The following is a 142,159-nucleotide window of genomic DNA, read 5'->3' on the forward strand; positions in this document are numbered from 1 at the left end:
GCTGTTGATTTGTGTTGCAGTTTAAAGCATCAGTGGATCAGCATTGTCACTACAGTGTGAGAGTGTGATCTGGAAATGTCCATACCCTGCTGTGGGAGCAATAAACAGAACAGTCAGCAAACATCACACTTGGGCTGCAGTACACAGAAAACAGAAATTATCAAGCCAGGTACACTGCAGAGATGTTTTGGTTAAGAGTTAAAGGGTGTGGGAAGTTTTCACTGTTTGCTGTAACAAATCCTGGGCTGCTCCTGCAGAAACCTTCACTTGTATTGAATTTGTTCACATATTCTGTGGCTTTTGTAACATGTCAGTCCCTGGCATCTTCTGATATCAACCCCTGAGTTCTGAGGAACATATAAAACTCACAAAACTCAGCAGAAAAGAATTTAGAATAAGCTCAGGATTTCCAAAATATCTAAAGTTTTTAACCTCAAATGGTACATAATCTCTCTGAGGGCCACTGTCAGTTCATAAATACCCCAGTATGTGAGCTGCCAGTCTGAGGCAGGTTTGGGTGCCTGTGACAGCTGATGTCACTCTGTCTCAGCCTCCCTGACAAGGAAGATATTTTGTATTGCCTTTGTGTCAGCTGCAGAACAAATAAGTAAAACAATGCTGTGGAGAAAACATATCACTTTAAAAGGCACAGAAAATAGCTTCTCTGAAGGGCTGATTGCAGTGTTGACAATGTCACAGCTTCTTATTTTCTCTTCAGCCGTTATTGATAACACTTGTGCTGACGTGCCTGTCACATGTGTCTGCAATGATAGTCCATAAATATTATCAGAATAGCATTCAAAGGCCAGTTTCCCATCTTAGTGTTTCTTGGCTTGTGAAGAATTGATAAGTCCTTGCCCTGCTAAATATCATTTGGAGAATAATCAGTTTGGGCCCCTAGTGACATTGTGTGTCCTGCAATGAGTCAGTAGCTGCTCAGTGGCTTGTCCTGTCCTGAACTAAAGACAAAATCCAGGTTTCCTTCTCAGGAGTTTGCAGAAAAGGTTGTTGCAAAGCAACAAGAGTTTTCTGGGCAGGAAGCTCTATAGGAACATGGCGTGCTTCCAGTGGCAGGAGAGCTGGAAGGAGACCAAGCCACTTCTTTTCAGTGGTTTTGGTGAAAATGAAATGTGCACAGCAGGCTATTATGTGTCAAAAGAGGACTGTCAGAATAAGGACGTCTAACATAAACTCAGGTTAGCCTCATCTTCAAGATATGAAATTCTTCACAGCCAAACAACAACATTTTTCTTTGGTGGCTTTATTGCCCCAGCTCTGTATGGAATGGCTCTCTGTGAGCTGGAAAGGACTCAGTGGAGCGCACTAGAATCCTGTGGGTGACAACTGCTGCATAAACATGTGGGGTTTTTTCATCTTCTTTCTTTCTTCTTTTTTTAACAGTTGCTAAGAAAAACTCTCCAGGGTATGTTTAAAATACTGTTTTTCAGTTTTGCATAGACAGAATGAGAACTTACAGAGAACTCCCACCACACTCGTGAATTCAAGCACATGAATGCATTGCAATTATGCTGTTCACAAATCTCCATCTGAAATCACCACTCCAAAGTGGCCTAAATTTTATCATTTCATCGCATATAAATGTCTGATTAGTTGATTAGGATAAAAAGATTACAAAAATAAAAAAAAAATTTACAGAACCATATTATGGTATTACAAACAAGACTGAAAAAAACTAAGTGTGTCTGTAAGAAGTATAAAACACATTCAGAACAAACATAACAATGGTAATTTGCAACTAATACTAAGGGTAGAAGGCAATAACAACAAATAAGAAATATGTGGTATAGTCTAAAATTAGTGTAATTACTGGTTATTGTGCTTGCTTCAAGTATGGATACAGTAAAACGAAAGAACTGGGAGGCTACAGATCTGGCAAATGAAATCAGGCATAAAAAATTTTGGCACACATTTGATCCTTATAGTCTAAAGATTCTTGGGAAAATTTGTTTTTTTGTGGATTCTGGGCCATATTGTTGATACAGAATCTTGAAAATGAGAGCATGGTACCAGTGTTTAGTACTGAAATACGTGCGAGGGACTTTGGACAATCCTGAATCTTAGACTGTGGGTCTCTGGATCAGGAGTGTCATTATGGGGGCACACAAATGGCATAATGTCAGGATCTGAATTGAACCCCTGGGTGTAACCCCAGCACAGATTACTGCAATAATGATACAACCAGATTTGTTGCTTATTTCCTGACCTGTTTTTTCCTGTGCCATGACTCCTTTTCTTTCCTCTCTCTTCTTGCTTCACCCGCCATAAAAAAGCCAACCCTGAGCAGAACTGTGTTGCTCTGAGGTTCAGTGGAGGAGATGCTGGGAAGCATAAGGGAAGAAGGAATTCTTCCCTCTCCACCTACCAAAGGAGAAGAAGAGCTACTTGAGAGTTCTTCTGTCTCACATGATGAAATGAAAAATTGCCAACAGAGTGAATTTCTTTCTGTACTGAACAAAAAGTTTGTCCTATAACAAGGAACACTACTATTTTTGTTTCTTTGTGTGATGATGACACAAAATCTCCCAGACCATCCCTCTGGGTGGGTGTGTACAGCCACAAGAACTCCCTTCACACACACACTGCAGAGAGTTGTTACCAATGGCTGAACAAAAGGTCAGCAAGCTGCAAAACTGCTTTTATTACAATGTAGCACATAAACAGAACCACTAGAACGATTCCCTTTTTCTACAAAATCATGTGGCTTCTTTACCCAACATCATCTTTTGTCCAGGATTAATCCAAATTATACTTAATGACACATGATGTGGTGCCAGTATTTAATCTCAGTTCAAAACCAGCCCTCCACTGGTGATCTTTTCACAGCTGCAGGAAGCATCCTGCAGAGAATGCTTTCATCATTTACAGCCATGTATTCATATGTCTATTTAATTAATTAGGGTTGGCTCCTTCTGAAGTATATTGCTGCTTTATTAATGGTTGTATGCTTACATCAATGCAAACAAATGAAAGGGAAAGCAGACAGTGGTTTAGGAGCTGTGAAGCTGAGATAAACTCCTTTATTTCTTAGAAAACCCACTGATCCTGGAGAGATCAACAGGTTCTTCCATATTTCCAACTATTCTGCTATGATCACATATCTATGACTCTTTCTTTATGACCTCAGAGGCTTTGAAGTAAGTTTTCCTCCAGGAGAACATAAAATTTGGCCTCATTTAACATCAGGTGAAAAAAAGAGCAGGAAGATATTGGTCTTTTGGTCTTACCTCCATAATATCAGAGCAAGATGGTTATAAGCCACGATTTGCAGGAAAATTTTCAGCTCTAAAGAGTTTGATTATGTCTCCTGAACAGAATCTTGAGGTTGAGAATAGACTGCTATTCATAGAGTGGATACTCTGCTACAGACTGCATTTACCACACATAATTTTTAATACACTGAAATGAGACTGGCTGCCCTTTTTTTTTGGATGCTTTGTCACTTTGGAGGGAAAGGAGTCATATAGGTGAGGGTATTAGCTATCTAAATGCACCTGTCATCAATATTTGTGCAAAGAACATATAGGTGTGCCCAGAGCAGGCAGCAAACTGCTCAGAGACAGCCTGAAAACACAAGAGTCTTCCTTAATTTGGGTTTGCCTTTTCAACCAGTGATGCAAAATTGGACGACACTACCTAAACTTATCTTACTTCACAGCTTTAATGAAAATGGTTTGCTTTATAGTATTTAAGCTCCGCAAGTCTGTGAGTTCTCAAGTGCTACGAAAAACCTTCCCCACAACATGCACTTTATGTATGGCTTTAATTATCCACAGTGTTACTCTACTGAGGATGTTCTGTGGTGCCTGTTTGCTGTGTTGATTGGAAGTTCCTGGCAGGATCACTGACAGTCATTAGTCCTGCTGGAAGAAAACTGCTCCAGTGTTTGGGCTGAGGATCTGAACAAGGCACTCTGTGGCAGTGAGCATTACAGGGCTTAAAATACCCCCCAATTCTCCAGTGCCTTGACCCACCTGTAATTGCCTACTCCAGAACACACAGATTCCAAACTGTTTTATTACTAGTGCTAACACTCCACAGCAGTAGCATTTACTTACCTTTCCCAAGTGAAACAAATGTCCAGAACAGTACCTAGCAAAAAATCAAAGAGTGCTCCTCTAAGAGCTTCACCTTTTTGAACTGCCAAAAAATAAAAACTGTTGACAGAAAAATTACTCTGATTTTGCCACCGCTATTTGTTTTTTTCCAGGCTGCACCAGTGTGCAGTTTTCACACACTGCCATCTGTTGTTACAGGGTGCCTGTGTCACTTCTATGCTGTGCAGTTTGGGTTTCTGTTCCAGCAGCAAACATCCTTCCCAAGAACTCTGCTAAATTGGAAGAACTGCTTTAATTCATGCATGCAGCGAGATTCCAACAACTCTGCTTTCACTCGTGGCCACAGCCAAAGTAATGTTGCTTTTAATCCCACTTCACTTATTTCAATAGTGAAGTTTGTATCTTTATTTAGTCCAGAGCCAGAGGATTCAGGTTCTGAGTAGTAAACTTACAGCAAAACACACATACCACAAACATCACATATATTTACACACACCAAAATTACAAAGGATCCTGTCAGTGCACAAATATATTTACAAACACTGCCCTGCTTATTTAAACAGCTGTTTCAGAATCTGTATGTTTAGCTGCAGTTTGCATATATATAGGTTATGGATTTGAGTCCAGCATCTGATGAGTTAGCACCTTGTTCCCTAAATCTGAACTAGAGAAAATAGAACATAATGTTCCAGAAGCTAGCAGGAAGGTAAAATGATTTGTGTGGGATCAAATAAGGGGCAATTTTGTGTTGGGAGAGCAGCCTGAAGCACCCAGGCACATATGACAGGCAGATACACACTCACAAACCAGTTGGCAGCTGGAGGAATTAAGGGAGACAGGAATTGGCCTAGACCTACGGAATTACAGATGAATATCCATGACTCAGAGCAGCTCACACTTTGCAGCTATCAAAGTTCTGAAAATGCTTGTGAGAGATGCAACCGTTCCGACTGCCCAAGCTGGATTACCTGCAGTTGTGATTTTTGTGTGTTAGAACTGGTCAGAGCACAAACCTGGATATTGAAGAGTTGGACACAAAAGAAATCCTTTGTGCTTGAAACCATGTGGGAAAAACTCCCAAAAGACCACAAGTTTTTGGCTTGGGAAGAGAAGGATCTAAGCAAAACACACTCAAGAACTCGTGTGTTCAAAAACACAGAAATGCACAGCAGAGATAGTAATTTGTCGTATCCATATAAATATAATTTTATTTGCATATCCAAATACAGGATATTTATTTAAACAAAAACTGTACTCTCACAATTTAAAAAACAAGTTCACTTGCCATTTAAAAACCAGTCTTAATATCTGCATCTGCCAGTTTTACTCCCCAAATGTTAGAGAACTTTCAGCTTCTTTCTGTTCTTTATGCAATTGTTTTGCCCTGTTCTTCAGATCCTCTGCCTTGGCATCATTCTTCTGAACGCCATCTCCCAGTTTGTACATGCGGCTGGCGTTGGCACAAGCCCACACGTGCCCCAGCTCACAGCCCTTCAGCGAGTACTTCAAGGCACTGCTCATGTCCTTGGGGACCCCAGCAGCTCCCTGCAGGTATATCACACTCAGGTTGAAGCAGCTGGGAGCAAAACTGCCATCACAGGCTTTTGTGTAATAGTCTCTAGCAGCAACAGGGTCAGGCTGATCACCGTTGGCTCTCCCGTCCTGGGCCAGCAGCCCAGCGCTGTGACATGCATTTGCTGACTTCTTCCCACCTTTCTCACACGACTTGATGAAGGATTTGTAGGCAGCTTTCAAATCTGGGCTGAGTCCACCTGTTGGTCAAGACATTACTGTGAGGACATGTTAAAACAGCTGGGAGCTTTCTGCTTTGCAGGATGCTTCCCACTGGAAACACAGCATCCATCACTTTAGATACTACACTCAACATTTAGGACTTCAGAGACACTACTGTTGTCTCAGTGACGAACATTCTGCTAATGTCTTTGACTTAGAAAACTGTCCTCCACTCACCAGTAAGCACAACAGCACTGGTATCCAAAAAATAATCCAGATCCACAAAACACTCTTTCCATTACTACATCCTTTACATTACTACAACACTCTTTACATTACTACATACATGGTTTTATTACCGTACACTAGGCAAATATTATTTTGCCAGTATACACCAAGGTTGTTACTGGTTTTGAACTACAGTAATAATATTGTTCCTTACTAGTACCTTCATTTGGAAGATCTCTGTCTAATTTAAGCTTTCCATTACTGTGCCAGCAAATACATTTTGAACAGCCTTGGGGACTACTGAGGTATGCATATTACTAGTCTTTGAGTTTCCTTCTTTCTTACTTTCTTCTGTCTGACAAGAAGAAATGTTGTGAACTGAATATGCAACAACACTGAGCACTGGCTGTACGTACCTGTCAAACAGTTGTAATTATAAAAAAAAATACATAGTTAACGTAAAGCTGATTTTTCAGAAGGAAGCAATTTTAGGTTTTCCATCCTCCCCCAACTTTTATGAGGTGACCATGAAAGGGGCGGGACAGGTAGTTGCTCCTTCAAGGTCAGGAGGACAGGCAGGTGTGCGGGTGGCCAGCAATCGGAGCAGGTTGCCCGGGGAGGCGGTGGAGTCACCTGCGGCCCGAGCCCCAGAACCCCCCTGCCCACCTTTGCCGAGGGCCTGGTAGGCCCCCAGTTTGTAGCAGCTCTCGCTGTGCCCGTGCACCTCGCAGTTGTCGCGCAGCACCCGCGCCGCCGCCACGAAGTCCTTCCTGACAGAGTCCAGGTAATCGGCGAAGCGCTGGCAGCCTGCAAGGCACGGCACACGGGCTGAGCCTCCTGCCGGCCCCGCGGCGGGCGGCGAGCGGGGGGCGGCGGCAGGGCCTTACCGTCCGGGTCCTTCTCCTTGAAGCACTGGTAGCTGTACTCCACGTGCAGGTTCTCCAGGTACGCCCGCACCTCCTCCTCGTCCGCGAAGTTGATGAAGCCGGCCATGGCCGCGCTGGGTCACGCCGCGATCGCGGCGGCGCCTCCGGTGAGCGCCGAGCGCTCGATTCGGCACCGCCCCCCGGGGCCGCCCCTTCCCCGACCGCCCGTGCCGTACCCGGCCCCGCCTCCGCCCGCCCCTTCCCCGCCCGCTGCGACCGCCCGTACCGGCCCCGTACCCGGCCCCGCCTCCGCCCGCTTCTCCTGCCCCTTTGCCGGCCGCTCCTCCAGTCACTCCCCAGCCTCTCTTCGCGTCCGTTCCCTTACAGCTCCTCTCGTTACTTCCGTGCGCTCCCGGGGTCGTCGGGAACTCTGAGGGTTCAGCAGTTTTAAGCGATAACACACTGCTAGAACTTTACTTTCAGAGTTTGCGCCATGCGTATTCCCGATGTCTGATTCAGCACAACCCAGAGACTGAGACATGACAGTCGCGCTCTGCATGGCCTAGGAGCAGGGCTGCTTTCCCTGTTCCTCAGTCCGCCTCCTGCACACTTTTGTCTGGATTAACAGCTCGATAATTTCCAAATCCGTTTTAGAACAGAAGTGCTGCTGTGAGAGACTGCTCCCAGCCCCCACTCCTTTCTGCGGTACCACAAAAGCTCTCCCAGGTGCTTTTTGAAGTAGTGGAACCTGCACTGAGCAGGCAGTGCTGGGGCACTGGGAACACCCAGAAACGGGTAAGGACTGAACACACAACCAACCCTGCTTCTCCTGGATCTGAGAATCCCCCTGCCATGGGCAGGGACACCTTCCACTCTCCCAGGTTGCTCAAAGCCCCATCCAACCTGGCCTTGAACACTTCCAGGGATGGGCACCCATAACATTATGGATTAATTTAACCCAAATGTGATAACAGAATACTTACAGAAAACATGGCACACCCCAAATGTGATAACAGAATACTTACAGAAAACATGGCACACTATCTAATTCCAGCAGTTCTGAGCACAAATTGAATTTTTTGTGAGTAAAGTAGCACATTAGAAATCTGTGTGAAGAATTGCTTAAAATCAATCCAAGCTTGAGTTAAAATAAATTTCAAAGAATATTTGCAATATTTGCAAATGCCTTGTCCCAAATTATTTAGTAGAGTAACACCAGCTTGTCGAGTTTTTTGGGATAAATAAAACTCAGTTAAATCCTGTGCAGTCTCCCATAGAAAGAAGCCTTATCCTTTATTAAGGACTAGAGCTACCAGGACTAGCTGGACTGGCAGCAAATCCTGTCAGGTGTATAGCTGAAACACCAGTTACATCTTCTATAGTATTTCCTTAAAACTTTTTAGACTGTTAAAAATTTGGTTTGAAGTTAAAACACATTTTCCATGTGCAGCTAAAGTCTTGTTTCCAATATGTATTGACCAAAACTCACTGCCACATGTGTGAGACTGCAGGAAGAAGTTACACATTGCTTGGCCAGTGCTGGCTGCAATCTGAGAAGGTTCGTGTGAACCTCCATCCTGGATGGGGCCTTTAGAAGGTGAACTGCTTTTGTACCAGCAATACTGTTTCTCTGAAAATCCAGCATTTCAGTTTGCACAGGCTCAGTAGAAATTCCTTGAGTTTATTAAAGTCCTTGAAGAGTCTGCTCTTGCTGGTATTTTCTTTGCAGCTCCTGATGCCAATGCTGAGCCTGTGCCAACTCAACCATATGGCTGCTCCAGACCAGGAGTGGATTCCTGAGTACAGGCTAAGAACAGGCACTGGGAGCAGGGGGTCAGGCTGTCACTGAAAGTTTTCACTGCCTGAGCCCAGTTCCTATCATAAATTCGGAAAACAAGACATCTGGTGATAGGTCAGAGTGAATCAGTGAATTTAAAAGCCATTGAAAGAACAGTCTGGAAGCTTGCAAAGACATTATGAAGTGGAAGAAACATGTAATGGACTAAGAATAATAGTATGAGCTGCTTCCTTATCTAAGCTAATATCTGTGCCCATAATTATATAAGTTGTTTCTTCTAAGCAGATTAGGTTTTTAAGTGGTTAAATTCAGAACATGAAGATTCTTAATTCTGTGCTTGTCAGATCCTGAGCATGTAATATATTTTCTCTACATCAGCAGTCTAATCTAAAGAATTAGAACTATAACTGACCATTGTTATGCAGTCCTTAAACTGGTAAAACTGTGTTTCATAGTATTAATAAAATCTTTTGCCATCTGGTAAAGAAAGAAACATAAATAATTTTGGTAATTGTTCCTTAATTTTTATTTATGTGTCTTGCTGGTTGGCTGGTTTGCAAACAACAGTTATCCAAAGCTTCTGCATGTAGAATCAGCAATTCTTTTACATAAATTCTATAGTCTAATTAATTTTATTTGGATAGGGTATTTGTATCACTCTTTACTTTGTATCCTGAAACAAGAAATAACTATATTCTTTTGACCAACAGTACATTGTATGTATTGGTTGGGAGACAGGTTTTCTTCACCACTACTGTCATCTGAAACCTGAAATTACTTTGTACGGAATGCTTACAGCAAAGCTCCCCCCCCAAAGCAGGCGGGCAGAACCTATTGTACTGGTGCACGTTATTATTCATATTACCAGAATAAACCAGTTTGTGCAGGAAACACGAACTGCAGAGGCTTGAGAGCACCAAGCGTGAAGCCGACGCCAGTTCATGGCTGTGGGAGGTCCCAGGGCCACAGAGCTGCTGCTCACCTGCTCCAGCCGGGCGCTCACGGGCGCCTCAGAGCTCTCGGGTCCCGGCTCCGCTACGGGAGCAACCATGCCCAAGAAAAGGTCCCACACAGTCGTAGCAAGAGAGGCCGATGCTTTTTGCTGCGCAATGGCCCCTTTTCCCCACACTTCGAGCCTAAAACGCGAGTGTTGAGGCTCCGCTCCCCGAGCACGGCACCAACCTGTGCTGGCGCAGCCCCTTTAAGGGAGGCGGGATCCCGGCCGGCTGAGGCAACATTCACTTCCAGGTCGGGGGGGTAAACACGGGGGAAGGGAGGGAGGGAAAGAAAAAAAGCGTAAAGAGAAGGAGCCCAGCGACGGGACCGGCTGGCTGGGCGCTCGCCGGCGGCACCCAGCGCCGCGATGGTGAGCGGGTGACGGTGGCGGGCAGGGACGGGGGAAGGAGGGAGGCAGGAAGGGAAGGGAGGCAGGGAGCTGTTCTCCTGCAGCCCCGGGTGCCGGACTCGGCGCAGGTAGCGGAGGTGACCCCGGGGAAGGGGCCGCCATGGCGGCGGCGCAAACCCGGCTGATGGGCTCAGGCAGAGCCCCCTCCCTCCCGCCGGTACCGCGGCCGGGCCGGGGCAGCCCCGCCGTTCGTTGTGTAACCGCGGCGCTGCCGCCGTTATGTAAAAGGGCACCCGAGACCCGGCGGACGGCAGGGAGGGAGGCTCGATCCCGGCTTGGTGTGCCCCGGTGTCCCCAGGGCGCCGGGGGGGCGATGACGGCCGGCCCAGACCCGCCGCCCTGAGCGGCCCCTCACGGCTCCGTGCGGCGCCGACCACCCGCAGCCGCCAGGGCGGAGCGGGCAGAGCCCCTCGGCCGGCCGGAGTGAGGGCTCAGCCCGGCTCTGCACAGCCCGGCCGCCTGTGCCTCCTCCGGCTCCTGCCTCCACCAGCCCCGCACAGCACCTTCCCACTGGGAATTGCTTTGTCCGGGCTCTGTCTGCAGGAAGCCGTGCCAAGGCTCGGTGCGTGGGCCTCGCTGAGCTCTCCCAGCACGGAGCTGCCAAAGGAGCAGCCTTTCCCTGCTCCAGACAGGCCGGAGCTGAACATATGGCAGCTGTTTGGATTGCTCCTCTGCTCCAGGCATGAGTGTGCAGATTTCCTTTTCAAGGACTAGCAGCAGCTTCCTGGGCAATCTAGTCTCATCCCTTGTCATGAAAAGCCTGATTTCAGTCAATCCCCTAATAAAGTTATGTGTCATTGTTATTGAAGTAGGTACATTTTGTGCCTGCTCATTAATCAGTGAACTAGGGTAGAATTTCATTGCTTAACTATGTACTGATGTCTAAATTTATGGCAAAACTTCCAGTTCATGGCATTTATACATGCCTTTGTTGCTGTGCTTGCAGTGTGTTTTTCTTTAATGGCTTTTTTTTTTTCCGTCTATAGTTTATATATATTGTGCTGTATTTATTTATTGGTAGCATTTGTATCTCTCACCTTTTGATCTTCTAGGCTAAGAGAAGCTGGGTTTATGTCCTATTTCCAATGTACTTTTCATCCCTGGGGTGTTCTAGTAGCTGTTACCTTTAAACTGGAATGGTGCAGGTATCTCTTAACATAAATAGCCCTGTGAGATCTCCTGAGTGTCTTAAAAGTGACTTAATCCTTCCTTTTTTTTTTTTTGTGCTTCTCCTGGCACCTTCTTTGGCTGCTTCACCCTGATTTTTTTGTGGTTCAGCACACCACTCTGGTTCCACTCTCTATCATTTTTAATTTATGAACGTGTCTCTGAAGTTCTTGATAATAATCTTAAAATATGTAGCCTTACTATGTAGTTCTTATGTGACACTATTTAATTTTAGGCCTCTTGTGATGGCTGCTGACTTTGTATCAGTAGCAGCTTTAATCTCTATGTTCCCACCTCTTGTGCCAGAATAGTTAACGTTAAATTGGAGTTTTGAGCATAATCCTTCCTTGAGTCTGGCTAATAAATCACCTACTTCTGTTTAATTCCATTTAACTTAATTTAAATGGGATAATCATAAAGCTTTCTTAGTAGCATAAATCATGAAACTGTTTATTTTTCACTGCCTTTCCTCTCTTAGCACTCAGAGGAATTTTGGTGGCTGTTGCTTGAGTTGCTATTTCTTAATTGTTTTCAGAATGTTCATTTTAAGAAAGTAAGTAAAGATTTGGGGCTGTGGAGAGGTAGAAAACAGCTGGAAAACATGGTACAGCCAACACCAAAACTGAGGCTCTAAATTACCTCTTTTTTTCTGTTAATGTTTTGAGAGAAATGACCACCACAAACTGAAAAGTCCTTAATCCTGTACCCATCTCATCCTTTGAGACTTTAGAGAGGGAAAAGCAGGTGGTCCTGGCTCACAGAGACTTGGCATGTTTGGGGTTTGTCATGCTGAGTCTGCAATTGGGTGTAAAACTTGGGGAGCACATCACAGGCATGGCTCTGTCAGAGATGAAATTGGTATTTGTCTTCCAGTGTTACATACTGATTTATTGAGGGAGAACAAGAACCAGCCAAAACAAAACACTACTGATGGAAAAAAAAAAAAATTAGATTTTTAATGAGTCTGAGAGACAGAGCCTGTAGGAACTGAGTCTGCCAGGCTGGAGTTGGTAGGATCACAACCTCTGTGATTAGTAAGGCCCACACAGCAGTGGAATTTTTTTTTCCTTTGTAAAGCTAGATTGTAATGACTGACAGAAAACAGCAGTTATACCTGTTTCTTATTTTTCTTTAGATATTGTTATATAAGCAGGTACTTCCCTGGTGATGCTTCCCCAAATGAACAGGATTTTATTTTGATACTCACACTCAGCCATTATAAACTGGGTTTATAATGTTTGCCTTAAGGTTCTTTAACTTATTCCCAGTGCTTTAATGTGTCCCCTTAAGTTCTTTTTGCTTTTGAACTGCACTTCAGGATATGTGTTGAGTATATTCTAGTGGTGTTTAAAGCTGATTCATGGGATTCTCACAAGAAGAAGTGGAGGATAATGTTCTTTGGGAGAACCTTTCCTGGTGTGAGCTCGAAGCTGAGCTGGTAACATCAAGTTGGAGCTGGTTTTGCATTTCAGTTCACCTCTGTATTGGGTTTCTGTCAGAGGGCAGTAGCCAGGCAGTTTACCCCATCCCCCTGCATACTTCTGGTTGGCTTTGATTATATTGAGCACTTTAAAAGTTTTTTTAAAAAAATAATTAATTTAAATAAACATTTAAAAGCCCATCTAAATGCAATTATTCTACTTTTTATGCTATTCCATAAGCTAGCCAGGTTTTAGATGTGTCACATTGCTCTCATAATATATGTTTTAGTTAATGAAGGCACCCCAGCTTGCATCATGTAATTCATAATTTTGTGGTTTGGGGAATTAATTTTTATATTTGTTTCCTGGCTACTCAATTAATTTGATATAATGAAAGAAACTGTGAGGTTAATTGAAAAATCAGATAATTAAGATGACTATGAAAACGTAAAATAGCATAATGGAAGTTCTACTTAAAAACTGCTGGGTGATGTTTATTAAATAATAACAAAAAAATTCAAGTGCTCTGCTAAGGTTGACATACATTTATAGTGAGAGATAAATATAAATATATAAATAGATATATATAAATATATATATATATGAAGTGAAGTGATCAGAAAACAAATGACAGGTTTGTCTTCAGCCTGACATTCAAAAGCAGAGCCAGAGAAATGAACCACTTAAATTCTGACCTTGTAAGAGCTTAAATACAACTTTAACTGGGCAATATTGTCTTGAAGTATAGAAGAGTGAGAAAAGGAATGCCTCCAGCTCACATGAAAGGTTTCCAGACTGCATTTGAGTTGTTCTATTTCAGTATCAGGCGGCTTAGGGAATTGTTTTTAGGATGCTTGTCAGAGGACTTTATTAGATACAGATAAAAACATTTTGCCTGTCTGCCCAGGTTACCTCAGGAGCCTTTGTCAGGGGTGTTTGCTCAGCCTTTGGGTAGCAAGTTGAAGAAATATTACAGATGTTTTCTATAGTGGGAATGAGTGGAGTTCATAAAAACAGAACTGTTTTGTTTGCAAGTGTAATTGATCCCTGCTTGTGCTTTTTGTTCCTTGATTGTATGGAGATGCCCTGCATGAACTTCCAGAGGGATTATGTAAAAATTCAACTTGCATTTCCAAAGGACAGATTGGCCACTCAGAGGTACTGCTTGAAAAAATAGTTTTCTGAGTCATATGCCAGTGGCCTATCTACAGGGCTAAAAATTCTCATTGGAGTTTGTTCACTGATACTTCAAAGTGTTTCAGTTTTTCTGGCAGACAGGAAGGAACAGTTCCAGGAGGAATGAAGAGAGACTGTATTCTGGTTTTGTCATCTTTGAGCATCAAATTAGAAACAAGATCTAATGGAGATGTGGATGTCTTTGCTTCAGTGGGAATGATTTTCATACACCTTTGAGTAGAGATTCTGATTTTTGTTTGATTCATCAGCTGTCATAGAAGTCCTGGGTATATATATTGATTTCAAGTTTAAAAGGAAATTTTCCCATCTCACATAAAAAATGTACTATTTGAAAATAGTCAGGCATCATTGCACACTACAAAGAAACAAAAAGAAACATCAGACATTCACAATTCCAAATTCCGTCCTTCATTTTCTTATCCTCTTAAGATTGGAGGCAGCCAAAATTGCTGTTTCCTGGTATGGGAGCAAGTTGCATCACAAAGTAACTCCTGTTTTTATAACAATACAATGTAATAATAAAGTAAAAAATAATGAAACTTAAGCACTTAGCAAAACTGAGTCAAAGGATTAAAAGTTGCATGTCAAAAGCTGCAAAAGGAGCTTGCATTTGAATAATTTGGAGATTTTACTTCCCAAGCCTGTACTTAAGTCTTCAGGAGCCATTAAACTGCAGTCTCTAATTGTTGTTAATACATGATTCATTAAAGATAGACTCCATTCCATCTTTGCCCTAATGTGGTACCTCCCAGTCCTCAAATATGTGCACCTTATTTTAGAATACTTATCTCTGTAACCTTATTTATATTTCTCCTCTATAACCTTTTACATATTTCAGTACTCCTGTGATCAGCATATTAGGCAAGCGAAGCAACAGAAGTTAAATGGGCTGAGAAAGAAAGGTGAAATTATCCAGAATTTTCTGTATAAAAGGGAAGCTACTATTTTTCCTACAGATGAGATCTGACAACAGTTGATGCTGTTATTTTCAATATTGTCTGGGGGAGTATGTACCAGTCACTCGGCCTTCTTTTGTGTGGTGCTGGGGATGATTCACAGTGCTGAGAGTCATTCTTTATGTTGATTAATCTGTGTGCCTGAAAACAGTAGGTTATTATTAGACATGGAATAAAAAAACCCTTTGAGATTTTCATGTATCAGTGTACATCCTCAAACTCGGAGGCAAAAGATCAAGTTTATATTCTGCCTTGTCCTTTGTACCCAGACTTGTGCTATAGATGATTTCCAGGTGCAGAGTGCCTGGAAAGAGGAAAAGGATCACTGTAATAGATGTTAGTTTATTGCTGCACAAGATTTGGAATTAAACTGGTTCTTTTTGGGTTTCATTTTTTGATGTGAAGCTATAGCTGCTCTTTTCAGTATCAATAATTGCTCCTATATATGCAATTTATCTGCAATATCTGCATTTCTTATGTAGGTTGGTAGCAGACTTCTAATATACATTGACTTAAATGAAAGATTAAAAGAAATATTTTAAGTCTAGATGTATAATTTGATTTTTAAGTCTTCTTTCAGTCTGTCTTGATTGATTAATTCCCAGTAGACTTCATAAGTTAAAGTTGTTTTTCAGCAGTTGCATTACTTCCTCTGGGAACACAAGTAGTGTTCAAAGCACAGCAGACGTGGCTGGATGTGGTTCTGGGGATGCCAGGGGACGGAGGCTCCCATCAGTTTGGCCAGTTGTTCATTGTGTGACCTGACTTTGTGTGGCCCTGAGGGAGACATCTCCTCTTGTAATATTTGCCAGACTAACAAAAAGACATTATAGAGTAATGGAAGGTTCACAGAAAGAATGACTTGACTAAATCCCCTTTGTTTCTTTGTGTCTTGCATGTGACAGGAGGAAGCTTCTCCATATTCTTTACTTGATATCTGTTTGAATTTCCTGACTGCCAACCTAGAGAAGTTCTGCACAGAAAGGCAAGATGGGACATTGTGCTTGCAGGAGCCTGGAATGTTCCCTCAAGAGGTGGCTGATCGACTGCTGCAGACGATGGCATTTCATGGTAAAAACAATCATTTATGGCTCAGTGGTGAACTTATTTCACTGGAATGTGACATTGCAGTTCTGCTATATTTTCTAGTAGAATCTGCTGCTGCAGCTGTTAAAACTGAGTTCTGTAATCCCTTAATAGAGAATTTTTGTTATTTTTGCTTTACACAGCTTCAGCTGAGCTTTGCATTGCCACATAGATCTAAATAGGAAGTTCTTAGTCTTGGTTTATGATTTTACTGTTCCTTTATTTGAACATTTTTCAATCTTCTTTCAATAATTTCACAAAAAAAACCAAAAAAAGATTCTACTACTTCTAGCAACAATATCTCTTGAAGAGCATTTAATTGGATTTTTTTACTGTGTGCCCCTGTGATTAAGTTAGAACAAAACCTTGGGATTCATTAAAGCAGTTTCTCATCTCTCTTAATACTTTTATTGACATGAAATTATTTGTTTCAAAGCACTCAGTTTTAGAGTGGTGTAAACAGCTTATGGTATCCTTACATTTTGTGTACTGGCTTACTGGCTCTCTTGTCAGCATTTCTCTGAGGATAGGGCTGCCATCTTGGTTGCTTGCTTTAAGCATGATAAAATTTGTATAATAAAATATCTATCATGAAAAAGCAAAGGTATAAGTTGTGCTAGAGTAGAGATAAGAGATCCATTCCTTGAGATGCTGGAGATTTTTGTTAAAAAAATTAGACATGACACTAGAAAAATTACTGTAAACAGACCAAACACCCTATCCTATAGATGCAGATTTTATTTGGGTCTTACTGGGCAGGTAATGGATTTCTCCAGTTGTTCTGGTCAGAAGAAACAGAAGGAATTGTCCTAAAATAGACAAGCTCATAAAAAAGGGTAATCTTTAATATACACTATTTTCTGATAAGGAGTTATTTAGAGTAGTCCCAAGAAATCAGATTCAAGGAAACTGAATTACCAGAAACTCACTAGCAATGCTGGAAGTGGTGAAGACATTTTCGGACACCAAAATACCACAAACATAAAGAATGCAGGATGGAAAAAAGGTGTGTGGCAGGTAAACTCAATGTGACTAAGGTAGGCCAGGGAGAGAGCTTTGGTCCTTAAATCATGAGATTAGCAAAAATTAAGTAATTTAGTGATACTTTAACCAGACTGTAATTATATCTATTGTTTTTAATTTTTCTGCTCCATACCAGTTGTTCCATCCCATATTTTTGCTTTCCCTGAAAAAGAGGGAAGTAGACCCCTCACTGCTTGGTCAGAAGTGCCTGAAGCATTTGCTCCTTAGAAAGGTCTGCAAATCTTTATATTTGACTTTGTCACACAGGTAGTTACTAGCCCATGACTTAAATCCAAACTGTTGTGGCAATGTTGTTATTATTCAAATAAATTGCATTTTTATTTCATTTTCTTTGTTAAATATGTGTGAAGATAGGAGATTAAAAACTAGGAGAGTTGTTGACATTTATAACCTTGTAGGAGCAAAACTAGGACATGTTCTTCCTACTGCTGTTGTGTGGATGCCTGTGCAGCTGCACCCTTCACATGGCTTTTTGTAATCCTTCTGTTCATAAGACACTAAGATTTCATATTTGTATATTCAATGCATTTTTGATAATTCAGGGAACTCAGTGTATTGTTTCAGTTAGGATGTTGCCAGTGTCTTGCAAGAAAAAGCTACTTTTGAATTCTTTCTACAGAGTAAAAAGATTGTTGCTTTTTCTTTTTTTCATTGCTGTCTTTTTCTCCTTCCCACCCTTTCCTTGCCCTCTTCTTTCTATTCTTTGAATCACTTCTTAGGTTTCTTTCTCACATTCAGCTTGTTTCTGAGCAACACTCCTACCTTCTTCATATAGAACTTAATAAGCTTAATTTAGTATTGATCCTACTTAAGAATTCAGTCAAATGCTAGATTATGTAGTTAAAGCAAGATGAGAACAAGTCATTGATAGGTGGTGCAATCTTGAGGTTAATAGAACTGTGGCCAGAGGAGAATTGCACTCAGAAATTTTGAAATTCTGCTTTTAGCACACTTCTAACCAGTTCAGTGAGAAAAATACAGCAAATGAGTGCAGCACTCTAATTGTTTATGAATCATACCCATATTTTATTTATTTTGTGTTCCATTTTCTGAACCAAACAGGTAACGTGCATTTGCTGCTTCTTATTTATCTGTCCTATTCTTAAGCCTGGAATTTTCCAGACACGACCTCATAATCTTCAAAGTGGAGTCGCAAACATAGGATTTTGGGATCGGTGGTGTAAGGATCTGAGGGAAACTACTTTGTAATTAATTTTCTCTGCCAACACTTTGTACCCTTTACTGTCCAAGTGGTGGTGTGTAACACTGGAGCCAAGCACTGATGCTGTTTTCCCACAGGGCTGCTCAACGATGGCACCGTGGGCATCTTCCGAGGCACCCAGATGCGCCTGAAGCGCGCCTGCATCCGCAAGGCCAAAATCTCCGCCGTGGCTTTCCGCAAAGCCTTCTGCCATCACAAGCTGGTGGAGCTGGATGCCACGGGGGTCAATGCAGATATAACAATCACAGACATTATCAGTGGACTGGGCAGCAATAAGTGGATCCAGCAGAATCTGCAGTGCCTGGTGCTGAACTCACTGACTCTTTCTCTGGAAGACCCCTACGAGAGGTGTTTCAGTCAGCTGTCCGGGCTCCGCGCGTTGAGCATCACCAACGTGCTCTTCTACAACGAGGACTTGGCAGATGTTGCTTCACTTCCCAGGTTGGAAAGTCTGGATATATCCAACACCTCCGTCACTGACATAACAGCACTCCTCACCTGCAAAGACAGGCTCAAGTCTTTGACCATGCACCACCTGAAATGCTTGAAAATGACCACAACCCAGATTCTGGATGTAATAAGAGAACTAAAATACCTGAATCACCTTGATATTTCGGATGACAAACAGTTCACGTCGGACATAGCTCTTCGTTTACTGGAGCAGAAAGATATCTTGCCTAACCTTGTGTCTTTGGACATTTCTGGAAGAAAACATGTGACAGATAAAGCTGTACAAGCATTCGTTCTGCAGCGGCCCACGATGCAGTTTGTAGGACTGCTAGCTACTGATGCCGGCTACTCAGAGTTCTTAACAGGAGAAGGAAACCTGAAGGTTAAGTGGGGGAATTAATTTCACTGAAAAAATAGAATGTGCAGGGGAAATAGAGCTAATAGTTTGTAAATGTATGTGTGTGTGGGTTCATTTTTTTAAACTGTCGATTATAATTATAATTTAAACTGTTAATTATAATTTCACCTGGCTTTAGGTGAAATTCCTACTTAATTTTGACACAAACTGCTAAATTTACATAATACTGTATATATGCATATACTTGTAAGAGGCATCTGTTTTCTGTGCCTTTTCAGTGAACCATAGATCTTGATTTTCCATATCTAAGAAAGCTGAGCTTTGCCTTGTCTGAAGTCACTTAGTGGGATAATATTTCCTGGATTCCAGACAGTATCTGGCATAAGTCAGCAATGTGTGAGGGGTGGAGGTAGAATTTGCATAAGCTTTGAGCAGTTCATGATTAACGCGGCAGATACAATAAAGCTGAATCACTCAGCTGCTGTTATGCTCCATCACCACTGTTATTTCCTCTTACAATATTTCTACTTGTCTTGAAAGGTCTTCTGGTGATGAGAAGCATCACCTAAGAAGCAATAATTTAGGATGAAAGGCTTCCTCTTCTTGGACAAATCCTCAATTACTTAGCCCCTTAGGATGAGACTATGTTTTCTGAAGTGCATCTATTTATCTTTTAGAGCCAGGCAACAAGACATCATTCCCTGTTCTGTAAAATCTGAAGGCAATTATTGGAGAATAAGCAGGTCAGAATTAATTAAAAAAAAGTTGTTTTAGACATGTCAGTGGTATGTTATCTTTGACACTGAGTTTTCCTTTCTGCTGGGTCTTGAGAGTGATGGAAGCTGCAGAGGGAATGAGGAAGAGAGCCTAATGTGTCCATAGTTTAGTCTGTCTCCTGTGCAAGTCTAGTTTTTCACTTCAGTTTTAAAATTCAGAATGCTCTTGTTATAGGCAAGTGGAGTAACACAGCTACACAATTTTTGTATTTTTGCCCCTGAAATTTGACAGTTGTTGAGGGCCAGGTCTCTTGAGTACTTAGTTGTCACAGCTGACAGCAAAGTGTCTCAGTGTTGAAATGCACAGAAAAGGCAAGTTCCCCTTTGGTGTGATTATATCCAGCACCAGGAGGTTATACCTCATGTTTGGTATAAAATAATGCAATGTAATCCTTGCTGTTCAGAATAATTGCTTCATAGAACTGTCTGCACCATGAAAAGGCAGGAAGGAGGAAGGTTCTAGTAATGTGAAAGTCACAATGGACTTGTGGCACTGTGGTTAGCAAAATACAGTTTGCATTCTTTTTTTTTAAAGGCATAATTGTCAAGAAGAGACTGTAGGCTATGATTGGTTTTATTTTGTTTTTTTGGTGACCTAAATTCATTAGTAACTCTACTGAAATATTAAACTGCTTAGTCTAGATACTGCTAAAGAGTAAACAAGACACAGAATTCATGGAAACAGCAGAGGTAAAATATTACTGTCTTTACAGCAGCCCTGTGAAATTTGATTATGAACACTAGGCAGATATTATAGTTGAGAACATGAAACCAAGTGGAAATTTTTCATGTAGGGTATAATTGGCTGTACAACATGTCAGTAAACAGGGCTACCCTGTTCTAATCAGTGGAGAATAAAAAATCCAAGATGCTGTCAGTTCTCTCAAGTCTGTAATATATTCCTGATATCAAAAATTTCAAAAAAACATGCCTGTATACAATGCAGGATGCACAGAATGTGACACTTTATATATAACCTTTTACTTTTTTTGTATGTGCCATGTTAAGTAGAACAATTTTTGCATGCTGCCCTAAGAGTTATAAAAAACAGTGATTGCAGCAATGATTCATTAAATAGTAGGACTGAGGAACAAACCAGTTACACAATTTACAGTTATAACAGAAAATATCATTAAATGGAAACTAGAGCAGGCTGGCAATCATTTGCTTACAGAAAGACTTGGCCAAATCACTGCCTTTGAAACTGCAGCTTTGCATTTTTTGGGAACAAAACTTTGCAACTAAAATGTTGACATCTTGAACTAAAGATTATTTCTGTGTTCACAGGTGTCAGGAGAAGCAAATGAAACTCAGATTTCAGAAGCACTGAAGCGGTACAGTGAACGAGCCTTCTTTGTGAGGGAAGCACTCTTTCATTTATTCAGCCTGACACATGTAATGGAAAAAACTAAGCCTGAAATTTTAAAGGTAAAATAATAGTTTTGATGGTTCTTGTGTGTTCTTCCTGAGCTCATCCCCAAAAGCCTGGTATAAATTAGTTTATAAGCTTTTACCTTTTCGGTTGTGTTTTTGAAGATTAAAATTGTAATGTTAAATAAAAAAAAAAGAACTATTTAAACATGAGGGATGTAGAAGATGCCCTGTAGTGTTTTATGTTAGGCAAAATTGTTCTCTATTAATGGAAATTATCTAAATTTAGTAGCATGTAAATTGATTTTTTCACATACCTTTGAATATGATATGAAATATTCTTCAGATGCTGAATTCTGTCATTAGATCATATCTGCTTGGGTTCTAATCAAAGCTGTGTCTACTCTTATTCACCAGACAGAGCAGTGCCTTCTACTGATGCTCACAAAACATTAATAATAAGGAAAGAATTGAGTGACAGCTTCTCTACTGTCACCCTCCAGCAGGGTAATGGGTGAATGGATATTGTCAGTGTTCTGTATGGGGCTGTAACCTGGAGCCCAAAACTTTCCTTAAAAATCCATTTTAGGCATTGGCTTTCCATGTCTAGAATGTTAGAGATGGTTTAAGTTTTGTAAGGATCCTAAAAAGAGGCACCAGTAGGACACATGGTTTTTATTTTTCTTATCCTCTTCGATGTTGAACAAGTGGCCTTAAATTTGGCATCAATGTCCAAAAGACTTTACCTGTCAGTTATCGACAAGCAAAATATTATTATTAAATGTTTATTTGGTGAGATCACAATCAACATACATAGCCAAAAGCATCATGCAGGAAGAAGCTGCAAAAAATCTGTCCTGACCTACAGCTCAGGATGTGATTCCAAATGGCTCATCACCAAACAACAAGGCACTACATCATTACTGTTGCACTGCAGAAACTCTGTCCTGCATCATTCACCTCTGAAAGGGTTTGGTGATTTTATCCCAGCCTGGTTCTTTCTAGGAATTTCTTGCAGTCTGTGCAGCCTCTTCTTTGAGAGGTTGCTACAAGCTGTGCAAAAGGACTTGGAGCAGTAGAAGTTGCCAGCTTTGAATCGCTGAGCAGAATGAAATGTTATTCCTTGAGAATTCCAATCCCACCAGATGGATTTCTCGCTCAAGTACAAGGCAGGCAGGAATTGGATGCTGTGAGTCACTGCTGTGGCCTGGAGCAGGAGGCAGATTGTTCTTGGGCTCTGTGTGCAAATGTGTGAGCAGCTAACGTGGGCCACCCTTGTGCTGCAGCTGGTGGTGATGGGCATGAGGAACCACCCCCTGAACCTGCCCGTGCAGCTGGCGGCGAGCGCCTGCGTCTTCAACCTCACCAAGCAGGACCTGGCGGCCGGCATGCCCGTGCGCCTCCTGGCAGACGTCACCCACCTGCTCCTCAAGGCCATGGAGCACTTCCCCAATCATCAGCAGGTACAGGGCAAAGCTCCTCTGCTTTCTGTGCCGTCCTCTGTCTTGTGGGTCTCAACAAAAGGTTTCTCCACGTCCCAGGACCTCGGGGAAATGTGTTTATGGCAAGAAAGTTGTCGGTGATGGAGAGAGACGGGGAGATTGACTCGGTGTGATGGTGTTCACAGGGGGCTTAGGGTCAGATGCTTGTCTCTTCCCTCATCCTATGTTTCAGAAGGCTTGATTTATTATTTTATGATATATATTATATAAAAACTATACTAAAAGAATAGAAGAAAGGATTTCATCAGAAGACTGGCTAAGAATAGAAAAAGAAGAATAATAACAAAGGCTTGTGTCTCGGACAGAGAGTCCAAGTTAGCTGACTGTGATTGGCCATTAATTAGAAACAACCACATGAAACCAATCCCAGATGCCCCTGTTGCATTCCACAGCAGCAGATAATAAATGTTTACATTTTGTTCCTGAGGTCTCTCGGCTTCTCAGGAGGAAAAATCCTAAGGAAAGGATTTTTCATAAAATGTGTCCGGAACAACTAGGTGATCAGAATCTGATTTTATTGTGGGATACAAGCACTTATATAGTATTTTAGGGAGACTAGTAAAGTGTACTACAATGATTAGGTTGAAATCACATACACAAACTTATGCATATAACAACATCTCTTGCTTGCATTGTTTAATAGGATTTTTTTTTCTTGTAAACCTGTCTAATTAAATCTTCTTGCTATCTAGATCTAATTTTCAAAGTTCCATTTGTTTTTGCCAAGGCATTTTGTCTATCAGTTCTCTTATGCTCATAAGGTCCAAAGTACTCTCTGTCTCGTGCACCCCAATAGAAAGTGTTCCAAAATTTTTGTGTTTCTAATAAAGCAATTGTTTTTTATTTCTTACAGCTGCAAAAGAATTGCCTTCTTTCACTATGCAGTGACAGAATCCTTCAGGATGTCCCATTTAACAGGCAAGTTTTAGATGTCAGTTGAAATGAGTTGAAGCATTGCAGAATATTTTTCTTCAGAAGCTTTGTTTCTGGCCCCGGTTTTGCTCAGTTTAAGTCAATCCAGTGTGCTGAATTTATCTGGCCTATATTGTTTTAGGCCTGTTGACACAAATATATACAATTGAGTATAGGTCTGAAAAAATCCTTTGCTGTACAGAGGTTTTTGAACTTCATCTGGATGGGTCTATCTTTAATTCCATGTAACAGAAGTCAGCATTTCTCTGGGGTTGCTTTTTGCAGACATTTTTTACTCAAATATTTTGTCCAAATACTTTGAAATGTGATGGTCTGCTGTTTCAGAAGACTATGCCAAATTTTTCTTCCTTCTTTGGAAGCACTTCCTGTGCACTCTGATACATAATTAGAAGTAAGAGACTCTAAGTCAACAGCTTAAAGCTGACAGAGGCTCATACAATACATCCAATTTCTCTGTGTCTTTCTACTTTTTATGGTATGAAGCATACTTCTGTTGTCTGTGTACATCTTTCTTTTACTAACACTTATGAGCCTTATAAAAATTAATTTTTGTTTTTAACTTCCAGGTTTGAAGCAGCCAAACTTGTTATGCAGTGGCTGTGCAATCATGAAGATCAAAACATGCAAAGGATGGCTGTAGCCATAATTTCCATTCTTGCTGCAAAGGTATGGAATTAAGCTTTGAGATGATAGGAAAATATTTCTAAACTCTAAAATAATGTTGATTTGCTTTTGTTTGTTTACAGCTTTCAACAGAGCAAACAGCTCAACTTGGTGCAGAACTCTTCATTGTTAGGGTAAGTCAGATGCTTTCCTGCCATTCCATCCTCTCCAGCTGTTCATACTAGCAGTGTTCCTGGACATACAAAGTAAACATAAGGACATAAAATTCTAAGAACATATTAACATGTATTCATGTGAAAATTATTTAGAAGGTAAGCCAAAGTGGAAAAACTTGACACAATTAATGCAAAGTAAGTAAGATAGCAAGACATACCTTGATTTGAAATTCATTGTTGAGGGTGAAAGATGCTCAAAATGAGAATGAAGTAAATACTGTTGTAAAGGTTCTGATTCTGTGGGTGGCTTTGTGCCATCTGTAATAGCCCTACACATGTAATTACTGTGGAAACAAAGGAATGAGTTCCTTTAGCAGGCAGAGGTAAAAAGTTTAATAGCTGGTCTATTTTGTAGTTTGACTCTAAGCATGTTTATCTTTACTCTGTATAAATGACAGCAGCTATGCATTGCTCACTTAGTGTAGAAAAAAGCAGAGGAGTTAATACATATGTTGATATTTTGATTTTTTTTTCCCTAGCAACTTCTACAAATAGTCAAACAGAAAACAAATCAGAATCTTGTAGATACCACCCTCAAGTTCACATTGAGTGCACTTTGGAACCTCACAGATGAATCTCCAACAACGTGTCGGCACTTTATTGAAAACCAAGGGCTAGAACTTTTCATGAGAGTCTTAGAGGTGAGGAAGGGGGGCTTGGTGGTAGATTAGCAGCACAGGTTTATAATTAAAGCTGTTTCAATAATAAGCATAAATGTTTACTTTTTTTTTTTAATTTGCTTTATCCACAGTCTTTTCCATCTGAATCATCCATCCAACAGAAAGTTCTTGGACTTCTGGTAAGATGAAAAAAATAACAGTCTGAAACATATACTTGTAAAATTTTATTTTGAAAGGATATTTTACTCTGTGTTAACCTGAAAAATTAGTTTTTCATATCCTAATATTTTTTACATTCTTCTTTAATCCTTATAGTGTGTATTATTTGCAATGTGCATGTTTTTGAACTTTTTTATGTTTCTTCAAAAATTATATTGAAATTGATGGTTAGAAGAAATAAAAAGAGCTTTTCAGAAAGGAGAGTGAGGCTTCACATGAGTCCAAATACAAAAAGTAGGTTGAAAGTCAGCGGAATGCAGAATTTTGCCTTGCTGGAATTTTTTTAAATTGGGCTTGAGAATGTTAAAAATAGCCTTTGATTAATCTAAACTTTAATGGCATAAAATAATTTAGGAGAAAACCTCTTTGTTTTGATGCAAATTCCTGCATAGACTGGAAAAATTTCTAAAAGCAAAAGTAGAATTTTGGCATGTGGTGGTCACCTGGATGTACAGAGATCTCATCTGAGTGTTTATCTGTGTCTACTCACACAATATAATTCAAATTTGCATTTATCTCCCTCACACCATCTTCTTTCTGTTGACATTTTCTCTTTTTTTTATTATTTATTTCCCCATTCCAGAATAACATAGCTGAAGTGAAAGAGCTCCATTCTGAGTTAATGTGGAAGGACTTCATAGACCACATCAGTAAATTGTTGCACAGTGTGGAGGTGGAAGTCAGCTACTTTGCAGCAGGGATTATTGCTCATCTGATTTCTCGGGGAGAGCAGGCCTGGACATTGAGTCGCAGCCAGAGGACATCTCTCCTTGAACAGCTGGTACAGAAATCATGGTGAATTTTATCACAGTCTTTTCTATTTTTGTTTCAATGTTTGTATTTAACAATCAATGTTCTTGGTTCTGTATTTTACAGCATACTGCCATTTTGAACTGGCCAACCCCAGAATGTGAGATGGTGGCTTACAGGTAAATATTGTCTTATCTTGTGATCAAGAGCTTGGGGGAAAAAAGCAAACCACATATCTACTATATATGATATTTGCAGGTAGTTGTCTTAAATGAGTTTTAGATGCAGCAGACCAATGTGTCCTGTACTTAACATGTGGCTAACATGTGTAGTTAACAAGTAGTTAATATATGGAACAAACATCATATGACCTCTGAAGTAAAAGTATCTAGTAATAAAGCAAGTAACTGTTTGTTTGTTTTTTTTTTTTAATAGGTCTTTCAATCCATTTTTCCCACTACTTGGCTGTTTCATGACACCTGGTGTCCAGTTATGGGCAGTGTGGGCAATGCAGCACGTCTGCAGCAAAAATCGTATGTATTGAGAGAATATTACCCTTAAAATTCTTCTTTTTTTGGTATGGTATTCACTAGCATGAAGTGGGAAAAATAAGAATTTCTGGGGTATTCACTCCTGGGGCTTGACTAAATGGAGGAGAAAAAGAGAGTAGTGGAAGTTCCTTACATCTCTTCTATTAACTGAAATTTTTCTGTTAGATGCATAGTGTTAATTCCATAATGTGGATTTGTTAAGATTTAACTACATTTTTTGCTTGCATACGTGTTTTTATTCAAATAGAATATGCAAATATTAATGCTGGGCAACAAATTCCTTTTAAATTAAGAGCAATTACTTTGGCAGGTAGCAGTGTCTTACTATGAGAACAAAAACTATAGTTATTCCTCATCTCTAATTGCCTTTTTGCAGTAACTTGCTGTGGCATAAATGTCATTTTCTTAATCTCTCTTTCCCATCTGCAAAATGAGAAATAGACTGATTTGAGAGCATTTGATGTTGTGCAGAATTGTTGGGAAAAGGAAATAAATCCCCCAACCATACCTAAGTGTAGGAGGGGCAAACTTTCCTGGCTTTTAATGTTGGGGGTTTTTTGACAGGAATTTTTGTCATGAATATGTCTATATAAAGCAGATTTCTTCTGAAGTATTTGAAGTGTTTTCTGTGCCAGTTTTTAATCTCCTTGATGGCAGCATATCTGGGCTTGTTTATCCCTGTCCCCATCAATCTTTATTTCTGCAGTGATAAGGCATCTGTTTAGGACCAGCCAATAACATCACATAATATAAAACTGCACACAGAATACTGTTTTGCTGCCCTTTGTAGAGCTCATAAATATGCCTCTGTTCCCAGGGTACTGTCCAGAAATCTGTGAGATTTTTCATGATGAAGTCAGACTGTTCTGACAGAATTGTTTTACTGGTCAGATCTGGATAACAGATTTTAAATAAGGCCCTATAATTTTTCTTTGTGCCTCAGTCCTGTTAATTTTGTGTTGTCCTATCTGTTCTATTTAATTTTGGTATTTTGTTTGCCCTCACATCTGAGCTTTTAACATGCTACTGAGGTTTGCAGTGGCTTACTCGTGATTTGAGACCAAGACAGAATTCTTTTAGTTCTCATGGTAGTTGATGCCAGAAGCTTCTGGACAAAGTTGCAGAGAAACCAAATGTTTGGTAGCAAATGTAGTAATCTACTGTGGGGAAAAAAGTGTTTAATTCTGAAATATGAAGATGTATTTGGGAGGAAAATCTTCAGCTTTTAGTGCTTGTTACCAAGAAAGCTTTTAGTAGTCCTGGAGAGGAGATGCTTTTTATTTAGACCCCCTCTTACAGATGACAGCATAAAGTGGTCTGGAAGCAATTGGTTTAAATTTTTTTGTATATTTTTTTTTATTCTGCTGCTGTTTGTCTATGTCATAGTCACCTCTGTGAGGTAACCCAACTAAAATATTTGTAGTGCCACAGTAAATGTGATCCCCAGTGAAATGCTGAACATCAGCATTAAAACAAGTCTGGTGTTGCACCACTGAGATGCATGTGCAATTGGGCCCATCTGAGGTAATGGCCTGTGGATTGCATTACAGTCATCCTGACCTTTCCATAACAACTTCTGCAGCTTGCACATTACATCCACCCTACAGCTCTTTTTATAGCTGTTCCCTGCTCTTAATAATGCTGCAGCTGATGGGGGTGTGATTTCAACTTAGTGAATTCCAGAATGTAAGTGGAAAAAACCCTGGAAAGGCATTTCCCTGGAAAGGCATTTGTAGCAACTTATAATTAATGAGAGGCCACCATCAATATATTTAGCAAACTATTGGAAGGAGCTAGTTTGTATTTGCTCTCCAAGCCTGGAGGCCTCCACAAATTATGTGGTATATCTGATACCATTTTTTGGTAATTGTTCTGTACCAAGGTTTTTGAGAAAGGGGCTATTACCTGTATACTCATAGACACTATAGTGCTTTTGATTCCCATTTCTTCTGGTTTGTTTATGTGCACTTTAAATGCCTGTAGAGGAGGTGGGGGGAAGAGAGAATACTGTGCACATTACAGGGCACTTTCCAGTCAGCTGAGACAGACTGGTAAGAGACCTGATTACAGCTGGACTCCTGTCCAAATAACTCTGTTGTGTTGTCACTTGTTAAAGTACTCATGCATGTCTGTGGACACTTTAGGGGGTGTCTTAAATACTGCCTGGAGACAAAAGTGGATTTCAATCAGTGTTTACGTTATCTCCTACCTTTACCCTAGATAATTCTGGTTTTAATTCCCTTTTTATAATCCTATTACAGCCGCCAGATACTGCAGCATGTTAATTGAAGAAGGTGGTTTGCAGCATTTGTACAACATCAAGGAAAATGTCCACACTGATCCCCATGTCCAAAGGATTGCTGTTGCCATCCTGGATAGTTTAGAAAAACACATTATGCGCCACGGGAGACCACCACCATGTAGAAAACAGCAACAAACCAAACCAAACTGAAAGCTGCAGGTAGAGGAGTGTAAAGTATTGTCTCTGTAATAATCCTCTCTGATTTGTGTGTAGTTGGAGTAACTTATAATCTATTGGTCACCATTAAAGTGATTTGCTGGTAACTGTGGTACCCAAACCATGTGTGGTAACCTTGCTGAATGTCACCTTTAATGGCAACCTCGTGCACAACTTGTCAAGGGTCACAGCTTGAGCTGGTCATGCCTGCAGGGATAGTGCTGCCTGCCAGGAGATGGGACTTGTTCAGATCCATATGCACAGCTGGAAAGAAGACTTCAAGGAGTATCTTGTTTTGTTACTTCTGAGAGAAAAGGCTGTTCCATCCTTGTGATTGCTGTTCATAACACTGCTCACCAGTTTGGTGTTTGAATAAAACCGGGTGTGGTTGGGAAATCAACACTTCCAGACTAAAACAAAAGTCCGTGCATGCAGGTGACCGAGAGACTTGTAACTAAGGCGACCAAAATGTCCGTTTTCTCTTCACCCTTCTAGACACAAATGAGTCTTCAGCTTCCTTTTCCTTTTGCCTGCAAGCCATGTTCTTTTGTTTTCCTTACTGCTGGGATGATGCCTTTTTACAGTTCATTTCTCCAGAGTCCTCCCTGCTCCTGTCGAGGTGGGGACCAGCATCACGTTCAGGGAAAGGGGAAACCCATGGAAGTAAAGCAGTAGAAACTGAACTAAAATGAGACAGTACTAAAAGGATGTTAAAGAATTTAAATTTTATAACAAGAATGGGGTTTTGTTGTGTGACTACTTTTGGTTGTGTGTGATATCTTTCTTTTGTTTTTAGAATACTCATGGGGATAGGAGCAGGCTCATTAGAGCAAAATAACTGCCATGACTTCATCATGGAGGGGGTTACATGTATTCATAGAAGGCTGGGATATTTGGTCACCTTATTTATAAGAGACTAATGATTGCTCTCATTTTCTGTAAATATTCTGTGAGTATTGTGCAGTGAATTATATTTCCAAGCCATCACAGTGAGTGCAACGCATCACCCAATGTTCTGTGTAAGCCCTGTGTCAATTGCATTGTTTTGTGGAGTATGAAATTCTACATAAAGATAATTGTAACAATTTATTTCTTTCTTGGTTACCTTTGGGTTTCAAACCATGTGTTGAATGAAACATATTGCACAGTGTACAGATGCCTGATACAATGCAAGTGGTGGAAGCAAACTGCATGTCCATTCAAATGCAATTTAATTTCAGGTGTTGTTTTTGTTTATCTGCTTAGTTTCCATATTTCCATGGCAACTGATTTGATATTCAGAGACTCTTGTGTAAATATTGGGTAATTGAATTTAAAAAGAAAACTTATGTTTGGTAGCTTACCAGCAGAAATGGCTTCTTCATGATGACTGTATTTTACTATTTTTAAATCCTTTCCCTCCCAACTCCCATCCTTCATATAAGAACACCACCTCTAATCTTCAATAACCTAATTAATGTGTATTTCAGCAACCTCAAAAGGTACTGATCCAGTAATTTAATCAGTGTTGTGTAATTGTTTTTTGTACTAGAGTATAATTTTGGCTGGCATCATTTTAATCTGTGGATCTGGTTATATAAAGTTTTCTCAATTCCAACAGAAATTCAGCTGGCTCTAGCTTTGAATTCTGAAAGTGGTTTAAAAATTAAAAACAGCCTCCAGGCTTTTACCCACCACCCTTCTAAGATGTCTGCTATGGAATTTCCTTTATACATGAAATGGAACACAAAACTTGTCAAAATTGGTGTCAATAGAATGAATATAAATCAATTGCTAAGATTTTCAAATAAAGGTGACAACTCTCCTTACAGATCTGTCTTTTCCTAATAACAGGAGAATTTGCTGAAACAACTTAACTGAAAAAAAAAAAAATTACTCCTTCATGCAGCACAAAATGCAAGGATGATGCTGGCATCAGGCCAGATGTTTGAGAGACGTGTCACTTCATGAAGTTCTGCAGCCAGAAAGCACAGAGATGCTAAATACCCATTTTCTTTTGCTCCCCCACACTTCAGGCAATCAGTGAGCACAATTCTTTCAAGCTGCAAACTCTGCATGCCTACAAGGTATAAGTGCACTATGTCTGTTTGTATATGCCTCTTATAGAAAGGTCTCTTCACATTCCTGTGCAACTTCAGGAGTTTCTGCCAGGGTGGAATAATTCTGGAAGCAACTTTCAAACTTTGTGTTCCATCCGTAGCATCTGCCATCTTTTGTGAAGGCTGAAAATCCTGACTCTGCTTTACCTTTGCAGGTCTTTACACAGAAAATTTGTCTGTGTATAATTTGGTAAGATTCCCACACATTTTTGGCACAAGTGAAACTGTGGTTTCCTTTGATACTATCGTGGCATGAAGTTCCAATGTGGTAAGCCACATCTTATTTTGATAACCTATCAAAATAACCTATAACCATGTTTGCTGATTAATTAATTTTTCTTTGAAGGCCCCAGTCTAGGAGAGTAAGAAGCTGTAGAGTTAAATTGTGTGCCATTTTTTAGTGCTGGAGAACCTCAAAGCAGAAGGAGAAAACAACTTCCAGTCAGCTAACAGAGGAAAACAGGTGATGGAGAGAAATTATGTGCCCAAGCCAAAACTTTACCACGTTCCTTACTTGACATCTGTGTGAGAGCCATAACTACTGACTTCAGATGAACATGCTTAAAGATCAGGAGTACAAAGTTAAATCTTTATTTGGAGATTTGTACAGCAAAACGATCCAGTGGAATAGTTAGAAAGGCAGTCCAAGGCAAGGAGTTAAGTGCACAGAGTGGTGTCATAAAAATAATCCTCAGAAATCAGTGGATCTCCAGAAAGTCAAGGGCAGCAGAAAGCGTTATTTGCCGGTGAACCGAGGTGGGCGCTTCTCCCTGAAGGCAGCCATCCCTTCCTGACGGTCTTTGGTGGGAATATTCTACATGAGAAAAGAAAACAGAGGTATGTTTTCCATTCACAAGTCTGATGTGTTTTTAAGTCCTGACTCATTTGGCAGTAGTGGTGTGAGACTAAGTTTGCTTTTCTTTCAATGATAAAATTCCATGGTTTGCAATTAGGAAAAAACAGAGTTGCAGTGTAAGTTTGTAGAGTAACTCACAAACAAAGCACCTAAGAAAAATACCATAGATCTATATGGGAAAACAGTTTCCCATAATCTTCATTCTTCATCTTAAAATATGAGAGACACATTATATTGTATTACCCTGTATTGTTCCATTAGCTGGTTCATGCTCTCAAAACCTGCCACAGTGAACTTCAAGAGGAATAATTTTGAATTTATTAAACTAAAACCATTTGCAAAACTCATTCTATAACTAAAATACAGTTGTTCCTTTCAGGAATGAATTCTGAAGGCAGATTACCTGGGCATAACACATCCCCTCAATAGCCATCCCTGATGCAATGTCAACCTGGGAAGGAGAGGAAAGGTGTGAGGTTTGTCTGAAGTACAACCCTCAGAGCTGCTTCAGAGCTCTCAAATCAATCAGAGCAGTCAGTCACTCTCAAACAGTCATAGTAAGTGATCTTCATTCCAAATTAGAAGTACAGTAATACTATCTGTAGAAAAAAAATCCTGCCGTATTCCTTTTATCTTAAATCTTTTAAAACCTCTGAAATGTTTTTAAATGTCTGATATAAAGAAAAATTTTATAACACATCTGTTCTAAACATTTTTACTGTAGTAAGAGCTGCTAATCTTTTCATTCACTTCAGTATTTAAACAAAAATAATTACCTCCATTCCTTTGTTTATTGCCAGTTTTCCCATTTTCACAGCAAATGGTGCCTTTATTAAAAACAGAAAACAAACCACAACAAATACTTTAAAATAATTAAATTGTTATAAATAATTATTTAATAACAGATTAATTGCTATATTATTATTTTGCTCCAAATGACATCTTAGTCTACAGAAATCTGCAGTAAGTTAATCAGTACTTTACAAAAATCAAAAGTTTGGTGTTGTGTGCAGTTCACAGATGAACACAGTGTGAGTTTCAATGTCCTGCAGGTCTGTGTGGCTGCAGCTGGGGGCTAAACCTGCCCTGTGGGTTAAGCAGCTGGATGTTAACACTTGCTCCAACAGAAACTGCATTCACAAAAAGGAACAGACTTAAAAAGACTTAAAGATCAGGAACCAAGACTTCAGTATTTCAGAGGAAGGAATTTCAGGTGTTTGTTTGCTCTCTTAAGGGGAGCACAAACGCTGCCTTTACATTGGTGCCATGAGCAATGCACTTACCTGGGGCAGGATTTCTTTAGCCAAAGTCAAGGCTCTCTGGTAGGCTGCATCCCCCTCGCTGTTCTGTGGCACTGAGTGATTTACCAGCCCCATGGAGGCTGCCTGTTCTCCATCAACCTGTCTGCCAGTGAAAATGAGTTCCTTGGCAAGACCTATTCCAACACATCTGGGCAGGCGCTGGGTTCCACCTTAGGACAACAGGGAAAACACCAGTTTCCATTTCTGACAAATGCCTCACTAGTATTTTGTCTCCTTACAAAAGCAGGAACCTTAAAAAATAAATGGATCGTATGTTTTTTTAATAACTACAAGCTGAAGATGTTAACATTTGGAGAGGCATCTGAAAGACTTCAGTATTTTGATAAAAAAGAAGAGGTACAATGGGACCTTCCTACATTCAGAGTAGGTCTGAGACAGAACTCGATTCATAAATCTCTTTCATGACTGTAAGATGCTACTTCTAATTTACATTCAAAACACTTCAAGTGTTCACGAACACATTCTAATGGCAAAATATTTACAATACAGCTGAGAAAGTGAGATTTAATGAATATTAATGAAGGTTTAATGAAGGTTAAGATTTAATGAAGGTTACCTGCTCCAGGCAGAAGTCCTCGTGTGGTCTCAATAAGGCCCATTTTAGCTGATGAAGCTATAAAAAAAATAAATGTAGAGTTAGCTACATTTTCATTTGTATAACTAGAAGTTTTCCAGATTGAACTGATCGATAAAATTAGAAACTGTCAATACTGAGCTGGAACTCCATTTCTCCAGGTAGCCAGAAAGTCTGAATACTACAGTACTTACTCAATATCTGTCTCAAGTCTGCTTACCCCAGTGTAGCAATTTTAGCTAGAAAAATGAACCTCACGTCCCTGCTAGATAAAATATAATGGATGGAGGCACAGAAACAGAAGAAATAAGTCTTCCAACCCAAACTGATTTAAGCTGGGAAGGTTAGATGTAGCCAGAGTATATGTGATCCAGTATTAAGTTACTATAACTATTCAATCTTACTAATAAATAGTTTTCTAAAGGAATCCTAATCTTACCTAAAAATAGGTTTTACTTTTTAACCACGGGAACTACTTTCCAAATAACTAAACGTCACCATTTCTGCACAAACTTCTCTTAGATTTCTCTCAAGCTTCTGGACTCCATTAACAATCCCCTGTCATGTGTGTAAGTTCTCTCTAAAATGCAGCCATCAGCTCCCAGGAGGTTGCCACACTGAGCAGCACAAACCTGCCACTCGGAGGTCACAGGCCAGGGCCAGCTCTAATCCTCCACCCAAGGCGTAGCCGTCGATTGCAGCGATCGTGGGCACGGGCAGGGCAGCTGCAGAACAGAGCACAGATTGCACAGTTGTGTTCCACAGGTTCTGTTTCACACGGCTCTGGATTTTAAATCCTTACATTCTAAAGCTTTCAGTTCAGAATTTCTCAAGGACTCATTTTCTCCTGCCACAAGTTTTCGGTCTGGAAACAGTAAAAATTGTCTTCTTGCACTTCTCCCTTCTTTGTAAGAATGCAAAACATGCTTCTTCCATGCAAAGAAGCTTGCAAACAAGGCACTACAATGCCAAACAGTCCTCTCCTTGCAAATTTATGACATGAATATTCATCTGTTGCAGTTCACAGCCAAAGAGAAGACACCATCCCTAGGCCCTGTCACAGCGCTCGGTTTTTGTGGTGCTTTTGTTAGCCAAGCTCCTGAAAACAGGAACAGTAAACACTGTTTAACTAGGTTACCTCATAGCTGAGGAGCTTGATGTACCTGGAGATTAGCTTCTTGATACTTTTTTAAATACTCAGCTGGATGCAAACTTCTGAGGTGAGCTGGTTCTCTGTTGTAACCACCCCTCTGACTGCTCCTGTCATTTTTTAAAAATTATTGCAATTCTGATTGGTATTTTAAACAGATTTGACTTTGGTACTTCTTTCTAGTGAGAGCAGAATAATTCATAAATAGGGGAAGAAAACTACTTGCAGAAGCTCATATTCATTTTGCAAAGAAAAAGAAAAGGGAGGTGAGGGAGTTGTAGATACAACCCTCCCTGACATTGCACAAATCCATTTAGCAAATCCAATCAGAGATTCAAATCCATGTTCTTAGGTCTCTGCCACATTTTGAGTGTCTCTGAACATGTACTGGAAGTGGGACAACCAACACAGCACTTGCCTCCCCAGGATTCCACAGAAGTGTGGAATAAATAAATGCTTTATGGGAGCAGGTATTTATCACATAGGTGTGTATGTGCTTTGTTGTGCATAAGAAACACATCTTGTCCTTGGAGGGGCAGCAGGATGGTTGGGATTTAATTCTAATTGGATCTTTCTTTCAAGCATAAGCTGAAGCCATTTGGAAAGCTACTCCTCGGTAGATCACCTGCTGGTTATTCCCTCCTTCAGCACTTCTAAATGTTTCACTACAAATGGTCTAGGATACATTTTCCAACTGATGTAATCCTTTACCTATTTCATCCATAAGATTTCTGAGTCTTCTAACAAACTCTCCAACTTCTGCATCATCCATCTTTGCACGTTCCTTTAAGTCTGCTCCTAAATAAAGGAAAAAAAGGTTGGAATCCAGGAAAAGACATCTGAAATGTCCCTCTCAGAGGACAGACCATTTAAAAAGTCTGAGATAGAGCATTCCAGTTAAGTAAGGTCCATGGAAGTTGGAGTGTGGACATTTGGGCTGCAGCAGTAATGAGGGTGCCCCTCTGTGCCCTTTTGACAGATTTATTTGAATCTCTTTTAGTACTCTTTTAGCACCAAGTGCATGATCTGATTGGCACACAGCCTAAGAGCAAGCACATTTTTTGAGAATGGTTTGCAGAGCCTTTGCTACTCACCTGCACAGAACACTCCTTTCACCTGGCTCTTGAACACCACCACCCGCACCTGCTCATCGAAGCGGAGCTGTTCCAGGGCACTGAACAGCTACGGGGGAGGGAGTGCACACAAGAGAAGAAAAAATATAAGCATGTGGATATACACTGAAATGATAGCAAGTTCCTAATCTATGATAGAAGTGTTTTGGGTTTTTTCCCTGCAGGTGCCAGAAAATTAATGGAAATCATGTCAGTGGAACCTGCAGTTTTTTCCATTACAAATTCAGAATGACACGTTTCCCCATCTCTTTTTTCCTTCCATTTAGAGATGAATCTTTGCTGTATCTAAAAACTTCCCTTCCTGTCCAGGCATGAGCCAGACCTTCTATAGGATGTGTCATCCTTGAACATTTCACCTGCTAAGGTGTGACAATGAGTATGCTTTTGTTGTAATAACACAAGTAAGGACATTAACTTGCATCTGAGTTAACTTCAATAAATTAACTTAAATTAGCTAACTTAAATAACCCAGATATCCCTGTCCACATCTGAGGCAGTAACTGTTACATTCTGTTTTTCTCAAGGTTCACCTGTCTTGTCCCAATGCCATTTCCCACTGCCCTTCATCTTAAATTATTTTTTAGATTTCCCACAACTATTCTCACAACAGTTAGTTATTGATCATGGTTCCAAACACACAGGCCAGGTCCATACTCACTTCATTTACAAATACTTTTCCCAGTGAATTTCTTGCGTGGGGTCGGTTCATTAGGATTTCAGCAATACCTTAGTAATAGGAGACAATTTCAGTTATACTTCATTTAGTTCTCTGGCACAGTAATTCAACTGGGAATATTATCTGCTTATGCTGCATCTTATCCTTCCTGAAAATGCATATAAAGTATATTCTAAAACAATCAGTTATTTTAAAACTGGACGTGGCGCACCATGCGCACAAAACCCAGTTATGCAGAACAATTGTAAAATTCAGCAGGCCTGTAAAAGTCTATGACGAAGCAGACTTTTAGAAAATGATCAGGACATCGAAGAACATATCTTAGAATCACTGCAGAAATGGGGAAAAAAACCTCAACCAAACAAACAAAAGCCCAAATGGTCCATCTTAGGTTTCTCCTTTGAATGTTATTTAATTTAATTTTTATTGTCTTCCTGTGTTCCAGTACATTCCCTAATGAAGGAAACCATCCTCTTGGGATTGCTGTTTGCATGAGAACAGCACAGACAGGTCACACTCAGTTCATGTTCCAGAATCATTTTGAAAATGAACTCCATTTAATTTCAACATTATAAGCTCATCAGCAGAAAGGACTCTACTCAAAGTTCCTAAGTCCAAGCAGAAAAATAAAACCACAACATCTACCTACTTCTCCTTAGCACATGTGATTGGTAAATTATTATCCAATGGCTTCTGTATGCTTGGGAGAGAAAAAAAAAAAATCTTCTGGTTTTTTGTCTGGACTTCTGCTCACTTCCCAGGCCTTGACATTGGAAGATGCTGTTGCTGTGCTGTAGGTGCACAGCTGTACCTTGCACCTGCCTTGCTTGGTCTTTCTGCCCTGCTGGAAGGTCTCTGTTTATTCCTCTGCCTATGGCCGTGGTCAGCTAGTGAACCAGAGATGTGTGGCACAGGAACAGAGACCCGAGTGAACAGCGGCAACCAGCAAAGGAAATGTACAGCTGGTAACTACCTAATGTCTTTGTAACCAGCAAAATACCGAGAACTGTTTATAAACTCCTGCAACAGTTACACAGAAAGTAAATCCCTGGCAATCTGAACCAAACCTCAGACTGCGTCGTGGCTGTCACGGATAAATGTGCACAGACATGTCAACGTCCTGTCCTACCTTTATCACTGCACGTTAATGCTGTTAGAAAAATCTAAAGTATGCAAACCAGAACTTCTTGCGTTGAGGTCACACGCACACATAACTTTAGGGGGGAAAAAGTATCTAACTATTCATTCTGCAGCAACGTTTTGAAAAAAATGTATCAAGGCATTGCCGAAAGCAGAACAACAAGGAGCGCCCCGGGCTCGGCAGGGCTGTCACCCCCGTGTGGGGGAACACACGGCCGCGCTCACGCCAGGCCGAGCTGGTTCCAGCGGGAACGGCAGAAGCGGAGCCGCGCCCCGAGCCCGGCACTCACCGCCGCCGGCCGCGCTCAGCTGCACCTCCGCGCCCCGCGGCGCCCCGGCCGCGCCCGCCCGGCCCCGCGCCCCGCGCAGCGCCGCGGGCACCGCCCGCCACAGCCGCAGCAGGGCCATGGCCGCCGCCGGAACCGGCACGGGCCGGCCGGGCCCCGCCTCCGGGGGGAACGGCCCCTCACAGGGGAGCCGGCAGAGCTGACAGCCCGCTGCAGGGGAGCGGGGGAGGAGCGTGAGGTGCGAAACAAGGGCGCCGCCACAAACAGCACCGCCAGGAGCTTGGCAGGAGTTGGCACCTCCTGTGCGGGGTGCAGCCGGGTCTGTGGGAGGCAGGAGGCGATTTGAGTTCTGCCCGAGCCGTGGAGGTCCCCAAGGATGACGGAGTGAGGGAAGGGGGAAGTTGAGTGGATGAAGGGTCAGATATTCAGGTCTCACTGTAAATAAATCTGTAGGTAACAAGCAGCATTTCAGAAAAATAGAAGGATCTCGTCAAGTATCCGTTCCAAAGACATCTCTCGAGGAAAAGAGTTACAGAGCCGCAAGATCAATTGGATTGGAAAAGACCTTTTAGACCATCAAGTACTGCCTATGACTGATCACCACCTTGTCCCCTAGACCATGGCACTGAGTGCCACGTCCAGTCTTTCCTTAAACACCTCCGCAGGCGGTGACTCCAGCACCTCCCTGAGCAGCCCATTCTCCCTTACTGTGAAGAAATTTTTCCTAATGTCCAACCTAAACCTCCTCTGGTGCGACCTTAGGCCATTTCTCTCATGCTGTCCCTCGTTCCCTGGAAGCAGAGCCTGACGCCCAGGTTGAGGAGCTGTGGAGAGCGGGGAGGGCCCCTTGAGCCTCCTTTTCTCCAGCCTGAGCGCCCCCAGCTCCCCCTCACAGGACTTGTACTCCAGACCCTTCGCCATCTTTGCTGCCCCTCTCTGGAGAAGCAGTGAACTTCATTGCACCTCCGCTTTGGGAAAACGTCTGCTAATTGCCGGGATGGGGGAATCCAGGGGGATAAGCAGGATGTTTGTAGGACTGGCCATGGCTGTGCTTTGGGCAGGGACACCCGGCCGGTGCCGCAATGGGGGCTCTGCGCCTTTAAGGGGCGGGTCCATGGGGCCCGGCCCCCGGGCGCTCGCTCCGCCCCCGCCCCGGTGTCGCTGAGGGCCCGCGGGACACGGCGACAGCAGCGGGAGAAGCAGGAATCGTCCCGTCGCCACCGCCATCATGCAGCGCCGGGTGTTCGTGGTGGGCGTCGGCATGACCAAGGTACCGGCACCCGTCTGTGCGCGGGGGGGACACGGCCCGGCCCGCGCCGGGGCGGCCTCGGCGGCGCCCCCCGGCTGTCCGCTGAGGGGGAAGTGCTGAGGGGGAAGTGCTGCGGGAGCCGCCCGCGCCCTCCCCCACGCGGCTGGAGCCCCTCACGGGATGCGGCGGCTCCTCGGTGCGCGCTGGCGGAGCCCGGTCCCGGCCCGGCGGCAGCGGCTCCGCGCAAAGTTCACCCTCGCTCGGTCTGCGGGGGAGGCCGGACCCCGGCCAAGGTGAACGTGCTGCTCCACAGAGCGGGTCGATACAGCAGCCCTGCAGTGGGCACGTTGTCCCTGTGTCCCCGTGTCCCTGTGTCCCCACAGCCGCTGGCCCAGGGCCATCCCGGGACAGGGCTCAGGGCCTGCAGGGTCTGTCTGGGACCTTTCTGTTCCTGTCCCTGGGGTTGTGAGCGCAAGGTTCGCCCGCTCAGCTCCTCCGCAGCTCCCCGGGAGCAGGTGGAGCCAGCTGGGCGTGGGGCTCCTCTCCCAAGTAACAAGTGATGGGACAAGGGGAATTGGCCTCAATTTTCCACAAAGCATGATTAAAGTTAGAATTAGGATTAAGTAAAATTCCTTCACCGAAAGGGTTGTCAAACCCAGGAACTGGCAGCCTGGGTTTGGCAATGCTGGGGTAACAGTTGGACTTGATCTTTAAGGTCTTTTCCTACCTAAACGTTTTTATGATTTTCAAAGAGCAACAGTAAAAGAACCATTTTTGTCTTGATGGATGAATCTTAAGGCAACTTTGACATTTGCCAGAGTAATCAGAAACTCCTCCTCCTGGCCACCTTTTAAATAATAACTTTTTGTCTTGTTGCTGCACGGGTACCTTTCCAGCATGTGATGTGATAGGGGAGGAATTGAAAGGTTAAAGGCAATTCTGTTAATTGTGTTTACTGGACTAGATCACAGAATGTACTAATAGAAATTATTGAAGTCACTTGTGATGTCCTTATGGAAGAGACAAGTAAAACCTGTCAGGCACCATATTGCATCTTAAGTATTTTACAATGAAATCCTTTAGCACTGTATTCCTTCTATTTGATTAACATTAATGATTTAATGACTGCTAAAATTTGTTATATCTTCTCACAACAACAGTCCATGTTTGACGTGTGCATAACTGTCAGTTCCTCAGTGCTCTGCATTTTCAGGAGTGGATCATGTCAGTTACCACTTGAGTATGACTTGAGGAATTGTCAGGACTCTCTTCTCCTCTCTGTCAGCCCAAGCAGTATCAATACAGACTTTTACAATGACTAACTCACCAACTGTTTTTTCTTATGACCTTTGCTATGTAAATTCTCTGTCTAAATTAATGAAAGGAGGCACTGCAGAAAGTACAGCCAAGTGATACAAATGACTGGAGTCAGGAACATATGCAGAAGGAGGCAGCAAATTAACTTTCATATGCTCACAGGGGACATCAAATAATTTGTAGGATTATAAGTAGTTAGCATTAGGATAAAGAAAATGGAAATGTCACCTCTACTCCAATGTTGAGGAGTAAGGTATGATAAATTCTCTACAAAGAACAATAATTTTCTTGTTACAAATAGGATTATAAGGAAAAAAAAAGAAAAAAAGTGTAAGGGAAGTAATTATCAATGTTTCAATGAATATTACAATGAATTGGTGAAGATTACAGTTATTCTCTGTCTCACCCACAGGCTTTGGACAGGATTATTGTCCATCTCCATAGTCATGGATCTTCTTTAACAGTGACCAGAAATGGCTCTCAGCTCCCATAAAGTTGCATTATTTTCTCCCTTTAGCCATTGCAGGGTCTGGCAGCAGCACTTGGGAATTGTAAAGATTTTGTACATGCACTTTTGGGTCAATGAAATTACATGTTTTTGCATTATTTAAAACTTATTTCTAAATTAAATATAGAGCTTTTAAATGTACCATTTTGAGCAAAATATGAGTTAAATCTCACTGCGATTTATTCTCAGCTTGTTTTCCTTCCTTTTCTCTTGCCAGTTTTCAAAGCCTAGTGAGAGGAGTGCTGATTATCCTGACATGGCTAAGGAAGCAGGTAATTTAGTAATAAAGCATTTTGTTTGACTGCTGATGCTTATTTTTTTAGGTCTTACAGCCAATAGTTTTATAATACATGTGAAGGAAAAGCTACTGTTTAATAAATAGATACATCTAAAAAAACAGATTTAAAAAATTCAGACCACTTTCAGCAAATCCATAACTGACCTGTCCAGGTCAGCTCTTCCAGGCTGAAGTCAGCAGGATAGCTTAAAATTGGATTGTGCACTTAAATAATGGAATACTTACCTATATTATTGAAAACCTATTCTTATTGGGATGAACAACATTGGTGCATGAGCACAGAACTGATTGAGTGAAATTTTCTGATAAAGAAGCTTGTTCAGAACTCAAAAATTCAAAACTGTGAAATTGTCCTTATGAGAATGAAGTTGTCCTTATGAGGTCCAAGACTATATTTGCACCATATAATAAGGAATTTCTACAACTCTTACTTGTGAATGCAGGACTCATGCATTCTACTCTGGATTTGCTTGTTGTGGTTGTGAGAGATGATTTGTTTTTTAATTTTTCTCTCAATTTTAAACTTTTTTTCCAACTTTTAAACTGGGTTTTTTTTCAGGCCAGGCAGCTTTAGCTGATGCTGGGATTCCTTATTCAGCAGTGAAGCAGGCCTGTGTGGGTTATGTTTATGGTGAGTATTGTTTGATTGGGATGAGACTTCTATGTGGATAAAGTAAGAGGAATGGCATCAATAAGCTTTCTATTAGGAGGAAATCTATTTCTATTCCAAAAACATTTTTCTATTTACTTTCCTTCTGGTTCCCTATTAACAATTGTGTTGTGGCAACTGAAGTAGGGTCAGTCTGCTGTGATACCTAGAGCAGCTCCCAAGCCACACCTCTAAGACCCTTCTGTCCAGTCCAGTTATGTCCCTTTGATTCACAGCCCGTGAAGCACAAACAGAACAAACTTCTGTTTATAAAATCTGAGGAGTTTCATCTTGTTTCTGAGGTTCTTTACTGTGGGTACCTAGAGCCATACTCAAGGTGACAGCTCAGAAGTTCAGGATTACAGTTTAATTGGTAGCACTTCACATACATGGCAGCAAAAGCAAAACTTGGGTGAGTTTGTACCTTATTTTAATGTTGTGTTTTCATTTGAAGGTGACTCAACCTCTGGGCAGAGGGCAATCTACCATGGTCTGGGTCTAACTGGCATTCCCATCATCAATGTTAACAACAACTGTGCTACTGGAGCCACTGCTTTGTTCATGGCCAGACAGCTTGTAGAAGGAGGTGGGTTGTTTTGCTCTGTGACCTAAGAGATGCAGTAGGATGGTGTATGAGGATGCACATGTCTTTTCCTGTGCCATGAGCTCTGTGAACCCAGTCAGTTCTGCCAGTTAAGTGTTTCTGCGATAATTGTTTGGAGGAGTGCAGAACAAGTGGCATTAGAGTACTGCAGGCACTAAAAGAAGGATCTGCTAAAAAGCTTAGCTTTTTTCTTTTAGCTTGAAGTGTATACAAGTGTTTAACTATCATGTTTTTGGAAGGGAGGGGAGAGCACAGTCTGACAGACCATGCTTTGAACCATCAGATGAGTATTTCCTCCTGTTTTTGCAGTTCGTTTGTGGACTTTGATACTTTCTTGCACTGATGCTGATGTTTCTGTAATGACAACCATAGTAACACTGTGTATGATTGTTTAGTATTTGTAACTGAGACATAAATGCTTGGTTGTCTATGAGAGTTGCTGTCAGACACTTAAAAGTAAACCCCAACGCTGCAGTGATCTTTCATTCTTAGGTATCAATATCTTTGTATCAATATCTTGTCCATCTTAATGTAAGTCTTTCAAAAATGAAGGAGGAAGGAAGGGCAGCTGGCAGGTGTTTGTGTACATATCTTGTAATTGAATAGTTGTTAGTATCTAGTGTCATTTATAATCACATTGTGCTTGAAATAGTCACACATTTTATTTTATTTTAAGGTTTGGCAGACTGTGTTCTGGCACTCGGCTTTGAGAGGATGGCAAAAGGATCTCTTGCTTCACATGTAAGTGTCTGAAACACTTGATATGTTCATGTTTGTGCATGAGATGAACTTCTTCCTCATTCTCTGAGCTGTATTGTCAATAACACCACTTGCTTTACTGTGTTCCTGTAGATGATGACAAAAGAAACCATTAGTTTGATCTAAATAATCTTTTAGTGAGGTCTGTGATTCTGATGGCAGCTATGACATACTATAAAAAGTAAATTCTAAAACATTCCATGCAAAATTCATGTGTCACTTTTGTTGTATTTTGCCAAGATTATGTTAAAGGCTGGGTTAGTGGGGAAAAAGGAAAATACCAGATAAAATGCTGAAGCTTTGAGTAACTGAAGTATCTTTCTCAAACAGCACAGCAAATCAAAGAAAGATTCTGGCTCTTCTGGTCTGATGCTTACTCAGTTGACCTGTTAACATACTCTCCCAAAAACTAAGGGCTTCTTGAATCTTATTTGTTTTTACAGGAGAAGTGTGTGTGGGTTTGTTTGTATTTTGCCTTAAGGCAAGCAATATTAGAGCCCATATGTCATTTAACTGCAGAACTGCCAAATTTGATAATATATTCAAGAGGTTTGGGTGAAAAACGTTAAATTTAGCAAGTGGTAAAACTGAGAAAGAGTTATCTTTTAACATGCTTTACAATATTTCTTATAAGCTTCATTGAAAATACTATAGAGTATTAATTTTATAACTTAAAACTGTGTAAACAGTAGGATTTTAAGTGAGGTGAAAAATACCTAAAGTCCCCTGCTGAAAATAGTGACTGTGATACAAATCATGTAGCAGTGATTGTTGCCATGAATCAGTGCTGTGGTTATAATGTCAAGAATTTTCTGCTTATTTACTTTTTTTTTATAGCTAGGAAATTATCAATACTTCTGATCATGTCTCTGAAGTGCAGCATACTGCAGGGACTTGTTAAAATATTAGAAAAACTTATCATTTGCTTGAAATCTGTGACAGTTTTGTGGTGATGTTGAAAAGAAAAGGAAATTATGGTCTGATTTGTATTTCTGTTTTCAGTTTGCAGACAGAACTAATCCTATGGACAAGCACTTGGACATTATGATAAATAAATATGGCCTAGAAAGTGCTCCAGTGGCACCTCAGATGTTTGCAAGCGCTGGCAAAGAACATATGGAGAAATATGGTCTGTTAAAATACATTTTTTTCATTGTCTTCTCTTTATGAAGTGATTTAAAAATAATAAGATTTTGTTTTATGAAATGGTAGCATTAGGGTTGCATAACTCCCTGCATTTATCCCTGTGCCTTAGGATAGGTAGATGGGCATGGGGCTGAACTGTTGGGCAAAAGCTGTTGGGTGTTTGATTTGATTTAATCCTTAGTACAAGGCTGCTGCCACTGCTGTTTGCTACCCCTGACCAGACAATTGGCTCCAAGGTAACAGCCTGGCCTGTTGGGCATCTTTTATTTGCACTTTTAGGCTATTATATGAAAAAAAAAATAGACTTAGAGTCTACAGTTTCACTGCAGCTGTTTTGCACTGATAGGAAAATGATCATTTAAGTTTCAGCAGTAGAATAATACTACTACAAATAAAATGCACATGTTTTCTGTGTTTTTATGTGAGTGTTAAATATGCAATTGGGTTGTTCTGTCACGTTTAGTAGTTTTTATCTAATTTTGAAACCTCAGCTGAGTTTTAAGGAAAGTCTTCATAACAATGTGTTTCTTGTAAAGATGCTTGTAAAGGTCAGATTCTTATGACACAATATTTAAACTGTTACGTCAGCACTGTTTGAGCAAACAAAGTATTTAAACACAGATTTTTTTTTTTTCTCCTTTTCAGGGACAAATCCAGAATACTTTGCAAAGATTGCATGGAAGAACCACAGCCATTCAACCAACAACCCGTGAGTCCTGTACTCTGCCTCTGTAGTCAACAGCCTTGGTTGTTAAAAAAATTCCTGCACAACAAAGTAGTATTTTTAGAATACATTCAGAACATTTTCAGCATATTTTCTTTATTATGGAATGAGAAAATCAATAAATTATTCTAGAAATATATTAAAAAATAACTATCTATCCAGTGCCTTATAGTTTGTAAAGAGAGCTCTCTAGCTGCCTAATAGTGTGATATTAGTGTGTCTGCTGCTCAGCCTGAGATGGCATCTGTGTGTTTCCCTTAGGTATTCCCAGTTCCAAAAGGAGTACACATTGGATGAAGTTCTGCACTCTCGCAAAGTTTTTGATTACTTGACTGTCTTACAGTGTTGGTAAGGAGAGGACTTTGCATTGTGAAATAGATCTTGATGTTAAGACAAATATAGTAGGCCATCTATTTAAATAAAGTCTGTTTGTGTGTTAATTATAATTTACAGATTGCTTTCAGTAAAACTTTTTATAAATAAAACAAATGTGGAAAATCTCTCATGACCAAACACTAGATACTTGCTCTCAGTGTAATACAGTGAGCTGAAAGAAGTTTTGTACTTTGGGGTTCTAATGTAATTCTGTTCTATTACTAATGTGCATCCATCACTGTTAAGTGTTAATTCTTCACTTCAGCCTTTCCTAAGCACTCTATATATGTGTTTATATATGTTTATAGCCAAGTAGAAGCTTTGATTTGTCCTAAATTGAAAAACCTTAATGACACATTTCTATTTTGATGTAATGATTTTCAAATGTCTGGTATAAATATTACTGAAAGTGTCCAGTAAGCGTTGATGGAATTTATAGTTTCAGTGGTATCAGCCAAAGAAAGTGGGGTTTTGTTTGTTGGGTTTTTTTGTATGTATTAAAAGATAAATCTGTGGAAGATCAACAATCTAATGAAGACTGACATTACTGATTTAGAACAATAACATCATTATTTTTCTTTCAATCAGTCCAACATCAAATGGTGCTGCAGCTGCAATTTTGGCTAATGAGGAGTTTGTGAAAAGGCATAAATTGCAACCAAAAGCTGTGGAAATTCTAGCACAGGTGATGGCTACTGATTATCCAAGCACATTTGAAGGGAACAGTTGTATGAAGATGGTAGGTTTGCAATTCTGTATTCCCTGGTACTCATTGGGGTGATTTTTTCTGAGTTTTTTTTGTTTATAGTTTTGGGTTGGTATTTTGTGGGGTTTTTTTTGTTCGGTTTTGGGTTTAGGTTTTTTTAAGTGCCTGCAAGTCCTACTGATGCTATAAACATTTTCATGTCAATGAGCAAACATATTATGCTTTGTGGTGAATGCAAAATTGATTTCATTTGGACAGGTATATAATAAGCAAGTAGTATGATTGTGGAATGACAATAAGTAACTTATAAACAGGCTATCAGAAACCTAGTTTTTAACCAATTATTTACAGGCTATTTTTTTAACAACTTCAGCAGCAAATGAAAATTCCTTGCATTTTTCTCTTTATAGTAGTAATGAAATTTAAAACAATCAGGTGGATCATATAAAGAGGTAACAGTGCAATTTGAGGATTTCTGTCAAGGCTATTGATCTGAGTCATGCAAAGGAACAATTTGGGTTGTGATCAAGGTTAAGGAAATAGAGGATATTCCCCAGAAAGGTTTTGCATGCCTACAATAAGCCTTAGAATATGTTATTTCTTTCTAGACAATTTTTATTGTATGACTATCAAGCTCTGACATGTGATGCAATCAAATAAATCAGAATACCATCTCCTTCTTTCACTGACAGGATCTATAGAAGCACAGTTAAGTGTAAAAATTAAGCTGTGAGCTATACTTCTGTAATGATATTTTAACATAGAATTTCTCTTTTTTTCAGGTTGGCTATGACATGACTAAAAATGCTGCACAAAAATGTTTTGAAAAAGCAGGGCTGAAACCTACAGATGTTGATGTGATTGAACTTCATGACTGCTTCTCAGTTAATGAGTTCATCACCTATGAAGCTCTGGGACTGTGTCCAGAAGGTAAGAGCAGCAGTGGAGATAATTGTTTTGTTAAAATGAAAAGCACCAAGGATGTCCAAATTAAGAACTCCTGTGATCTCAGTCTTAGGCCCCTTTTTTGGAGCTGCATTCTAGCATAATCTTACCCCAAGATTTCCCTCCATCTATGTATTTCCTTTTAATAAGATAAATATAGAACAAGAATTGCCTGTGGGGGGCTTTAGCCAGTCACTGATCTTTGAAACATCTTTGCCTCAGAGTTATTGGCATGTTGTCAACGTGCATCTAAAGTCAACTATGTAACAATGCTCAGATTAGTTTAATGTCAGTGAGTTTGCTGGATTTACAACAGATTGAATGGCAGTGGAATTCAGGTCTGTGCATGTAAGTAAAAGCATTAAAAATTTCTGTTAAAGAGGGTATTTTATGATTTCAAATAAATAATGGATTGCACTGCTATTTCAGTTCATGATGTATTTAAATTGTAAACATAGTCTTGTTTTGCAAAGGTTATCATGTGATATAATCTTTCTCTAATTTGTTTTTAACCACCTGTGAGGAAATACCATATTCTGGCACTAGGTGGTATATTAGGTCTGAGCTTTCTTACTGAAACAGACATTTATGGAACTCCAGGAAGACTTAATGTGTTTGCCTTTTAATATCTGCTTTCTACTCTCATTTTTGCTGTATTTTTATGGATCTACAGCAAAAATGGTAAATGTTTGACATATTTAAACAAGTACATTAAGCTCTTTAGGTTCATTCCTCTAATTAATGCAGAATAATCCTGGTGGTACTTGTCTGTTTGACTAATTAGCCTTGTGCATGGTTATTTAATAGTGCTGTTCTCACAACCCTTTGTCAGTCTGGCCTTAATAGTATATGAAATTTATCTTGGAATGATAGACTAATTAGGCATAAAAATTAATGAAATGACATAAACCACTGTGGATTTAGATGGGCAAATCTAACTTGGTATTCTCATTTAATGGCACCATGGAACCATGACAGATCTTTTTTACACTTCAGTGTTATTAATGTAGGCTGGAGAAGCTGGTACAAGAATAAATGAGTAAGAGCCTGGTTAAAAGGGAGAATTGTCTGTAGTCTGGAAAGCTAAACAATTCTGAACATTAGTCTTCTGAGTGGTTTTATTCACTATTTTAATGTCTGAATACAGCCCAAGGTACCATTAGTTGGCCTTTGTGACAGGGGTTTGTGTTCAACTTGGTGATCACCTTCCAAGTCCTGGGGGTCACAAATTACAACTTAGAAAAAATGTAATTATCACTGCAGTTTTATGAACAAAATCTAAATAGCTTCATTATACTGATTGCATCATAATGCTGTATACACCAACAGAACAATTCAACTGCAAATTAAAAACAGCTCTTGTACAAATGCTTCTCTTCCATGTTATGCTTTCTCCAATGGTATGAGCAAGTCTCATTAATGTAGTTTGGTCAATATTTGCTCTTTGTGAAAGATGAGCTGTAACATTTCCTAGGGTTTGACTGACATGTAGCATCTCTGGTAAGTTACAGCAGAACTGAAAAATCACTTACAAATAAAAAAAGAACATTTTTCTTACATGAATTCTGTTTTATAGGAAAAGCATGTGACCTGATCGACAGAGGAGACAATACTTATGGAGGAAAATGGGTTATTAATCCCAGTGGTGGCTTGATTTCCAAGGGACACCCTCTTGGTGCCACAGGTATGCAAAGCCTTTATTTAATCACACCCATTAGATAAGAGATACAGCTCTTGAGCAGGCAAGTGCTTCCCATCTGTGCTTGAAATGTGAGGGACTCAAAGCTTCTTCCCTCAAGTCTTCTTTCCAAATAATGCAAGTGTTGGAGCAGGGTAACACAGCTTAACCTTCCTAAATAATTGCTCAATAGTACAACTTCTGAATAGTACTTGAATAACTGTTCCAATATGATGTCATCCTGTAAAATTCTGATTTTGGAGATTTTTCCTGCCTGTACTATTGTTAGCTGCACTAGAGCCTATTTTGTTAAGTCTTGGATGTCAAAATATTTATCTGATGTTTACAACAGAAGCTCACTTGGTCACCATTTCCCAGCAATGTAGGTTTCCCCTTTTTTGTTTGTTTTTTTTTTCTTTCTTTAAACTACTGTTCTTGTTTCTAAATGAGTTGGCTCTTGGAAAAAATGTATTGGATTTGTAAAGATAATTCACCCTCCTTGGGTGAATTTGGAAATGAGAAATTATCAGAAAATTGGAGAAGATGAAACCTTGTGAAACACCAAATCTTAATCTAAACAGTTGTAACAGTGAGATACAATATGCAGTTAAGTGTGGGGGGCGGGGGAAGCGTTAGGAAACTTTGGAGGAAAAGGGTTCCAGAAAAATGAGACTGTGGATATCTGTAACAGAGTGAGAGTTTTGCATTGCCAGGTTTATGTTAATTTTTGTCTGTTACACAGTGATAGAAGCAGAGATAGCTTCTTGCTTCTCCAGTGCCATGGGATGGAGGAAGAGTCAGCAAAATGCAGAAAATGACAAGTCTTAGCCTGTCAGCTTCATTTCCCTTGGAAACAGCCTTGAGGCCAGTTACATGCTAAGCAAGGGTCATGTAAATCCTCTGAAATATCCAAACATTGCAGGGCAGGCTGCACCACAGTACACACCCTCTCCTTGAGGCTGAGAGAATGTGAATGAAACCTGCTCATTCTCATCTATGACTGGAATTTTAAAACTCCTTAACTCCTTCATAATATGTCAGTTGGCAATATGTACAATTGTGTGCATGAAATGCAGATTGCTTGTGTCCCTTGTCCAAAGACCTGTGCAGTTGTCCAGGGGAAGGGACAGGAAGGGATGGGGGAAAGGAGAAAAGTTTGAGGAATGTGCAGAGAAAGGCAAAAGAGCTGGGGGAGGTCTGGAGCACAAATCCTGTGAGGAATTCCTGAGGCAATTGGGGGAGCTCAACCCAGAGAAATGTAGGCTCAGGGGGGACCTTCTCACTCCCTCCAGCTCCCTGGAAGAAGGGTTGTAACCAGAGGATGAAAGGATACAGCCTCAAGCTGTGCTAGGGAGGTTTAGGCTGGACATCCAGGGCAATTCTGACACAGAAAGAATGGTTAAACACTGGAATGGGCTGCCTGGGGGGTGGTGGAGAGTTGAAGGAAGGACATGGCACTCAGTGCTTGGCCATGGGCTGGTCTCGATGGTCTCAGAGCTCTTTTCCAATGAACTCCGTGATTCTCCCAGGCTGGGCCCTGGCTGCAGACAGAGCTGCTGGCATGGAGACTGAGGGTGAACACAATCCCAGAGTGCCAGGGTCGCTGTGCAAAGGGGTTTCCCTTCCTTTGGGCTTCCCAGGGACATCCAGTTCTGTGAAAAATGCCAATCACTTGTTTTTAAAATTTTAAAAGTTTTATAGTAATAAAAATGGTTATAAAAATAGTTATACAATTAGAGTAATAATCATTTGGACAATTTGAATTAGGACAATATGAGACAATGGAGACAAAGAGTTACAGATGTCCGGGTACCTTTTCTGGGCAGCACGAGCCCGAAAAAGGACCCACGTTAACAGAGGATTAACCCTTAAAAGCAACCTCATCCATGATGCATAAATTCCATTCAAACACAGGATTCCGTCTGGTCAGTGTCAGCTTCCTCCTCTGAATCCTAACAGTGCCTTCAAGGTGGGAAGAAGTTCGTTTCTTCTGATATGAGGGCAAAAATTCTTTCTCTCTCAAAGATTCAGGCGTCCTGTGGCTGCTATCTCGCTGCGAGTCCTTTCTTTAAAAAAAGTATCCTACATAGCACAGTTTCTATTTTAACATTTTTTATAACCTAAAACTATATTTAACACGCTCTTCAAGAGAATTAATACAGCATTACTTTCTAACACAACACATATAATATCCATTTAGAAAAGCCAATGATAAAATCCACGCGTTTTTCACAAGTTCGCTGGCTGGCAGCTCCCCAGGCCCCGTTGGCGGGCAGGCCGCGGCTGAGCGGGCTCTGCGCTCGATGTTTCAGGGCTGGCGCAGTGCGCGGAGCTGTGCTGGCAGCTGCGCGGGCTGGCGGGGCGGCGCCAGGTGCCGGGGGCGAAGGTCGCGCTGCAGCACAACCTGGGGCTCGGCGGCGCCGTGGTGGTGACGCTCTTCAGGATGGGCTTCCCCCGGGACGGCAGGTGAGACACGCACCGGGGGCTCGCCCGGCACGGGGGGAACCGCGGCTGCACCGCCGGGCCTTCCGGAGCGCTGGGCTGGGGCGGCGCGGAGCGCGGGGACAGCGCTGCCGGCCCAGCCTGGCTGTGCCGCTGCCTGCGCCCTCACAACTTCGTGCTTTTGGAGTTATTGCCGCTGCTAAGGGGGGAGATTGCCCTGTAAACTAAACACTCCTGTGTTCCTGCGGCACTGCACGTCTGTGCTGAGGTGAAAATTCACACGCTCTCGTGTCACATCGAGCGCTGTTATTGGAAAGCTCACACCGGCTTGTAGAAATGGCTCATGTGGAGCCATTCCTCAGTGAGGAAGAGCGATGTTCCGAGGAAAAAAGCCACCAAATAAAAACCATTCCAAGAATAAAACAGGACACATTAAAAGTAACTAACTGAAACTAGCTATCTGCCAAAACCAGCAAGACATTCATGGGAACAGAGAAACCACTGCTTTCTCTGCTAAAATTGTTACTGGTTTAGCTCTGTGAAGGATTGCTTTCAGTCCGGTTTTATGTGATACTGTAATTCCTTACAGTTCTGGGGTGTTACTGGCTACAGAATTTGCACTGGCAATTGTAGCCTATTTCACAGTGGGAGAACACTGATAAGAAGCTGCTGCACTCTGCTCTAGCTCAATGCTCAAATAGACAGGAATTGGGAGAACACACTTAAAATTTGTATTCTGATATTTCAGGGGAGACTTGCAATACAGTTCCCTTTACATTTTCATTTTCAGCTTTCCTTAGAAAGGTTGATATGGTTATTGTGGGTATTATGGCTTTTAAATCTCTATCCCAGTGCTTTGTTTTCTCTGAAAACCTGTGAACAGCAGAATTTATCATACACTGGCCTTTCAGAAAGAAACACACCCCTCCCTCCCAGCTGATATTTCTAACATCTGTTTCAGCTAAACCTGTGCAGTTCCTGGGAGGTGACAATATAACCTGTGGAAGAGGTGATGAGAGAGAAGCCACTGAACTTTGAAAGGCTTCAGCAGTGATTTTTTTGTAGTGTCAGGAGTGATAATTCTGTCTCTTTTAATCCATAAGAGGTTGTACCATGTGAGGAAAAATATGTCTTCTGATGGATTCTCTTTAAACATGCTCACATAGCTTGTCAGTGGGTATTGGTACAGTTTTACATCTGAAGGGAAAAGACTGTTACAGGGAATACACCTTTTCCCATTGCTTTGTGCTTTGTCTTTAAAAATAGTCACTGTATTGAGAATGTTGCTATTTTTATATCATCAGCCTTGAGGTGCTGCTGGAAGTAATCCTTCCTGTCAGGGAGAGCTTTTCATGTACAGATAATATTTCTCCTGAAGAAACTTAAGTCTAATTTACTATAGCTCATTTCACCTTCTCTAGTGTTCAGGATTTTTAAAATATGTCTTAAGTACAACTCAAGCCAGAGAAATCTTAGCAACACTCATTTCATCTTATCCTAGAGGAGCTTAAAGCCCCTTAGTTCTCCCAGAGGCTCTGTGTGGGAGATCCCTGACACAGGGAGTTGCACCAATGTGTGTCAGACTTTGGAATGGAGCAGAGTGGCTGATGTGCTCAGACACCCCTTATGTAACTGAGTGATGATGGGCATTGTGAAATTAAGGGAAAGGTGGTGAAACTCCGTGTTTATGGAGGTCCTTCACACCACTTTCCTACACTACAGTCAGTCACTGGTTCCAGATCAGAACTCTGGCTTTAGTAATAGCTGGTAAGAATGTGAATCAAGGCAGCAGGACTTGATCAGTTTTGCATTAGTTTTTGAAACAGTTCTGCTTTTTGTTTGGTGGCTTTTTTTGAACCTTACAGTTTCCATCCTGTTAGTACAGCCTTGGTTTGTTGGCAAAATGGATGTGTCCTTCAGACAAGACAGTGCCCACTCTGGCTGCCCTGTCACACATCTGCAGGGCAGTGTCACTGCCACCCCAGTAAGTTCCAGCAGCATTTCCTGAGCAATTCTGTCACTTCAGCAGTGTCAGCCCTGACCACAGTTCTGGCCTCTGCTGCCAAGAGATGGCAATAGCAGTGAACTTGTTCCTCCTGCTGCTTGAATTGCCATTTCTTTGGACATTTCTCTGTACTTTGGCTCTGTGTGCCCCTGCAGGAATCAAGATCTGGGTTCCATGTTGCTATCAGGCCATGCAGGGTGATTTCTCCAGAGTATCAAGAATAAGATTAATGATTTACTTCCATTGTAAAATTAATCTTCAGTTCATATACACAGAACACCCAGATATCTGGAGTGATAGTAATTCAGGCTATCAAGAGAGCAAGCTTCACTTTGATAGCAGAGTTGCTTTATACCAATGAAATGTTTCTTGCTGGTGTTAGGCCTGTTGGTGGTCATTTGAAGATGTTGAAAATGTGATTTTAAGTGTTTTAATTAATGGGGTTTTTGTTTCAGCAACGGCCGTATTGCAGCTGTGCCTCTCAGTGCAGCTGTTGATGGATTTAAAGCACACCTGGTCTTCAAAGAGATTGAAAAGAAGCTCCAAGAGGTATCTGGCTACTTCTTTCACCTACAACAGGATTTTAATTTAGAACAGAATGTGTGTGAAACCTGTTGGAAATGTGTTAGCAAACACCACTTCTTCAGGACTGCTCATTGAAACAAGTGCTACAGATTTGGATTTTGTAATTTTTACAAAATTTGTAAAAGAAATCTTTGTAAAAGAATTTCTTTGTAAAAGAAATCTTTTACACTGTGCCATGATTTTAAATTACCTTTTCCCCAGATAGTTGCTACCTGCATAGGGATATCTCAGTGGAGGCAAGTTTAGATTGTGGGTGAGAAGCTTGCTAACTAACCAAAGAACTTTGTGTTTGGGGTTAGGTTCTTGCCTTTTAAGTGTGATTAGAAGGAGAAATTGCATTTTGTCAAACTCATGTCAGGACAAGGCTGTTAGGACTATTCTTCTTAGTTTAATAGATTTCAATATAGATAGCCATAGTTTGAGGTTTTTTGTTAAGATTTTTTTATGGTTGTTCAAATGAGGCATAGTGGGAGGAATAGATATTTTTATGTTAGTAGAAATGGTGAAGGTTTTTTAATTACTTTTATTAAATTAAGACTAACTAAAAATTGTGTTGAAGTAAATTACTTTCTCATTTTGTGTCATTACAGGAAGGAGAGCAATTTGTTAAGAAAATTGGTGGAGTCTTTGCCTTCAAAGTAAAAGATGGTCCTGGTGGGAAAGAAGCAACTTGGATAGTAGATGTGAAAAATGGTAAAGGCTCTGTGGCAGTTAATTCAGGTCAGTGCTCTTTTATTATGTCATTGCAGAACACACATAAAACTAATGAACACAGAACTCATATTCTGTTCAGGCTGTAGTGACCTTGAGCAAAAGTGATGTAGAGCTACCTTAATTTTAAACTTTCTTATTACTGACACTTTTAATCCATGGTGTTTCAGACCAAGAACTAAACAGCTTCTACTCTGAACCTGTCTGAAGATAATAGTGTGTTTTCTTAGAGGCTACAGACAGATCTGTGATATGATTTCACAAGAATCAGAATGGAAAAAAAAAGTGAAAATCAGACCTTGGGGATTTTGTTGCTCTCACCTCTTAAAATTTGGGCCAAAAATGTAATTTGTAGCTGTTTTTTCAGTTGCTTTGCTGGAGACACTGGTAAGCAGTAAACTGGTCTGCCTTGTCAAGTTACTTCTCCTCTGCAGATAGTTAAACAACAAAACTTAATTGGTTTCAGTGCTGTAGCAGCTGACATAAACTTCCAGTTCCATTTTGAAATAAGAAACAGACTGGATGGTGTTGGGGAACCCCATAAAAATATTGAGAACACAAGATTTGTACCCTTGCCATGAAAATGTCTTGTCACAAATCTGAAGTCACACACCCTAGTAATGATAATTAAAAAAAAAAAAACAACAAACAAACCAAAGGCAAGAGCCAGTCCTCAAAATCTGATATATCCATGAACCTGCAACACAACTTTTAATTCAAAATATGATGGGGATTTGATTCAGAAATTCATTGTTATGTTATTACAAAAAGAAGACCACAGTCTTCTGTTGAATGGGCAGCAAAGATTTCAGTCTAATAATAAGATGAGTGTAGGAAAAGATGTGTGCAGATTTTAGCCCTTTGGATTACACATCAGTATTTATATCAGAATTTATTAAAACAATTTTCCAGCTTGCTTTAGTCAGAAGATCCTAGAAACTTCTGTACTTGAATGAATTCAAATGAGTGCTTTCAGAATGCACATGTTGTTGCCACAGAAGGAGAGGGCAGGAAATGCCTGAAATGTCAGTAATGAATATCTTGAGAGTGTCACAGGGGAAAATTCATCTACTCCAAGCTGATCTTCATACTAGCAAAGATAAGCTTGATAAAGCTAAAAAATTATTATCAGTGCTTGCAATGAACATTCTGTCTGGATGCAGGTAATTATTATTTATTTTTAAATGAATGAATTTGCTTAGCTTTTCAGGAAGGCCCATCTTTCTTCACTGTTGGGGTGCTCTGTGCTACAAGGTGGCCCAGCTGCCTCTTGCTGATATTATTTTAATGGCTTTTGCTTGTACATGCTTCAGGTATCATTTGCTGGCCTGTGGTCTGAAGGGATGCTCTACACAGTTGTAGCTCCTATAAGTGTTTAATTTCTGAATTTGAATCTTCATTCTTCTCCTGTCTTGCAGATAAGAAGGCAGATTGTACAATCACCATGGCTGACACTGATCTGCTGGCACTCATGACTGGCAAAATGAACCCTCAGACAGTAAGTACAGCAAGGATGGCCTGATCAGGGAACTGGTTGGTTGCTTTGCCTGTTTTTAAGTTGAAATAATTTGAATGTTTTAATCCAAAACTGCCATGGCTGATCTGAAAAATGACAATTCTTGGTGTGCTCTGAACAAATGACCCAAAGTGAGATTGATCAAGAAGGACAGGGATGTGTGTCAGATATCCTGCAGGGATGTGTCCTGTGTTATATCCCAGAAGGAGATACAATAGTGCTTGCTTGGCAGAGAAGAGGGGCAATCCAGTTTTTTCAAAATGCCATGAGAAAGGAGGGATGTGGGCCTCTCTTTGGAGGGCTTTACCCCATAGCTGACATTAGTGTAAGGAGTCACCTTGGTGCTGAAAAGTAGAAATTGAGGTGAGCATCCACTGAATGCCTGTCATTTTTTCTTGTTGGGTGGCAAGTTTTTTTTTTTTTTTTTTTTTTTTTTTTTTTAATTTGGTTTTTTTTTATTCTTCTGTGCACCAAAAGCAGTCATAGTGTACAAGTAAACCAGATGTTTATGTTAATTTCAAGTTGCTGTTCTGTGCTTCCAAATTTGAAGTGCTCTGGGTAACTGTTTCAAGATTTTGGTCTGGTAATCATGGGGTAAATTTTGCAACTCAAACGTGTCTAGGAGAAGTTTAAAGATAAAACACATGGTGGAAATGTAATATCCATGTAGAAAATTCAGAAGCAACTCTGGCTTTATATCCAGAGTTTGGGAATTTTGGTGCATGCAGTTTATCTCCTTACAAGGTCTGGAGGAAAAAATCCAAATTTTCTGCATGTCTGCTTTACAAACAGACATTTGTAAGATTGAATTGATCAGGAACAAAGCCAGTTAAGGCTGAGGAGGATTGAGCTAAGAAATCAGTTGTGGCACCTACTGTCACTGTGGCTTTACTGCTTGCAGTTGAATCCATGAGCTTGTCTGCTCTGAGCAGTCACCACCCAGCCATGGGCTGCTCTGCCTGCTCCAGGTACAGACCCATGGCTGTGATAATCTGAGAAACAAACAAGTTGATTCTTTTTAGGTATCAAAAAATAATAAGAATACAACTTCCTCAGCTTGCTGTTCTGCAGTCAGACAATGCATTTGTTGCTGGATGTGAGGTGCCAGAATGTTGGAAATACCAAACTGCTCTTCCATAATAAGCCATAACTGTCTGGAGGGGTGCATTTGGGATAAAATGTTTTATTGCATTTCACAGGATTTCTCTTTCTTTTCAGGCATTCTTTCAAGGCAAATTGAAGATTTCTGGGAACATGGGCATGGCAATGAAACTTCAGAATCTACAGCTTCAGCCAGGCAAAGCTAAACTTTGAGCTCAGTAGAGTAAATAGTCAGTACTTGATATTCTTGACAAAAAAGTAGAATTAAACTAGACATTATCAATAATATGGCACAGGCTGGGTTTGATTGGACCTCTCTCACCTAAATTCTGTGGTTAGAGACCTTAAATCTCTTAACAATTTCCATCAGTTTCTCTATGGCTGAGCTTGAGGCACTAACACTTACAAATGGTACATGGTGGGGCTTTGTGACAGCTTTTGTTCTAATCAATATGGACAATTTGTAAAAATTAGAGCTGAATTAGCCTGCTTACTGTTGTTGAGATTAGTTGGGAAGGAAGAGAGGAAAGTTATAAATAGTTTGGCATATCAATGACATGAGTTGCATTTTATAAAGGTTGTAATAGCAGATCATACAAATGCTTTCAGACTTCCATTCTCTCCAATTTGCTGCTGCTTACATTAAAATGATCTTGTAAAGGGGATCTCTAACATTTTTTTAGAATAGAAATTTGCTATAAAATACTTTTCTTATTACTACTTTGGAATTAAAAAATAAACAAAATATCCAGAAGTAAGCAGGAACTAGAATGCTGCTTTGAGGTTCACAGGATTTGAAAATACTTCACTTTGAAGTATTAGATTTGATTTGCCAGGAGAGCAGAGAGGGAAGATAACCAATATGTTACCTGTTTTCTCCTGGTAAAAACTGGTGTTGATCATGATGAAATTCTTGTCAGTTATGTAAAAGCTTTAAGTTCTGTTTTGGGAAAATGTATTCTGGTTGGAAGTTTAATAGAAAATTAAATATACTTTTCTGTTCTTCTGTGTGTCTCTTGCTCAGATTTATAAATGTGGATTTCATGTTAATGTACTGAACTGAGTATTTTATTCAGGTTGTCACAAAGGACACCTGCAGGCATCCACTTTTTCCTCCTCAGGCACTAAAAACTTCATCCATAAACTTCATGTCAGTCCAGGAGACACATCTCACATCCTCACATACTTGGGCTATGGCTGAGGAACTTACACTGAAACTTTCACTTCCCTGGCTTAACTGAAGTAATAATAATAAAAAAGAGCAAATTCAAGGCAATCATTCTGCCTCCTGTTGGGAATGGTGACAGATTGCTGAGCAGTTAGAATGCTCTACAGCCTCAGACCAAAAATGCTTCTGGCCCCTGGATTTTCTCCCTGTTGGTACCTTGGAAGAAGAGGAGGATGGCCATTCATCTCTTTACTCAGAGTACTTTCCTAACTGCCACTGATTGTCTTTTTTTTTTCCCAGCTCACCAATTTGAGCCAGAAGTGAATATATCTGGATTGTCTTTCATGAGTTTTTCGAGTCCCTTTTGGAATCCTTGGACAGCTTTTTTAGCATGGATCATGAGTTTATGTACCTACACATCATACAGAATTAAACTCACTCCTTTTCTATCCTCTGCACTGGAGTTTTATACCTCTTAGGTTTTGGGGGCTTTTTTGAGGGGCTTTGTGTTTTACTGGAAGAACAGTGAGCAGCTTCAGAGCACTCCTGGTGTTTATATTCTTGTCCTGTCACCTTCAGGCTTCTCAGCTTACAGAGAGGTCATTCTGTAACTGTGTCACATGGAGAGACCCTTGTAACCTTCCTGTATGCAGCATTCCAATTGTCCTGTTAAAAGTTTTCAAGATACAAGAGCATTTTCTGCCTCTATTTTTCTTTCCCCAGTTGCTTTTCTGACCACTCCTTGTTTTGAGGTGGTGTTTTCTTAGATCTCTTAAAACTGGGGGCTCATTCCTTTCATACTAACTCAGTGCTTATTTCTGCACTGGGAAATGGAAATATTTTAAATTATTGTTCTATATGCATCAGTTCATTTGTACTGAATTTCAGCTGTCTTTTACTGCCCAGGAACTCAGTGTTCAGGCCTGATTTTTAATATCAGGATGAATCAATATTTGTGATCCCACTGTTCATCATCTTTCCAAGGCATTAGTTTTGTGTTAATTTGTACAAATATGGCATTGCTCCACTGTAAACTTTTAAAAGTACAATCTGGTCACATGAACAGTTTCCTCCTGTGCATTGTTTATTGACTTATCTAAGGATTGGAATAGATAGGAGTCATATCTCTCAAATGAAAGCAGTGTTTAACTCCCTGTAAAATAACACTTGCTATTGTACTCACTGCTTTTTCCTAAGTTCTTGCCATTTGGCTTGTGGGTTAAAACAAAGGGGACTTACAGGATTGCAGCAGTAATTCTGTCCAGAAAACAATTTGTTCCTCCTCTTGAGTTACTGATACTACCAGAAGAACTCTGTTATGCAAGCTAAGAACATATCTTTTTCAAGAATTTTGAGCGCACACACAACATACTTCTAGTCACTGTTGGCCAAATTCATTTTGAAATGTAAACAAGGTAACATAGAAAATAGTAGTCCATCCCAATGATAGTTCAAGTAAGATTGCTCAGCTGCAGAATGAGGTTAAGTTTTTTAAGGGGAGAAAGTTGCACAGAACTATGAAGGGGGAAAAGGTAACAAAATAACTTTGGAGTTTGTTTGCTACCAAGAGGAATAATGTCCAAGGCTAAAACCCTGATTTCTCTCTCAGAAAAATCTGGGTTTGCACAGGCCTGGGGCTTTCAGGCTTGAGCATCTGCAACTGTGATGTTGTTAAAACAGAAAAATCCCAGACTGATCCTTCCATTCCCGTCAGCAGTAGGTAGAGGGAGCAGTGCAAAGGTTAGCACAGCCTGCAGCTGAGAGGGCTGGTCAGGCTGGTGTTTCTCCTGCAAGGAGATGGAGTAAAGGACAAAGTCATGTATTCACACCATTTACCTGCTAATGGCTTCTTTTGACATCTGTCCTCTATTGCTTCTTCACTTTCAGCACCTTCTTTGTGTTATAAATTGCTGAGTAATGTTTTATATAATACTTCCTCTGAGTTTTCTGGGAGTGAGGGGGAAGGTGTCTTTTTCTAGAAATCCCAAATCCTCTATGAACATTCTGCAGTCTTAGAATATGACAACTTTGAATAAATAAATGTCAAAGTGGATAGAAATAATTTACTTTCATGAGGAAAAGCTCAGTGGTACAAAGCAGCTTTTGACATTATGAAGTTCTGTTCCTCATTTTTTGCATAACTCAAAGCATTACCTAAGTCTGTACCATTTTAGAAATCTTGCTACAAAGATTTTCATTCTCACTCCCTAATGCTCTGTTGACCAAGCAGTATTAAGTTCTTCTTCTCCAGCTAAAATCCCCTGTAGCTTTAGATCAGGCTTTTAAAAGAAGTTTATGTTACTGCAATTATGTTATGTTAACTGGATTCCTTGGGGGCAGAATTAGAAAGGAAGCTAGAGGTACCAAAAGGTGGCCAGTCACAACATAGCAGTGCTTTAATTTTGGTTTCAATGGTTTTGTGTAAAGGAAAAAAATAATTTGGAATCTTGTAGGCAGAGGGTTTGGTGTTCTCAGACTCCCAGGTCACATGAGGGGCAATCTCAGCTTTAGATATTAAAATGCTTGGGAAGGTTTTTCTTGCTTCAGGGACTCTGGTGAGCACCCCTTGCCAGCTCTTGGTTTGGGTTTTTTTCCCAGCTATAATAAGTGTGACAGCCAGAAGTGTTGTCTGATTGGCAAGTATATCTTACCCTTATTTTCTTTTGCAAAATACATGCAATTCTTGCTTATTAGAATTTTCACTGTAATGAAAAAAGCAAGAGAAGCATGACATGATTTGTCAGAGTTGGAGCCACTGAGCAGAGTTGGTACCTGACTCAGCAGATCTGGCTTGCAAAAATTTGAGTGAATGCTTTGGTTTTGGAGCACAGATTGTATTTTTAAACATTTACTTGAGTTTTGTCTTTTCAGCCCTGCTGCTTTGCCTAATAAGAAATAAGTTCAATGCAGAAGAATACCCTTACTTTTGAAAATGTCTGTGTGTGACACAGTCTGGCAGGTGGCTTTGTGGGGGCTCTGCCTGTATACAGCACATCCTGGTACAGTGTGGGATCCCTCTGGAAAGCAGCAGAGGCAGGAGGCTGTGAACAGCTGAGCACAGTTTGTGGCAGCCGGGTCAGAGAGCTGGATTTTTGGGCAATAGATCATTTCAGGATGCAGGAGGATGGGATAAAGGGCCTTGACTACATCTTCCTTCTTTGGATAGAAAAAACTGCAGATAGTCACAAGGTTTTGTCCATTTCCCATATGTCCAATTCATCTGAGGTCACATTCAACTCTTACCTCCTTGGAACAGGAAATCCATGGCTTCCTGCTCTGCAGAGCACTGAGAGTACTGCCTGTCAGCTCTCATTAGGCAGAAAGGGCTAAGAATGCAATTAGCCTGCTGGATAAAAGGCAGGGAAAAGTCTCTTAACTATGAAAAATCAACACTTGAGGAAGCAAACCACATGTGGAGAACAAATGCTAGAAAAAGCCCCAACTGTTTGGAACAAATGCCTTTATTACTTAAATAAACAGCAGTGTAATTTGTTGGAGTGACAGTGTGAGCTGTTCTGTACCCTGTATCTCTAAGAAGAATTTGTTGCTAACTTGAAAGCAGATGGCTTTGTATGGCCCAGGGTGGGTTTTCTGGGAAATGTTAGTTATATGCTGTGATACAGGAACAGAAACATCCTAATAATGCTGCAGCAGGCTAAAAAGAACATGGATAATATAAAACAAGTTCAAAATATGCTGTGTCTGTATCCCATATTTCAGGTAGATTAAAAGCAGTCATGGAGCTTTAATTTTTTTTTTTTTTTTAAACTGTATGTGTCCTCTGGGAGAACAGACATCTCAGAGTTCATTTGGATCAAGACACAGATGCCAATAGGCTCATGGTTAGGCAATGTAGTGAATTCTTAGGTTTGAAAAATACTTCCTGCTTTGGAGACAAAGCCCCCTTTTATTCCTTGTGTTTTGATTATTCATTTTTGGAAGCAAAATGACTGCAAGTTACTTAGAGGAATTTTAATGATTTTTTTTTCTCTCCTTTCATATAAAGGCACAATACCAGCACATAGCAGTGAGCACTTCAGGAATGTCAGCTGTATTTACTGTGTGTACAGTATTTCTGTAGAGTCTTAATCAAATAAATAAAGGTGAGAAAAATGAACATTTTGTTACCTTTTAAGATATAACTAAAACCTCCAGAATGCCTGGTGGCTCACTCCAGGCAGATCACAAGTGAGCTAATCCTGGAGAACCACTGAACCACTGTTCTTGGAGCTCATGCTTCAGCAGATCTGCTTATACCTTTTGTTCTGTGCCATGTTTTTTTATTTGACTTTATCATATCACAACTGTGATTGCTGTGTTTGTTATTTGAGTTTATCATATCACAACTAAGTTTAGGACAGTGACAGTAGCTGAGCAGGTCTCACATGGAATATACTGCATAGTGCAGCTTGGCCCTGGACAATGTTAAAGTCTGCAAGAGTTTCTGTGAAATCTGAGAGCTCAAGGTTGCCAAGCCTGTCCTTGACCAGCACAGGGGCTTTTTACTGCTGGGCAGTGCAGGAGGCTGTCTCCTGCACAGGGTGCTCTGTGCCAGGCCCATGGCAAAGCACTCTTGTGGCACACACTGCCTGTCACAGCAGCTGTTTGCTCAAGGACCTGGTTCTCTGCCATCTGTGTGGTCTGAAGAAATAATCATACCAAAGTTTAAACTGTGTCTTCAGCTTCAGTTTTTAAACCTGGAAATGTTTCTTCACACAGGCTGCAGCCACCACTCAGGAACATGCAAGAGCATGAAGACTCAAGTTTGACTGGAAATGTCTCCCTCAGCTCATTCTGTGCTGTGAGTGTTGCATGGAAATTCTTTGTTCTGAAAGCTCCAGAAAGCTGCAGTGAACAAAACCAGTGGCTGCTGAGTCCATGTGCCATGGCAGGGCATAGCCTTAGTGGTGTGTCAGAACAGTTTTAGACAGATTTGATTCCAGCTCTGGTTTTCCTGAGAATTTGTGTGGATGATGGAAATGCAGCACTGGGCCTGGAGAAGGGAGATTGTGAGTCTGGGGTATGGTGATGTAGGAGAGTAAGATGTGGAAGAAGTGAAAACTTGGAGGAAAAAAAAGCCTGTACAAATAATTTGTAGCAGTGTGAGGGTGCATTACCTTTGCACATGGATATCTGGTGTCTGACTCTTGTGTGCCTCTGTTTCTTCACTAAAGGAGGCACAATGCCCCTCTTTTTATAATGCCCTTTGCTTCCTCTAGATGCTACCTGACAACAAATTACTGTACTTCTACATCAAAAATACAGATAAAAATGCACTTTTGGGGAAGGTTGAATGCTGGTCACTTCCTCTCCCTTGTGGGCTGCTCTGGCCTCCATAGTGAGTGAGGTAATCCCCCTACTCCTCCTCCCTGAAAAAAATGTGCACATTTTGTTTTATGGACTCAGGGTATTGTAATACAGAAAGGGGAGCAGGCAAATGTGTCCTGGATCTCTGAGTCACCAGGAAAAAGCAGCCAGCTTTGTTTTGTTTTTATTTTGGTTTCAATAAAAACACACTTCCCACTCTAACTTTTCAAACTTCCACGTGGCACACAGGGGGATCAGTTCCAGTTGATATAAGCCTGGATGAAGAGAGGGAGGAAATAACTTAATTGCTTTAGACTTCAGTTCAGCTGGAGTGGAGAGGAAAGAATCAGCGTCCCTTCTTTGGAATTCAGCAAGAAGGTCGTGTTGTTGGTGAGGACAGCTCTTCTGCAGGTTTTGTGGAGGTACTGTATGGAGCACTGCAGGGCACTCACAAAACAGGTGGCTTTATATTTAATATAGTAACTGGTGTCAGGGGAAAAAAGCTGTGCTGCTTTCTTGGGAATATTGCTGCACTTGGAGCATACTGTTAGCAAATATATCTTCCTGTTCTTTCACCAAGAATGGGGAAATAAGAAATGTGAGGCTTCTGGGCTGAGTGTCTGTGTGTGTGTGTAAGTGGTGGAAAGTTCTGATATAAGTACTGTAATGCAGGGCATAGAAGATAAAGAAGATATTGAGTAGATGGGGTGTCACAGCACATTTAGGGACTTTGCCTGTTAGACATTTGTAGTTTCAGCCTATTGATCTCTGGTCCCCAAAGATCAGTTAATGTGTTGAAAAGAAGGGAGAGTTAAAGGGAAAGGAGATAAAATGCAGGAAAAACTGCTGATCTATCTGTTCCTAGCTGATTTGAACCAGACCCCCAGAGAATGGGAGGACATTCCCACCTGGAATTCAGATTTGGGTTGAATGCAGCTAAACTCAAAGATGTAGTAACAGTGCAGCTCCAGCGTCCTGCAGTGAAATGCAGAAGCACACACACTGTCTCTGCCTCTCTTCTGCCAATTCCTGCATGCTGGCTCTTGGCTTTGCTCACAGATTTTACAAACTGTGTTGACAAAAGTAATGGGAGATTGTTTATTTCCCAAGTCTTTATATTCAGGCCATAGCTGCTTCCTCTTTCCTACTCACATTTTCCTATATGGTGGCTTTGGAAAATTCCTCTCTGATTTCGCTGGGAAGTGCAGGAAGCTCTCACTGGTAGAGGGTTGCCTGTTACTCTCTCCAGTTCTGCTGCTCACATCTGGAAAGTATCTGGCTTGGAAAGGGGAGACTCACTCTGAGCTCAGTGCATGTTACTGACATGGCATGAGCTGAGAGAGCCTGTGGGGGCAAGAGAAATGTTCTTCTCCATTCATCTCATTTCTGACAGCAAAGGTAAGTTTTTCTATTTTTTTTTTAAAGCTGGCTTGTCAGACAACCTGCAGCAGCAGCCTCTCTTTCAGCTGCAGCTTTTAGCAAGGATACTCAGTGTAACAAATTCAGTTAACCTGTTGATTTTGAAGGATAATCTCCTTCAGTGAATGTTTTTCTATCTGTGTGTGTGTGTGTGTCCTGTGAGAATGTGAGTGGGGAATGACAGGTAACAGAGATGAGATATTTTGAAAGTGATTCTGTTGTTTATTGGGAGCACTGTAATCACTGAGAAGCATTCAGTAACTCCTGCAACTTCAGTTTACCTCTTGAGTCTGTGCCTTTTGTAGCACTCCAGTGCTGTGAGGCACTGAAGTGCAGGTATCACTTGTGTCTGGACTCAGAAAGATGCAGCCACAGAAACCCCTGAGCTGGTTTCAGTGTCACTTCAGTCTTTGGGTGGCAGAACCTGCTCCAAAGCTCACCTACAGCAAGGGAAGGGGACTGACTCTGGTGGGTTTTGAGCTACTCTTTGAGAAGCTTTCTTAACAAGGCTTTGAATCAGGCCCATGGGAATGAGCTGAAGTAGAGTTACTTCAGCCTTTCTTTGAACTAAAAGAAAATCACCATCATGCCTGGTGTGACTGCCTGCACTCCAGATGTACACAGATGTTCCTCTATCCAAAGTGTCTCCCTGTGCTACAGCAGCAGTCCCTCCAAAGGCATTGTAGCAGACAATTGCATATTGATAAGGGGGTGAGATCACCCCAAAATCTTAGTGTGCAATAGATAGAATATTTCATGTTAATTTTCTGACATCTTTTCAGCAACAGATGTGGAAAAAACAGCATGTTGCAAACGTAGAGAGTCCAAGAAAAACCACAATGTAACTGTTCTATGGGAACAGTGGTGATACTGTTACAGCAGAGCTGATTGAGACCTGTACATGCAAGGTTTTCTGTCTATAGTTTCTTTGGCAAGTGTCTGTAAGGGTGAGCTGTTATATAGGAAAAATACTTTCTTAGAGATCTGAAATACTTTCTGAGATTATTTTCTCTAAGATTTCTGAAATATTTTCTGAGATTAGGTCACTAAATACTAAGGATTTTACTAATCTACTGTTGGCATACTCATATGGCCAGTTTTGGTCTCAGTGTTAATAACTGCCATACAAGGAAAGTTCTATAAAAGAGATGAATTTCATTATATTCAGCTATTACAGATATGGAAGCTGTAAAATAGTGGAATGGGGGAAAGAGAGATCGAGCACAATGATGTGTGTGCATGTTTGTAGCAAAGACAGGACTAAAGCAAAACCAGCATCCATGTTTTGGAATGCTCTACCCTGTAGTCCCACTTGCTCCCATTTCTTCAAGTCAGTGTTTTAAAAACTTACTTAAGACTTTCATGGCTGTGACTGAGAGCAGGATGTCTCCAATGCCTCCCAAGCACCCAAGCTCTCTCAGAGAGCTCCTGGTGCAAAGCTGCAAAGACTTGTGAATGGATGTAAATGGAGACACAGTTTTGACAGCTGCCAGTCTGGTTCTGTGGGGTTCTTGTTTCTGATGCAAAGAAGGAATCTGGGTTAGTAGAGGTGAAGAGAGTATTTATTTGATAAGGTCATTAATCCATTGTGCCTTTTCACCTTAAAAGATCAGCCTAAGTCTTTCTCATTGCTGTCAAATCCTTCTGTGAAAAAATAGCTGAGAGGATAAATGACAAGCCATAACCAGCTCTGACTGCAAACCTTTATGTATGAAATCTAAGAAGGGCAGCAAGTGGGACCGAGGGGGCTGGGTTAGGGCCAGCTGGCTGCTCCAGTAGATACTCAACTTCTGTTTGGATTATTTTAACCTGCTGCCAGAAAGATAAAAGCTGAACATTAGCCAAGTGTCTTAGGTTCAGATCAACACTCTCCAAAATCCATAGGAAGCCCGTTCTGTTTTCAGTAGCTGCAAGGTTTTGTTATTGTTCGATGCACGTGTAGCAGCCCCTCTGAGAATCACTCCTGACCAGCCTTTGTGTTTAAATAACGAGAAGGGTTTCTTCCTATGGAAAACTGTGAGGAACGGTACGACAGACAACCACATTGAACTAACTTTGCACAACCTCTTCCCTACATCTGGGGGATCATCTGGCGTTTCTCAATATGAAAAAAGCAATAAATATCTCGGGGAGTCGGGGCCGGTGCGGGGGATGCTGTCGGGCCGCCGGCTGTACCGGGACCCACTGGCTGGGCAGCGCAGTCCCCAGAGAGCCTTGAGGGGCCGCGAAAGCGCCCCGGGAGAGCGGGAAGGCGGCGGGGCTGGCCCGGCCGGGCCGGGGTTGCGGGGCTCGGCCGGGCCGGGGTTGCGGGGCTCGGCCGGGCGCTGCCCCGCGGGGCTGACCCGCTGTCCGGCCCGCAGGGGCGATGCCCGCCGGGGGCCGGGCGCTGCTGGCGCTGCTGGGGCTGCCGGCGCTGCTGGCCCTGGGCTGCGCCGCCGACAGCGACTTCGCCGAGGGCGGCCCGGAGCGGCGGCGGCCCGGGCCCGGCCCCGCCTGCCCCCGCGACTGCGGCTGCACCCAGGAGGGCGTCGTGGACTGCGGCGGCATCGACCTCAAGGAGTTCCCGCTGCTGCTGCCCGAGCTGACCAACCACCTCTCCCTGCAGGTAAGGGCGCGATCCATCGCCCGTCCCGTGCCCTCATTCCGGCCCTGAACCCCGGCTCCTTCCCTCAGCCCCGCCTCGGCTCCCGGCAGGAGCAGCAGGTGCAGCGGGCCGGGCTCCTGGTTATCGACATGCTCTCCCCTCACATCCAGGGAGGCGAAAAAGAGCTCCACATTCTCTCATTTTGTCCAAACCAACAATTTCTTGTTTCTCCTTTGGCCAACCCAAGTTTCTGGTGGAGCCCTTCCATTTTGAAGTGTCTTTGAAGAATATGGGCTAAATGACAAAGAATTCTTTGGACAGAATGGTGTCTTAGTTCAGACACGGTGAGCCAGTCCAGAGGCAAGGCCAGCCCATGTCCCCCGCTGTCCCACCTCTCCCTGCAGCACATGAACTCAGCAAGGAGCAGGTGTGACATGGCCAGTGCCACCATCATGCCAAGTGTCATGCCTACAGAAAGTGGTCCTGCTCCAGACACCTCATGTCTTGTCATGAAAAGGTCATATAAGATGTGAGATTCCAGCTTCAGGAAAAAGAATCAGGATGTCCTAGACTGTCAGCCGGTTTCTAGGCTCTGCTCTTAGTTATTTGATTCCTGTGACCAGCCTTTGGGCAGGTGTCCTTTCCCTGCCAGTGCTCTGACACCTGAAGGGCCAGAGCACGGCAGCCCTGTGGCTGTGCCTCCTCAGAGCAATGGCAGTGCTTGAGGTTTTCAATGCCTTGCCCTTCACCAACTACTTTTGGTTTATTGCTCCCTTCTGTCAATTCTGCCCAATGGATGAAATGCAGATTTTGTTTAGAGATTTTCAGTTAGAAAAACTGTAATGTAAGCTGGCACCTTCCTCAGCAGATCTGTCCCAGGCGTGTGTTAGCCATGGCTCCTGCCTCTGCTACCAAAAGAAAAGAAGGTTTTTGGAGCTGCAGTTGTCACTTTCTGTGCACTGGCCTGGCTTCAGGACAGTGGATCCTTGACTGGATGCTGAAGCTAGAACCACTCATTAATGGCTGGAATGTTAATCAGCATGTTAATGAAAATCTGATGGCAGTCACCCCTGACAGCACAACCAGTGCAAGTGAGCCTGGTTAGATGCTCCCTGCCCGTGACCCGTGGTTTTTAAAACATTCCATGAATAACAGAAGCTTGGAAATCCACCCTACCAACCTTGTAACAAATGCTTTGCTGCAGCTACAAGGTTTGACTGTGGCAGATGGACTGTGGGCCTTGCCAGGCATAATCACACTCTTTGTGTGCTGCTGGTGCATAAGCTGGATATTCCTGGAGATGAGCAGAAATCAGGCTTTCAAATGCTCCTGGGTTTGGATGTTTTTGGTTTGAGATCTGAGTTTGGCTCATTATGAGAGAAGTCTTGACAGGGATTTGACATGGTGGGTTCATTTCCAGATTTTATTGAAGTTCACAGTCTGGGTTTACTGGGATCCTTTTTGGATTACTTTGTTGATGATTAATACTCTCCATTTTCTTAGAATAACCAAATAGAAGAAATCTTTCCAGAAGAGCTTGCTCGTCTTTATAGACTGGAAACTCTCAATTTGCAAAACAACAGGCTGACTTCAAAAGGTGAGCCACGGGGTGGACAGAGCCTGTGCCTCCAGAGCAGCAGCTTATGCAATGAGGCAGTGACAGCTGATAAGGAAAGCCAGGGTGATGGATTGCTTGGTTGGAGTGGTTTGCTGCGAGCCTCACTCCTCTGGCCATCTCACAGAGCATGGAGACACTTTATCATCTGAACACAGACTCAGTGTGGAGGAATGCAGCCCTGCTGAAGCAGTGGAGGAGAGCTGGCAGCAGCTCGTGTGCTGTGGCGTGAGATCTCCTCGTCCAGGAAACTCCCTCTGCTCCCACAGGCACTTCCATGCAATGCACTTGAGAACCAGAAACGTCCACATGCGGAATGATTTCCTCCTGAATGACCTTGTTTAGTTCAGTCTAGTCAGGCTGGGCAGTTTGGGCCAGTTTTGTCCTTGTCAGATTTGGTATGAATTTATATGTATAATGCAAATAAGGACATTTCTACCCTTCTCAAACCACTTTGATTTTTACAGGCAGGTTTTGCTTGTCCAGTCTCATGATTATTAGAGAAACTTAACAAGTGGTTTAGTGAGGAAAGTAAAAGAAACAGAGGAATTGGAGTAAACAGTAAGAGAGGAGGATATGGGATACAAAAGATGTAATTATTATTAATTTATGTGTCACCCACTTGATCTGAATGCTCTTTTTATCTTTACTGAAATGACAGAGAACAAAATTTATTGAGCATGTGGGCATATTATACATGGGCCCCAAGGCACAGCAATCTTACAGAGCACAGGGAAAGCTGTGCTTATTATATCCACCCTTTGACACTATTACCTTTGGGCCTGCATGTTTTCTTTCACAAGCTCCAGTGCAGCCCTGAGTTTCCAACGTGTTTGGACATGGAAAATAGCTTTGCCTGTGACAAGTGCCAGGTGAAAGCGTTTCTTTCCATTGTGACAGCAGTTGGGATTTTGTCATCAGCTGGATGTGGAGTGACTCAGCTGAAAATTAATAATTATTGGGGGAGGATAAGCCCTGAGTTGGACCAGCTCTCTGAGCTGGTACTGTTTGGATACCTGAATTGTGGAGGAGCAGAGCAAGAGGGGAGTTGTGACACACAGGTTATTTTAGCAATATGGTCATTCACGAGGTTGATCTGATCACTAAGCAACCTCAGATTATATCCTTGCAAGAGAAAAGACTTGCAGAATCTTATGCAAATTACAGGAGAAGGTTCTCTGACAGTGTGGTTGCTGCAAACACTGACAATCAGCCATAGAGCAGATGTGCACAGCTCTGTACCTGGCACCTGCCAGTGGCCTTGGCCACAAGCCTTGTGTGATCAGGATTTTAAATAGTCCTCCATTGCTCTTAACAAGTGTGTATAGTTTGATTTGGTTTGTGGGTTTGTTTTTTCTTTTCCCAATTAAAAGAGATACCAATAGATGTGAATCACATTGTTTCGGTGGCTATAAAAAGTGTTTCAATCTCACATGGAAGATATTGAGAGGGAAAGCTGCCCTGTGGTATTTTCACTCAGAAAGGCAGAAAGGTGCTGATGTCACTGATTAGTTATTCCTGTTTTTAAGGGTTGCCAGAGGAAGCATTTGAGCATCTGGAGAACCTGAATTACCTGTACCTGGCAAACAATAAGGTAAGAGGCTCTAAAGCCTTTCAGAGCTCTTTTCTAATTGGGTTCTGAAAATTAAATGAGCAAGTTGTCAATTCTTGTAAAATGTATATAATACATAAGTAAAACTGTGCTAAAATGATATTCTAATGCAGGTTCATCTAAGGTCAAAACAGTATGTGAAGTTTAGAGGCTACACATGCAGGTATATTTTGAACACTTGTTTACTTGTGCACCTGGTGAAAAGATTCCCTTGTGTAGGGAGCTACAGAAAGCCTCTGCACGCAAAACTTACCACTGACTTCAGTAGGCTTTGGGGCAGCTGCATGCAGATTTGGTTCCTGCCTGTATGTGGGTAATTATATGAAATGCTGCCTTACCAGATGAGGCTGGTTGAAAATATTGTGAACAAACACATCCTACTGCCTGTGTTTGAACCATGAAGATCTGTGAAAATGCATTTTCTTCTGCATTTTCCCTATGCATTTTTCCCTGACTCCCATTCTTTTTAGGTTGGATATGGGGAGAATAACCTCCCACACAGTGAAACTGTGCCAGTCATTAATTTCTTCTTTTAGCTGCAGTGATAGGAGCTGAATTTCTTCTTTTGATGGAGAAGATCCCAGGTGCTTTCCTATTGTGACCCAGGTTGGATGTATTGACAGAAGTACATCTTTCCTGCCAAAGTTAGGAAATTAAATAGTTCTTATATACCCTTGCATCTGGGTGGTTCCTGTTATGGCTTCTTTTATCCCCAGTGGTTGTCCACAAATATTTGCTACAGAAGAAATTAGGATCCACAGAAAAATATAAGTTAAAACATCAGGCAGAGCTTCTTTGTCTACAGAAATCCTGCCCTTCCATCCCACCCTCTCTCTCTCTGCATGTCTGTATATATATATTTTATTATCCTCTTAAAATCTGGGACCATTTGATGTTCTGATTAAATACATGTGGCCACATTCAGGTTTCAGTCAGGCCAAGACACATCCAGAATCACTCCATACATTTCTGTATGGAGTGATTGAGAATAGAACCCATTCCTTAGTACAGTAACATTGTGTTCTTTTCTCTCTTTCAAGCACCATTTCCATGTAACAATCTTGGCAGTTAATAACTCCATAAAAAGGAATAAGCCAGACTGTGACTAATATTCCAGAACCTAGCACTCTGATTTTCCCTGTGTAACAAAACAAAGCGTTTGGTTTTTCTGGCTTTGCTGCAGAGAGAAAAGAATCCCAAAAGAAATTGTAAACATCAGCGAATGTCACAAATAGTTACAGTGACAAGTTGTGAACCCACAAAAATAACACATTTCTTTATAAATCACAAGCCAGGACAAACCAGATTGGCTTCAGACTGCATCTCCTCTGCAGCAGGAAACACTGGGGATCAAGTTACTGTGGTGTCTGGAGGAGAGCAGGGATTTGCTGGTAGTTTGCTTCTTGTTTTATGGATTATTTTAATGCTGCTTTATCTTCCATTGTGATCCCATCAGATGTGGCTAAGTCATCTTTCATTAAACTGGCACAGTTGGTCAGAGAAAAGAAATGTAAGAGACTAAAAGCTTTCTGTGGCCTCTGAGTAACAAGTACTTCAAGTAAAGAGTGGATGCTGTAGTTTCCTTTTTAAGTTTTCACCCCACTCTCATGTTTTGTCTCTCTCAAATAGAGCGCACAGTAAACCTTGTTAATGAAATTGTTCCACCAAATGATAGACCAGATCCTGAGCTGTCATTATTGACTATAAGCAGGTGATTTTGGTGACAGAAGGTTTACATTTCCCCATATCCTCAAAGTGATATGGGATTCACCTCAATCCAGCACTTTCTGTTTTTATCAAAGCTTTGTCCAAGCAAGAAAAATCCGAGCAATTCAAATCTGGTAATGACTTTTGTATTTACCTTCTCAATTCATTAGTTAACAGTGGAGAAACACTCTGTCATATGGAAAGGAAGGTGCAGCAGAAAGTTGAAAGAAAATTGCAGTAGGAGAAATGGCAGATTGCTTCTTGTTAGGCAATAAAGCAGACAAAGCTGTTCAAGTCAACTTTATTTTTGCTAACACTTAAAGCAATCTGGCATGAATCCTTCAAGAAGGTAATCAGTGAAAATCGGTCTCATGACCAAGTGCTGAAATGCCAAAGCAAAATCCTGAGCAAGTGAAAACTCTTTTTGGATTAAACATCTTTTTCTCTTTCCTCTTTCTTGTGGTTCTTATGTCTCTCATTTCACATGTCTGAGCCATGCCCTTTGATTTGTACAAAAGTTATGACCTAATTGACTGGAGAAAAGCTTTAATGTACCACTGTGTATGAAAATGATTAAGTCTTGTTTCCTGTGTCTGAATTGTCAGTGTTACATCATGGCAGACACTTATTTCTTTCTGAGGTACTGTCAGACCTTCTCAGTCAGAGATGAGTGCTTTTATCCAGCACCCTGCAATCATATCTCCCAGATCAGGAGGTGAGAGATTACCACCAAAGCCAAGAGCAACTGCAGGAATGTGCAGAATGGCTCATCGCAGTGCTCACAAACCATCTGGAAATGCTGATAGGAGTGTGATTTGTGGGAAAGACCTTTTTGTGTGTTCGTGACACAGAAATGTAAGACAGGCTAAGGATGGAAGTTTTGGAACAGCTGAAAATGAAACCCAGTAAATAATGTATTCTTTTTTTAAAAGACTGTTTTATGAGTCCAGTAAATTGGGAGTTCATGGATGGAGTTCATCAATGCACTCTTGACATACCAGTAGAGAGGGGTGTGGGCAGCCTTTAGATAAATACATAGTTCAAGGCTTGGGTTAGGCAGTTCTCCAATAAAGTGTCTCTTCTTTCACACAGTGTTCATATCTTAGATATTTTTGGTTTTACACTATTATTCATAACCCACTGCAGTTTTATGGTAATACAAGTTTGAAAAATATGGTTTCTCATTATGTGAGTCTTGCTGTGCTTTGTAGCCTGAAAGGACCAGGTTCTGTTTCACATAACAGAGCTGTGAGGAAGATCACAGATTCCATGAACTTCAGGCTAGAAGGCAGATCCCTTCCATTGCCTCAGTCTCCCATCCTGATCTCAAAGAATTCAGTATCTGCCTTTGGAGTGCACATAAAACAGAGTGGTCTCATTAGTACTGCAGTGAACACCTGTAACCAGGGTGGCTGCACCTGCTGACTGCAGTTCACTGTCTTCTCCACTCAAGGATCATCTGGTACAGCATTGTGTTAAAAATTTGTTTCCCAAGGGCTTTATCTTGATACATAAAGCTTCTGGGTGTATGCTTGCCAGAAAACTGCCCTCCATCCAGCCTGGATTGTGAGCTGTACTCTTGGTTTGTGGGTGAATGACTTTGCTATTAACAGCCACTCAGTGAATCTGGCTATTGTATTACCTGGATGCTCTCTAAAACTGAGATTTCTTTGATCATTGCTTTTTACCCCACCAATTTGTTCAGATGCAGGTGCTTCTAGGGTTAGCTTTTAAAATCACTGATAAAAGCAGCAACAAGAGCAACACATTCACTCCTGTACCTGTTGTCAGCTATAAAGTTTTGAGGACAGGGCCTTTCTGTACTTCCTGATGCATCACTGGTTTATTGAACAAGGTACCACTGTACCCTTTGCTTTGAAGTGCCATTCAGTATTCCATCATTTGGCTCAGAAGTGTCCTGGTTTTTTGGGAGCCTGAATCCCCCCTGCAGAGATCATCATAAATGGCTGCAGTGGGGCAGAGGTGTGAAGTGACACCTCCCCTCCACAACACACTTTCCTAAGAGAATGAGCACTAGGTCACTGTGAGGGGGGTTGGAGGTTTTTGGCACAGCAGACTGAGGAATTAGGAACAATAATAAGCAAAGTGTTTGCTCTCTGAATAACAATTTCTTGATTTCTTCCACCAAAAAGAGACAGGACCCTTCCAACCAAAACAAACATTTTCATATCTTAGAGCAAAAGTCTGTCTCCTTCCTGGAGAGATTAGTGAGTGAGGACAATTTGTTTTTGTTCATTAAATCTACATTCAGTTTAATTTATCTTTGCCTGCTTAGGGAAGATAAATTTGAAAGTGTTTTGCTGCTGCTCTAATACTTGGTTAAAACATTTGCTAAATTTCATTGGAACTCCCCTGTATATTTCTTTTACAGCTAACAGTGGCTCCAAAATTCCTACCAAATACCTTGATCAGTGCAGATTTTGCAGCCAATTATCTCACTAAGATATATGGGCTCACATTTGGACAGAAACCAAACTTGAGGTAAGGGACTGGGAAGTAAAACAATACTGGTGTTCTGCCACTGCTTGGATGCAGTTGGTGGGTGATAAGAAAATATCTGGCTAAACTATATTATTGCCTACTTGTGTTTTTGGAAAGAAGCTGTTTGTTATTCTCAGCATGAAAGATCAAACAAACACATTCCAAAGGCTTTTTCTAGCTGCCAGACACTTCTGCAAATATCAAATTAAGTTTTCCCCATTTTATTTGTGTATTTGATTTGAAAAGAACAATTAAGTTTCTCAAAATGGAGATTAGCTGTTTAGAACTCTCTAGTTTTATTATAGTCTGTTCATTTTTAAAAGTAAAATCAGGTGAAGAGGGCAGTACTCAGTGCAGTATAACTCAGTTCTATTCAAGGTAAGAACTTCAGCACCTTCAGAAGGGGTTCATACTCCAGATCTGCTGCCAAAGGTCTCTGCTGGCTTCAGGCTGTGATTTTCTCACCTGGGCTGACCGCAGCACATCCGTGTCAAACCCAGAGGCACCCCGACCACCTCCTGTGAGGTGTGGCCTTTGCTGAAGGGGTTTTGAGTCATCTGCAGCATCCACACACTGCACCATGCAGATCCTGCACAGACTCCCAAACTGTTGGGAGCGATTTGTGCAGCCAGCTTTGGAAGCAGTTAATTACAGCTGAGCCCCTACAGCCCAGTCTTGTGATGAACTGAAGAACTTTCCATTCCCACTGAATTCATTGAGAGCTGGAGCAGCTCTGCACTTCCTGGGCCTTTAGTCTCTCAGGCTCTTGGAAGCTGAAAGGGCTGAGTCACTCACAGATTTCTGGCAACATCTCATAATGAAAGAAGCTAGATTTATCCATGTTTTCTTCCTTAATCTCAGGTGGAGATGCTGCTGTCTTTTGATCCCATATTAAAATTATTGACTCTTCTGAAGTGATTTTCACACTTTCTATACAAACACAAATTTTAATCAGAACAAGAGCTAATTGATTTCCAAAGTTACTCATATAAAATCCCAACACAGTTGTTTCAGTTGTATTTTTGCCCCCAGCCGAGTTCATGATCTCAGACTGATTATTTGGAGAGTAAGTTTTTCAGAAAGGCAAATATTTGTGAGTTAAAAGTACAGCTGACCATGCAGGGTAAACAATACTTCCAGTGTAGCTCTGAACTCCCTGGAGTGTGTGATCACACAAATGTATTTCCATGCTGAGCCTTTCCTTCCTTCCAGAAGGATGTTGCCAAGTTCTCTGCTACTGGTAGAGAATCCAAGAACAAGTTAAAAAAGCTCACTTGACACTTTTGCAGTTTTAACCTCTCTCTACAAATTTAGCTGCCTGCTGCATCTGGGGGTAAACACAGGAAAGGAAGAAGTAATCAAAGTCACTAAAAGCCTATAATTTCTTCTGTTAAAAAGAAGTAAAATGAATTAATTTAGCAGTTATGCCAGTGAAAAGGAGGAATAACTTCATAGAGGTACATTGCTTTGTACAGAATTGAAACCTGTGTAAGGATGAATCAGTTTCTGAAAATCTGTTTGGAGAAACTATTTGGTGAGTATTAAAGGTTGGAAGTAAGACAGGCAAAGGAAAAGTAAGAAACTCTGTCTCTCAATCCCAATGGCTCATTAAAAACCAAAGCATAGAAAAGAGAAAAGTCTGCCAGACTGAGTCAATCTCTTGTCTTTCTATCAGTATCCTATTCTGAGTTCCAGGAGTAGGAGAGAAACTGTTTCCTGGGCTGTTTCCAGCCTTCATGGGAGCAGAAAGAATGGAGGGTTAAGAGATGGTCCTTTCTTACAAGACCTGCAGGCTGATTTTGTAAGCCCAAGCAGTCCAGACTCAATTCCAAATAGAAGTTAAAGGTGGGGCTGTATGTGTTAAAAAGAGATGAATTCTGACCCTCTGAGTGAGGCCCCCACACTGACATTCTGTGTTTTTAAGTACTGCAAAGTCCCAGGCTTGCACTGTTTCTTGTAAAGAAGTTAAGGCCACTTGTGAAATTTTGTATTCATGTGCAGATTTGGATTTTGAATAGACACAACTTTCAGAGAATCTTGTGGCTGACCATTTGGTTTTACATCTGTATCCCTTGCTAAATTAAAAGGCACATTTTAAAACCAAATCCAATTATCTCAAGGAAAGAAGAAATATTGAAATTAAGTTTTAAACTAAGCTTTCTCTCAGTAAACAAAAACTCCAGATCTCCCTATCTGTTGACTTCATCTTTTGCTTCCTTCAAACAGATCTGTGTATCTTCATAACAACAAACTTTCAGATGCTGGGTTACCTGATAATATGTTCAATGGCTCTAATAATGTGGAGATACTCATCATGTCCAGCAATTTCTTGAAGTATGTTCCAAAGAATCTCCCTCCAGCACTATATAAATTACACTTACAGGTAATGGCAAAAACGTTTTGTAATCCTTTAGGATTGTGACAAAGTACTGTGTTTGTGTGGGTTTCTGGAAACATCCCCAGGCCCACTTTAAGGCTTGCCTGCTGGATTCTCATCAGTAGCTGTCCCCATCTCCTTCCTTTTTTGTCCATAAGCAATAGTGTGTTTTTGTAAATCACCAGAATGCTCACAGGGGGCAGAAATGCCTTTCTGTGTTTGCAGGGGGAGGTACTCAAATCCCTGTGTGGTTGCATTGTTGGTCTCCTCCCTGCATAAAACAATATAAATACATATTAGAACAGGAAGTGCATCATTCCACGGCCTTGTCTCCATGACCTCCCAGGTAAGTTTGCCTCTAATGCCACTTGTCCTGACAGCTGCTTACCCACTCTGTACTGGCTTTGCTCACTGAATCATTTCACACAGACCACTGCTTCCCAGCACCAGTGGCTGCTGCTTGCTACTGAGCTGGCAATTCACTTTGGATCAGGAATTCCCTATTACTACAACTCCTCCAGCCATAGTGCAATAGCAGAGTTGTGCTGTTAACTACTCTCCAGCATTCTGGATTCCATGTCATCTGATTCTGATAAAAACACTTCATCATGTCTGAGCTGGAGATCTGAGCATCAGCAATGGGAGAGCCACAGCAGTGGGGAGTCCTGGTCTGCTTGCTCTGAGTGTTGACAGCTCCTTGGACATGCAGAGACTGGAGTCTGTTATCAGCCCTGGACTGAGGCAGCTCTGTGCTGCCTCCCAGCTCTTTTCCCTTGAAGGTTTCACCAGAACTCTTGTTAAAATCTAGAGAACAGGCTTCTCCAGCTTGAAGAAAAGTAAATGCAACCAGTCCAGTCCTTTAAATTGCTGGAATTTCTCTCCAAAAATTTTCCCTTATTTGTCCCCTGCATTTTTTCAACACAGATAATCATTATCTCCCAAAGGAGTCTCACACTGTGAGGATTACTCTTTGAACTTGTCTCCTTCCCTGCTGTCCCCAGTTGTGTTAAGGACAGAGGAGATGAGCAGAGAAATGAGTGTTTTATTTGCAAGTGCACTATCTGTCAGTAGTAACATTTACCTTGATATTTTGACTGGGAAAAAATGGGACAACAAGAAATGAGAGGCAGCCAAAAGTGGACCAGAAATATCTGAGAGGTGTACTTTAGATGTGGTTTTTTCTTTTACTTTTTATTAAGACACTCAGCCAAATTTGTCTAGGTTGGTTTCTACTTTATATACATTGACAAATGAATGTGGTCCATTATAAAGCTCCCTAAATATTTCATGTCTAGCCCTTCTGAAGTTTAATTGCCTGTGCTAGTTGAACAGAACCCAAATGTTGTGTTGGTTCATGCCAAATACTGTGCTTTGTGCTTCTGGTGATCTAGAGCAACAAGCTGGAGAAGATTCCCAAAGGAGCCTTCAGCGAGCTTGCCGGGCTGCGGGAGCTGTATCTGCAGAACAACTACTTGTCTAATGAGGGAATGGACAATGAAACTTTCTGGTGAGACTGAGATGTGCACTGTGTGCCTCTGTGTCTGTCTGCTCCCTCTGGGACAGTTGTGCATCCACTGAACAAAGGATGTGGAAAGTGAAGTTATTCAAAGCTGGGTGATGTTATACATTTCACTGCTTAGATGCAGATGCTGCCATTCAAGAGCAAAGGTCTGGGTGAGTGGTTGCAGAATTGTTTTATACAAAAGACAGAACACTGAAAATTAGACTGCACCACTCCCTGCCTGCCACAGACCCAGTCACACCAGGTACTAAATCCCTTCTGGGAACAGCCACCTAGAACAACTGAAAGCTACTCTGCTCTTCCAAAACATTCAAAAGTGAGGTTACCTGGGACTTTCCAGTTTCCAGGGCACTTCACTGGGCATCAAAGCCAGACCTTCATCTTCACTGCAGCCACTTGTGTGTTTCTGTGAAGGTGGTTTGAAAGCAGCCCCACACACAGAGCTGTGACTTCCCCATGCCCAGCTGTATCCCAGTGCAGGTGGTTGCTGGAGCAGGCAGGGATGCAGTGGTGCTGCTCGAGAGCCAGATGGCTGCAAAAGCTTTTCTACCAACTGGTGCAACAGAAATAGCCTTTGGCCGTCCTAGATTTAGCCTGGGACTTAGCACTTCAAATTTAAAAATTTTTTTTCTCTGCTTGCACCGAATGCTGCCCCTGCTCTACCTGAAAATCCAGGCCACACAATCAGTCCTGCATATAATTTAGTTCTGTAAACCCTTCTGATCTCCAGACACAAAAATATAACAAACTGTGCTTTCCTTTTCCATTTCCCATTCCCAGAAACCTCCCTTAGTAGTTTACTATATCTGTGTTGAGTCCACCTCCAGGTCATGTTGGACATATAAATTCTGTTAAGATATTCCCATCCTGGGGAAACCTTACAAATGGCAGCAGTGAAGCATTTTACCTAAAGATTATATTTGTTTATTCAAAGCATGCTTGGATAGCTGGAACAGCAGTGTAGTAACTAGTAAGTAATGTCTGTAACACATTAGTCTTCCTGTTTCCTGAAAGCTCTCCGGTCATCTGCAATGGGTTATGTTGTGTCAAGTAGATTAAAACTCTAATTTGAGCTGAGAAACTGACTTGAAATACAAGGGAATACAGGGTTCCTCAGTCCTGGCTGTGGAACAACCATTGATCCATATCCAGTTGGTATAAGTGGCTGGTCTGAGGATTTAATTTAGCTTCAACTGAGACCGTGGAATCAGATTCAGTAGCTTACACAAAGCAGCTCTAGCCCTGACTCACTTCCATAATACTGGAGGGTCATGAGGAGTTCACTACCTTAGCCTAGGACACTAAGTGAGCATTTCTGTTTTTCATAAAAGTAACATTTCATCATCTAGAAAGCAGACCTGCCTTTCACTTTCAGCAAATACTTTGAGAGAGACAGAAATTACTCATGCTCAGGCTTTGCTTCTGTGAAACTGAGAGCTAAACTCCCTGTTCTGGTGGTGGTGCCATGGCATCTTCCTTGTGGTATTTGTTCACTGAAATTGCTCATGTGTTGCTTCCTGGGACTGCAGAACTGATCCTAGGCCTCAGCTCAGTGGCAGTTTGGGTGTCTGTGGACTCTGGCATGTTCTCTTGCTGGTGTGGCTGGGGAGCAGTGGCAGTGCCAAGCCCTAATCCCTTATGGCAATATGGGACCTCCCTGTTTTGGTGTTCACATCATTCATATCCCAAGTCAGAAAAGGGCAGTCAGTAGTGGGAGCTGTGCTGGGCAAAAAGGCTCTAAAGCAAAGATTGCAAAGTCTTTGAGCAAATTGGTTATTGTTTCACCTTGCAGAATCAAAATGTTTTCTTTCCTGCTTTCCCAAGGAAATTGTCTAGTCTCGAATATCTGGATTTGTCCAGCAATAACCTCTCCCAAATCCCAAGTGGTTTACCTCGAAACATCGTCCTCCTCCACCTGGAGAAGAATGCAATTAAGGTGATTGACAGAGATGTCTTGACCCAAATTAAGAACCTGGAGTACCTTCTGCTCCACAATAACAAATTAAAAGCCCGAGGTATTCACCCCTCAGCCTTCCACGGCCTAAAGAAGCTGCACACTGTGCACCTGTACAACAACATGCTGGAAAGGATCCCCAGCGGGCTGCCCCGGCGGGTGAAGACACTGATGATCCTTCATAACCAGATCTCAGAGATCAACAGGAATGACTTTGCTACCACTTACTTCCTTGAAGAGCTGAACCTGAGCTACAACAAGCTCACAAGCCCCCAGATCCATCGGGAGGCCTTCCGTAAACTGCGGCAACTGAAGTCCCTGGATCTTTCTGGAAACAATCTCCACACGGTGCCTTTTGGCTTCCCAAAGAACTTGCAGGTTCTGAAGCTGAAGGAGAATGAGATAAGCATCATCCCAAAAGGGACTTTGTCTGGGATGACAAAGCTGAGGGAACTGTATTTGAGCAACAATAAACTGAAAGTAAATTCAATTTATTCAAGAGCATGGAGAGAACTCAGCAGTCTTCAGGTAGAAACACCACCTTCTCTAATTGTTTTAGTGATGCTGATATCCTCATCTGTCTGCCTAAATCAAATTATGTAGCACCAATACTAAATGTGCTTGGTCCTTGTGTTTTGGGGTTGCATTGTAAGTGCTACACACTCTGTTTCTAGAGTAGAAATGATGTGCTATTGTGCCAGAGGTGGGTACCTTGCACTGCTGGCCAGTCCAGCTTTGTGTCTGAATCCTGACAGTGTCCTATATTTTCAGAAAAACATCATTGAATGTTGTCATTAAAACTGAAATTAGGCCTTTCAAAGAGCTCATCTCCCAAAAGATTTAAAATCAGCTCTGAATAGAGACAGCAGGAGGAAGGAATGCATAAACAAAAACACTCTTAATTCTCAAAGCCCCCACATCAGCTTATAGTCAGACAAGCCAAGCTGTAGGATTTAGCAGCTCAGCTGGCTAAGGCACCTGGGGAGCAGCTCGGAGTCTGGATTCAATCAGCAGTCTTCTCATTTGCTTAATTGTTGGAGAAAGTTAAACACAAACCATAAGGCAGGCAGGAACAATCACATTTGTGCTGAGCAAAATGACCTTTCAGAATTGTTACGCCGGCTGAAGGATTTGTCTGCATTTCCTTTTAGGCAACGGCCCTTTCCTGCAGTGAAAGGTATTGCCTGTGTCATACAGCAGCCAGGGAGGGGGCATATGGTCAGGTCACTGCACAGCAGAGTGTGCACATCTCAGAGCAGATCAGGGACAAGGACGTGCAGCATATGTCACACTGGCCCCCAGTGTGTTTTCAGACAATCCTGACATTAATCTATAGGAACGTTTCCCTTTCTGTTGTGTCTGGGAATAACCAATAACTTGTTCCTCAGTCAATGTCAATCAGCAGTGCAGCAGCAGTGTCTCCAGAGCTGTTTGCATCAGCTGCAGATTTGGTCCCTGGCTTTAATAATACCTTTTGCCTTTGTTTGGTGCCACACTGATACATGTGTGAGCAAATATATTTAACATGCAAAGCAGCCTGGAAGGAAGATGCCATTGAAAATTACAGACGGCTGGGATTGCTTTTCTGCAGCACCTTAATAAAATGTAGGTTGTTTTATTTTCAAACAAAAATGGGTCATGATCCCTGCTGGGTAGCTGGAGTTGCTGGTTGGAATGATGAGCTTTCCTTCTCAAAGGTCCAGATTCACAATTATGTGGAACTTTTGTTCTACTCTCCCTCCCTGCAGTCAATGTAAAGCCAGAGGTGTTGCTGACAGCCATTGGCCATCCCCACAGCAAACCCCACTCCCACTAAACAGGGTTCAGATAATAGCACTGACTTAAAGTTCTGCTGGACTAATGGGGCATTTATGGCTCTTGCTTTTCGTTGGAACAGCATTAATTCTTGTTGGTTCTTTCCAGCTGAATCTTTTTTATCATTAAGTGCTTAACTGTGCAGTCGGTTTCTGAGTAGTTGCACTGGAGTGAATTTGGCAAATAACCACCCATAAAGGTCCTGATCATGCATATACTTAGTAAATACTTCAGTCCACACTGTTTCCATGGAAATCGCTGGAGACTCTGCAACTGCAAAGCAAGACATTTACATAATGGACTTGGCAGTACTGGGTTAACAGTTGGAGTCAATGATCTTAAAGCTTTTTTCCAACCTAAACAATTCAATGGTTCTATGATAATTGTTTTCCAGACTGGCATTATGTGAGGAATAAAAACACTGGAATGAGGACAATTGTTTGCAGAAGTGTGGCTTTGACTAGTGGGTAAATAGTATCAGGTTGGTGCTATGAAAATACTACAATACAGGATAACAAAACACTTCTATTGATCCATTCTCTTGCAAAAAATTAATCTGAAAAACAACCATGACCTTTAGTCCTGCTGTCTTCATACATCCTCCATGTTAGAATATTTCCAGATGGTTTTATGTGTAACTGCACCTATCACCATCCTCAGCCAGCAAAGTGTTTGCAGTAGCAGATGCCAAGGAATTCTCCTGCATATCTGAAACCCAGCCTGTTTTTAATTTACTTAAACAGACATGGGCTAATGCCTGGGGACAGAGATAAAGAAATGTTGGAACTCTGAAACAAACCAGCATGACATATCATGTGGAATCAGGATGCTCAATAGGAGTGTAAGAGACTAGAATTGTCTTGGCCACACTTGCCTTGCTGCAAATTAGAGGTAGATTAAATGATTTTATTCTATAATAAATATAACTTCAAAATTAAATCTCTTTCTGGTGTGTTTCTAATGTTTAAATTCAGTTATTTGACCCCTTGTTGTCTCTTCCTTGCAGTCACTAGACATGGCTGGCAACCAGCTGACATCTATCCCATTAGGCCTGCCAGAATCTCTGGAATATCTGTATCTCCAGAACAACAAGATCACAACGGTTTCAGAGAATGCTTTTGAATCCACACCCAAAATAAAGGGGATTTACCTCAGGTAAGGTCAAGCTTCCACTCCAACATACAAGATTTTTTCTTCTTCATCTACTTTATAATTGCTTACTTTTTAGAAAGTATTTAAAATCCTTGTTTTTTGAACAAGTATATTTGGTTTACACTAATATGTGACAAAACTGTATTTATCTGCTCAGAAACAACAAGGATACACACAATAAACTCTTTTTAGAGAGCTTGTCTTTTCTATGCTTATTAGAATGGATTGGGTATGCCAGTAATTCTGGGCAATTAATGTTTAACATGATGTCATATTCCAATATTCAGCTGTGAGCCAAAAGTTTACAGTCCCCTTGTAGAAGTGCAGCTTTGCCTGTGTCTGTTGGCCCTGGATTTTGACAAAATCCCCCTCCAGTGAGGTGTGTGTGAGTAATCTTGGAGTTGTGTGCATTCCCTGGATAGCTTTGTCAGAAACAAGTGACAAGTTACAACTGTGACAGTTATGTAACCCAGTTTAGTGGCTTTGCTGGGTCCTTTCCCACTCTGTCAGTTGGATGAGGACTTTGTTTTTGTAGATGACAGATACTGATCTTTTTTCACATGTAATGTAAACTCACAGTAACAACTGACTGAAGCAGAGATTTATAGCACACTAAGGGAATCTGTCCCTGTAATATAGTCAGTTCTAATCTGATGGAATATTATTGAAAATATTATTTAGAAGTAATTTATTAATTCCTTAGTATATGATTAAGCTGATCCAATGGCTGTGTTCAAAAGGCTTAGGCTGCAGAAGACTAAATATGATCTTATTTTGACTATATGCAGCTAAACTGCCCTGTAGTTCTGAACAGTTCTGGAGCATACCTTTATGGATGAATGATTCCATACCAAGCAAATAAAATTACAAAGTCTGGTGTAAATTAGAGCAGTCTGTCTATTCAGCTGCTCACATTTATGAGATTTTAGTGAATGCTTGGATGTGAACCAGAAACCATATGCCACATTCTATATTTCTATATAAAGAAAAAAGGAATTTGCAAAACAGTTTCGCTAACATATTCAGGAGGCAACTCCACCCAAGCTCAGGCATATTTTTAATGGGAGGCCATTAATCATTTCAGTGCTGTGAAACAATAATATACATTTGGAATATTACACAGAATACAGTTCAAAAGTAACAGATCAGTATATGTGACAGGTTCATAAACTGCAGATTAGTTTATTTGTATTCCTGGAAATGCAAATAACAGCTGAAAAATGACTGCTTTGTGTTTAAAGGGTTACTTCGTTTTGAGTTTAGTAGATGAAGAATTAAACTGTCAAGGAATGACACAGAATTTTATGAAAAATCAGTTATACTTTAAAATATGGGCTGTGAAACAGATGCTTTTCCTCTCTGGGAAGGAGAAAGGAGAATAGCAAGAGAAAGAATTTGTGGGGGAGGAATTCCAATATTATGATTTTTTTTCTTTCCCCATCTAGAGGAGTCAGCGCTTCTAGAGTGCTGTTGTGAGTCAGTGTAAACTTAGAGTAACTGGGGTCAGTATAGAGTAGCTGCAGAATGGTTTCCTCTTGGTCCCCTAATTTCTCTGTTGTATATAAAAATGAGTTTGTTTTAACAAAGGTGCCTTTTTGTTTGTTTAAGGTTTAATAAGATTGCAGTTGGAGCACTGAAAGAAAGTACCTTCCAAAACCTGAAGCACTTACAGGTGCTGGATATTGAAGGGAACCTTGAATTCAGCAACAGTTCAAAGAATAAGGATGACTCAGAAGAGGAGATGGAAGATGAGGAAGAGGAAGAGGAAGAAGAACTGAGATAAAATGTGAAGTCATACAATCCCATCACATGGGAGGTAACACTGTAGTTGAGTTAAATTAAGGCTCCAGTTTTCAGACTCTTGTGTAAATAATTCCAATTTACACACATGATTGAAGCATAACAAGTGAATGTCTGAACCCTGAACTTAAAGACTTCCACTAAAGCATGACTGGGAGTCACACATCAAAAAGGGTTGAAAATACAATATTTTGTGAAATGGAACAGTATATATCTGTTTTATCAGACTTCTTAATGGACTGTTCTTACTGGCTTTTGTTTATAGCCACAGCAGACACAGTGGTTAGAGATGCAGGATTTGTTCACTAATTCTGATAACAAAAAATGCAAAGGTATTTCATAATACTTTTAAGCAATCACTTCAAAAGGAAAACAAAGAACAAACTGTGAAGCTTGCTGGTGCAGAAGACATGAGGTGAAAATAGATGACAAATTAAAGCAAGATTAGACCCATTGGTGTCTGTTAAATGTGTCATTAGATTACGAACTGTCACAAGCAGTATTTAAATCACTGACCACTTGGAGGAGAAAAATAATGCTATACTTAGTGTATTTCTTATGGAAATAATAGCATCTCTACTTGAATCTCTTTTCAACTGCAGGAAAAAAAGATACAGGGACAAAGCTATTTGAAGAATATCCATTCTTTTCATAAGAATAGTGATCTATTTACTGCATCTCTTAAGCATCTTATGTTCAAAGATGATGGGGTTCAGGATTGCTCTTTGCTTCTGCAGATCTAAGAGTGGGGAAAAAATAGTTTTGTCCCTAATCAACATTTTGTCACTGAGAAAGACACAAGGAATTGCTAGGAATAGTGCTAATAAGCTTAAAAGATGATGGGGCTTGAAAAGGGCAGAAGGTACTTGGGAAGTCAAACATTAGCCCTCCTGGCTGAGTTATATGAAAACTTTGTTAGACAAGAAATAATTTATATCTACAGACTTAGGGTACATTCAAAATCAATCCTCTCTGGTTTAGTTTTGGGGCACGTGTGACATGTCAACAGGTACCATGTTTGTCTCATTCTGAATTCTGTATTCCATTATGTAACTTATTTTACTTTTCTGTTTTGCAGGAAAACATATGGAAAAATACATATATGTCTATGTGTATACATCTATATAGATATCCAGAGAACACTTAGCAAAACGTGCAATGAATTATGCAGAAACTGTTGTGGCACTGGGCCAGGCTCATGGAAGACAGTGTGTTTCAGTGCCTTATTCAGGGAGAGACCCTGAATGCCTTTCCAAAGCTTCCAAATCATCTTATACAAGACCCAGGATCATAAGGGATTGCTCTGGAACTCACAAAAGCTGGCTTTTGTTTCTTCTGTTTCTCTTCCCTCACTGTTTCCATCTGTAATAACAATATGGGACTGTTTTGAACGCAGGCCTTCAAATGCCATTTTTGTCACTGCATTTTAAGTGAACCATGTTTATGCCTCCTTTCTTTTCCTCCACCCAAAAGATGCTGTTCTTGGCCAGGGCAGATGAATATCTGCAGTAGTTTCAAGTGCAGAGCAGTTGTATGAGGCATTCTGGTCATCAAGCAGCAGTAATAATTCTGGATGCAATTATTTCTCTGTTACAACAATGTGTATATTTGGATGAGAAAAACAAAATAAGGCTGGATCCCGTAATATTTTATCTCTACTGCTAAAACCTGCAGTATATTCCTGTTTTAGAAAGGTTTTAAGATAAAACAATGCTCTTGTGAATATATATATAAATACATATATAAAATGTCTGCCTTCCAGAGCTTTGGTAAAGTTTCTGTCTTGCTGTTGTTTGCCCATGGGGCAGTTGGGTGAATGTCTCTGAAGGTGTGATCAGAGGATGGAGTGACAGGATGGAATTTAATGGATGTGGTAGAATTTTCCACAGTGTATCTCATTCACACCCAGAGGCAGGAGTGAGACTAATGGTGGAGAAGAGATTAGTGAGTGTGGGCTGTCTTAGGAGAAAACCATTAAGTATCTAAAGAAGTTTGTTTAGTTCAAGTCTGGAGACAGTGCTTGCTGTCATACTCCCTTAAAGCTTCTCCTGTTTTATGATGTTGAGTGCTCTCAGCTCCTGTTGGAATCAGAAAATAAAGAAACCAAGGAAAAGAAGACCTACAGAGATACAAGTTTCTCAGTTGCTTATAATGTCCTTCATCTGAGGCAACTAATCTGCTTGACAAAAAGGCCTTTTCTTTTGAGGATTTCTGATTGAACACATGTTGTTTTGCATACTGCATTCCAGGATTGACTTGGAAACACAGTTGGCTTAATTTTTTACCAGCTGTTTTCCTGCTGGGGATCTAGTTCCACACTCTCCCTTTGTTTCCCATAGCTCATGACAGTAATTTCAAGCTGTTGTTCCCTACCTTAGACAATTCAACACACTCATTAATCATAGAAGGAAAGACTGCTTCCTGAAAAAGTAAAAGCTTGGCCCCAGAAATTGCAAAACCCACACATTTTTTAGTATCAGCTATAGAGCTGAGCAATAAAATATCCTTCCAACTGACTGCTGGGATAGATTTCTATGTAAAATGTCTACAGAATGTAGCTCAAGTCAATTAGCCATCTCCAGCAAACTTCCAGTGGAAGTTCTGCCAGACTTCTGTGAAAAAGACCAATTTATTAAACTCCTGAACAAGCTGAGAATATGCAGATTTGTATAGTTTTATGGAGAACTGTTCTATTGTCTTCAAACTTCTGTCCCTTGGATTAAGATTCTATGAAAAGTCAGATGCCTCAGACTTCTTTGAATCCCTTGAGAGTCTGTCTGATGCAGTGAGTGCAGGGGTGAAGGTTCATTTTAGCAGCTGTAGAATCAGGCCCAAAATGTCAGGATGACACATGCACTGTTAAGCTTTTGGAGCAAGCAGCAGCCTTTACCAAAGGGGACTCACCTACAGTTTAAAGGTAAAGTAAGGAAACACTTATCTAAATTTGTTTCAAGTAGTTGCACACTGAATCTGTCCTTTAAATGGGGCACTGTTTTCCAGCAGCAACCCCACCCCAAAAACCACCACCATTCTTACCCAGTAAAAGCCAAGATTCTTTGATTGTTCTGTAAGAGATTGGTGAGGAAGAACCACAGGCCTTATTCCTCACTTACCTGGTATTATCAGTACCTATGACATTGGACATAATGCTGTCAGGCCAAAATGTTTTTTTTTAGTTGATTTCTTTCTCTTAAAGGAGGAAGAAATGCCATGAGGGATGTTGAGGAATCATCAGAAGTCCATGGGACTAAGCCTATGTATGTTTTGACTGTGGCTGGTACCCATCACCCAAAAGTCAAATCCAGACCTTGTATGGCGGGACCCAGGAACAGGCTCTAATTTTATTATTTCCTTTAGTGAAAATGGGATTTGGGAAGTTGGCCTTTTCTTAGGCCACAAAGAGGCAACACAGACATTACTTTCATGTAACTTCCTTCCTGTAATTTGCTTGGATTTGGGAAAGAGAAGGATAGAATGGTTTTAAGGCTGAGATAGATGTTTGAATAGTGAAAGTTGAAGTCAAAAACATTCAGTTGGCAATTTTATCCCTAAATATGCATTTATTTATGCTTGCTATTCCTGTGTGGTCTGTATGCAGACTGAGGTCTGGGTTTATTTGCTGTTTTTCTTTTAAAAGCCATATTTCCTCATTACAGAAAATACTGCACAAAATGGGGGGAAATGGGATTTTTCCGAGCTATGATTTTTCACAGCGACAGGAGTACAAATGCAGCTTGAGAGCTATAAAGAATAATCAGGTGCCAAAAATAGCTGGTGGATAATGAGCTTTTATTTCAGGCGGTGGGCACGCAGCCCATCTGTGTGTGCCATGTGGACGGGCCGCTCTGCAGCCGTGCTCCCCTCACCCTGGATTCCTCCAGGATCGTCGCCCCATGTCCACCCCCTCACGAGGGCACCCAGCGCCGGCTCCTGCCCCACACCGCCCCTCCACGTACCCCACGGCTTCTTCCTCGGGCATTTCTGAGGGAAAAGGCCCGCGAGTGCGGCATCTTCCCATGGGGTTTTCCCTCCCCACATTGTGTTACTCCATTTGTCTCCCCGGGGTGCTGTGAGGGTCCGGATGGGGAGCCCGTTCCCCGCTGCTCCCCACACTCACACAGCTGCAGGCGCCTCCTGACCCAAAGGGCCACGGAGCTCCCACAGCGGAGCGGGCGCCATCCCGCCGGCTGTGAGGGGAGGCGCGGCCCCGGCCATGGCGGCCCCTCTGTGGGGAGGGAGGAAGGCGGCACAAGGCCGAGGCTCTGCCGATGCAAGATGGTACCCTGTGATTCCCTCTGCAAGGAGCACCATATCCCGATGTGCCCAGCCTCAGCTGGCAGGAGGGGTGAGCTCCGGGGGGCCCTTGTGGGGCGGAGGGAGGGAGGATGAGGGACGGAGTCAAGGCTTCTGTGGGGTTGTGAGGTGCGTCCTGCCCTGCCTCGAGCGCCTCACACCCTGTGCTGTGGTGTCCGGGGTCTGAGTGGTCTGTTTAATGAAGAAGAAGTGATTTATGCATTATACAGATACTCTTCTGAGCGAAAATTATTTTAAAACTAATATTTTGTTAAGAAAAGATGGGACAAGACTATTTACAAGAGCATGCAGTGACAGGACAAGGTGGAATGTGTTCTAATTGAAACAGAGTAGGTTTATATTAGATATTAGGGAAAATTTTATTGTGAAGGTGGTGAGGCCCTGGCACATGTTGCTCAGAGAAACTATGGCTGCCCCATCCTTAGCAGGGTTCAAGGTGAGTTGGATGGGGCTTGGAGCAACGTGGTCTAGTGGAACGTGTCCCTGCCCATGGCAGGGGATTTGAACTAGTTGATCTTCAAGGTCCCCTACAATCCAAAGATTCTGTGATTCTGTGAAAAAAAGAAAAACTCCCAAAGAAAAACTATGGATGAAATTTGAAGGAGGTGTGGTGGGGGCAGAGGGAGGCCGGCAATGCCTCCCTTGGGGGAGCAGTGGCAGCTCCTGAGGAACTGACCGCAGATTTGGCAGTGGGACAGTGTCCCCAACAGTGGGACAGGGTCCTTGGCAGAGAGACAGTGTCCCCAGCAGTGCGACAGGGTCTCTGCCAGTCGGACAGTGTCCCCAGCAGTGGGACAGTGTCTCCAGTAGAGGGACAGTGTCCCCAGCAGCAGGACAGGGTCCCCGTGGGGCTGCTCCCCAGGGCTGGCAGCTGCTCCCCTCGCCGGGGGCTCTGGGCCAGGCAGCCCTGCTGGGGTGAAGAGCTGCTGCATCTGCTCCGCAGAAGAATCTCTGCTTTTGGGACTTGGAGATTATTTATCTTAGCTCTCATAAATCCTTCAGGACTACATTAAAAGGGCAGTTGGGGAAAGGATCCTCCAGCTCCTGCAGGTGCTGAAGAGCTGGGCTGGCAGGGCTGCTCCTGAGTCATCTATGGCCAAACGCCCTCCTCCTCTCCTGCTGCTGTGCAAGACAGACATGACTTTTCCTGAGCAGGCGTTCGGTGCATGCAGGAGTGAGGCTGGGGAGCTGCATTATCAATGTGGATGAGAATGGGAAGTATCCTCCTTCCTGGGACCCCACTGCCATTTCTTCTGCTCCCCAGTGGTCCGTGCAGAGCAGGGAGGTGGGAGGGGTCTGATCAAAACCGCATGATTGTTCTCTCTTGAAAGTGTTTCCTGGCGGTAAATAAGAGTTTAATTTATGATGCCCCTTCTCACCGTGTTGTCCGACTCCACTAACATTTTTGCAAATTTTGCTTAAAAAACCTAAGAAAATTTATTCTTATTTAACAAGAATAAAGACATATTTTACAAATAGATTTTTTGATAGGAAGCAGTCTCTTGGGAGGCTTCTATTTTATAGTCCAATATCCTGTAATTGATTTCATTCTACAGTGTAATGTTGGTGAGTCTTGATTCCTGGGTTTGAGTGTAGGTATCCTAGAAACTTAAACATATATGGACTCTTACATAATATAAGCTTAGGTTTTTTTAAAATATTTCCTTGTTTAATGGATTAATTTATGGAGGTCATTGTAATTGGTTTATTATTCTAATACAAGAACAGTGAGTAAATTCCCTAAAGAATTCCATTGCCTTTAGTGAGGAAAATATTGGTGTGCCCTGTAGCTGTGATTCATGCTGCTATTGTGAAGTCAGCCAGCTGTGAGATATATGTGCAGGCAGTGGATGATAAATGTGTTCTAATAATCCAGTATACAAAGTATTTCCATAAAAATTCTTCAGTAGTGTCCAAGGACATTAAAAAGTCCATCAAGAAAGTCCTTCTTTAAATGATTTTGAATCAGACAAAGAGTGTTTTAATGTACAGTTGTACAGGCTACTCAGATTTTCCCCATGATAGTTCCAGAATCTGTTTTTAGCATATGATTATGATACTGCTGAGACTGTCGCTTCTGATAAAAAATTGTATTGATTTTCAGTATTTTCAACTCCAGTTGCATACAAGAAATTAGTGAGACTCATTTTGTTACTTGGGATAGAATTGTGTGTTTGTTGACAGTCATCACAGGAATTAGCTTTAAAATGATCTTAAAATCCATCTTTCATGCAGGATTAAAATTCACTTTGATTACTTACATAACACTCTAGATGTCTCCCCTTCCTTCTGGTGGACCTCTGGTTTGGGCCTGTTTATTGCAAATGCAGCAGTGGAATAAACTGAAAGCTGAAAACTCCCCTGATGTGCTGAAGAGTTGAGTTGCTGTACCCTGAGGCAGCCCCACCAGCCACAGCTGAATGATCTGGCACTGGAGAACTCACTTTGGGGGTTCCTGCTCTCTGCAAAGCAGCTGGGAGGAACCAAAGGGAATCTCCCAATGCCAAACCAGGCACAAACAACCAAAGTGACCCTTCCAGGTTGTTCCCACCTGTGGGATGAACAAAATGGGATGCACATCACCTCTTAATTCTTAATACCCATTGTGAAATTTACTCTGGAGAGCTTGTGCAGAAAGTGAGGTGTGGAGGTGTACATCAGTCCTGTGCTCAGCACCAGTGTGGAGACCACAGCTGAGAAGGAGCTGTGGAAATTCTCCCGATTGCAGAGCTTTTAAACTTCTTTTCAAAACTTCCTGCTAGAGCTAGATCCAGCCACAGTGCTGGACTGACACCCTCCTGTCCATCCTGATTCCTCCCTTCCCAAATATGTGGTTAGGAAGGATTAATGTCAGAAAAATTATTTCTTTTATTCAAAAAAGGGAATGATTTATTCTAAAACAAAGATTATACTGATTAACTTTCAATATAGACTACCCAAATCTCTGCACTTTGTTTTCAGGAAAACTGATTAAAGAAATATGAAAGTATTTAAATGGAAAAGAAGAAGGGTTGAAAATGCTCAGTTTGACTTAATTCTGTGCACTTTCCACATGTTTTTAATAGCCTAGTGGTAAAACCCAACACAACCACTAGAAGCAATGAAATCATAATGAAACATCTCAAGGTCAGTCTCATTTTTCTTTTGGTTTTGCCATTTAGCCCATGCAGTTTTTGTAGCAGATGTAATATGAGATATCTGTGAACATAAAACACTTCTTGTTTTGCTTCCCCTGCTTTTTCCATCTTATTAAAATACTTTTTGGTGCAGGGGGGTGGAAAGGGGTGGGATAGAGATATCAGATCCTTTTTAGGAAAGTTCAAAAGCGATGATTAACTACGGTGAGTTTCATGTGGTGGGTCAGAGCCTGGCTTTCAGCTGCTGTGGTGTGCAGAAACACAGAAGCATACATTTAATCCCTAAATGAAATGCAGATAGCTCTTTGTGATGAAAGAGGGCTGATTTTAAAGCAACAGATGTAGAACTCTTTGTACCTTGCAGAACAAAACTTCTAGAGATGGAACCTGAAAAGCACATCTGTGACCTACCTGAGCACATCCCAGTGGAATTCCCAGTGGAGTGGGAAATCTAGAGTTTTATAATGATTGAGTTGCAAACTCTTCAGGAGCAGCATTTGCTGGTTCTTGTGCTGGACTGAGTGCTTTATGCTGGTTTGGAAGGAAGGACAGCTGTGAAGGGAGTCACAGGTACCCGTGGGTACATGCAGAGTTACCTTCAGTGGCCATGTGGGGACAGGAGCTTTGTGAGGAGAATGGATGCTTTGCTCCCTCCCTACATCTCCAGCTGTTGGCACCATCTCATCGTGGAACCAGCAGGGAAAGAAGGTTTGATTCTATTGCAGGAGAAGTGATTGAACATTTTCCCTGTTCACCCACCACACTCCCCATCTTGTCTTTCTGAAGCCTTCTGTACTCATTCCCCAAAATACCACTCTCAGTAACAGACTGCTACGATTTCACTTTGACAGCCTGCAAGATTTCTAAAATACCCTGTGACACAAATCTGCCAGAAATCTCTGCTGTGCCAAATCTATTCCCATATATCATCTTCTAGGCAACAGAGATGCAACTGTTGCTGCTTTATAAATGATGGCATCTGAGGTTCTGTCACTTAAAATGGAAGCCTGGCAATTCCTGTGACTATTGTGAGTAGTGCTTCCAGAGAGACAGAAGTGGCTAATCCAAGGTAATCGTGAGTCCCCTTTGCTGTGTTATGTAACTGTCTCAGTCTTCAGCTCATTTATCCATCACCCTGTTGATTTAGAAAGGACCTTTTCTCTGTTTACAGAGGGGAAGCAAACCCTGCATTCTTGTGGTCACTTGGGAACTCTGAGTGAACAATGAACCTGACCTTAAGTTGTGACCACCCTTCCTGTTCTATTGATCTAATCCATTTGGGGTTTTGTGGGACAAACCCTCTTAAAATTCCAGGAATATCAATCAGTATGCTCCAGAGTAGTTAGTAAGGAATGTAATTTTGAGTGTCTCTCATCTCAGTTGTAGGTGAAATCACAGGCTAAACTGAGAATTTTAATTCATGTGTTTCATTTTCAGCTCAGCCCTTAGCGAATGGGTTCATTAAATTTGTCTGTTCTGGGGCCTCTTTTCCAAATGCAGCAAAGCCAGATACTTATTGCTGCAAGGAGTTGTGCTCTCCCACTGCAAGGTAGGCAACAGTAGCATCACTGCAGAAAAACCTTCATTACTTTCTCTCCTCCCTGTACTTATCCTCAGGTGTGGGGCTGTGATATCAGTCAGCTGGCTGCCTGCAGGGGAAAACCAGCAATTGCTCATTGCCTCTGTGGCTGCAGTGGCAGAGCTGCTCGTGCTGGAAAAACACACCTGGCTGCTCAGCAGAGGCACAGCCTTGGGCAAGATCAAAGGCAGCCTGAGCCTTCCACACTCACTCATCTCCCAGGTTACACATTCTGCTTGCACACATCAACCACCCTCTGCTAATGGTTACCTCATTTTTATGGAAAGCACAGAAAGGACTGAGGTCATCTCCAACACTGTCCATCTGGCTTGAAGATGAAGCTTTCTGTCTGCTTTGAAAGTATTATAAATCAGTTTGCTGTTGTTAAAAAGGGACTAAAATTGAGGTTTATTGTAGAATTGAAAGCGAGACTTCATCAAATGGGGATGTTACAGAGTTCCTGTCTTTTCTATAGAAAATAGAATAGAATTTCTATAGAATTGCTAGATTAGCAGAGTGGGTAACTCCAATTTAATGTTTTGACTATTTAGATAATCTTACTTGTATTTTAAGATTCATATTCAGCTGGCACAAATAAACTTAGGTGCAATTAAATAATTTAAGTGGAATCAATTAAGACCAGCAGAGCATGTGAGTAACTGTATTAGTTCCATAAACTTCTGTATTTGGGTTGGCAGCCAAAAGCTGTTGGGAATTACTGGGATGTGTAAGTGCTCTGGTTGTATCTTTTTCTCTCAGTTCTAATTGTTGCACAAGGATTTATTACAGCAATTCAACACTGCAGAACTCCCTTGGCATTGGCAAAGTCCTCAAGAACCTATTTGAATTTGTCTTTAATGATGTTTTATGCCACAACAATCTGCGGTGGCTTCTTTCTTCTCAGTAGTGTCATCAGAGCAAAGGAGTTGCAAATTAACAAGCATAAAACCACTGCCTCTGATAAATATGTGCTGATCTGGGTTACTTTCCAAATTCTTTCTTCTATAGCTGTATGCAGTGCACCACCCTTCTTAATGATCTTTCCCTCCTCAAGACTCTTCCCCAGTGTGCCTTTAGGAGACTTTAATTGGCCACATTCCCTTTCTGTTTAGCAGGGGAAGGCAACTTCAAAATAGGATTGAATGTTGCCAGTTAAGAAATATGTTCTTTCCACATATGCTTGAAATTATACCATGCAGACTGTTGTAATAAGTGATTGACTGGTCGATTGATTGATTTTTTTAATACAAATTTTTTGAGACTGTAAAGGTCACACGTTTGTTTATATGCACTGAAAGTAGGAGAAACATATTTACCAACACAAAGCTTGCACTCTAACTTGATAATCAACAGCTTTGTTATTTTTGTTGGAAGGGAGTGTGATTATAACTGGAAAATGTGAACAGACCCATGCATACAAATATCTTATGGAACCTACTGCCAGTCTAATTGCTCTGTGCATCAAGCTGCTTGACAACACACACCATGAGACACAGAAAATAGCAAAATGGAGGAGAACTTACCATAGAAATGATCAGAAATTATCACACCAGCAGAGTTCACCTCTCCCAGCTAGCAGTGTGTCTTGTGTTCAGTACAGCATGACTGCAGCAGCAGTCAGGTGCTCCAGTCAAGGACACAGTACACTAACATGTACAGAGACCAAGTGCCTTATGGCTCTAGTTACAGCAGAACTGGATACTCTTTGAGTAGGGTTTGAATGCAGAAACCTGATTTTAAACCAGGCTGTTGATTCCATAAAAATATGCATTCACACATGAGACTCCCATATTACCCATATTACCTATGTGAGAGCATAATGGGCAAAATTTTTGAAAACCCATGATGGGTTTACTTTGTTGTGCAGGACTTGAGCAGCACAACTGACTGCTGGTCTTTGGTGCTTTATCTCATTTGAAGCTCTCCTAGGAGCTGCTTAAGCACCAGAGTTGACTTAGACCTTTTGAGCCATGACTGCACTGAAAAGTGTCACACCAAGTAAGCTGTCTCAGGCAAGGGGCAAAAGGATTTGCACTTGCAGTTAGCCAGAGGCTGTGGGTGGCTGGGCTGGAGGGTGGTGCTAAGGCTGGGAGCACTTTCTGCATGGCACAGTGGCATGGTGTGTGGGCAGACTCTGCAAAACCACTTAGTCCAGAACTACTTGTTCCAAATCTTGTATCCACTTGGCCTGCCTCTTTGTAATTTTTAGCTATGCAAGGTGCTTGCAAACTGATAGATGACTGGCAGGATCCCATTATCACTTCATGTAGCTGTAATTGAGTCAAGTTGAAACTTTGGGTTGTGTTTTCTTTGTGGGTGCAGTTGGCACACGGAGACCCTGCCCAGTCCACGTGCCCTTACCCTGTTTCATCCTGGCTGCTTGATCTTGTCCCTGCATCACCCCTTCACTTGTGTTGACACAACTGTCTGTTAGGACTGTGCTAAAAACATATGTGAACTGGTTTGAATTAAAAATGCTTCTCATCTGGTTCTTTGTCTGGCCTCATAAAAAACTGGGTCTGTACAGCTGGGAGAGGAGGGGAGGCAGTGCAGGCAGGAATGGACAGCTGGGGAAGGATGAGGGGAACCTCCAGGAGCTGCCAGTGCCACTGAGATGAAAATATCAGATGTTGTGTTTGCCAGTCAGTGCTTCTGCCCATTCAGGGGGGCACAGACCAGCCTCAGCTCTCCCCAGTCACTCATTCTTGTGACACTCTGCAGAGCAGGTCCTTTACTGGGCTTGTTCTGGAGCAAACTGCTCTGAATCATTTCAGTTCTTCCCTATTCTTTGTGTTCTGAGTTTGTTGTTTTCACTCTAGGCTCAAATTGAGAAAACAGTTACCAACTGTATATACTTTCAAAATAATATGTAATTTCTGAGGAACTACAGACAAGGAAGACCTATGTGTGTTCTTTCTGGCTTTACTGCTTGGTAATTAAACTACCTATACTACAGTGCTCTGAGGCAACTATTCAGTGCATGATATAAGAAATAGTCTGAACAGGAGCCCTTAAAGAAGAGGTGAACATGTACATCCCAGGAAAAGCACCAATCATGAATGAATGATACACTGAATCAGCAATGAACTAGTGCATGAAACACTTCTGCTACTGGTTAATGCAGAATTTGTCCTTTTTGACTGGGTTTGAAGTTTCCTTTTTGACTACAGATGAGAAGAGCATATTAGAATACCAGGCACATGGTATCTCAAGCTGCTATGCCACAAGTAGCAAAATATATGTCAAGTGTATTGGTATGAGCTGGTATGTAATCTCTGGATCAAATCCCAACTTTTCAAAAGGTCTCCTCACTTCCACTCTCTATTTTAGCAGAGACATAGGAAGACACTAATAGTAGAAGTGCACAGACAGCCTGTTTTTAAATGGCAGGTTTATTAAAAATGTTCTCTATCACAAACATTGGAAACATATGTGGCAGATTTTACTGTAAGTGAAAGATTCAGTGACAGTGGAAAGGGAGTAACTGTCGACTGAATAATGAGAAATAATGGGACAGTTTCCACAGCAAACCCCTCCCAAACCCCATTTTAACTCAGCATCCTCGGCTCCAGGTTAGTGTTCAGTCTGCCCTTTGGACACAGCACAGAGTTCATGAGCTTGAGCTTTGAGTTTATAATATTTACAGTAGAACAACCTATAGGTTACAGGAGAGGAACATTAGCACCAGTGCTTGTGGATTACAGCTCACATCGCCTCTGCCACTGCAAGTGCATGGAACTGACTTTACTGAAGAGTTAGGTTAAAAAAAGGTTAATAAATCTGGCACTTGGAAGGCAAACTGTGCTCTGCAGTGACTTAGGAAATCTTTGTGTTAGGTATCACACTTGACTGCCTGTCTCTGAAGGCTGCCCATCACAGTTACCTTAATGCCCTTTCTTGCACAAATGCACACTTCACTTCCCCTGTGCTTGCACTGTTATTTAGGAATAGATGGAAGCCCTTGAGATCAGGAAATCAGTGTGATTTTCTTACTGCTGTTCTAAAACTAAGCACAAACTCTATATTTAGTGAATATTAGACAAAATTAGTATCTTTAGCAATTTTGGTGAAACATTTTCACATAGCAAAAATTCTACAGCGTCGGTAATTACTGAGATTCACAAAAAAAGGCTTTGGTTAGAAAATCAAAAAGGGTCAAATAAAAAAAAGCTTAAAAAAAAGGAAGCCAAAGGAGTGTCAAATACCATATTGAAGTCAGTGAGTGCAGAATCTTCCACCTAAAGAAGCCCATGTCTCTTGCAAGCTGTGTGCCTCTCTTGACATTCACAGCTGGTCTCCTAGCTCCAGTACAAGCAGGGTGGCGATAATTCCACGCTTTCCTGTTCAAGGCAAAGAGTCCTTCTTCCAGCTGTGAGGTAGAGATTGGGTATCAGGTCACTGGGGTGTGAGATACCTCTGAGTGTAGCAGTCACACATTTGTTTCTAGTTCATTTATTTCAATAGTGCAGTGGTCTTTACTGTTGGATTTCTTAGTGTGATTCTCCACTGGAGTTTCTTCTTGCTCCACTTGTATGGGTATATGGTGCTGCAACCCTTTCACTGTTTCTGGTCCACGAGATTCATTCATGGTCTTCACACAGCCATTTCTCTGGTAAGCCACAATCTGATGGATGTTAACAGGCTTAGTTTCACAGATCAATGGCACCTATGTGAAAAGCATTAAGATCTGGAATACTGCCACTGATTGCTGTACACAACAGAAAGGGAATTTTTATTTGGAAAGCCTGTGGGCTGCTTTACATTCACCAGGATTATCTAGAGCCCCCATGGACTTCCAGAAGCTGTTTCTCATATATACTAAAGCATCTTTGCACCATCTGCGTGAAGCAAAGGAGTCTGTGTAAAAATGCAAATTCTGTCACAACTCTTAATTGAACTTACACTCGTAACAGCTGCTTGCCATTGGTAAAATGATACAAGTAGGATAAATAGAGACCAGAATTCCAGGGCTCACTTCAAAAGGTAAAGACTCTCAATGGCCAGTGTGCTGAGCTCTGGGCAGTGCTTGCTCTTGGGTGCAGTTAAATAGACCAAGAAATCATTTGTTGTTGCCTTATGCCTTTCTTCTAACCCAATAAAATAACACCTGTCTCTTCAGTTTGCTCTGTTTTGAAAGAAATAAAGGGGATTTTATTAACTGATTCATAAGTTAAATATTGAAGTGTTCTTTAAATCAAGCCAGATTCTGATGGGGAAAGTAAGACGTAAATACTGGCAAAGAAAGGAGGTGGGCTTGCAGCTGAGAAAATATGGCCTTTGGGTATATATTACTAACTGCACAAATTATGCAGCCAAAATGTATGGCAGACCAGCAGTAAATTTTAATACCATTACAGAGCATGATTCAAAGAAAAATCTCATCACAGATGTCTAAATAATCCCTCAGGAGGGATTTCATATTACTGCAACATCTCTTCTTAAGTTCTGACCGAGTTCTAAGTCCAGCAGTGAAATGTCAGGAGGCCTGTGTTATGCAGGAGCTCAGCCTACACTGCTGGCTTTGTAATGGATGACCTCCCTTGCCCATAGGCTTTGTTTTAGGGGCTTTGTAGGTAGCTGCATGTGTAGCCCCTGTAGTCAGTCCTAATCCTGTCATCAGTAATTACTGCAGGTGCTAATTACCTCAGAGGACACTGCCTGTCTTTCTACATACTACTTGAAAGAGCAGGACTTTTAAATGAATGTTGCAGGAAGGCATGAGAATGGGATTGACCTAAAAATTGCAGAATGAGAGAAATAATGATAGAAACAAAACGTTGCATTTGTGTAGAATACTACAGGTGATGCACAGAAATGAAACTTGTCTTATGAAGATCAGTCCCGATGAAGAAATGTTCCTGCATTGCTATTCTGTCTTTGTTGAAGAAAGGTAATGAGAGTCTGCCAGGAGCTAAAATGGTTGGAGATTAGCACCTCCAAATCTGGTGGGCTCATGGAATTAGGAATCTCCTTTGTCAAGGATTGAAGGAAGGACATGAGGAGTTCCTGTTACACAGAAGGACTGAATTATGCATGCCACAGAGGGAGGAGAATGCACAGGAGTGGAAGGAGGCAGGGGCAGAATACAGAGGTATGTGTGCTGTATGAAATAAGATACAGAGGAGGAAAAAACAAAGCTCTAAGGAAGGACTTGTATTAAATGTTGAAAGCATGAAGATGTCTGAGAATGAAGTCTAGAATGGAGTCATGTGCTTGTGCTAGTCTGGGAAAAAAATGATTGCAAGGGTGGCTTCAGATTATGCTGACTCAGAGGCTCACAATGCCCAGGGTAGTTCCTTTTGATGTGAGCTCATTGACTGCACATATCCACACTCATGGATACCTTCACCTCTCCTTCCACACAGATAGTCAGGGACATCTGTCACCCTGCTCTGTTGCTGGTCACACCTCTAGCAGGATAGATTACTGCTGGGTGTGGGACTCACAGTCCCAGCATCTCATGCATTTGCAGGGCAGTGCAGCTGCTTCTGCTGCTCCCATCCCCAGTGTGCCAGACACAGCTGCCTTGCAGGCTCTGACCTCCAGGGGCTTTTCACACGACCTCATGGAAAAAGACCCCTCCACCCCATGTGCTAAGCTGCCCAATTCTGTCCTCTCTCTGAAACATCCTTTATAACTGGAGGAACCAAATGTGGGAGCTCACAGGTTCTTTGCCATAGCCCAGCACACCCTGGCACACCCTGGCTCACAGCGTGGTTACCTCGTCACCATCCTTGATAAACTCCTTCCGGCAGATGTGGGCCATGATCCCAGCAGCCAGCGCGTCTCCCAGGACATTGATCATTGTTCTGAACCTGTCTCTGCAAAATGAAACAGTAATGGTGAGCTGTTGGCTCTTTGGGGAAATTCCTGTGCCTCCATCAGCTGTAATTATGCCTGAAGGTCAGCTTTGCTGGGTTTATGAGCTAAAATGTTTAGGAATGTTAAGAAGGTTGGTATCAGGTATCCTGTAGTTATTGAACAGGTAATTTGGGTTCTCCAGCCTTTTCTGAGCTTGATGGGCTGTGCTGCCACACACTTGGTTGTGCAGCTGAGCTGAGTGGAGCAGCTGTGTCCCCCGAGAGATGCAAACTGATTGAGCACTGAAAAGGTGGAACTGCACATCACACCTGCATTTCTGTCCCAGTTTATATGTTAAGGTCAGCAACATGGCCTGATTTGGAGACTGGTGCTGCAAATGTCCGAATTCAATAAAAGCAGAGATCAGCCAGCACAACCAGTCCCTTTTATTAGTGATCATGGTACCAATCTTAGCAACCCAAAGTGCTACTTAAGAAGATTATTGTGTTGGTGGAGTGGGCAGGATACAATCAAAATAATTCAGAAGATTGCTGTGTAACTACACTCACAAACCAAGCAGCCACTGAACATATTTAAGTAATTTTTATTCCTGTAAAACCTGTGGTGACTTTGGCTCTTATGCAGCCTATGCAGTAGTTCTTAAAGCCTCTTCATTTTCAGTTACCTTTTCCAATTTAAATTTGTATGCTTGACAGTATTTTGTGTATATATAGTTAAACTGTTTTTCATTTATTCACTTATGGGATTTCTTCCCTGTTTACACCTTTTACACACTGTCTAAAAATAAATTTATTAAAATGTGGATTGTAAATAGACAAAAGCAACTGGCTGTCAAAGACAAGTGTTACACTTGTCAAAGACAAGTGTTACACTTGAATCATCCCATAAGTTAAAATTGATGAGATTTCAGATGATACAGCTTCTAAGTCTGAAATACGTCACGTCTTTTCCAAGAAAAACATATACATCTGAAAACTCTGTCATATTAGTAACTTAATTTATAAATGTAGGTTATAAAATGGAGGTTCAGAAATCTCCAGATGTTTGGCTTGTTAAAGTCAGTGCCAGTCCAATATCAACACTGCCCAGATTTCTGATTCTGTATCTTAACATAGAAAAGAATTGAAACTCTGTGCTGATTTTTTTTCCAGATATTTTAAGCAGGTACTCAGTGCATATAAATGTTTATGCATTTGCCTGCTTAATTATCATGAAAATTCCTGCATGACAGCTTATTTGTGTGTGGAGTTACCAAATTGTACATACAACTGTGAGTAACTTCAGCAATAATATTCCACAGCCTATACCTGGACACAGTTGTTGACTCCACTACACTTGTTTGCTCAATTCATTTTTTTTAGTTCCTGCTGTTCAGATTTAGGGTTTTGACTTGAAGAAAATTTCCACAGGAACATGTTAAACAGGGAAAAAAAGCAGTTACAGCACATACTGATAAAAGTTCCTGTTACTCAATGACTTCTTTCCTTTTGATTATCAAATAGTGATTCTTGCAAAGATATTCAGTGTTGTGAATTTTGGATTGTGCAACAAGTCAGCTGTGGTAGAGAAGAAGCTGTGTGAGCAGAGCTCAAGAGTTTGAGCTCCCTTTTGAGCTCTAATTAGCACCTTTTCAAGGCAGGATTTTTCCAAGGAAGCAGTCTGCACTGAAACTCTTAAGCAAAGGGACTGCCTGGCAGAGTTGTGTTCCCCATTCTGAGTGTATGGAGCAGTCTGCACTGTGCATCAGGAGAATCACAACACACACCATTGGTGTTTCTCCACTGAGAGGCCAGCCTGCTGCTGGTGACATTTCTCTCAGTGCAAACGTGTGAGTTACTGATATTTGAGCTCTAATTGATATTATTGAAGATGTAAAACTTTTACCTTGTGTTTGATAAATGAGCTAGGAAGCATTTTGCTTTTCTTCTTTATGTCTCTAAGCACTAACTAAAGGTATGAAGGTCACATACACATTATGGCTACCTAAGAGAGTTGTAATACCTGCAGTGCATTGTAATGGGTATTTCAGTCTCGTGAGATCATCTAACCAGCCTTCTTTAAGCATTCTTCTTACTCCAGTACTTCCAAAACTAATACTGAAAATATTCATCGTGTCAACCATGTTGACACTTTGCATCTGCAGGCTCTTGAAACCACCAAGTGCCGAAATACAGAAATATGCTTTTTGTTTGAAAGGTCATCTGCAAAAGACAGAAAATTGGGTCTATTCCTTACTCACTTTTTAATGCCATCTGGAGCTATAGCCTGAAAAATCTTTTCTCTGTTGTTTTGAAAAGTTGTGTAAGACAAAAAGAAGAATAATTCCCATGTACACTGGAAGGCTTACTGGAAAAACAATGAAATGTTGATGTTGCAAGAGCTGGGCAAAAACTGAGCAATATAGAGGAAAAAGGCTTTTGTAATACAGTCTTAAATATTCATACAACACAAGATTCATGACTTCTATTAATGCTAATAATAATAATATTCTGTTACACTGGACAGAAAATATTTTTCTCACAATTCTTCATACAAAAAAAAAAAAGTGGCTAAAAGTTGAGTAAAATAGGATATATAACAGAATGGACTTGTAACACAATTTACCCAGATGTAATGAAACTCCCTATATTAAAGGAAATATATTTTATATAGCTTAAATAAAAATAATTTGGATATTTGCTTGTGTATGCATATGCTAGTTACACAGTTAACTGACATGCTAATGAGCTAGGGACCAGTATTTTATGATTCATCTTCCTAGACTATTCAAAATTGATTGATTCATCAGCATTTACATGAAAGTTGAGAGTTCAAATAAACCACTCCATATGAATTTTTAAAGTGACTCTTCTCATGGGTGACACAAATCCCTTTCATCCTGACTGTGTTAAGTTTCAGCTTGTGGTTTGCTGGAAATGCCCCCTGACTGGGGATGCAGCAAAGTGCCCTCTCTACAGAGCGGCTGCACTTGCACAACTGGGGGCTGCAAGCAGGTGCTGCCTATTTAGCACCGAAATCAGAGAGCACAGAATTGCATCAGGACCTGTGTGAGAGGCAGACATTCCTGGTGCCAGCACTCAGGCTGGCTGTGCTGGGGTTACAGAGCAGTAGCCATCCACAGCCCTCACCATGCCCGTGCTGCATGGCTCTTGTCATGGGCGCAGGGCTGCCAGGGGTGCCAGTGCTACCTGCTGGCTTTAGCAGTGGCTCAGGTCTCTTGCTGAGTGCTTTACTACTCTGACATGATGGCCTTGAAATGTCAGTGGGCTGATAAGTAGAGTGCAGGCAAACCATGTTTCCTAGGAATGCTGGCCCCTTATCCTTGCCTGAGGAAAGGTCCCTTAAGCACATTTGTCTGGCTCAACCTTCAAACTGGTCTTGAAGATCATCATCCAGCCTGGCTAGGTGCAGCCACTTCCACTGACTATCCTAGATAAAAGTAGTTCTTAAGTTCTTTTGAGATCTGAGTTGAGGTAGGTACTTTGTTCTACTTCTTTATCCTCCCTCCCTGTGAATGTGAAGACTGATCAATGTCCTCTTCTGGACAATCTTATCTATGTAAAAAGCTGCTGTGGTGACCTTTCCAGCTCTGGTTTTAGCCTGAGTTTACTCCATTTCTTCAGCCTTTCCATCCAAGACATATTTCCAAGACTCATCTAGACTCCCTTATTTGTCTAACTATTTCAAGATAATGTCCACATCAGCAGAGTTTTTAATGTAAGGCTACATGAATACCATTTCAAATTACAGAATCACTTCTTTTATATATATATATATATATATATATATATATATATATATATATATATATATACATTTATATGATATAAATGTAATTTATATATATACATGTATACAAATTGTGTTACTTACAGTGCCCAGTCGACAGCAATAATCAATGTGATGTCATCTGTTGGGAGCCCCACCGAGGTGAGAACAATGACCATTGTCACCAGGCCAGCTTGTGGGATGCCTGCAGCCCCTATGCTGGCAGCTGTTGCTGTGATACTTGAACAAGGAAAGAAGGGAATAAGCTTTACTTTCTGGAAGAAACCACACCATGTTCCTAAACCATGCTCTTACACAAGGCACTGCATGGAAGTGCCAGTGTTTTGTCTCACCTGGCAGAATCCAGGTGAGGCAGCAAGGACAGGCCAAAGTGTCTGCCCAGGGCTAATTTCTCACCCTCAGCCTTGGCAGCCTTGGCACTGGTGGGGCAGTTCTGTTCTCTGCCAGTATCAAAGGTGCAGAGCAGAGGGGGCAGCCAGGCTGTGGCTGAGTTCTGCCAGCTTCTCCTGGGTGATGACAGCACCCAGAGCTGAGTGCCAGGAGCCTGCCAGCCCCACTCGTGGCTGTTGTCCTTGGCAGCCCAGCTCCCAGCAGACACCTCTGGGTCACCCTGGGCAAATCCTTGGCTGGCCCTGCCTGGGCCTTCACTGTCAATCCATCTGCACATGGCTTTGCTTACTTGGATATAAATATGAAGCAAGCCTGAATGTGACTGTACATGTTCAGTTTCTGGTAAGTATTTTTACTTGACCTTCATACAATTTTTTCAGCCAGGCAAGTAGAAATGAGTGGGAGACCAGGGCAAGAGTAGACCTGGCAGGTTTAACTTTTTTTTCCATAATGTTATTTTTAAGGAAGGGATTTAATTCCTTTTTCCAGGAGCAAAAGTGACTGGATGTATTCATTTCCACCAAACTAGTGACTTCCAAGAGCTAGGCCATCCAGCAGAGAGACAAAGAACAACTGTTGACAGTTGTAAAAGGATGACAGAAAGCATTTACACTGATAATCCTCTGCATTCATCAGTCAAGAATGTCAGGGCTTTTGGCAAGCAGTTGAGTCTCATTACCCTACTATGGAAAATGAGGATAAGTGTATTCACCCATATGGAAACTGAAACACAGGGATATCCAGTCCCTTGATACAGCTGTACAGTGTACCAGTACAGCAGCAGCAGTGTTTCTACCTAGAACCCTTTTTTTTAAAATTAAAAAAATACATTAGCATGTGGGTGTGATAGGGAAGGGGAAAAACCTAAAATTAAATTTTGCCAAAGTTAACTTGTGTAGTATCCTAATAACATTGTAATAGAGCATAGATAGGAAGGAACAGAAGTTCAGTAGCTGAGTAAGAGATAACTATAATTAACATTAAAAGCCTTTCCAGTTAGTGCTGTGAAATGGCTGCCTCATCAGACTGCTTCTGCCTCTTACATCAGGCCACAAAGTCTCAGGTCTTATTTGGGAATAAAACCAGGAATATTTAACTAAGATTTTACAAGCAAGCTCATCTGCTGTTCCATTCTATCTTTACCTTAATATAGAGGTTTTTTTTCTGTAAGATGATCAGTTGATGGAAATCTTTACTTTCTTTCTCTGCTACGTCAGTGTTTGCATTGATAGAAACTGTTAACCTGGATTTTACAAACTATGAGCAAAGTAGACTGATTATTTGTCCAATATTTTTTTCCTTCTGGCAAAAATATCCTGGCATTCAGAATTATTTGAATTTTAAATCTCCAGGTCCTGAAGTATCAAGATTTAGGGTAGGTTTGGCCTGTAGAATACTGTTTGAATTTGGATGACATCATTGATGGTACTGAGTCCACCATGATTTCCTGTTTAGCTTCCTCATTTGTGCATCTTTTTATTTTTCTTTTCTTCTTGGATTTCCCCCAGTCTTTACTTGTATCTTCAGTCTACTGTTTTACTTCTGTCTGGTCCTTATGTACTAGTACTTAATGTGGGGGGTATAAGAGATAAAAGAAGATTTTACTAAGAAAAAGTTAGAGCTTACAGTCTTCCCATTTACTATCACCCTTCTACTTCATTTTTTAAATTGCTGTTCTTTACTTCAAACTGTGTGTAATATCTGCTCATGCTCTGCCATGTTTTAGCATCACATACTAAAAAAAAATCCCTTAAAATTCCAAATCACAAAAGACTTAAATTTTAGCACAGGCTCATTCCAACAGTTTTCAAAGAGAGTGGAAGCCTGAAGCAGAGCTCATATGGGCACAATTTATTTCTTCTTTTTGTAGTCCAACCAGGTCTTGCCAGAAGCCCATTAGCAAACCTCAGCTGTCATCTGGGGTTGGTTTCAGGACTCTTCTTGTCATGAGGGTTTTCAGGTCCAGCAGAAGATGGGCAAGGCCCAGCAGTGTAAGTGGGGCAGTGGTGAGGTCAGTGGGTGGGTATTTAAGCAGATCTCAAATAGATTGCACAAAGCTCTGACTATGAGGAATGTTTTTATAATCATTTGTTCCCTGCTGGAAACCTGCAGGTTTCAGTCCCTGAGGAATTCCTTGGCAGTCACTGGAGTTACTCTGGCAGTAATTGTTCAGCTGGATCTTCCAGTCTTTTGGATCCATTACAGACCTTTCAAGGATGGAGTACACAGCTATAACACTGTCTACCCACTGAGAGCATGGTTGTTTATGAAGCTTTCTGCTTTAACAAGCAGCAGAAAAGACAATTAAAAAACATCTTAGTGAAAACCTGCCCTGATAGTAGCATCTGTCTTCCTTCCCTCTTCCCCTAAGCCTGCAAGAGTTTCCCAGCACACACTGTTCCCTGTTACTTTGATGTAAGACTTCCAGTTTCGCAACTTTTTAATCTTTTCCTTTCACTTGAAGACACAAATCAGACTTTAAGTTGAAAACAGTTGTGAAGTTAAAAATAGTGTTTTAAACACCAATAATAATAAAATGTTCCAATGCTAGAAGTGATCAGTGGGTTGCCTAAAAGCACAAATTAGACAGTTATCCTCAAACAGAAGCACATTTCCTGGTGTCCACATGCATCTATTGAACAGGACCACTTCAATTTCTCTGTGAGCAGTCCCTGATCTCTGTGTTACTTGGAAACAACCCTTCCACGAGGAATGCATGATAACAACAGAGATGAGTTTTGTTCTTGCTACAAACAAGAGCAGGGCCTCAGACTCAACAAAACAATGGCCCTGATGGGTCCCTTCCAACTCAGCTGGTTCCATGACTCTATGCAAACCCCAGCACGTGGAATTTGGGTGTGTATTACAACGACCTGAGTGGGTCGCTGCTGGTGAGAGAGAGACGGTGAATCTTGTATCTTGAATCAGAAGGCTTATTTATTAATATATGATATAATACATTATTACTATACTAAATAGAATATAGAGAGAGGTTTGCAGAGCAGCTATGCTAAGCTAAGAAGAGATAGAAAAGAACCCACAACAAAGTTGTGTTCAAGGACTCAGTCCCCTGGCTTGAACTGGTGATTGGCTCTTAATTATAAACATAGAAAATGAGCCAATCAAGGTGTTCCTGTTGCATTCCCCAGCAGCTGATAATAATTGTTTACCTTCTCTTCGGGGGCCTCTGGCCTCCCGAAGATGCAGAAATCTGAAAGAAAGGATTTCTGTGGAGAAATGTCTGCCACAGGTGTGTACCTGATGGTGATGATCTGCCCAAAGTCCAGCTCGTAGTTGTTGACCTGGGCGATGAAGATGGCGGCCACGGCCTCGTAGAGCGCCGTCCCGTCCATGTTGATGGTGGCTCCCACGGGCAGCACGAAGCGCGCGATCCTCCTGTCCACGTGGTTGTTCTCCAGCAAGCACTTGAAAGTGATAGGCAGAGTGGCTGAGCTGCACAACAGCACACAACAACACACTGGGTTATTTTGGTTTCTGGGGAATTGGAGCAAATCTTGTCCTGGCAGGGGAAGTTTCACACAACCATCCGAGCTTCTCGCTCCTTGCTCTGCCCAGGACTCACTTGCCAGGTAACTCACTCCTTTGCTTGCTGGAGGATAAAGACAGTTACACGTATAAATGTTTGAGTTAGTGCCAATTTTCCTTCCCAAAGTTAGAAATATTTTTCTCTCTTTCCCTGTTTCAGAAGCAAATGGACAGAATTCCCACAGAGGCAGTGTTGTACACGCAAATGCAAAGAAAGGGAGCAACATCCTTTGCAGCTTATTACTAAAATCTTTGAAAACTGTTTTACACTCATGGTTTCTAAAAACATTTCAGGCCTACCTCATGTGTAAACAATTTTTTATTTCTGCAAGGGCTAGACAAAGATCTTATCAACAGCAGGCTGACAATAAAAGCTGCAGACAAAATGTCTGTGTTTAAGAATATAAAATCCCATTTTTTCTCTAGGACAGATCTGCCCTCAGCCCTTGTCTGACTATACAACAACCACATAACTGCAGGTCCTATAATAATGTGTACATGTGTAAATGAGATGTGTGTGGAATAGAAAATGGAATGATATAAGAACATTTGACAGGTATTCATTTTAAATTGAGCTTGGTACCCTAAAAAATATTTCTGATTTTTGTTTTCATTAATTGAGACAATTAACAAAACACTGTATGGTCATTTATTTTCTCATTTTTAATAAAAGGCACACATTTTTAAATACTAATACACTGAAATATATTCATTTGTATGTTTTATCAGCCTTTTGGTCACATTCTGCATTTTACCATGTGGTGGCTCATTCACTGATGTTATGAGTAATGAGACTGCATTCAAGTGAGTAAGGGGGTATTTTTTATGGCACATTAGTTTGTATAGAAAATAAGTAACACCACTGAAAAAGTACACAAATCACAAAATATTTTCCTTGTTATTATACCAACTTTAATACACTGCTCACTATCTGAGCTGCTGACTATTTAAATAGATGTAATATAGCAAACTTCTTCGAAATTATTCCAAAGTTACCTCTTAAAAAAGATGGTAATAGGGGAAATACACAATGGTGACACTGTGATCTTCAGTGTCCTGTTGTCCTGTGATTTACATGCCCTGAGCCAGGAAATCCAGGTGTCTTCCCCTGGTTTGGCAGTTCAGGTTGCTCTGTCACTGTGTGTGGTGACCCTCACATCACAATGGCTCCAATACCTAAATCTTATAATGATCATTAGCTGTTCTCAATTGAAGATAACACATTGCATCTGCAAATTCTATCTCAGTTGTTGCAAATGTTCTCTGAAAGCACAGAGGGATTCCAAAAACTCTGAAATCACAACCCCATGTTTGCAGGAATGCCTAAGCAAAATGTTTCCATGAGTAGGAGTTGTCATTTCATATTTGTGCAAGCTGTTTGAGGAAAGTAACCCTGTTTGGAAAGGAAAAGTAACTTCCTGCTATGGAAACACAAAAGAGAAAAGACAAGCCTATGTTTTCAGTATGATAGCTCTGGTTTTTATAACTTTATGAAGTCTAACTGCTGAATTATGTACCACAAACTGGCAGTGACTGCCTGAAAATCCAGACCAAAGTCTTTCTCTAAGTATGTAAATATGCTGGAAAGGCAAGAAAGCAATGGAAATCTGATTACCTCCTGTAATTGGGGTATAGTAAACTTTTTAATTGAGGCAGTCCTGGTGTTTAATCAATATTTACTTTGAAAAACAAACACAGCAAAGCATAACCCCATAATCCCCAAGCTGCTCAGGAGATGTCATTTCTCTCTTGAGTGTGCCTGTCATTTTTCACACGGTCATTAGTGAATGACTGAAATCCTCTGCTTCTTGTTTGCCATAAAATGTTCATAAAACAAGAGGCTGAGGCTCACAAATAATGTTGAACTGAAATCCCTGGGAGCAGCTGCAACCAGGAGCAGACTCAGTAGCATTTCTAGATGTTCTGACTAGAGGCTTCACCAAGAAAAAATTATTTTACTCATTGTCTCTCTTTTCTGCAGCTACTCAGTTTTGGAGAGTTACTTGTTTTTCAGGACAGTCTTCCCTCAGACATTTGGCTTTTCTGTAACACAACCCTGTCTAATTTCTTTGGTTGGAAATAAGGACAAAAAGGTAATCTTACAAGTCCTTGCCACCCTGCCCACGCTCTGACATACCAGAATATTAAACCTGAGTGTGTCCTGTTCTGAGGGCAGAGAGCTGAGCTGTCAAATGTGCAAATTTCAGCTGATTAACGTTACAGTTTGGTTGATATGTGAAAAATATTGTGCAAAACAATCTCATAATACCAATGGCACAACCAGCAAAATCTGTATCTATTTCCATTGTTGTAAGCAGATTCTATGTTTTTGCAAAAATTCAACTTTTAAACTTGTTCACTATCTCTTTCATTTGAATTTTATGCTGCCTGAAGTAACATTTCTAAGGCACATAACAACACATTGGATTTGTTGTCTGTTAAATATTACAATAATAAATTGTCAGAATGTAAATGCAATGATGATGAAAAACATGCAAGATATTGCAAGAAAACAAATTTCCAGATTATTGTACTTTCTTAGACAGGCAACTACTACATTATCTCACTCAAATTTATGACACTGCATCTTAGAGTTAGTAGGATGTGTGTCCCTCCTCTACTCCTGCTGAAAACTCTCTGCTCAGATGAGAAATTTAATTTATGATCTAGAGGTATTCTTCTCAATTTGCACTAAATTTGCTTTTATGTGCTTTCTATATTTCTCCTTGCACCATCAGCTGTTGCAACACATGATGTTAAAAATCAGCTTTGTCCTCTCTCAGCCTGGATTGACCCAAGCAGTCTTTTTAACCTCTCACTTAGCAGATTGCTACTTTACATCCCTGGTTACCCTTTCAGCACCTGTTTCACAGAAATGAACTTTTCCTGAATACAGCTGACAAAAGTTGTGTGGAACATCCTAGAAGAGGTTGTCCAATGATGTTCCAGTTTTGCTCATATTGTATCATCTGGCACACCCCAGAAAAATATGTCTTATTTAAGGCTTTGGTTATTGGTAGCTCACAGAAGGCAAAGGGATAAAAAAGGTCCTACTGTAGTTCTGAAGTAATATTAATATATAATTTCAATATTATAAAAGACATTATCAAATAATTTGTCTAGTTTGTCTTTCTAGTTAAACTTGGTGAAGTTTGTTTTCTTGAAAGCTATTTTTATCTACTGTTAAACAGTGGAGCAGTAACATTAAAGCCTGACATTTAATATTTATTAAGAGAAAAAAAAATACTCTAAAGCACTGATCTTAATCTGTTAAATCTTTTAAAAACTGACCCAAAGCTTTCAGCTGAGAAGTATCTTCTGCCAGCATTAACTCTAACAATTAAAAATACATTTTCAGAGTCTTATCTCAATTTTGGGATAAAATGCTGCAGCTGCAGGGACTGAGCATAAGCTAATGGTGGCCCAGGCCAAGCTCTTACTAGTGAGAGCCACAAAGACAGCCAGTCACTGTGGAAGAACAGCTGTTCAGCCTGCTCTGTTTATCTTATCATTCAAATGCATTTTGATATTTGCTCCAAAAAATCAGCAAACTGATCTCATCTCCCCTTTCTAAATCTGCCTTTAATTTACACGGTGCAATAGCCAAGATCTTAGTGTTTCATAAGCAGCAAAACCCTTGAAAAACTCATGGTTTATAATTTGTCTTCAGAGAAGATGAAAATTGCTCCTTTTGATGGGATGTGCCACTGAAAAGATGCTGCTTTAATTCATTAATGATATGGAAAGATGACCTAGAAAAACAAAATTCCTTCTTGCCATTGGAAGAGGAAAGCTAAAATCAAGATGAATTTTGCCTGCTGGCCAAATTCTGCTTTTTGAGCGTGGTGAGAGGTGACACAATGAGGGGCAGTGAGAGGGGAAGAAAGCAGAGTCAGAAATGCCCAGATGTGCAGGCAGAGCAGGGTGGGCAGGGGCAGCACGTGCTGGGCACCTCACAGTGGTGCAGGAAACAGGAGCTGTGCAGGTTCATTTGTGTCCTAAAGGATGCACCAAAGGACAAAGTTCTGCTTTTCTGCCTCTGCCTCTGCACTGGTATTGGTGCAAACCAAAATATTGCAGTGGTTGGGGTTTCTGGAGAGGCATAAGGGGACTGAGAATGGGGTGCAGAAACTTTCACTGAAGGGAAATGAGCAGAAATAATGTTGAGATGCAGTAAAATCCTTGCCAGCAGATGGCTGCTTAGGGGCTTTCAGGTTCTCCTGTGTTACATTCTTGGGCTTTGTAAATGATATTGTTTTTGCTTCTTGTAGTTTGATCTTTAGTTTAAAAACAAGCTTTCCCCAGGTGCAGAGAATCTGCAATGAGTATCAGCACACTGACTCGTGGTTTTCTTTCTATCTTTAGATATAGACCTGAACCAACATAGAAACATCTCCAAGAAACACATCAGTATTCTTAAAATCAACTCTTTGTTCTCCTCTAGGATGATCTGAAAATCCAATACCCACATGACAAGTGTTATATAATGCCCCTGTGGCAAGCCTTATTTAACCAAATGCAGATGTGTTGACTGTCAGGAGAGGCAGCTCTCCTGTCCAGCCCCAGCTATTTGTGCATGTTCTTTTGGCAGCAGCTCAGTTATGTGCAGTATCCATTCCTTTCAGTGTAATGAAGGTGAAAAGTTCAGCTATCTCTAGAAAAGATACTGTGATTTGAGCAGAAAAAGATTGGAAACCATGTTGGGCCTGTGTTGGATTTGCAAAATACACACATTCTTAAAGAGGGACAAACAACTAAATCCAAAAATGTCAAAGACCCAAATCCTTATGTTCAGAGCCTTCCCTCAGGACTCACCTGAGATTTGGTGGTACTTTAGCTCCTGCCAATAATGATACTAAATCTGCTTTGGGTCCTGCTGGTGGTTCTGGTGCAGACTGAGCTGCCAGCCGGTGCCAGAGCTCTGTTCCCAATACACCTTTCTGGGCCTGTAAGTAATTATTCCTTGCACAGCTGAAGGAAGATTTCAAGTGCTTTTCAAGTGTCTCAAAGCACTTGAAATCTCCAGAGGCAGGGTCTTGTCTGGGAGTCAGAGCCCAGGAGAGTCAAAGCACAGGTTTAAGAGAAATCTGAATTCCCTGTGTATTCCCCACTGTCAGAGGGCACTCTCACATCACCTTGTAATGGGTAAGGAAATGGGGCTGAAAAAACCCTCAAGTAACAATTGGTTTCCCTTGCAGAGGCTCAGCAGAGACAGAAACATCTGTCTCATCAGTTTCCAGATCAGTAAAGGACTCCTAACTTGGTGATAAAACCAAAATGCAATGTTGATGCATAATATGGAAAATCAAAAAAAGTAATGATTTTGAAATGGTGGAATACCTGCTGGTCTTGTAATGAAAAATTAAATTTCCCTCGTTAAAGGCATCTATACTAATAAAAAACTTGTTTGTTTGTTTTCTAAAAGGAGAAATACTCAGATTTTTAGTAAAAGCTGTGTCCTTCTAGAAAAAAAAAAAAAAGAGAATGAAAGGAATGGCACAGATTAAAAATCTGAATTGTCAGCAATAGAGTTTTCAGAAAGAGAATTCCTGGAGAAGCAGGGAAGGTAGTCAAGTGTGTCAAATGTGAGCCTGATGAGCCTTTTCCAGCATTAACATCTTTGAGTGCAAAATTCTCATCTTGTATCTGGGGATGTGGTGACATCTCAGGCTACAAACTTTTTACATTCTAATAAAAAAAGCTTTCCTTAATTACTTAAGTGTAGTTAGAGTTTAAGCACTACCCACCATGTAATTTTTCTTGATTGTGTGTTTCTCAGCATGCTGCTCTTTATAGGTCATTTTGGAGCAAATTATTATATATAAATACACCTCGTAAAATGTCACAGTGGAAATCCAGTACCTTCTGTACTGAAATAATAATTCCCTCTTCCCCTTTCTTTTAATCTTCTACATTCCTTCAGCCACAGATGCCATGAAACTGTGTTGTCATATTGGCTACACAGAAATGTTATTTTAATTGTCATTTCTGCTCTGTGCAAGGCAATTCCAGCCCTTTCAAGTCCATCTCATGCACCATTTTATCCATGTTGGGAGTCATTTTCATAGCCTCTTCACAAGCTGGTTTCCATTTTCACTGTACCTTTGTTCAGCTATGGTTCAAACTCATTGTGCATCTTCTCTAAAGAGGGTGCAAAAGATATTATTCCTTGAGGAGAGCAGTTAAATACTTTCCCAGTGCTGGACAATAGCTTGCAACCACAGTCTTTTGTTAATGTACAAAGAGACAAAGACTAACATGAGTGGAAAGGATAAAAGGATAAAATGTTTCCACATGACTGAAATAGGAGGTTCCCCACTAATACCAAAAATGAAGTCTGAACAAACTGCATGTCCCTCATATACATTAACTTTTTAAGAAGCACATTTTTTTTAATATGGAAAAAGAACTTATTTCCTTTCTAGTCCTCTATGAAAAAAAATGGTTTTATCCAATATTTTAAACCAAAGGAAAACAGTGTGACAAATATTATTATCCAGTGGCTCCCACATAACTTCCAAATGTTGAGACACAAATTTTTAAAATTTATACCAGTGAATTGGACAGAGACCATTGTTCAGCTACAGATATATCTGCTCCTCTACAGCAATAGTGTGCTCTTCCCAAGAGGGAGCTGTAGCAAGGATCTAGCAGGTATTTCATTGGATCTGTCTAGAAACTCTATAATACCTGGAGGATGTGGCCAGAGCAATGAGCAAGGCTTGAAGGATCCCTCTGATGAAGACAATGGGATTCTTCTTGGTGATGAAGAAGTACATCATCGGCAGGATGAAGAGCCCGTGCACCACCAGGCCGCACACCACCGTGATGGCATAGAAACCCAGCTTCTTCCCAATGGCCGAGGGGTCATCCATTTCTAAGATTTTGCCAGCTATTAGGAACACAATTCCAAATGGAAAATACCTGAGCAAAAAGAAAGACATTATCAGGAGACAGCTCCCTTCTATCACGCAGTAGGAGCTGCAGCTCCTTGCAGTGGCAGTGGAACCTGCCCCGCCTGGGTTTGGCTGTTCTGTCTCCACACCGGAGCAGGATGCTCTGGACAGTTTTGTCTGTGGGGTCCCCCTCAGCACAGCTGAGGTTATGGCACTGGCAAGGAATGACTTTCAAATGTTTTGGTTCCAAAGGCAGCTCTGACTTAGCTTCAGGCAGGTAAATGACTGGGAAGAGGGGGAATGAATCCTGAGCTCCTCTCATGTGTTTGTGCTCATGTAGCTGTTCATGGATTTTCGTTGGAAGCTCTTAAGTAAACGTTTATGTTGCCTTTGGAAGACAGAGGAGAAACACCAACATGCATTAGACATGCTCTTGGACTGCCTGGGGGTTTGATTTGGGGCAGATAAATAGGCAGAAGAATTGTTACTTTCTGAATCCAATCTGGACAGGTGCTTTATAAAAACTGTTGTGCTTCTGTGCGCAGCTGCAGACAAAGTCATGGATGCCAAAAAGCTTTAAATTGAAAAAAAATCTGGGAGCAGCCAGCCATCTTCCACTTGCAGCTGTGTCATCTCCAGAGACTTGACACTACTTCCTCATTTTCCAGAAATAAACTACCTCCTTTGACATATCCACCCAAGCAATCATTCCCTGACCCAGGTCAGTCAGATTGGAACCACGAAGCTGGAAAGAGAGAATGTGGGCTGAGTGCTGGCTCCCTGTCCCACATCAGGCTGAGCCACACTGGGGGACATCCTGAAGTGGGGAGAAGGTGCTGAGCTGATAGCTGTTGTTGTTGGCAGCCACCTGCTCTTTGGGGCAGGTGTGTTGGCAAGTCTGGCTGGGTCTGCAGCAGTGCTGGAAGGGATGGAGGTACCAGCTAGAACATCCCATCGTGCTGCTGCCTTGTGTGGCCTGGGTGGCTGTGATCCCCCTTGGCATGGCCAGGGATTGGCAGTGCCCTTGGGGCATACAGCACACCCCACCCAGCTGTACCATGTTCTGTCATTTGGGAGTAACATAGAGGGTGTCCTGTCAAAAGGGTGGTACAGACCCGGGACAGATGTATGTGCATCCTCAAATGCTGAGGCCCTGCAAAACTAAGGGTTATTCATCCTCATTTATTTCCCTGGAAATAAACGTATGAAATTTCTGTGCATTTTATTCTGTTGAAATGTTCTTACTCTTTTTTAAAAATACTGATTTTCTTAGCTAAACAGTTACTTACCAAACAGCAACTGCCACTATCTTCATGACAGATTCATTCAAACACTGGCAAAAGCTGACCAAAGGGACACCGCTGTTCCCCATTCTTCCCAACATGATCCCTGCAATCAGAGCATTTGGGTTCATTTCTCAGGTGTCTTCACACACAGCCCCAGTGCTTTCCCTCCCTGCTGACACTCAAAGCCCCCTGGTAGCAAGGCTGTGTCCTGAACCATCAGTCATAGAGCCCTGTGCAGGATTTCCCTGCTCTGAGTGATCTGTGGAACACAAACTGAGAAACATTTTCTAGTGAAAATGTCGCTGCCTACAGCCAGGCAGCACGAATGAGGACTTAGGAGGCAAAGCTAGGTTTTGAGGTTTGTTCTGGTAATGGGGAGTTAGTAATGGAGTCTCTGTCGTATTTTCAGTAGTTTTCTGTCTACATGATAATAATTAACCTTTATAGTCAGTCAGGCTTTGCAGTTTTGGGGGAGGTAAGGAAATGTAGATTCATGGAGAGAAAGGCCAAATTGCTGTGAGGACTAACCAGCAGAGAAGAAAGCAAATAAACCCCATGTATTGGCCCCCATTGCTCAGAAAGCAACTGAATATACAACTCTGGGATGTGTCATCTAACCATATATTCTCCAGACAGTGTTAGTTTCCACTAATGCATATAAATAGACAACATTTTCCTATAGCTAATTATCCTCCCTGAAAGGATTATAAGTGATTGAGTCAATTGCTCAAGGAAACACTTCAAAAAGTGGCTGCACCAAGGGAGTTTGCCTTTGAGGGGAGCTGCCTGGGGAGGCAGGGGCTGGCACTGGGCTGTGTGCTGCTGCTTGCTGTGGATGTGCAGTGCCCTTGCTTTGGGCAGGAGCCTGGCTCTGTCCCTTGGGGCCCACAGCCCCGAGCCACGTCTCAGGTAGCGCCGCTTCAGTGCCATCCCCTGCTGAGGCAGGCAGGGAGGCTTTCAGCTGCCTTGTCCAGGGATTTCACATGAGCAGTGCTCTCAAGATGGGAGTTTGTAAGCCTGTTCAATCATCTAAGCCATAACTTTTCGATCAGAAGACAACACTCTTCCATTAAGCTGTTTCAATGCTTCCATTTTGGAGGGTAGGAGGGTGGTGCAATAGGCTGAAGACAGCCTTGACACATCCTCTGTTCAAAACAAAAGCCTGAGGTAGTCCTTGGTGATGATAACTGTGGAGGGTTTGGTGTCTCAGGTTTGTTCCTGGCTGGTACAGCCAGAGGTGACCCAGCAGCCATGCTGTGGGTGACAATCCTGGTGCTGTTTGTGTCCATCAGGCAGGAAGAAGCCAGGACTCAGCTCCCACCCTCTGAGCCCCGGGCCAGCAAGACTGAGGGACTCGGTGAAAGTTGTACATTCAGTTCTGGGCAGACAATGAATGATCTTCTGTTCTCAGAAGCAGAAAATTGCCCTTGCTCTTAATAAGTAGGTGTAATTAATTCATTCATACCCAGTAGATTTTGACTGGAATAGTGTTTGTGGTGATGTTGTACTTTGGAAATGGACTATAAAATACTACAAATTGGGAGACAGCCAGTTTCCAGCAGGGTTGTACAGGGAATACCACCCACTGCAGAAGCTAAAAAAACAGAGACAAATCCACTAATTCCAGCTTTGAATCTTGACCCCTCGTGCTGCTATGAACCATAATATAATAAATACAGTCAAAGATGTTTTATGGAACTACCTTTGCTGACCAGATTAACTTCCAAGAATAAATTTACATAAGGAAAATTTGATCAGCATTTTCTTATAAAAGTAATCAGAACTTTATGGTTAACTAGGAAATGTTTGTTTAAACTTCTTCTTTCAAATCCACAAACATAATATAACACACATGGCACCAATGAGTTCCTCCAGCAAGTTAAACTAAATAAATAAGCCAGACAGAAGCTCTTACTCTTACAAGCTAAGCTAGTAGGTGGTATAGAACTATCTTCATTGCAGGATACCAAAAATAAAATCAAGAGGTTTCAATCAAAAAAGGAATAGCCACAGATTTAAAACTTATAAAACAATAGGGGTTGGCATACTGGTAGAGGGGCCATGGGTCTGAACTGGTGGCGATTCCAAACTCCTCTGAGCACACTGTACAAGATTGTCTTACAGTCAGCAAAAGATGGGTCATAAATAAAAGCTCAAAATAATTCAGGGAAAAAAAAGGTTGTAAGTGAATGCAGAGAAAACCCAACTCCATGGAACAAAAGTCATCAAGGTTTTTGAAAATTTGTCTTTGAAAGGGTTGGGGTACAGCTCTGTAACAGTCTTGCCTTTTCCCCAAAATGTTTAGATAGAAACAGCTAAAAAAGCTGAGTCAAGAAACCAAGCAACCCAACCCCAATCCTTTGCTCTTGAATGGACACTTGGATTAGTACAAACCAAACATGTCAGAAACCTACCCATGGTGGCAGAGAATATCACAATCCCCAGTACATTCATGCCATCACTGGCTCCTGGCTCTGATTTGTAGATGACTTCAGGAGGGGGGGTGATGTCCAAGGCAAAGTTCTGCACGTTGGAGCCGTTCTCGTCCTGCACGCCGTAGATGATGATGCGGCGGGTGCTGCTCTCGGCCGACGCTTTGTTCGATTTAATGATGGGAATGCTTCTGGTGCGGTACTGAAAGGAAACAAAGTGGCTTTTACTACAGTATCCCAACAGGAATTAATAGTTTAATGAGACCTCCTAAGTGCTCTGTTGCAACAATGCTGCATGTTGAAGGGACTGGCATGAAAAGAAGAAGGAACACTGCTGTCCCTCTCTGTTAAAATCTGTAAAAACAGTTGAATTTTTGGAAAAGCATAACAAAACCTGAGTATCCTATAATCAAATCCTGGTGCAGCAAACACTTTGCCTTCTGACAGAGCAACTTTCCTGTAAGACATAATTAGGAATGATTTCCTAGAGGTTCTGAGTGCCCTTGTCTTTGTAAGGCTCCCATGAAACGTTCCCCCAGGTGAAATAAATACAGCCATGCCTGTTGCTCCCTCAGAACTTTTAGATGAGCTTTTCTTGCCAAATTCCAACCTGAGTAATTAGATTCTTCCCCAATACATTATTTTGTTGCTTTTATTGAACATGATATTCTATTCTTCCTATGTGTAGTGTTGCAGGGTGCTCTTAAATAAATTCCAGCTCTCCTCTGGTGGATATGGAACCGACATAGGAGTGCGTATCTATTCCCTAGTCACACTAGAGAGCACTTTATCCCTGTTTTGCCTTCAGATACCATGGCTGCTGAGACTAATGGAATGGGACTTATTAATTGCTGAATGCTGAAGGTACTACCAGTGTCTGCAGTCCTATGCCATGTCTATATCTGGGTTGTGTTTTACAAAGGTACATGTTTCACATAATGCTGGCTCATGTCTTTCATCAATAAAAGGAATATTGCCACTTACCTGCTTGAATGTGGCCTCAACAAGATTGGCTGGGAACATGTTCCTAAAAATGAACAGATAGAAGAATAATTTCTATGGAACTGAAACCAACTTCTTTTTACTGTGTGTTGGGTCTGCCATGATAAATCAGTTCTTTGCCCTCCTGGAGAGCAGGGTCTGGGCAGGTGCAGAGGATGCCACTCTCCCCAGCTGTGCCATACAGCTGTGCCATACAGCTGTGCCATACAGCTGTGCCTGGCTGAGCACAGCCCAACAGAGAGACAGCTCCTCAGAACTGAGGTTTTGGGACTTGCTTCCAAACACATGGGGGGAGACCCAGGAGCTCTGGCTGCAGATTCTGGCTCTGCCACAGTCTCCATGTTGTAACTGGGGTGACAGAATTGCTATGATTCCCTTCCCCTTGCCTTTCTGCTAACTGGGGAGATGAATATTCTTTTATTCCATATTTTGCCTTCCCTACTTAGATAATGAGCTGTTCAGGACAGTCAGGGATGTATTCCTGAGACCCCTGGGTGCTGTAATCTGTGGCACTTCTAAGTGCTCCTGTGCTAATTGACAAACTCTAGTACCCCAATATATTTTTATCACTAAAATTGCAAGTGATGTAGACTTTGCAGTGGTTTGGTCAAGAACAGTTTGCTTTTCAAAAAAGCATTCCTGATTAAAAGAGTTGAGATTAGAGCTGTACACTGATAAATTTTATTTAGATGAAGTTCTGAGGCTTCAGAATAAGAACCTGAATGAGGTCAGCAGCTTCATCTTTGCTCACAGCTGAGCTACAGAGGAAGGCAATGACCCAACACTGAGACTGCAGGGAGACCAACAGATTTTTAATTCCAAAAGGGACTCTTTTTGTCACTTTTTCTGACTTTCTGTGTATCTCTGTAACATTTCACACAATTATATATGGAGCTAATTTATAATTTCAGTTTGAGCTGGAAACACAGACATTCAATCCCTATTTGAAATGGAGAGCACACCCTCTGCAGGCTTCAAAGAGGAATCATAGTATAATTGGGAAAAAAAACAGCTAAAAAGTCATACATTTCTACTCAGCATTTGGCAACCCAGATTTGTGTGATATTCTAATAGGATCGTTTTCAGAACTGATTTATTTCCAGCTCTAAGCTTCTGAACCTTGGGGCAGAGGACAGTGACAGTCTATGACCCAATTATCTTCTTTCATATACCTGTATTTATGCAAGGAAAAACTCCTGAGTTCTCCAACAAAATGACTTTGAATTCAAAGTCCTGCTTAAACCCCAAGTCAGGTTAACCCTCAAATATATGTGAGAAGCCTATTCTCAGTTTCAAAGAGAATCACTGTGTGCACAGACAGCTGAATGCATGCTGAACCAGGGACATTTCCAGAGCTGCTTTCCTCTCTGCAGCAGCAGCAGCACATACTTGTTTCTAATGGAGTCACTGTGCAGCACTGGCTTAGAAAACACAATTTTTTTTCTATTTTAAGTGATCATAACACGATACTATGGTCACAGTTAAAAGTATGAGGCAGATTCTGCATCAGTAGCGTCAATCACTGAGAGCAATTTCTACAAAGAGGTAATTGATTATCATTTTTAGGGAGAACTGTGGGAGAAAAAATGTAATTAAGTGATAGCAGTACTGCCTAATGATTGAAACAGAAGACTGAACATGAGAGGAATTTGTTGGCCGGCTGCTTGAGAGCAGATGAGTCCCATAAAGGCATTGGATTGTCTCTGCAGACTGTCCATGGAGCTGCTGATAGTCTGGTTCAAATGTCAAATGCTTTGCAGCCAAAGCAAGACACAGACAGGAGGCAGCTGTGCATCCTTTCCCTGTCAGCTGCAGGCACAACCTGCCTGAGCCCTGGGGCTTGACTGGCACAGGGAACCAGCTGGGGACAGCTGGATGGAGCTGGGCCTGGCGAGATGGAGAGGATGTTACAGGAGAGTAAAGGTGGTTACTGCCTTACTGTGCCTCATAAGGGAATTCTCCTTCCAGATTGTTACAGCCTTCATTAATATTAACTTGTCTTTGTTTTGCTGGGCTGAAAGGTGCTACAGGGACGCTCAGGGGGGTGGTTGTGCTCTGACCTGCTGTGGGAATGTGGAATATTCTGAAAGCAGAGATGCACACAGAGATTCCGCACAGCTCTGAATATGCACCTCACGTATGAGCTGTGGCTTTGCACAGAAATATGAATTTAATTGCTGATCATTTCCACCTTCTCCCTCATAGTCCTAATTAGTAGAATTAAGAACAATTAAGACTGCTTGAGAAAGGAAATATCATATGGTTAGTAGCTAGATTAAATGTTAGACAAATTTGTAGAGGATTAAAGCATTTTGTTTCTTTATCATTCTTTATCCTGCAGGAATTACAACTACCCACTTAATACTAGATGCTGGAATTCTCCCAATATTTTTTAATAAATTATGCACTGTGATCCAGTCTTTGAGACTAGCCTGACCAAAATTACACAATTTATCTGGTGAAAGGATGACCTGAATGTGTTTGCCAGGGCCTCGGCTTATTTTTATTTTAAGCTGGTTTACTTGGATTGAGAAAATCCAGTATTAGCCAAAATTAAGTTTTGTTAATCAAAAACATTTAAGAGAGCAATTGGGGAATGAGAACTTTAATGGACTAGAAACAAAAAGTGAGAAGAAGGAATTGAACCGCCACCTAGAGATGGAAGGTAATTGGGGAGGTTTCTTGGTTCTGTCAGGCCTCCTCAGAAACACTTCTTGCTTGAGGGGCTTGTTTTGCTGCACCTTGATATTGCCAGCCCTGAGCTGGATGTTTAGCAAGGATCACCTGGGAATGGCTCAGAACAAGAGACTGAAGGGAGAGTGACATGGAGGATTTGACATTTTGGTGTAGAACTGGGATGGGGAGGCTGCCTGGATCCTCACAAGGTCCTTGGGACAGCCCTCCTGTGGGATCCTGCCCACAAACCTGAGTCCTGGGGGTGCTGCAGAGTGGGAGCTTCAGGCTGGCTCAGAATCCACACATGGGCATTTCCCCAGCACAGAGCACAGTGAATGGCAGAGTGTTGTACCCTGTCCATCTCTGCCCACCCTGTTCCAGCACCCAGCCTGCCTCCAGATTGGTCCCTGCAGATCTCTGTGCAGCTCTGGATGAGATCCAGCTGTACCCACATGGATCAGGATCATGAAGTGAGGCTGTGTCTCTACTCAGGCACTGTGTTTATCACTGATGTACCCTGAATTAAAGACACTGCCAGCACTTGGGAAGGAGTGATTCAAACTGAGCTCATCATTGCTGTCAACACCTATAAATACTCTTGTGTTTGTTCAGTTAAGAAAGCCAAGCAGATAAAATACTTCTGAAGTTGCAGCATTGCTTGCAGATTGCTTACAAGACACAGGTCACAAAATAATAATGCAGGAAACTTAATGTGATCTGGGATTCATTTCTGTGGCACAAGCAACATTGTCTAACCTCAGTGGCTCAGCTCAGCTTTCCGAGCAGAAATAATTTCACATAAGACTAGGGAATTAAACCTACTGCATAACAGTGACTGAATCTGGTTTAAAACATAGATGAATTTGGGTCTGAGACACGGATATTGTTGTAAAACAGAAACTGAAGACATAGGCTTTCTTGTTACATAAAAATTAACAGCTAAATACTGCCTGCCCTGAGGAATGACATTTCCCAGAGCATCTTCTGCCTCAGGAACTCTGCCAGACAGAGCAGGAGTATTCAGCTGAGGCTAAAGGGATGAATGTGCATGAAACTTCAATATCAGCTCAGTGAACCTTCTGCAGAGCCGAGCTGCTGAGCCCAGCTGGCACAGCAGGCCTGGCCTGCCTTTGCTGTGACAGCAGCACATGGGCACAAGTGACCCACTAATCAAATCTCTGCCTGCAGCCTGCTGGGCTGCACAGGCTGCTGCGTCCTACGAGCACATTTTGGAGCCCTTCCCTAATTCTGCATGGGGTGAGAGGGTTCAGATGTAGATGTATGGAATTAGGAATGTGTATGTACATGTAATATGAGACAACTATGGCAGCATATGTTCTGCACTTTGGTAGTTGTGGATTTTGAGGAAATCCTAAAGACTTGTATCAAGCACCTGCTCTGAGCAGCAGGTCTGAGGGTCCCATTAGGCACAGGATGATTTAGCATCTTGCCAAAGGTGCAAGGTCCTCTTCCCTTCCCCATTGTCTCCCAGTAACTGACCTATGAATTAACAGAGTTGATTGATTTTGCTCCCCTAATTTCAGCTGCTTTGGGAATCTGAATAGTGTTAGGAAGCCATTCTTCAGCACTGCCCCCAGGATGTGGGAGCTCTCTTGTCTCTTTAGGAGGTGGTTGGCTCAGAACCACAGCAGTGGCACAAAGAGCAGCACAGTTAAACTGTGTCACTGTGACTCTGTTAATTGAACTGTGCCGAGAACATGAGCCTGCAGCCACTGGGACAGCTCCTTCACATCTCCTGGATAACTTCTGTTAGAAATAGCAGGCCAGTTTCTGGTTCCAGTAATGCTGCTGAATATCTGAGATACTCACTCTGAGTGCTGACCACGGTGTCATTAACTCAGAGCATTTGGCCTTTGCAGATCCTTTCAGTCAGAAATGAGGCCAGTGTCTGTAGCACAGGACTGCCACAGGTATGGCAGATGTTTCCTTGACTCAGAGCACCCCTTCCCTCTGGCACTCTGTGCTCTGCAGCCCCAATCTGGTTTTGCTCTCAGACTTGGATGTTATCAGCCCCTAATGCCTGCCACAGCAGACAGTCTGGCTGCAGTCTCCCACGCTGTGGGATTAAAGCCACCAGACTGGGGTTTTGCTGCACATGTGTCCTCATAATATTTATTGGCCTATATTTGCACTGGGCAGAAAGCAGCTTTGGATGCTCTCAAATTTGAGCAAGCATAGCTGAGCTTGCAAGAACATTGTTTTAAGGCTGGAAATTTGACAGTATTCTAATATTTATGTGTTTGAAACCTTACCCTGTCACTATATACACCAAGGGGACAGAGGGCAAAACTGGAGCCTGAATGGCTTGACATGAGAACTGTAAAGTTTCCAAGTTTTCCAAGAATGAACAGCACTGTAGCTTCTATTTACTGTAGGCTGAGGTCATTCTCAGTTACATTACCTTAATCTCAAGAATTTGTTTACTTTTTATGTCCTCTGCATGAATTCATCATTAGCTGTGTAGACTCCTCACTACTGTTATACATGAGGCACAAGTCCTGTCCTTAGTCACACATCTGATACCTTCCTGCTGGTGTCAGGGGCTCCAGCAGGGTTTGCACTGCTGAAAGCAAGGGCAAAATTTAGTCCAGAAAGACAAAAAACCCAACCTATGTGAGAAACCACCTTGCACATCAGTAGTCATCTCTGGTGCCTCATCTAATTTCTCAGTATCAGTCATACTGCCTCCTGCTAAAAGGACCAAAGAGGGCTTTTGCAGAATTAATGAGGCACTAAAATCCTCATTATTGGGATAAAAAGTACTTACAGAATGCAAAAATCACTAATTGGGTCTAAGTTACTGTCTTGCTTTATTTTTTTTTCTCAAAGATCAGAGCAGTGGAATAATTTTGTCAAATGTGGACTTTTTATCTGTCCTGAGGGCTGCATGGCATTTCAGTTCCAGGAAGGGATCTGAACTTTCTTACCCTGCTTCCTCTGAAAGAAGGGCTGTGGCTCTCTGAAAGTGGAAGCACAAGTACATCACAGCTTTAGGCATCTCAAAAAGGCTGAATTATATCTAAGGTAACATGACAGGCCCAGCATATTTCCCCTGTGGTTCCAGCAAGGCAAGTTATTCCATAAAAATGTGTGTTGGCACTGCAAGAGCTCCAGACCAGTTGTCAGGAGGATGGACAACAAATTCCCCTGCAAGGTCAGAGCTTTCCTAGTGCACTTTTAATTCCTGGTCCTGTGCACCTCACCCTCTGTGACTAAAGCCTCCTGACCAGAGAGCAGAATTTGCTTCATAGCCCATCTCCTCAGGGTGGTTTTCATCATGGAATTATCTTTATTCCATCTTGGATTCATTTTGTGCCAAGTAGAGACCACACAGTCAGAAGGTTGAGAGTTCTTTGAAAATACTTAAGGATGGGGCTCCTGTGGAGATTAAACCCTTAAAAATTAACCAGAAGCAAAGACCTGGTCCCAGGGAAGAACATTTCTGGCATAAGGCTAGTTTTGTGAGATGAAAACAACCTGGCAATCTGAAAAGAGTAAAAAGTGGTGCCATAGGAGACAGATAAATATTTCTATCATAGTGCACGGTAGCTTTTGGCAAAAGATACATTAATGTACAGCATACTTATTTTCAAAAGTTCTTTCATAGTTTAAAGCTGGAGCATTTAATGCACTCTAAAATATATGACTGTGCCTACATACAATTCAGTCTTCAGTTGTAAACTTCCAAAGGTGTGATTCCTGATTCTGCACAGCCTGGACTTTTTCCACACTCCAATAGACCCTGAGTTTTTCCTGCCCTATTTTCAAGAAACACAATTTCAATAATATGGAATATAGCCCTTAGCTTGAAAAAAGGGATAGGAAGTGATTTTAAAGAGTGCTCAGGATTCCCATGAAAACGTAAATCCTCTACAGTGTTTATATCCTCTTCTAACTCTTACTGCTATAAAAATAAAGCCTCTCTTGGTTAAGCTAAATTGATTTTCTGGGTACCTGCTATTAAATTGGATGCAATCCTGAATTTTCAGTGGTAAAATGCTCTGATTTCTCCCTCCAGTAAACTTCAGAAATGTACAAATTTATTTTTCGTGGGTCAAGATGTGATTTGATCCTGTCTGCCCTCACTGGATTGGTTTATTTGGGGCTTTTGAGCTGAATAAGTTTGTGATGCCACTCTGTCTTGTTAGACTTGAGAAAAACCAATAATGTGCATGAACCCTGCACCTGCTGGTGCCCAAGTCTGCAGCCAGCCTGATCTAAAACAGGAGGGGAAACCCAGTTTGGCTGGGATTTTGCTTGTTTGTTTAATTTATAAGCCAAATTTTATTTCCCTTGGTGGGAAATGCAGGTGGCATGATTTCAGTTGCAGCAGAATCTCCCCTTCTAAATCAAAGGTAACAAATGTAATGGAAATATTAACTGCTAATGTCAACAGTGTCCTCCTGGCTCACAGAATGAGTTTTGCAAATGTTTGTCCCCAAATTATAGGCATTTTCTCTTCTCCTAGTCAGGTCATTATGCTACAAAAGCAAACCTAATATGTTCGATGGAACACTATTCCTGTAAGTATGTTGTTCCTTTTTGTCCTTTTGAATAAAACAGACAAAAGCTGAATTACTTTAAAAAAATTGAATCTTGCCTTTCTTAATTTCTTAACTCATAAAAGGCTACTAAAATGTCACTCTTATTTTTGCAGACAAAGTATAAAGTTAATTTCAGTAATTCCCACAGGAAGAAGAAGGCAGAGATGTTTGTTGATTCACTGCTATTGAGATGCCCCAAAGCCACAATCCTACAAGAACCCTACCAGCTCTTGTATGAGCTGGGAATATTTCTTGTGGCCCAACAGAATTTTCTGAACAATCCTCAGTGAAGTAATTTCTTTTCCATGTAAGAAAGGAAAATGGTCCTTGCCTACCTCACAGAAGAATTGCACATAATGGAAATAAATCTATAAAAACACATAAAGCACCAGGTGGTCAAAGACCTGAGCTTTAAATGGAAGAAAATGTACTTTCATAGGCCTTGCAGTGCTTGCAGCAGAAACCTTGAATAAAATGAGGGCAGATTTGTAAATCTGTCTCAATGGAGCCATGAAGTGGTGGCTAAAGAGAGAAGCACCCTGAGAGCAGCATCTCCTGCACAGCTTCAGAGTCACAGCTGCCTCCTGAGCTTGTCCTTAGCCCAGATCCAATACAGAGGGGCAGGTTCTGCAAGGGGAGGTTCCTGCCCAGGAGCCACCTCCTGAAATGGGCATCTTCCACAGGCAGCAGAACATTCTTGTCCCCAATCCCCCTGGGGTTCTCTTTAGAAAGGAAATCTTTCAAGTACAGCTGTTTAGAGTGGCAAAAAAAAAGTTTGAACCATGGATGCAGTTTTTGAGGCATGAAATTCAGGATGTTGATGAGATTGTGTATTTCCTGGCTGATGGGAGGTTTGGAGCAATTTCAGAATTATTCAGAATTAGTATCTCCTCACCAAATCATTCTTGTTTAGAGTTTTTTTGGTTTTCTTTACTTTTTTCCCCCTGCATAATGGACAAGTATACAGGGGAAACACCATCTACAAAATAATTCAAAATAATAATAATGTGGTTATTGATTTGTGTTGCAAGTGTTTAGGATAACCACAAGGGTCTCCACTAGTTTTTGATTTCATTTTTTGCTGATTCAGTATGTTCTTTAATTTCTAATTAAAACCACTACTAAAAGCAAAAATCTCACACAAAAATTCAAGACATTTAATTTCTAGCAACATCATTCCTGCCAAAAGTTCTAGACTTGACAATATCATATATAACATCACATAAAATAATGTTTTTTATCATTTCAAAGTGGCTTCAAATCTGAAATCAATGAGGGTGAATACATGTATCCCCATGCCAAGATTCATGCTTTTAAAGTTAACCCCACAATAATGTCACATATATCATCTCTTCACTTGTGCATTTAGCATTCTTCATTTGCAGAATACCAGATGTTTCCTGTGTAAACTTCTGGGCACACATGCAATTGATAAATGGAGAGGAAATTAATGAATTGAGAAGATAAGCCAATCTGGGCTGAAAAAGATGGTTTCCAGCTGTGAATGGAAGTGATTTATCACTGAGCTAAAGGATCAGCTTTTCTAGCTCAAACCAGCAGATACATCATTACATTTAATCCAGACTTCCACACAGATATTTGAGTCTTGCAACTGACTGCAGCAGAGCCAGAATTCACCCATAGTGTTTGCCTAGGCTGAAGGCCCATTCCCCACAGTTCTGTTGTTATTATTTATTTATTTACTGGGGAAGTGTGGTTATTTCTGTAGCAGAGGAATAAAAACCATCCATTTGTGCTCTCAGGATAGAAAGATTGCAGCTGTGGCTGGTGTTGAGCACAGCAAAAAATACTGAGCTGGATTCTCTCTTTTTAACCTTTGGTAATGAGAGGGGCTTGTTGACCTTGTCATTGTTGACACCTGCCCAAACCAGTGAAGAATTTAAGGTTTTGCAGACTAGAAGCACGTGGCTGCTTGGAAACTTGAATACCTGAAATGTGCACACATGCTATTATGATTTTCTTGGGTAAATGTTTGTAGAAAAGTGAAATCCTAGAAGATACTTGCAAATGTTTTTTGACCTGCAGCGAGGCTCAGAGGAATAAAGTGTTCCCAAACCTCACCACAGCACCCCTGGTGTACAGGGAGTAGCCAGGCAGAGGTGAAGAGATGAGTTTGTAACTCAGGTCTTGGTCTTTTTTTGCAAACACAATAGTATAGTAAATTTTTATATTGAAAACCCAGATTACTTTCTAACTCATCTCCATGACAAGCTTACTCTGAGCCTCTAAAGGCAACTGGGCTGGTGTGAGAAAGGGAATGAGGACCTGTGGTGAGGGAGACCTTCCCAGGCAGAGCTGTAAGGTCCATTTGGATGGATCCTTGCACTGTGTGTCCCACTGTGCCTTTCAGTGTCTCTGACTGAGGCCTCAGAACCAGCTCAGCACCCCAGGAATGGTCCCTGACACTGCCACTATGAAGACAGTCATTAAGGTCACATTTTTCTTGGATTCTCTTTTACTTCTTATGCTACTCTGTCATAGTAAGAAATTCAAAGCTCCTGTAACCTGCTCTTGGTGTAGGAATTACAGTCCTTTTTGGAGCAGAAACAGAATAATGTGGCTTAACCCCATGCCACAAACAGATGTGGGAATTGCTCTGCACATCCATCCCTCATGGCAAAGTCACTGGACAGATACAGAGATCTCTCTGCAGATAGAGAGATCTACCCAGTGCAGATGAAAGTGCTGGTTTTGTGAGAAGCTACAAAAGAGATTGTTCTCTGCTGCTGCTCCATGACTAAAATAATTTGGCCCATTCTCACAAAGACTTTGATAAAATACAGGTGGCCTGGGTAAATGCAACTTGGAGGAGAAAAAAAGAGTCTTTTGTAAGCTCCTCTTCCCAGTTCCTTCTGATTGAAGTCCAAATAAGTCTTAATTAAAGTACTTTGTGTGCTGTCAGGGTCAGGAATTTGGGTTTTTGAAAGGCAAACTGTGAACCATTTTCAATTTCAGTAAGTTGAACTCCAAAGAGAATTCTCTGTGGTACAGATACACACTTGGCCTGAAAGCCCTTGATCAATGTAGTATGAGATCAGCAACTTGAGGAACTGCCTAACAAAGGCAAAACTTGGTCTTTCTGCATGAGCAAAATAAATCTGAGGCACAGAATATGTTCAGTCAACAAACTAATCCCACTAGCACCTGAAATATTGGGACAAAAAGGGATTTCAGGCAAGGCCATCAAATTCCAGCAGTGCCCTAATGCTGCTCTAAAAGGACAAGTGTGTCTTTTGCCAAATAAAATAAAATTAATAAGGAAAAGCCCCAAAGCAGAATAAAAAATACACAACAGTGGTCTTTGTAATTGTGTCCTTTATCTGCAAATTGGCATGAACAGCTGTAACTGCACTTTTAAGAATTATTTTCTGAAAAATATGTGTTTCACCACTTTATTTAAGGTTTTGCCTGTTGCAACTGTCAACTCTTATTTAAATGAACATTAAATGTTAATACTCCCTTGACCCTAATAATGGATTTGATGGTGAGGTGCACAGGCTGTATGGAGTCCTTGGGGTATAAACAACCTGCTGCATTGTTGGTTGGTGGCCAGTCATTTAAATTTTACAAGAAACAGCCAGTATAAACATCTGATTACTTGAAAATTATCTTCTGAAACTTACTTTTTTCTCAGTCTCAACAAAACATTTATCCTTAGATTCAGAACTGAGGCTCAGGCCACAGTTCCTCCTGCAGCTCTGTACAAAATGTGACATTTTCCTGCCTTCAGGAAGCAGAAAGAATGGATGTGGTTACCGGATTAAATCCAGCAGTGCATCTGCAGAGCTCATGATGGGCTTTCCACCCTCCTCAGTGCTCTCCTTCTGGGCTGCTCCACCAGGGTGGATAATGGACACCATAATTATTCCCACAACCACGGCCACAAAGGTTGTCCACAGGTAGTAAGTGACAGTTATGATTCCCAAGCGACTGGAAGTCTTGGCATCCAGGGCTGCCAGCCCAGACATCAAGCTGTGGGAAGAGAACACAGCACAAATTGTATTTAAATGAACATTATTTTGCATTACATTAATGCAGCTGAAAGCCTAATTTCTGAATTATTCCATCCTGCCTGCTTCTCTGACAGCTGATTCTGTGTGTCAGTGTTTCAGTGAGCTTGCCAGTAACACTGCAGCTGTGCTCTCTGTGTCTGAAGGGGCATTTTCCAAGTGCCAGCCCAGATCCTGCTTATTGGAAGGAGCTTGCAAGCTCAGGCTGCACATGTTGGGGGCTGAATCCTACTGACTCTTCCCTGAAATTCCAGGGACAGTTTTACACAAGTTACACATGGGATGGCTCAGTTCACAGGAGCAGTGGCAATAGTTGTTAAAACTCTGTGTGTCAAACTCTACACAGAATTTTACAGATTAATAGAATAATTCAGGTTTGAATGGACCTCTGAAGAAAGTCTAATCAAACCCAGTCAGCCCTTCCTGTGTGAAATGGGGACACAATTTTAAAATGAAAAGCACTAAAGGGCAGTTTTGTCATATAGTCCATTCTTTAACAAAAATAATACCTTTTTTTCTTTCTAAAGAAATTCAATATATTTTTGCTTTGCCTGGGAGCACATTGGGAGCAGACTGTAATTCAGTGTGTCTGCAGCCTAAATGGGGACAGTGGATGGGATCCAGAGGAAACACCTCCATGGGAAGTGTGGCTGCCCAGCTGGGAGCAAAGAACATGCTGTGATCACTTCAGCCTTTCCATAGAATCAGGAATAACAGACTCATACAGTCACAGAACCTGCTGAGCTGGGAGGGACCCATCAGATCTTTCCTCTTCAGCTCCCTGCCCAGCACTGCAGAGCATCAGTGTCCCTCTTGCTTGTAGACTTTGCCTGTGCCAAGCCATACAATTCCCCACCATGAGATTTAGCTCCCTCTGACCCTCTTGTACAGGCAGATGAGACAGGGCTCCCTTTGGCCCCTGAGGTTTCTTCAGGCTGCTCTGACATAGACCCTGATGCAGTTCCCAAGTGATCTGAGTCCGGGGCTGGATTTTCCACTGCCAGCAGTGTGGTTTGGGGCTTTAAATTGAGATTTCCCTTTGGATAATTCTCTGTGAACTCTCCAAAGCATACATCTCAGGAAAAGTGCAGGTGAAATAAAACACCACATTTATTATTTGGTGTGTCCAGCTTTCTCATCAAAACAGACCTGTTTATCAGGCCTGTTCTCATAAATATTTACTAAGCTGCACCTCCTTGAATGAGATCTCCTTGACCTCACACTGCTGAGAGAGGTCTAGAGCCAATGCTAAAGTGCAGCTTAACCTTTATAGTAGATTTAATGAAATCAAATGGGTGGATTTAGTGTTCAGGTTCCAGCTATCCACTAGATTAATTAAGAAAATGTATTGCTTTTCTGCATTGCCAATCTCCCATCCAGCATGGGTTTTGTTAACACTATAGGAGCAAGGCTGCACTGGAGTTTGGATAATTTAGAAAATGAGCATCTCAGCAGCTCCCAGTCTTGTAATCATTGTTCTTTGCTTTTATTTATCATTGGATTTGATAAAAATCCCAGCTTTCTGTGTGTCTGCAAAGCACTGTGTACAAACACAGCACTGCATATTGAAAATACAGTAGTAGGTATGCTGCTTTGTTCCTTGACATGCCCCTTGGATGAGTTCATGCAGAAGAATAAATACTCTAAAACATTTTTTTAATAAAATAATTCAGTAAAATATATTTAGCTCAAATTAATGTGACAGTTTTCTGTTAAAAAACCCTGTGTTGTTATTAGATTTTTAGGACTGAACTCTTCTCTCAAGCTGAGGTTCCACAGGCCATTGAGCCAGTTTGACAGCTCACTGTTGCACAGAATAGATACCTATATTGTACTAGAGCACAGCACTGTTCCACCTCCACATTCCAAGAGGAAAAAAGAAAAGAAAAACGAGAATCAGGTTGATTTTTAACCAGTTGGATGTTTTTCATGGTAACAATTTTCAGGGTTCTTTATAGATACATTATGCAGGTGACAGCAGAGGTGTGAAGGGCTGAGTGTTGAGCGGCAGAGCTGTCACTTGCAGCCAGAGCAGTTCCTGGGAGAGGGCACTGCCCAGGAGACAGAGAATTCACTCCCCTTCCCTCCCTGGTGCTGCCCTGGAGCCACTGTCACTGTGGGGAGCCACTGTCACTGTGGGGAAGCCACCACTGTTCCTGTTGTCCTTGATCCCTCTGGGCTGTGTTGGTTCTGCAGAACAACAGAGGGATGAACCCTGTCTGGATTGCTCACCTGAGAAGCATTTCCAGAAGTACTTAGGACAAAAATCCTAATTAAATATGTCCAGTGGTTCAGGTGAGTTTAGGGTTGTTACCTCAGCCTCGAGATGCAGGGCCTTAGGATTTGGGAGGATGTTCAGCTGGAATCTGATCTTACCTTGGCTCCTAGGTGGCAAATCCTGAGGGGGCTAATAATGAGATTGCTCTGTCTTGGGGATATTCATTAACAAGATCATCATCTGTAATGAGATTATCCTGTCACCAGATAAAGTCATGCTCAGTTCATGCTGTGATGAGAAAGTCATCAAAAGTAATTAACTGTGGAAGTGCAGTGGGGTAACTGGGATGTGACAGAAGCATGAACAGAGGTCTGGGCCCTGACAAAACCCTGCATTCTCCATGGCCTGCAGTGCTCAGGAAGGGACCAATGGAAGCAGTTTTCCAAAGGCTGGGGAATAACAGTGGTCATTTTAGGCAATAGCTCAGAATCATTTCAGAAAGAAGTGCCTGGAACTAGAATGAGACAGTAATCACTCATTCACTATTTTTTGTTTGACTTCATGTGTTTGGTATCAGAAGGAATGGGACAAAAGACACAAAGATGAAGAGACATTGAGGTTATCACAGTTATTGTACAAAGCAAGTAATACACAGTCACATCACAGCAGTTCATTGCTGTTGATCTCTGGAGTTCTAACATTCACACAGTGTAGCCAAAGGATGACAAGAACAAGTACTTTTCTTACTTCCTAGGGAACAGGAGGAATAAGCTTCCAGCTAGTTTAAACTAAGATCACTGTATCTTGCTCAGGTCCTCCCTCAAAGTCTGTTTTTCATCAGACACTCTTGGCTACATAAAATTTTCTGAAGAGTTTCCCAAGATTCTTCCAAACCAGAACAAAGCTGTTCTCATGGCTTCCACTGCTAGACTCATGAAACACACTGGAATGGAAAACAATGTACCTTTAATTCTTGTCAGACCTCAGGATCTGGTTGGCCTTGGAAGAACAGGGCAGATATTTGATTCATAGGTTGAAATAATTTGAGGAGCTGTGTAATTAAGTAGCTTCCACATGTATGATTCATGTGTAACTTCTTCCATAGCATGTTTTAATGATTGCCAAATGGACAAAACAGGATTAAGACAATAAAAAACAATCTGGAGCTTTTCTAAATAATTACTGTACATCTCACTCCTTTTAATCAGTTTGGGAAAAAAATTTACACAAAATTGTAATTTAATGTTCAGACACCATTACTTAGATTGTATAGAAAAAAATCTGTTGAGCCTAAAGGGAAGGGGAAGACATCTTCAGTTCTAGGAATTATATGTGACTAATTAAAAAGCTAAAGTCAGTTTCTACATTGTGTAAAGTATTTGTAATTGTACAAATCAAAGAACCAAGTGCTAAGTTTCATGTCTGCTTTGAGGGAAATCCGTGTAAAATCCCCAAGACTAAAATAGAATTTTTGACGTAAAGAAGAAGGGAATTCTTTCCAATATCTTGGAAATCTAATTAGTCCCATGCAAACAAGTAGCTAAACCCTTTTGAGCACCTCTAGGCTTGTTCTGGCTGTCACAGATAAGCATCGGGTATTTTATTGACAAACAAAAATAGAACTTTCTATCTTCTCTGCAATTCTCTAGGTTTTCTCTTGCTGTCTGATGAAAGCATAGTTGTTTGTCCTGTCTCAAGATCAAACCCTATATCCCCAGAAAGGGAAAACACAAGAAGCTGCTGCTAAGACCCCATTCTGCATGTTTATTTTGTCTTCCTCTCCACCAGAAGCCATCTGGATGTTGCTTTGAAATAGATGGATTATGGATAAAGTTATCAGAAGGGATTAGTGTGATTAGAAAGACATTAATCCTGTCAAGAAGTAATGGTCAAGTATTAACCACCAACAGTTGTTCCTAGAATGATGTTTGTTTTCATTCATCCCATTCTCTCCCTCCCATTCTCATTTTGTAATGGCATGCTGCGGAAAAGACCTTCCTGAGCAAGTTGTGCCATGAGGCTGGGAAGTGCCTCCCCAGCTACATTAGAGATGATTATATTGCAGTTGGGCATCATGAAAGGGAAGTGCTGCCTTCACTAATGCTGCTGGATCATGCAGGCAGGCTGTCACTCACCTTTTTGTCAAGGTCAGAGCCTTCAAGTCTCAACATGACAATAATGTGCATTTAATCATCCCAAAATGCTTCACCAGTGGAACCCCCTCTAATGCAGGAGGGCAGTATCTCCATTTTATAGAGTCAGAAACAGAGAAATTAAGGCACTTTTAAATGAAAACAAACCACTTACGGTGAAAAGAAAATCTGCCTGAAGTGATCTCTGTATTGCAGTGAGCCATCACACTTTTCCTTATCTGTGCTTTCAGAAAAGGCTGCTTCACTTCATGGAGGCACCATTTTCAGAGTAATGTTTGCAACAGAGAAAATACAGCTCTACAGCGATGAAAGAAAGAGATAAGAAACTTTCTCTGGCTCTATTTTGATGAAAGAGATAAGAAACTTTGTCTGGCTCTTTTTATAGCTTAACGCTTGATTTGCTCTTAGTCTCTAGTGGAGTTAAAATTATTCAGCAGTAGAAAGAGGGATCAGAATTACTTTTTCTTTTCAGGATATCCTTTTGCTTTGTTCTAATATGAAAACCACCTACAAAGCAAGACCCTTCCATGGCTGCAATAGAGCCAGGGCAGTGGTGGTGGTGGGAAATCACAGCCCAGCCCTGTCTGCTCCACCCTGCCCCAGGCTCTGCCCTCCCTGACACAGATGTGTCACAGGAGTTTTGCACACTGCTGCTGTGCTGCAGCCTTCTGCTGATCTGAGCACAATTAAGGGACTGTCTCAGTCACTGTGGCCAGTGCAATGTCCCCAATGTCCCCAATTACTTAATGTATTATTAAAAATTTCATAGTATTACAACCTGATTTTCAAAGGAGTTAAGTCTGGAACCCTCCTGAAGGTCCAAGGGGCTACTAAGGTTCATCTCCTGAGCAAATCCAGTGATAGAAAATAGCTTTTAAAAGTTTAGACATCTTGATAGAAATGAAATTGTGTCTAAGCTCAGAAAAACCCCCAACTGCAGAAAGTGATAGCTGTACTACAAACAGGACTGCTGCAGCAGTTTCTGTATGGTTGGATTATCAGCTGTAAATAGCACTTGAAATGTGAATTCACTTTTCAGAGCCCCAGTTTGTAACTATTTTAATAAACACAGTGGAAGCCCAGAGGTGTCAGGCATGATGGAAAATCTGGCTCTTGATCTTCAAGCAACAAAAACGTGTCAGAAGATCAATACACTGTTTGCAGTGATTATGTTGAATTTTACAGCTAGGCTGCTAGGAAAGAAACCAGTCTACATTTCTAATGCATTATAACATGCATAATTTTGAGATTTGGTTTCTATTGCTTTATGAAATAGTAAGATCCTTATTTTTTACCTAAAATGTTGATATCTCCTTTATAATCTAACACTTGTAACTTAATGACAAATTGACATACACAGCAAAAATCCTGCCAGGAATTCACATGATGCATTTTATTTTCTATTTGTTGTGCAATAGGAAATCTGCTTTTATGGCCTAATGTAAACAAGGCAGGACTTTGTACAGCACACAGTGAAGGCTGATGTCCAGTGGCTGTTCTGTCACCTGCATCTGTGAGGTTACTGTGACACATCTGTGAGTTCTGGCAGGGATGAACAGCAGCCTTTGCTCACTGACTGACAAAGGGGATTCCAGTGTAGCTCATGCAGAATTCAGGTTGGCTTGTTGAATTCAGCTGTTCTGATTTAACAAAAAGTGTTTCCTAAATTCAAAGGTCAGGATGCAAACAAACCCAAATGATCTATTAAATATGGATGTGCAGCTTCACATGGTGGAAGGAGCCAAGAATCTTATTAATACTTGATTTTTTTTCTTCTGTCAGTTCTTTCAAGCATTTTTAGATTAAGCAAAAGGATTTGAAACACAAATTTGGATTATAAACAAATGTCAGATTTATTCAACTGTTCTTTGTCTAAGAAAACAGAGGGAATCCAGCCAGCCCCTCAAGCTCCACATGTCATTCCCATTCCTTTGTGAGACACTAAGTATTTTAGAGCTCTCAGAGGACCACAGAAAAATTCTGTCAGGTCTCAAACAGTTCATGCCCCATTTGTAATCACTTCAGTGCTTTCCACACCCATTCACTCTGTCACCACAGATTCCTCTTGCACGTCACCAGATCCCTACTGACACTCCCTAAATAATTTCTACTGGGTTGGTCCAGTTTTGTCATTATGATGTGTAATTGCAACATGTCATTTTTCACTGAAACACTCTGGACCTCTGGGTTGCACAAACAAAAGAAAACACTAGAAAACAGTATGGCATCTGAGCATTAGACTTAACATTTCTAAACACAGCTAATGGCACTGAAAATGTTCCAGATGATAATGTGGAGAAACTTCTGAAGATGTCTCAGGCATGGAGGAGGGATAAAAACTTTCCTCTACAAGCTGAAGCCATCTCAAATGATGACTTTTGGGGTAATCTGACACCAGTTCTGCAATATAATAGCAATATGGAGAATTTAAAATAGTATAATGGTGTCAAGTGAGATGCTTTCTGACTGCTTCTTCTTACCCTTGGGTAATCCTTATCTTTCAGTTTCATCCAAGTAGTTTTGCTTTTCACTCTAAAAATAAATATATTTATTCCCTCTAGTCATCTCCTTAAAACTCACTTCTCTACACTGACTTTCTCCACAGTAAAGACTTAAGATGATATATCCTAGGAAAGAGCTAACAAACATCTTGTTCTCGCTGGGGTGAAATGTACTTTTATTGTTATTCACATTACAGTGTTACATGTGACAGGTAGTGCAGAAATGGGACTCTCAGCACTTTATGCTGTCATTCAGGTCCCTCACAGATTTCCCCATACCCGCCTCACAGAAGGTTTGCCCTCCCCTCTTGGGGAAGGGCTGTTTCCCAGTGCAACAGAGGTGAAACAGAGGGAAAAGTCCACCAGCCAATAATGTGAAGAAAACAAGCCCTGTGTTCCCAAAGCAATTTCATTCTATGGAAAATACTTCTGCCTTGGTACTTCATGGAACGTTTTTCCGAGCAGGCTCTTCAGAGACCCAGAGGCAGCTGCTCCTCAGCACCTCACTAGATAATACAGTGCATAAATTTGATTGCACTCGATTATAGAACCATGGAATTTTTTAGTTCGGAAAATGCCTCTAAGATCTTTAACCCCAACTGTTCCTTCCCCCAGCACTGCCAAGTCCCTCAAACCATGTCCCCAAGTGCCACATCTACTTGTCTTTTAAATACACCCCAGTCTGGCAGCAGCACAAGGGTAAGAACAGAGCAGCTGGTGTGAAGGGGAATAGTTTAACACATACATAGCAGAAAAGACCAAGCCCAGACTGACCAGAACCTTCTGTTATCCACCCTTTCCCTTTTGGTATTCAGGTAAATTATGTGTCGAGACATGGAAAATACCTCTTAGTACCAGGGGTGTATTAGAAGAAACAGTACTGTACAAATTGTCATTCATGTAAAACCAGTATTACTGAGTAGATTAATTTTGGCTATCCTCTTTATTTAAATATAACCATAACCAGAAAAAAAAATCATAGCCTTTTAGACTACGATTTTCCTTCTGAATGGATATTTTATTGATTTTATCAGAAAGTGGTTTACATTCACAGTAAAAGGTTTAAATTGTTAATTGCAGTACAGGTCTTGGAGAGTTTGGGTCAAACTTTTCATCCCTAACAAATTATGATCTTAAGTAGCAAAACAGGTGAACAATCTCCAGTGTGAGGTTTATTACCAGCTTCATCTGCAGCTGAGAACAAACAAACAAACAGTGCCAAACACAACCTACCCAGGCCAGTGGTCAGTTTGGTGTGGCCCCATACAGCCAAACAATGCCAGAATTCCATTAAAACACAATGAGCAATACTTGTCATTGGTGAGATGTTCAAATACCAGTGTGTTCCCCAGTCAGAGAGCTGGGAGAAAAAATATGGGAAAAGGATACTAAAAAGAGAAGTTTCTAATTAAATACTGGGCTCTAAGAGCATGAGTAAGAATCACCAACTCAGGAATGTGAGCAGAAGGATGAAGGATTACCAGAACTGATGGCATTATGGACAGGAATCCCTTTAAAGAAAGACAGTACTATATTTAGAATATTGTATTTAATTAATCAACAAAACCAAAATAGTAACTATTATTTATTATTACACCCAAATGGGCCTTCAAATAAATATGAAATTTTATTAGCATGCACTTGTTTGTAGGCGTAACATACCCAGAAGAACAAGCTCTTTAATTTAAATAATACAGGTCAAACCAGTTCTTTTCTTTTGAATATAAAAGGGAATAATATTTCTTTAACTGCTCATGGAAAAGGATCAAATCTCTGCTACTCAGTATTTCTTAAACATCTAGAAAATGATTGGTGGTAAATAAATACAGAATGTAGTAATATTCCTAAGCTTACAAAACTAAACTGTTTTTACCAAAGGGAATATAACCAGGCTGTTACAACAGCTAAACAGTTTGAGTCTGACCTGACAATTCTTTTCCCATTCTTACTGCTGGCTGCTAATCAAAGTCTTAGAAAACTCAGCCCTGTATCTTTTTCCAGATAAAAGCTTAATCATATAAACAAGGAGGGTGCTGGAGTAAAGGATGCAACTTTCTATTACATATATAGGTAGACATATAGGACAAAGAGAACTCAGTATGTTCACCTGGTGCAAACCTGTGTAACTCTGGCTTTAGCCTGCTTTTCTGAACAACCAGACCTGCATTAGAACAGTGGTGAATTATTCAATATTATTCCAGTAATACAATATTATTCTTCAAAACTTTGCAGTTGTGACAGATCAGTTTAAGTACCAGCCTCCACAAAAAGCTTAAGTCAAAGAAGTCATGCTTACTGAAAATCAATTTCTGGCCCACTGGGAAATGATCAGTACAAAGCTGGTAAACATGTGGGGCAGGGAATGGGCACAGAAATGCTCTGAAGGAAGGTGACAGTGTGTGAGTTGTGGCACAGTGCCTGCCAGCACCCCTGGCCCGTGCTGGAGCTGCCACAGACAGGAGCAGGTCAGAGGGTTTACATTGTCTTTAGCAAATGTGAGAAGATATTAAGGGAAAAGTTGAGCCTTTGTTCCTCTCCCATTCTTTTGTATCATGCAGAGCACAAAAATATTGACATCAGATTTGATTACATCAAGCATTTAGGAAGTTGAGAAACTCAAGTGGTGCTCAGGTATCTCTGCCAATCAACTTGTCCTGGGAACAGGTGAGGGAATCCCGTATGTGTGTGTGTCTGTGGGAGTTTATA

At 41.4% G+C, this 142,159-nt stretch overlaps 6 protein-coding genes across 10 annotated transcripts in view; 3 read left to right on the plus strand and 3 right to left on the minus strand.

Annotated features, from left to right (window-relative positions):
- Positions 1-5,276: 5,276 nt before the first annotated feature.
- Positions 5,277-7,521, minus strand: LOC131559950 (cytochrome c oxidase assembly factor 7). Of its 2 annotated transcripts, XM_058808535.1 has the most exons (4): positions 7,202-7,521; positions 6,926-7,038; positions 6,705-6,845; positions 5,277-5,848 (listed from the first exon to the last, which is right to left on the minus strand). In XM_058808535.1, the coding sequence occupies exons 2-4, from the start codon at positions 7,029-7,031 to the stop codon at positions 5,400-5,402; spliced, it is 696 nt and encodes a 231-aa protein (XP_058664518.1). In that variant the 5' UTR covers positions 7,032-7,038; positions 7,202-7,521; the 3' UTR covers positions 5,277-5,399. The 2 variants fall into 2 exon arrangements, with proteins under 2 accessions (XP_058664518.1, XP_058664519.1); XM_058808536.1 differs by lacking the exon at positions 7,202-7,521 and having other exon boundaries at positions 6,926-7,121.
- A 2,248-nt stretch (positions 7,522-9,769) lies between these two features.
- Positions 9,770-30,825, plus strand: LOC131559949 (protein zyg-11 homolog B). 2 transcript variants are annotated; one of them, XM_058808534.1, is made up of 14 exons: positions 9,770-9,950; positions 15,754-15,919; positions 18,278-19,032; positions 21,072-21,212; positions 22,442-22,618; positions 23,511-23,575; positions 24,157-24,256; positions 24,337-24,387; positions 24,909-25,070; positions 25,181-25,228; positions 25,852-26,049; positions 26,145-26,197; positions 26,454-26,551; positions 28,831-30,825. In XM_058808534.1, exons 2-14 carry the CDS (start codon positions 15,868-15,870, stop codon positions 29,019-29,021), a joined length of 2,091 nt encoding a protein of 696 aa, XP_058664517.1. In that variant the 5' UTR covers positions 9,770-9,950; positions 15,754-15,867; the 3' UTR covers positions 29,022-30,825. The 2 variants fall into 2 exon arrangements, with proteins under 2 accessions (XP_058664517.1, XP_058664516.1); XM_058808533.1 differs by lacking the exon at positions 9,770-9,950 and adding an exon at positions 10,005-10,068.
- Positions 30,826-31,701: 876 nt separating this feature from the next.
- Positions 31,702-38,344, minus strand: ECHDC2 (enoyl-CoA hydratase domain containing 2). The gene is made up of 10 exons (XM_058808684.1): positions 38,268-38,344; positions 36,820-36,887; positions 36,123-36,210; positions 35,740-35,826; positions 34,511-34,603; positions 33,861-33,917; positions 33,266-33,453; positions 32,759-32,809; positions 32,386-32,433; positions 31,702-31,940 (listed from the first exon to the last, which is right to left on the minus strand). Exons 2-10 carry the CDS (start codon positions 36,868-36,870, stop codon positions 31,863-31,865), a joined length of 741 nt encoding a protein of 246 aa, XP_058664667.1. The 5' UTR covers positions 36,871-36,887; positions 38,268-38,344; the 3' UTR covers positions 31,702-31,862.
- Positions 38,345-39,402: 1,058 nt separating this feature from the next.
- On the plus strand, positions 39,403-58,584 carry SCP2 (sterol carrier protein 2). The gene is made up of 16 exons (XM_058808210.1): positions 39,403-39,534; positions 41,556-41,610; positions 42,196-42,267; positions 42,740-42,871; positions 43,566-43,630; positions 44,651-44,777; positions 45,440-45,503; positions 45,780-45,866; positions 46,482-46,632; positions 47,382-47,529; positions 49,121-49,228; positions 51,535-51,688; positions 54,125-54,218; positions 54,845-54,974; positions 56,384-56,463; positions 57,700-58,584. The coding sequence occupies exons 1-16, from the start codon at positions 39,493-39,495 to the stop codon at positions 57,793-57,795; spliced, it is 1,605 nt and encodes a 534-aa protein (XP_058664193.1). The 5' UTR covers positions 39,403-39,492; the 3' UTR covers positions 57,796-58,584.
- Positions 58,585-64,301: 5,717 nt separating this feature from the next.
- Positions 64,302-89,653, plus strand: PODN (podocan). 3 transcript variants are annotated; one of them, XM_058808667.1, is made up of 11 exons: positions 64,302-64,479; positions 67,837-68,081; positions 69,564-69,657; positions 71,205-71,269; positions 75,387-75,496; positions 77,723-77,879; positions 79,265-79,380; positions 81,220-81,877; positions 84,171-84,319; positions 85,925-86,132; positions 87,195-89,648. In XM_058808667.1, the coding sequence occupies exons 2-10, from the start codon at positions 67,842-67,844 to the stop codon at positions 86,097-86,099; spliced, it is 1,764 nt and encodes a 587-aa protein (XP_058664650.1). In that variant the 5' UTR covers positions 64,302-64,479; positions 67,837-67,841; the 3' UTR covers positions 86,100-86,132; positions 87,195-89,648. The 3 variants fall into 3 exon arrangements, with proteins under 3 accessions (XP_058664650.1, XP_058664651.1, XP_058664649.1); XM_058808668.1 differs by having other exon boundaries at positions 64,360-64,447; positions 87,195-89,650; XM_058808666.1 differs by lacking the exon at positions 64,302-64,479 and adding an exon at positions 64,607-65,455 and having other exon boundaries at positions 87,195-89,653.
- A 9,922-nt stretch (positions 89,654-99,575) lies between these two features.
- Positions 99,576-142,159, minus strand: part of SLC1A7 (solute carrier family 1 member 7) — a 47,718-nt gene continuing 5,134 nt past the window's right edge. The window contains exons 3-11 of the mRNA XM_058808592.1: positions 132,328-132,543; positions 121,292-121,334; positions 120,290-120,509; positions 117,879-117,978; positions 116,384-116,617; positions 109,406-109,600; positions 105,842-105,976; positions 101,868-101,967; positions 99,576-99,812 (exon numbers count right to left, since the gene is read on the minus strand). Of these exons, the coding sequence (XP_058664575.1) occupies positions 99,576-99,812; positions 101,868-101,967; positions 105,842-105,976; positions 109,406-109,600; positions 116,384-116,617; positions 117,879-117,978; positions 120,290-120,509; positions 121,292-121,334; positions 132,328-132,543 (1,480 nt within the window). The remainder of the gene's footprint in view (positions 99,813-101,867; positions 101,968-105,841; positions 105,977-109,405; positions 109,601-116,383; positions 116,618-117,878; positions 117,979-120,289; positions 120,510-121,291; positions 121,335-132,327; positions 132,544-142,159) is intronic.

The sequence above is a fragment of the Ammospiza caudacuta genome, chromosome 7, assembly GCF_027887145.1.
Source record: "Ammospiza caudacuta isolate bAmmCau1 chromosome 7, bAmmCau1.pri, whole genome shotgun sequence".
Lineage (NCBI taxonomy): Eukaryota > Metazoa > Chordata > Aves > Passeriformes > Passerellidae > Ammospiza > Ammospiza caudacuta.

Coding starts and splice junctions, on each gene's coding strand:
- LOC131559950 (XM_058808535.1), bottom strand. CDS start 7,031: ATGGCCGGCTTCATCAACTTCGCGGACGAGGAGGAGGTGCGGGCGTAC. Junction 6,846..6,925: donor CAAGGAGAAGGACCCGGACG/GTAAGGCCCTGC, acceptor CGTGCCTTGCAG/GCTGCCAGCGCTTCGCCGAT. Junction 5,849..6,704: donor CTACCAGGCCCTCGGCAAAG/GTGGGCAGGGGG, acceptor CTTGACCAACAG/GTGGACTCAGCCCAGATTTG.
- LOC131559949 (XM_058808533.1), top strand. Junction 22,619..23,510: donor ACTTCCCCAATCATCAGCAG/GTACAGGGCAAA, acceptor TATTTCTTACAG/CTGCAAAAGAATTGCCTTCT. Junction 26,552..28,830: donor GCACGTCTGCAGCAAAAATC/GTATGTATTGAG, acceptor ATCCTATTACAG/CCGCCAGATACTGCAGCATG.
- ECHDC2 (XM_058808684.1), bottom strand. CDS start 36,870: ATGAACCGACCCCACGCAAGAAATTCACTGGGAAAAGTATTTGTAAAT. Junction 33,918..34,510: donor CTGTGACCTCCGAGTGGCAG/GTTTGTGCTGCT, acceptor TTTTTTTTATAG/CTTCATCAGCTAAAATGGGC. Junction 32,434..32,758: donor CAATAAACAAAGGAATGGAG/GTAATTATTTTT, acceptor TCTCCTTCCCAG/GTTGACATTGCATCAGGGAT.
- SCP2 (XM_058808210.1), top strand. CDS start 39,493: ATGCAGCGCCGGGTGTTCGTGGTGGGCGTCGGCATGACCAAG. Junction 39,535..41,555: donor TGGGCGTCGGCATGACCAAG/GTACCGGCACCC, acceptor TTCTCTTGCCAG/TTTTCAAAGCCTAGTGAGAG. Junction 41,611..42,195: donor TGACATGGCTAAGGAAGCAG/GTAATTTAGTAA, acceptor GTTTTTTTTCAG/GCCAGGCAGCTTTAGCTGAT.
- PODN (XM_058808666.1), top strand. CDS start 65,371: ATGTTACTGACATGGCATGAGCTGAGAGAGCCTGTGGGGGCAAGAGAA. Junction 65,456..67,836: donor TCTCATTTCTGACAGCAAAG/GTAAGTTTTTCT, acceptor TCCGGCCCGCAG/GGGCGATGCCCGCCGGGGGC. Junction 75,497..77,722: donor GGACAGAAACCAAACTTGAG/GTAAGGGACTGG, acceptor TCCTTCAAACAG/ATCTGTGTATCTTCATAACA.